General features: G+C 41.9%; 2 protein-coding genes across 2 annotated transcripts; both read left to right on the forward strand.

Moving 5' to 3' along the window:
- Window positions 1-30,009: 30,009 nt before the first annotated feature.
- On the forward strand, window positions 30,010-106,818 carry SLC1A3 (solute carrier family 1 member 3). The gene is made up of 10 exons (XM_059173812.1): window positions 30,010-30,165; window positions 31,794-32,065; window positions 51,312-51,449; window positions 88,181-88,385; window positions 91,130-91,172; window positions 94,464-94,756; window positions 97,791-98,024; window positions 98,605-98,799; window positions 102,249-102,383; window positions 104,611-106,818. The coding sequence occupies exons 2-10, from the start codon at window positions 31,885-31,887 to the stop codon at window positions 104,813-104,815; spliced, it is 1,629 nt and encodes a 542-aa protein (XP_059029795.1). The 5' UTR covers window positions 30,010-30,165; window positions 31,794-31,884; the 3' UTR covers window positions 104,816-106,818.
- A 20,055-nt stretch (window positions 106,819-126,873) lies between these two features.
- On the forward strand, window positions 126,874-127,573 carry LOC131831322 (gametocyte-specific factor 1-like). The gene has a single exon (XM_059173442.1). It carries the CDS (start codon window positions 126,946-126,948, stop codon window positions 127,447-127,449), a length of 504 nt encoding a protein of 167 aa, XP_059029425.1. The 5' UTR covers window positions 126,874-126,945; the 3' UTR covers window positions 127,450-127,573.
- Window positions 127,574-144,179: the final 16,606 nt, after the last annotated feature.

A 144,179-nucleotide genomic window follows, 5' to 3' on the forward strand; every position in this document is an offset into this window, starting at 1 on the left:
AAAAGAAAGCTGAGATGGCAATCCTTATATTAGATAAATTACATTTTAAACCAAAGACTATAATAAGAGATGAAGGACACTATATCATACTCAAAGGGTCTGTCCAACAAGATCTAACAATTTTAAATATCAGTGCCCCTAACATGGGAACAGCATACTATACAAACCAATTAATAACAAAATCAAAGAAACACATCGACAATAATACAATAATAGTAGGGGACTTTAACACCCCCCCTCTGAAATGGGCAGATCATCCAAGCAAAAGATCAATAAGGAAATAAAGGCCTTAAATGACACACTGTACCAGATGGACATCACAGATATATTCAGAACATTCCATCCTAAAGCAACAGAATACACATTCTTCTCTAGTGCACATGGAACATTCTCCAGAATATATCACATCCCAGGTCACAAATCAGGTCTCAACTGGTACCAAAATATTGGGGTCATTCCCTATTCCATATTGTCAGACCACAATGCTCTGAAGCTAGAACTCAATCACAAGAGGAAAGTTGGAAAGAATCAAAATACATGGAGGCTAAAGAGCATCCTACTGAAGAATGAATGGGTCAACCAGGAAATTAAAGAAGAATTGAAAAAATTCATGGAAACAAATGATAATGAAAACACAACTATTCAAAATCTATGGGACACAGAAAAGGCAGTACTGAGAGGAAAATATATAGCAATAAAGCCTTTCTCAAGAAACAAGAAAGGTCTCAAATACACAATCCAACCCTATACCTAAAGGAGCTGGAGAAAGGCAAAGAAAGCCTAAACTCAGCAGAAGAGGAAATAATACAGATCAGAGAAGAAATCAATTAAATAGAAACCAAAAAAACATTAGAACAAATCAATGCAACTAGGACCTGGTTCTTTGAAAGAATTAATAAGATCGCTAAACCCCTGGCCAGACTTATCAAAAAGAAAGGAAGGACCCAAATAAATAAAATCATGAATGAAAGAGGGGAGATAACAACCAACACCAACAAAATACAAACAATTATAAGAACATATTATGAGCAACTATATGCCAGCAAATGTGCAATCTGGAAAAAATGTATCCATTCCTAGAGATACATAAACTACCAAAACTGAACCAGGAAGAAATAGAAAACCTGAACAGATCCATATCCAGTAAGGAGATTGAAGCAGTCATCAAAAATATCCCAACAAACAAGAGCTCAGGGTCAGATGGCTTCCCTTGATCCCCAAACCAGACAAAGACCTCATCAAAAAAGAGAATTACAAACCAATATCCTTGATGACCAGAGATGCAAAAACTCTCACCAAAATACTAGTCAAAATATCCAATAGTACATTAAAAGGATTATCCACCACGACCAAGTGGGATTTATTCCAGGGCTGCAAGGTTGGTTCAACATACACAAATCAATCAATGTGATATAATACATTAATAAAAGAAAGGACAAGAACCATATGATACTCTCAATAGATGCTGAAAAAACATTTGACAAAGTACAGCATCCTTTCTTGATCAAAACTCTTCACATTTTAGGGATAGAGTGCACATATCTCAATATCATCAAAGCCATCTTTGAAAAACCCCAGCAAATATCATTCTCAATGGAGAAAAACTGAGAGCTTTTCCACTAAGGTCAGGAACACAGCAGGGATGTCCATTATCACTACTGCTATTCAACATAGTACTAGAAGTCCTAGCCTCAGCAATCAGACAACAAAAAGAAATTAAAGGCATCCAAATCAACAAAGAAGAAGTTAAACTATCACTCTTTGCAGATGATATGATACTTTTTGTGGAAAAGTAAAGACTCCACTCCAAAATTGCTGGAACTCATATAGGAATTCAGCAAAGTGTCAGGATATAAAATCAATGCACAGAAATAAGTTGCATTTCTATACACCAACAACAGGAAGAAGAAAGAGAAATTAAGGAGTCAATCCAATTTACAATTGCACCAAAACCATAAGATATCTAGCAATAAACCTAACTAAACAGGCTAAGAATCTATACTCAGAAAACTATAAAGTACTCATGAAAGAAATTGAGGAAGACACAAAGAAATGGAAAAAATGTCCCATGCTCATGGATTAGAAGAACAAATACTATGAAAATGTCTATGCTACCTAAAGCAATCTACATGTTTAATGCAATCCCTATCAAAATACCATCCATTTTTTTTCAAAGAAATGGAATAAATAATCCTAAAATTTATATAGAACCAGAAAATATCTCGAATGGACAGAGGAATGTTGAAGAAGAAAGCCAAAGCTGGTGGCATCACAATTCCAGACTTCAAGCTCTGTTTCAAACTGTCATCACCAAGATAATATGGTACTGGCACAAAAACAAACACATAGATCAATGGAACAGAATAGAGAGCCCAGAAATAGACCCTCAACTCTATGGTCAACTAATCTTTGACAAAGCAGGAAAGAATGTCCAATGGAAAGAAGACAGTCTCTTCAACAAATGGTGTTGGGAAAATTAGACAACCATATGCAGAAAAATGAAACTGGACCATTTCTTTATAACACACAAAAATAGACTCAAAATGGATGAAAGACTTCAATGTGAGAAAGGAATCCATCAAAATCCTTGAGAAGAACACAGGCAGCAACCTCTTCAGCCTCAGTGGCAGCAACTTCTTCCTAGAAACTGTCGGGAGCCGGTACAGGAGGCCTACTCTAAGAGCCGTAAGGGACTGAATATGATTGGCTGTTCATTTAGGTCCACTCTCGCGGGAGGTGCATGAGCACTGCATTGTGATTGGGTAACACTGCCTGTATAAAAACGCATGCGCCGAGGGTAAAAGGAGGAGAAAGAAAAAAGCGATTAAAGAAGAAGGTTCGCCGCTACGTGAGTCTCCGAGTCGTTCTTGCGGGCCGATAGCGACAAGAAACATTGCAGAAGGCAAGGGAAGCAAGGGCAAAAATGAACTATTGGGACTTCAAGATCAAAAGCTTTTGCACAGCATAGGAAATTTTTAAATAATACTATACAGAGAAGTGAAATCTATCACAATAATAAATCAAAGAAACAGTTAACAAAACCAAAAGACAACTGACAGAATGGGAGAAGAGATTTGCAAATGACATATCAAATAAAGGACTAGCATCCAAAATCTATAAAGAACTGATCAAACTCAAAACACAAAGAACAAATAATCTAATCAAGAAATGGGCAGAGGACTTGAACAGACATTTTTGCAAAGAAGATATCCAGTTGGCCAACAGACATAAAAAAGCGCTCCACATCACTCAATACCAGGGAAAAACAAATCAAAACCACAATGAGATATCACCTCACACCACTCAGAATGGCTAAAACCAACAAGTCAGAAAATGACAGATGCTGGTGAGGATGCGGAGAAAGGGGAACCCTCTTGCACTTTGGTGGAAATGCAAGCTGGTGCAGCCGCTCTGGAAAACAGCATGGAGGTTCCTCAAAAAGTTGCAAATAGAGCTACCCTATGACCCAGCAAATCACACTACTGGGCATTTACCCTAAAGTTACAAATGTAGTAACCCAAAAGGGAATATGCACCGGAATGTATATAGCAGCAATGTCCACAATAGCCAAGCTATGGAAAGAACCTAGATGCACATCAACCAATGAATAGATAAAGAAGATGTGGCATATATATATATATATAGTGGAATACTATGCAGCCATCAAAAGAAATGAAATCTTGCCATTTGCAATGACATGGATGGAACTAGAGGGTATTATGCTTAGCGAAATAAGTCAATCAGAGAAAGAAAATTATCATATGATCTCCCTGATATGAGGAATTTGAGAGGCAAAGTAGGGGGTTTGGGGCTAGGGAAGGAAAAAATGAAACAAGATGGGATCAGGAGGAAGACAAACCATAAGAGACTCTTAATCTCACAAAACAAACTGAAGGTTGCTGGGAGAGGGTAGTTAGGTTATGGACATTGGGGAGGGTATGTGCTCTGGTGATTGCTGTGAAAAGTGTAAGCCTGAAGATTCACAGACCTGTACCTCTGGGGCTAATAATACATTATATGTTAATAGAAAAAAAATTTTTTAATAAAATAAATACACAAACAGAAAAAGTACTGTGAATATTATACTATACAGAGAAGTGAAATCTATCACAATAATAAATCAAAGAAAGGTTCAGGGAAAAGACATATATTGCCATAAATTTTTAAAATTTTATGGGAAGTTGCATAAAATCAACTTTATACCTCCCTATCTTACCCTTAAACTTTCTTATTCTATTAAATCCCAACAACCTTAATCTTTGTCCTCATCATGACTTCCAATCCCTATTCTTTATCTGTACTAGCATTATTTCCTTTCTTTCCCACTCAGTAGGACCCTGTGGCCACATCATAGAACCACAGATGCTATAGTGCCAGGGGTAGAACATTATCCCCTACAAAACCTTCACCTCTTTTTTTTTTCTAGTTGAATTACTTGTACTTTTTAAATTTAAATTCAATTTAGTTAACATATAGTGTATTATTAGTTTCAGATGTAGAACTGAGTGGTTCATCAGTTGCATATAACACCAGTGCTCCTTGCATCAAGTGCCCTCCTTAATGCCCATCACAGTTACTCCATTCCCCCCACCTACTTGCCTCCAGCAACCCTCAGTTTGTTTCCTAGAGTTAAGAGTCTCTTGTGGTTTCCCTCCTTCTCTGTTTTTATCTTATTTTATTTTTTCTTTCCCTTCCCCTATGATCATCTCTTTTGTCTCTTAAACTCGACATATGAGTGAAATTATATGGTATTTGTCTTTCTCTGATTGACTTATTTTCCTTAGCATAAGACCCTCTAGTTCCATCCACGTTGCTGCAAATGGGAAAATTTTATTCTTTTTGATGCCATAATAATATTCCATTGTGTTTATATCTATAGATACCTACAGATATGTATATATATCTATAGGTATCTATATATGTCTATATATAGATACATATATCTATATATAGATAGATCTATCTATATATAGATGCTTATCTATATATGTTTATATATCTATACATCTTTTATCTATATCTATATATAACACATCTTCCTTAGCCATTCGTCTCTCAAAGGACATCAGAGCTCTTTCCACAGTTTGACTATTATGGACATTGCTGTATAAACATTGCGGTGCAGGTGCCCCTTCAAATCACTATTTTGTACCCTTTGGATAAATTAGTGTAATTGCTGGGTTATTGAGCAAAACCCTTATACAGAAGGAGAATTCAGACCTCCAACTTATTTTCCTAAAATAGTCCTCTTACCATGATCCTCTATTTCCATGACTGATGCTGTTTGCCTCACCGAGCTTCATACTATGTGAACACCTGCATTCAATTTCTCCAGCTTCATCTTTTTTCACTTATTGCTGCAACTAATTGCTTAAGAAATTCATTAAGAACATCAAGGGCCTCTAGTGCCATTTTCTGCATCCAACTTAGCCTGGCTTCCAGCATGGCTCCTCACTCCTTTGTTCATATGTGTAATTCCTTGGTAGGATTCATAACTTCAATCTCAGAGACTTACGTTTTAGTTTTATTATGTCTTCATTTGTCCATGGTAGACATTTGTAAAGTTTTTTTTTTATTTCTAATATTGGAACATCCATACACCTTCCTATGTTTGGGGAATTTCCCATTGTGGTAACAGACTTCTAAAATAGCCTTCAATATTCCTAGCCCCTGGTGTACACATACCTCACAGTTTTTCAGATACTAATACTGCAAACTCCTAGTTATTTGAATACTGATTTCAGATGTAATTAAGTCCCCAAATCAGCTGACCTTAAAATAGTGAGATTATCCAGGTGAGCCTGACCTAATTACACCAGCCCTTTAAATCTGGGTCTGCAGATCAGAGACAGAATGTCAGAGATTTGAAACATAAAAGAGGGATTCAATGAGAGAGAAATTCTCCATTGCTGGCTTTGAAGATGTGGGAAGGGTCATAGGGCAAGGAATGCAGATAGTCTCGTATCCCTGAGAGTGACCCTTGGCTGACAGCAAGGAAACAGAGACCTTGGTAAGACAACCACAAGGAACTAGATTTTTCTACAACCTCATGCGTTTAGAGGAGGATCCTAAGCTTTAGATGAGAATGAAGTCTGACCAACACCTTGATTTGAGTTTAAGAAGACCCTAAGCAGAGAACTCAAGGCTTCTCACTTACAGAAATATGAGCTAATAAATGAGTGTTGTTTGTGATCATTTTTAATGCATAACAAATTTGTGATTATTTGTTATGCATCAGGAAAAAAAAAAAAAAAACTTCTACGTCAATAAATGCAGGCATTTGGTTAAGGTTTTTTAAAAAAAAAAACAAGACAAGAGGCCCAAAATGAAATAACCTGTGCTAAACCTCAGGTCACCCAACTGAGACTTCACTTATTACAGTTTGGGTTCTCCTAGAAATGCAGTCTAACTCAGTCGGTCAGGAATCACCTGATGAGCCCTCGTTAGGTAATCCGCCTGACAGAATCCTGTTGCTCCTTAAAGTAACTTTGCAATAACCAGCCTGCTTTCTGGCTTCATGTAACTTCTTTTTTCCTGCTTCTTTGTGCCTCTAAAAGTCTTTCATTTTATACTGCTCCCCAAAACTCTTTTCTATCTCCTGGACGGGAGGCTGCCCGATTTAAATCAGTTTTTGTTCAAACTCTTAAAATGTTTAATATGCCTCGGTTTATCTTTCAACAGTTTTAGTATCAGAAGAGGGAACAGAGTAGACCCCAAGGGTCCCCGGGAGCCACCGAGCAACCAAACAGACATACCTGTGGGAGCTCTTGCTTCCTCCCTGCATCCGGAGGTGAGCTGGCTGGGACACCGGCCAGAGTCAGACTGGGTCCGACTTAGAAACTGGTCCAGGTCAAGCTGGGTCCAACTTGGGATCCAGACTGGGTTTGGGGTGAAACCGGGTCTGACTTAGAAACCAGACTGAGGGGGCGCCTGGGTGGCTCAGTGGGTTTAAGCCTCTGCCTTCGGCTCCGGTCGTGATCCCAGGGTCCTGGGATTGAGCCCTACGTTGGGCTTTCTGCTCCGCAGGGAGCCTGCTTCCTCCCCTCTCTCTCTCTCTGCCAGCCTCTCTGCCTACTTGTGATCTCTCTCTCTCTGTCAAATAAATTTAAAAAGAAAGAAACCAGACTGAGAAGCTTAGGCTAAGCCCCATGCCTTCGAATGGAGATTTCTAGTTTGTGCTCTCCGACAAATGGAATCTTAACTCCGTCAGTCAGAAATCACCTGATGAGGGCTAGTTGGGTAATCCGCCTGACAGAACCCTGCCGCTCCGGACAGGAAAGTCGCTTTGTAATAACCAACCCACTTTCTGGCTTCATACAACTTCTTTGTTCCTGCTCCCTTCTGCCTCTAAAAGGCTTTGGTTTTGTACAGCTCCTCAGAGCTCCTTTCTGTCTGCTAGATGGGCTGCTGCCCATTCGAGCAGATTTTTGCTCAAATCTACCCTTAACATTTTTAATATGCCTCAGTTTATCTTTTAACCACCTTTCAGAGGCACTTGTGCCGTACCATTCTGGCTCCCCCAGTGGTGTTAGTGGCTGCTGCTGAAAATCGAGTCCCCCGTGTAGACATGGTGGCCATTCGGCCGGCCCGCTGATAACGAACACTAAGAGCCAGCATTCCCTAGTCTTCATCGTGCACAATCTGTGGCACTGAAACACATGGATCCTTCTCTTCATTCAGCTGTTCAACAAATTTTCACGGACCACACCAAATACTACTTTTTCCTAAGCATTGATAATATAATGGTTTAAAAACCGGCAGGCTCCGGGCCGTGTCCTCACAGACTGTGGGAGCTTAAAACATGCCCCCAAATTGTTCACATTTCTCCCATCCAGCCCTAGAATATGAGTGGCCTTAGTAAGTCACTTCTAATGCTGTCAAAATGCCCCCCGAAAAAGGCAGTGAAAAACAGCCATACAGTTCCTCCATGGCTTGCTCTGGGACCCGTGTTCTCAGAGCCCAGTCCCCATGCTGTGAGGAAACCTAGGCCACAGGGAGAATCTCATATAGATGTTCTGGCCGACAGCCCCAGCTGAGACTGATAGCCGCTATCAACCACCAGACACCGGGGTTTTTGAGATGATTCCAACTCCCGTCCTTGTCTGCCTACAACTGTATGAGAGACTCGGCGATAACCACCCAGCTGAGTCTAGTCAACCCTCAGAACCGCGAAAGATAATAACAACAAAAGACCTTTCTTGCTTGTCTCATGCCACAGAGGTTGAGAAGGTTTGTTTTCCAGCTATAGGTGAGTTTACGGACTAGTGAAGGAATAAGCAGATATTAAACAATTATCAAAAAATAAATAAAATTTAATTATAAGGGTACCATGAAACCCTTTCACTTGCTCACGAAAACCTTACCTTACTCTAGCTCTTCTCTTCGCTCTTCCTGGCTTCCCTGCCCTTCTGAATGGCATCACTGTCCCGACGAAAACCAAGGCTAAAAATCTGGGGGGCAGTCCTGACCCATTTTCTTCACACCCATACTCAATCAGGTCTCCTATCCTGTTGATTCTATTTCCAAAAATGCCTCCTAGCTGGCTCTGTCTTTGCAATCTCATCACCACCAGGGCCCAGGGTAGGCCCTCGAAATCTTATCCCTGGTTTACTAACATGACTTTTCCAGTTCCTCATTCACCTCCTCCCTAGTCACTGCTGCCCCATCTGTTCTTAAAGTGCATCCCCTGTTTTTCTCCATAGTGAAATCTCTACTATCTCTTCACTGCTGGAAAAATACAGTACAAATGTCTCAGGCCCTTCGTGAGCTGCTGCTATCTATCCTTTGCTCTGGCTTGGCTTCCCACACAGTTCTGTTACTGCACACTACACTCCAGATAATCTAGACTTCTCAATATACTCCCACCAAACCCCCTCTTTGATGTCACTGAGCTCTCTATCCCTTCACTGGATTTGTTTTTTTGTTTTGTTTTGGTTTTGGTTTTTGGTTTTGGGGGTTTTTTTCCCCTAACCCGTATGTCCAGAGTCTACCTCCTATGATCTTCCCAGGCTCCTACAGCAGGGATTGTCACTAGTCCTATGGCCATCTAACCATGACAGCGGTATCTAGAATGGTTTGCAGCCCACCGTCTCACACAAACGCAGTGAGGAGTTATAACTGAACACAAGGCTAGCTAAACACTATTGTTCCCAGCCTTCTAATGCAGCTTGACCCAATCCCATGACTAAGTACTGGCAAATGGAATGTAACAAGAAACAGCATGTGCCACGTCTGGGTTATACCTTCAAAAGGAATATGCATGCACTCCTCAGGCCCCCTCTTCCTCTTGCTGGCAGGGATGTGGTAAGAGCAGGAGCCATGTCTTGGCCTCAGAGATGAAGTCACATGTTGAAAATGACAGAGATAGCCCTGCAGCCCCAGACCTCCAGGCTCTAAATGGAGAAATAAGCCTCTATTTTGCTATGCTGTTGAATATTTGCGGTTGTGTTCCTTGTGTTTGTTGTGTTTGTTGTGTTTGTTGTTGTTGTTCTAACATCAGTTTAATCTACGCCCTATCTATAGGATAGCTAATCTTTAGATTGAAGGTTTATTGTGGGGTAGGCACAGTGCGTTACATCATTTAATCCTCACAATGATAATATGTGGGAAATAATATTAGAGATAAGGAAATTAAAGCTCAGAAAGGGTTTACCAGTTGCCCAAGGCCACCTGGTGAGTAGGTGATGGAGTTAGAACTCAAGCCTCAGTTGGCTGACTTCAGAAATGACACTTTTAATCACTACTTATCCCTTGGCTCTGATCCACAGGGTTAAGGGCACAGACAGACCCCACTGAGGTTTTCCAAGTGTCCCCATAAGCACTTAGCAACATGCTTTGCGTATAATAGGTACTCAACAAATGTTTGCTGGATGAATGATGGATTGGTTTTAGGAAAACGGGCTTTTTGAAAAGTTCCTAACTACAATAATAGGATTCAGTTAACTGTTTCTGGTTACCGAGCAGCCCAGCATATCCCTTTTTCATACAGAACACTCTCCCAGATGCTTAACACCAGAGAATTTCCTCGCTGAAGAATACCATATATCGAGGCACTTTGGGTCCATGCCTTTACCCATCCTACGCAGTCAGGGGAGAGCCTGTAAGAGTATAACAGGCAGCTGGGGCAGCGTTCAGCTTGTGGCAGTCCTCTGTATTTATTTACACAGCTGTTCTCCCCCTCGTTCGAGCTGAAGACTCTGGCCCAGAAATCAGAGATGGAAATAAAATTAGGGGGCTTTTTGAAGACTGCTGTGCAGTATCCTGCATCGTAGGCTCTCAGCAGGGATCTGGGATCCAGGGACTTTCAAAGTCTTCCTTTGTGCTGGGTTAAGGGTACTAGTACAAAGTGAATAGTGCTGGGAGCTTCAGGCTGTGGGAGAGGTTATTAGAAAGTACTGACATCCTGCTGTGAGGCCTGAATGTGTCCCCTTCCTCGGGGCTGTTATCTGGAGCTCTTCCGTAGAAAAGGAATAGAACAGAATGCCTGAACTGTCCTAGAGTTGCCTCCAGCCCTCCCCTGGGAAGACTTTGAGCAATGAACACAAATCAAGAGGAAACTGCAGAATAATTTTTTAAAGGATCTTCAAACAGCCAGTCTTTATTTTTTCAAGTGGGGGTACTAAAAGACAAAATTAGAGCCAACTTTCTTTCTAATTAAGTTCCATGGACCGCCCAAAAGACAACACAGATGCTCTGATCAACATTAACAAGCTCTTAAGTGGAGTGTGTTTGAACTTGGTAGCACAAAGATAGAGAATGATTTTTAAAACTAAAAAGAAGGAAAGAAAGACATGGAAAGAAAATCACACACACACACAAAGACCATAAAAGCCTGTTGTAATCATGACTTGCATTAGTTCTTTAGGAGGTTATGCAATAAAGCTGAATTCCTTTTCATCAGCACATTCAAAAATAAATTCACTCTTCTCTTCTGATTCCAGTAATAACCTACACTTAACGATTATTCTTTCTCTTCCTGGGGGCACCTGCCGTATTAAGATAGCAATACAAAAGTAAGTATTATTTTGTTTCAGAGCATATGTTTGGGAATAAAGCCCCTGACCTGGAATTCCAGAGTCGTGTGTGCCAGGGTGGAGCGCACGAGCTGGAGGGCTAAGGGGAATCTACCATAGAGGAACATGTGGATTAGGAGGACCTCCGTGTCCTTGAAGAGATAGGTTCCTCCGAGAGACGGGTCCATTTTATCACAGCCAGATCTCATGGGGTAGTAGAACAGTATAGGGTAAATAATTAGCCCTAGATCATTCTAACTTCAAGTTTAGCAAATCAGAAAAGTTGCTGGGTCTTCCTCCCCCAGTTTTAGGATCTATACCAATAATCCCATAGACACTGTCAAGATCTGGAAAACAGCCCATGTAAAGGGAACTAGGTGCGCAGGTTGGCATCACTTTGGGGTTACTTAATTAGAGGTAAGAGAGTCAGACAGAGCCAAACTGGGTGCCAAGAAAGGTAGATGATGCTGACCTAGAACAAGTCCCACTGGAGAAAACTGAGCTTGGTGTAAAATGGCAGCAGGAAGCTGTTGAAGTTTGAATTGAGGATTATTTGTCTGTGAGATGATATTAAAGATCATTTTTAAATCATTTCAATGAAGGGAAAAAAAATAAATCAATGGAGAAATTTATCTTTATCATTTCTCTCATGTTTATGTAGGAGTTAGAGAATATTCCAAAATAAATAATGTAGGGGATCTGTCAAAGGCAAGAGAGGCTTTGCCTATGTCATCAGCCAAGCTAGAAGATGAAGGTGTCTGTATCACTTCTTAACATCTCTCTCATCTTAAAAAGGGGGATAATAATTTACTCCTACTAGCATCAAATTATTAGAAGGGAAATCTTCAGTTTCCTTTCCTATGGGGGTGGGGGTAACTTTTAAGGCCTCTTTCTAACCCCTTAATGACTCCTTCTTGTCCTCTGACAAATTTGGGAATAATAAAATTGACCTTTTTGATTCATTCCTTCCTTTTTTCCCTTTTTTTTTTTTTTTTTTTTTTTTTTGGGAAGTGAGCAGACTATAAAGGGTCATTGGTTCCAAAATCTTGCCTGGATGGCTCCCACCTCAAAAGGTTACCTCTGACGCAAGCTATCTGCCTAGCTCTGAGGTTCAGCTCACAAGTGTATTTGGAAGTATACTTAGCTATCCAACTCAGCCTTGGTCTCTTTATTTCTCATCTGCCCAACTCTTTATCTCTTTCCTCAATTTGTTCAAAACGTGGATAGTGAACGGTAATGCTACATAATAACTCCTGGGAAATCCCAACAAAATAACTAGATATTCGAATATTTAAGTTAATTTTAAAGTGTGCTTGGAAAGAAGCAAAAATAACTGAGACAATTATGAAAAACAAACATAGTAAAAATGAAAAGGGTTTTATATTATAAAGCTACCATAATTAAAACTGTGGTGTTGGAGATGGAATTGGGAGGGAGACAAACCATAAGTGACTCTCAATCTCACAAAACAAACTGAGGGTTGCTGGGGGGAGAGGAGTTGGGAAAAGGGGGTGGGATTATGGACATTGGGAGGGTATGTGCTTTGGTGAGTGCTGTGAAGTGTGTAAACCTGGTGATTCACAGACCTGTACCCCTGGGGATAAAAATATATGTTTATAAAAAATAAAAAATTTAAAAAACAAAAAACAAAAAAAAACCTGTGGTGTTGGCATATTGACTATGCAGATAGATCAATGGATCAGACCAGAAAGGCAAGAAATATGTGTGGAAATTTAGTAGTTATAAAGATGACATTTTAAATTAATGAAGAAAAAGATCATTTAATAAGTTGTGTTGGGATAGCCATATGGAAAAAAAATTAAGCTGGATCCTTTATGGAAGATAATATTAGGTAGATTAAATATTTAAATTCAAAGAATGAAATAATAAAAATACAAGAAGAAATCATTAGTCTTCTATAATCCAGCAGTGGGGAAAAATTTTCTAAGTACCATAAAAACCTCCTGTAAGCCACAAAAAGAAAGACTGGTCATTACAATTTTATAAAAACCAGAATTTATGTATAACAAAATCCATAATAACCATAATCAAGAGATAAGTGACAAACTAGTCAAAATATTAGAAATTTAAGTCACAGAAGAAAAGCCAAAATTTCCTAACACATGCCTTTTATAAATCAACAAGAAAAGACTAACAAATCTAATGATTCTTAAATATATGAAAAAATGCCCAGTATCATTAATTAAAAGAAAAATATAATAATTCTACAATGACTTATCATTGTTTTACCCATTAACTTGGCAAAATTAAAAATCTGCATAGAACAATGCATGGAGAACAAGCACTATCAATACAATATTGGTAGGAGGTAAGAACTACCTCTTACCAATAATAATTTGATCATATAAGTTACAAATGTATATACACTTTTACCAAGAAATTCCTCTTCTAGAATTGTATTCTTCCAATATATTGCATATGTGTAAAATGACATATGCAAGGTATTCACTGCAACACTGTTTATGGGAGCAAAAGATCGAAAACCATCTAATTATCCACTAATGGGGAACTGGTTATATAAATTATGATAGATCTCATTATAATATAACCTCTGTGAGGGCAAGAATTTGTTTTGTTTATTAATATATCAGAGTTTAGAAAAGTGCTTCACATATGTTTTCAATAAATATTTGTTGAGTATATACATACAATAGAATTCTAAGAAGTAAAGGAGAATGAAGAATTTTTTTAAATGTAGGTATGGAATGATGCCCAAAATATATAGTAAGAGAAAAATAGGAAGGGGGGAAGCAATGTGTATTATATACTATTTTGTGTGTGTATAGTACATGCATTTGTTTATATGTGCACAAATATTTCTATTTTGGCGTAGTCGATCTTTTCCTCATTTACCATGGTTTCAGCAACTTTACTGAGATATAATTGCTATATAATAATAAGTATGTGGGGCTGTTGGGGTGGCTCAGTCATCAGAACATGTCAGTCTTGATCTCAGGGTGGTGAGTTCAAGCCCCATGTTGGCGGTAGGGTGGGGATAGAGGTAGGGTTTACTCAAAAAATAAATTAAATTTAAAAAATAAATATGTGTACAAATAAACATCTCTATAAGGATACAAAGGAAACTAATGACATTGAATGCCTCTAGAGAGGGAAATGAACAATCAAGACTGGGTATGAGTAATGAAACTTTTTAAAATAAAAAGTTTTATGTCTTTATATTTTCAACCATATGAATGTGTTGACTATTCAAAAGATTAAGTAAAATTGAAGATATGAAGACATAAGGGGTAGTTCACTATCTTGGTTGTGGTAATGGTTTCATGGGTGAATACATATGTCAAAATGTATCCAACTGTACATTCTTAATATTTAGAGTTTATTTTGTATCAATTGCTAACTCAGAAAACCTTCTAAAAATGGTACATGAAGAAAAGATTGACTCTTCAGTAAATGGTTTTGGAATATTTGGCTACCATTTTAGGAAAACAGATTAAAAAGTTAGGTCCTTATATCTATTGACCTTAAAGGTAAAATAGACAGTTATTTTACCAGCAAAATGGATTTATTTGGGAAGAGCAGAGGAATTACAACCCAAGACCTATAAGCAATGGCAAACCACAGGCAAGTCCAGAAGAAAGTTACTTTACAGAGAAAAGGCAAAGACAGGGAGGGGATGTGTTGAATGGAAGCCCATTAGAAGAAAGCCAAATCTAGGGTGGTGACAGTTTCTCATTGGCCGAACTGTGGTCTTTTCTTTTCTTTTCTTTTTTTTTTTTTTTTGAACTTTAATTTATTTTTTATTTATTTTCAGCCTAACAGTATTCATTATTTTTTCACCACACCCAGTGCTCCATGCAATCCGTGCCCTCTATAATACCTACCACCTGGTACCCCAACCTCCCACCCCACACCCCTTCAAAACCCTCAAATTGTTTTTCAGAGTCCATAGTCGCTCATGGTTCACCTCCCCTTCCAATTTCCCCCAACTCCAATTTCTCCTTTCTAACTCCCCTTGTCCTCCATGCTATTTGTTATGCTCCACAAATAAGTGAAACCATATGATAATTGACTCTCTCTGCTTGACTTATTTCACTCAGCATAATCTCTTCCAGTCCCGTCCATGTTGCTACAAAAGTTGGGTATTCGTCTTTTCTGATGGAGGCACAATACTCCATAGTGTATATGGACCACATCTTCCTTATCCATTCATCCGCTGAAGGACATCTTGGTTCTTTCCACAGTTTGGCGACCGTGGCCATTGCTGCTATAAACATTGGGGTACAGATGGCCCTTCTTTTCACTACATCTGTATCTTTGGGGTAAATACCCAGTAGTGCAATGGCAGGGTCATAGGGAAGTTCTATTTTTAATTTCTTGAGGAGTCCCCACACTATTCTCCAAAGAGGCTGCACCAACTTGCATTCCCACTGTGATCACCAAGACAGCATGGTACTGCCATAAAAACAGACACATAGACCAGTGGAACAGAGTAGAGAACCCAGATATGGACCCCCAACTGTATGGGCAAATAATCTTCGACAAAACGGGAAAAAATATACAGTGGGAAAAAGTCTCCTCAAAAAATGGTGTTGGGAAAACTGGACAGCTATATGTAGAAGAATGAAACTCGACCATTCTCTTACATCGTACACAAAGATAAACTCAAAATGGATAAAAGACCTCAATGTGAGACAGGAATCCATCAGAATCCTAGAGGAGAACATAGGCAGTAATCTCTTCGATATCAGCCACAGCAACTTCTTTCAAGATATGTCTCCAAAGGCAAAGGAAACAAAAGCCAAAATAAACTTTTGGGACTTCATCAAAATCAAAAGCTTCTGCACAGCAAAGGAAACAGTCAAGAAAACCAGGCAACCCATGGAATGGGAGAAGATATTTGCAAATGACAGTACAGACAAAAGGTTGATATCCAGGATCTATAAAGAACTCCTCAAACTCAACACACACAAAACAGACAATCATATCAAAAAATGGGCAGAAGATATGAACAGACACTTCTCCAATGAAGACATACAAATGGCTATCAGACACATGAAAAAATGTTCATCATCACTAGCCCTCAGGGAGATTCAAATTAAAACCACATTGAGATATCACCTTACACCAGTTAGAATGGCCAAAATTAGCAAGACAGGAAACAACAAGTGTTGGAGGGGATGTGGAGAAAGGGGAACCCTCTTCCACTGTTGGTGGGAATGCAAGTTGGTGCAGCCTCTTTGGAGAAGAGTGTGGAGATTCCGTGGTATTTTCTTATTGGTTGAGCTTATTGCTGGGGGATTTTTTTTTTTTTTTGACTCCTGCTGGAGTAGGAAGGAAAGTAGGCCTCTTCTTGTTGGGGTCTGCAACTGATAGCAAGTGATAGAGTATGAGAGCTCCCTTTCTGGGCCTCCCAACTTTATATGAGGTTTCTTTTATTCCATTTCACACATCATACCAGACATAAAAACAAATTCCAATTGATTAAAGTGCTAGATAAAAAAAGCAAAACAAAAACCATATAAAAATGTTAGAAAACATTGGAGAGTGAAGTATAGTACTTTTATAAAACTTTGGAGTGGGGGAGGTCTTTCCAAGAAATACTCAGAAACTGGAAGGCATGACAAAAAAAAGTAACAATAGCAGACTGTACTATCTAAAATTTAAAACCTCAGAGGAGACAAGATGTTATGAACAAAAATAATGTCACTGACAAAATCCCCAAGGCATCCAGTAGAAGATGATTACTCTTTCTCTTAAGTCATGTGGTGCTAAGAAGTGAGAGGTGTATGGAAAGAATGCTAAGACACAGGTTCAGAGACATCAGAGGTCCTCCACCTTTCTGTGCCATTGTCCCCTTTGGAGTCTAATAATGTCCCTCCTCAAAATAAAGTAAAGAGTATAAGAACCTAAAGAGTATAAGAACCTAAATAAAATGCAAAAGATTACAAAGGGAACCAATTACATTGAAATACAATTATATGTATTTGTGCTTCTTTACCAACAATAAAAAAGACATAGTGTCTTACAATTTTGAAATCGTGAGAAGCATAGATAACATTTTAAGATATCTGAAATCATTGATATTGTAGGGCAATGTGATATTATCTGTGATTACTATTGGTATCAAATAGGGTACAGGGTACAATTGGATTTTTTGGCCCACATTCATAATTGAAGAAACTGCTGAATTTCAATTCAAAGTTAATGAAAATAAAGATGTAATTTTTTTTTCCCCATCCAAGTTCTTAATCCCTTGTTCTATCCCCAGAAGACCCTTTAGAAGGCTCTTCAAACCCTAGGTTCAGAATTCCAGCGAAAGACCTTGACATAACTGCAAAAGATAAAGAAATGCAAAGTCTTGGTCAAGTGGTCTAGCTCCCCTGTGGTCACTGAAAGACTCCAGCTTGACTTGAATATTAGATAAAGAAACTCAGCCCCTGGGAATTGAGTTATGTGATCACCCTACACTCTACCTTATAAATTCATGAGGGAGAGACTCTAAAGAGTACCTTGGAATGGCAGTCAAGGGTTGAGAAGCCACGCTGTGATGTCTGCCGTTTCAATATCCTACCTGTCCAAAATTTCTGGTCAACGTGCAACAGTGATTAGCTGGAAATGTATAGCGGCAAACATAATTCCAAAATATTCCTTTGGGAAAGCAACCTTGAAATTATTTGGAGGACAAATTATTTGGATTCTATACTTGTGTTAAGTTGGTTTGTTGTTGTTGTTGTTGTTGTTGTTGTTGTTTTGGGGGCAGGGGCAGGGGGGAGAAGAGGACATAATCTCAAGCAGACTCTATGCCCAGCACAGAGGCTGGACACAGGGCTCTATCTCGCCACCCTGAGATCATGACCTGGGCTAAAATCAAGAGTCACACACTTACAGACCAAGCCATTTAAGTGCCCTGATACACCCGTGTTAAGTTGTTGGGTTTTTTTTTTTTTTAAGGTTTTATCTATTTGTCAGAGAGAGAGCACAACCCAGGGGGGAGCGGCAGGCAGAGCAGGCAGAGAGAGAAGCAGGCTCCCTGCTGAGCAGGGAGCCCCATTCAGGACTCAATTCCAGGATGCTGGGATCATGACCTGAGCCAAAGGCTGATGCTAATGACTGAGCCACCTAGGCATCCCTACTTGTGTTAAATTTTAAAAGAATTTGTGACTATGTGATCCTGTAAGTATATGTGATGTTTAGTATATTTAATATATATGTAATATTTAGTATATTTGACAACACTTCTGTTTTTTCCTCTCTTACCTTGCTGTCTCTCTTCCAATTCCTCCATTTATTTTCTATCTCTAGACATTGGAGAGCCCTCAGGGCCAGTCCTTGATTATTTTTTCTCTAGTTACAGTCATACCCTTGGAGCTGACATCCATTCCTTTACTGTTGAAATGTACAATAGCTTTATAGCATAGCTAGATGTTGATAATACCAAATTTAATCTCAAACCAGATCTTTCCCCTGAATTCCTTCTTTTATATCTAACAGCCTATTCAACATCTCCATTTGATTATCTCAAGTTTTGATTACTTGCCCTGACCACACCCCACACAAATCTATTTCAGAACTTCCCCAAATCAGTAAATTACAACTACAGTCTTCCAGCTTCTCAGGACAAAAACCTCGGTGTCATCCTTTTTGAAGCAATAAATGCTTATAAAATTTTGGCTAAAAATATGAGGCAGAATAATAGAGATTCCATTAGATATAATTCTAGCCTTTGTAATAGTGTTTGGTGTACTAGCACATAAAATGCTAAACAAAATAACCTCAACTATTCAATTTCTAGTTATTCCATTCCATTTCAGTTATGAAACTTCTCTGTCTTCATGTGCTCTCACGCACTCCCTTGGCATATTTATACAGAGCTGAAGCTCTTAATTCCATGTGTGTGACAAGTTTGAAATGTGGAGTTCCAACTTTCTCTCTCTCTTAGATGCCACTGCCACCTGGACAGCTCCATTTGGAGATCTGAGAGGATCCAAAACAGGACTCTTCAGTCACACCTGCCCTGAATCTTGGGCTCTCCACCCCATTTTAGTTAAACTCTAATTACCTGCTTCCTCAAGCCTAAAACCTTAGTTCCATCCTTCACTACTCTCTTTCTTTCATACCCTTTGTCCAATTTGTCATTAAATCCTGACAGTTCTTCTGTCAAAAATGCATCTTACCACCTCTCTGGTCAGTGACCTTAATCTAAGCCACAATCATCTCTCATTGGGCTATTCCAATAGCTTTTTAACTAGTCTCCACACTGCTACCACTCTTCATGCAGCAGCCAGATTCAGCCTTTTTAAAGGCCATTAGACTACGCTTCATGGAGCTACGCCATACAATGGCTTCCTGTCCCACTGAGCGTGAGGTCCAAAGCCCTTTCCATAAGCAATGAGCATTTATTTGCACAGGGTCTGTCTCCTCCCAACCAGAACGTAAGCTCATGAGGTCAAAACTCCTCTCCTCTTTTTTACAACTTTATATTGCTGGGCACCAAGTAGGGACTCAATTAATGTCTGTTGCATGGAGAGTGAACACGCTTCTGAATGGGAGTGAAGGATGAGAGCGTGAGGCAGTATAGAGAAGCAACCCTAAGAACTCTGTATATTTTACTCTTTTGTGAAGAGAAGCTATTTTGAAGACCCAAGTCTTTAAACATTTCAAGGAGAAAAAAATTTATTTAAATGTGTCAAAAAGATCAAGCTAAATAGAAGACTGAAGGGGCACTAGAATGTCGGAGTCACGCCCCCAAGATGGCGCCGGTCACGACCCCAAGATGGCGCCGGAGCAGTACAGACAGCCTAAAAAACATCCGCCCTGGCCACACGTGACCTCGTGCTCATCACATGAACACCGCATGCCACCACTGCCTAGGAGCCCCAGATACCTCCTGTTCATGTGAACACCTCTGTGATAGGCTGTTATGCCCTATATAAGGCAAGGGAACTTCCCCGCAGGGGGAGGAGAAAGATCCACCAGGGAATAAACAAGAGCTTGTGCATCGACCTGTGTGTGTATTGCGTCATCTCTGCGGACCGGGAGAGCGCGACACTAGAATAAGAGGAAAATCTGTAGGGCCCATGCTGGTGGAGCTGAGAAATCTGAAAATGTTAAGTCAACCTCAAGAGAAAGATCGCAAAGGAGCCTTCCTCTGGTCCACGCTGCCTTTATAATGAGAAACAAAATCTCAGCTTTGGCGTAGCCTGTCTCTATCCTCTTGAAAATTATCTGTGCCCTTGTCCACTCTCTTTGTTCTTTTCCTCTTTCTCACCCTAATCACACAAATCACATCATGCAGTCAATGTGCATTTTTAAATCTCTAGACAGCTCTCAGCAGCTCAAGACAAGCCTATAGGAAGGACCTTCTTCCATAAAGCCCAATATCTCAAAGATTGCGTTCTCATCAGGAAGACCCAATAAAACAGTTCTAAAAGGCAGGCAAGGAAGCAATGAATTCTCTATGATAAGAAGTTGGGAAAACCAGACGCTCCTGGTGGGTAAAAAGGAATGCCAGAAGGGTAGCGCCAGGATTGACAATAAATGCCTCATGGAGTAGGGCTAGTCCCAGGAGTGGGATTTGCTAGTGCTGGGCTAGGGTGAGGAACCTGAAGTAAAAAGTGCAAACAGTTGTTATCCCGGGGTAAATTTACCCCTCTACATGCCTCCTTCCCCTAATCCCATCCCCACATATTTTAATCATGAGGCTGGAATTAGATTAGGACCACATTTTAGTCACTAAACTACTCCAGAACAACAGGCTTCACCTGGTAGCTCCAATGTTCTAGAATAATTTGAACACAGAACCAACAGTAAAAATTCTGAGTCCTGGTGGATTTAATGGAGGAAAGATGCAAGTATACGCAGCCCTAGAGAAAGGGGAAAACCCAGCCACCCTGTCAAGGGCATGAGGAGTGAATGCTCTCTTAAATATTACATTTGAAAAACATAGCAGACATCTAAAAAGGGACTCCAAAGGATTACCTGATAAAATTATTCGTTCTCTTCTACATCTGGTGAAAGCTGCTTTTTTCTAATCTTTTCTGTCTGCCACGTAAATGGTAGCAATGGTTATTCCCTGGTGAATCCACTGCCACCAAGACACATCTTCCTCTAATGGAATAGAAAACCAAGATTTTGACCAGATGCGGACTGTGGAGAGAGCGGGGGATTAGAAGGCATTCTGTTTCTGCTGATGGAGATCCTGGAATACGGAAGAATGTTGGCCACCAGGGGATCACTCACATGGTGTCTTCGTTACATATGGTTATATTCTTTTTGGCCCATGAAGATTGGGTAGTTCTTGGAAGGTCTTAGGGACCGATTTTATTGGTCGTATTGGTATTGCTTGTTATGCCAGATTCTAGAAAAAAAAGGACTTAGCATTCTATAAAGTGTATTAGTACAGAACTATCTTTGATTTTGCAAAAGTCACACCTAAGTCTCCTTTTCAACCCAAGAAATGCTCCGACTGCATCCGTCAAGAACACCCAGTATGCAAGTTGTCTCTACTTTCAACCCACCTTTCTGCTTCTCCAAAACATGGTAATCCCTATCTTTTGGTCTTTTCTTTGTCCTTTAACCATGTATTAAGAGCCCATCTGGAGTCGTTGTTGGTCCCCTCACACCACTGTGCGTCTTTGTTCCTGCCCATTCCTCCACCTGGAATGACTCTCCCGAACTATTCCTACCTGTGGGAGAAACTTCCTCGTCTTCACAGTCTCTTCTGAAATGCTGTCTCTTCCATGAAACTCTTTTTCCCCACAACTGGAATTAATCCCCCTTCTGTCTAAAGAATTTCATTTTAAATCTCTCATCAGGCTTTATTTTGTCATGTATTTCATCACGCATTTGTTTTCCCTTCCTGTATTGTAATATCCTTGAGGACTGCAACCATTTTGGCCCTCTCTGTGTGTTTTACCTTCCCTCCAGTGCCTTTAAACCTGGTGGGAATTTGTAGAATTCTGAGGGCATTATTTTCATTGGGAGTGTTAGTTCCTGCAAAAAGGAGTTGTGTGGCCTTCAAGTGCCTGAGCTTTGAACGTGAGTGGCCTGGGGTGGAATCCCAGTCCAACCACTTAACTAGCTTGTGACCTTGGTTGGTTGCTAATTCTCTCTGAACCTCAATTTCTTCATTGGTAATGTGGGAATAATAAAACAGCAACACTAGGGTTGTTGTGACAAGTAAATAAAGCAAATGTAAAGCATCTGGCACAGTGCATGGCACATAGAAAAGACTCAACTAATGGTAGCTGTTTTTATTAGTAGTAGTATTACCACTAGCAGAGACCAAATATTCTCACCTTACACCAATCTATTTAAATAAACTGGGAGAGAATGGGCTAGCAAAGAGATTCTGCCAGCTCTGCCAATTCCAAGGACTCCTCTACAAAGAACAAGAACTCCTCTATAAAGAATAACCATTTTAGGGGCGCCTGCATGGCTCAGTGGGTTAAAGCCTCTCTCTGCCTTCGGCTCAGGTTATGATCCTGAGGTCCTAGGATTGAGCCCCGCATCAGGCTCTCTGCTCGGCAGGGAGCCTGCTTCCCTCTCTCTCTCAATCTCTCTCTACCTGCCTCTCTGCCTACTTGTGATCTATGTCTGCCAAATAAATAAATAAAATCTTAAAAAACAAAAAATAATAACCATTTTACAACAATGCTGCCTAATAGACATAGAATGTGAGTCACATATGTAATTTAAAATTTCGTAGTAGTCACATTAAGAAGAAAAAAACAGATAAATTGATTTTAATGTTTAATATAATTTATTTAGCTGAATACCTAAAATATTATCATTACAGTGTATAATCAATATAATTATTAATGAGATACTTTACTATTTTTTGGATCAAGTTTTCAAAACTCAGTGTATCGTTTATCCTCATAGCACATCTCAATTTGCTCCAGCTGCATTCAAGTCCTCAACAGCTATATGTCGCTGGTGGCTACCATATTGGAAAACACAGACTTACAATATTCGATTTTAAAACAGTGGCCTCATGAATGAATCAAATCACACAAAGCTTTCACTGAATGTAATTGGGGTTATAGGACAACATGTTTCTCTGAAAATAATTAGAACCCAGTGAACACTGGGTTCTGGTCTTGGCTCTGATATTCATTTGGTTGATATGGGGCAAACCATTGGTTTTGCTGTGCTTCATTTCTCACATCTGTCTCAGGGCTTAGCTAGGTCACAAGGCCATAAAAAATATGACCAGTCCCTCAGTGCAGTCTGTCTCATCACCACCCAACTCCCTAGACCTAAGCCTGAGACCTGAAACACGTATGCCCACACATCTTACCTATCATGGAATTTACTAGAATGAGTCAGCCTCTGTAAGATTTATTAATTGAGGCATCACTAAAACTTGGGTTCTTAGAGTTTACTTTATGCATTTTGTCTTTTCCTCAGAGGTTATGCCAGCTTATGAGAGTGTTTTTCTTAGAATTTGAGTACTTTGAGTTACCTGATTCGGTTGTTTTCCTATCTGACCCTGGGAACCCACTCGGGGTCCAGATACTGGCAGTGGAGACAATGAAAGGGAAAGGCAAAGGGGAAGCCAGAGGAAGGACAAACCTAGTGGCTTATCCTTGATGTGCCCCATTGCTGTTGGTTTCATCACTGAGATTTTATTCCAAAAAAAAGGGTTAAAAAAATTGAAACCCAGCCCTTATCTGACCTTTCATTTGGAGGGGAGGGCCACAATATTTGCCAAGGTTCACACACTCCCACCCCAGTTTTAGTGTATTTTTCTCCAATGTCATATTATCTCCCTTCATTTCACCTATTGATATTAAGGGTTTTTTGTTTTGGTTTGGTTTTTTGTTTTTCAGGGTTTTTTTTAAAGAATTGACCAGACCTAATGCAGTTCTAATAGAAACACCTTTCCACAACTGAGACCTGATGACAAGAACAAACTCAGTTTGACATGAACACCCTCAGTTCATTTCACTTCAGCATGTGTGATCTTGTGTGGGGAAGCAGCTGGGGGAAGAAGGAGACTTGCCTTTGCCTCTTCTGCGACCCACAGGTGGACCCCTCACCAGGTGACAACAGTTCCCCTGCCCGGCCGTGGAACACAGGATCCATGAGCATTCTGGTGGCTTTCTTCCCTGGTCTTTCTACTCAGAATCAATTCATTGACACGACATTAGCAGAAGATAGACGTTGACCCAGGCACACAGCACTAATCTTGAATGTATGTTTTAAAGCATAAAACAACTTTACTCTGACCTTACCCCAGATTGCTATAACAGCATCCAATGACCAAAAATGATTTCAGCAGCTAAGGTTGATTTGTGTTCAAGGCCCAGACAGTTTCCACCATTCACCCTGTTTTCTCAACTCAAAGCTGCATTTTCTCTTGCTTAAAAAATTTGCATATTTTCTCAGTGCCTGTTTCTGACTCACAATAAACAATGCCCAGACCTCCTGCCAAAAAAATGTCCAAATGCGAAATAGTTGCTATAATAGTCGTTTTTGTGATGGCAACTTTAAGCTGTGTGCTTTTAAATTATAATTACTTTTTTTTCCCTACAAAAGATGTGTATCTCTCTTGATTGCTGTAATTATGATTCTATACCAGCAAACAGTTATAAAAGATTCATGTCATCGCTGCGCTTCATAAAATCCATGCCCTTCAATGAGTTTCCTTGGGGGACTGTTTATGTGTTTGTGTTTAATTTGTGGCAGAGAAATCTAATGAGAAGCCATTAATCATTGAAAGCATATAAAAATTTGTGTCTTTAACTGAATAGGCAGAAGTGGATAAGCCAAGCCCATTATTGGCATGACACGATCTAGAATCATAGAATGTTAATAGGGGAAGCAACTTGAGAAAAATAATGTAGGCCAACCTCATCCTGCAGATGACATTCAAAACTGGGAAGGGAAAAACATGTGGTTTATTGACTGAAAACACATGGGAGCAAGAGCGGGGGACCCAAGATCTAAACCTGGACCTAGCCCCAAGGAGCGACGGCAGAGGCCAACCTGACTTCATCATTCATCCTTGTTTTCAAGGACGATGGATGGAATCCTTGGATCGATGAGGTGCCTCAGGGCCTACCTGAGGAAGAAAAAGGGAAACACTGAAATAGACTATGACATCCACCTCCCACCCATCTAGTTAGAGCAGCCCCGCTTGGGTCTATTTCATATTGTCAGGACTGAAAAAGAAATTGATTGGCTCCCCCCTCCCATTTTTAAAGTTTGATGTTTATTAATGTCCTTTCTCCAAGTCTTAGGATTATAGAAGGATCAATGTAATCTCTTAAATGTGTGGCCATGTTGTCCATTTCTTCATGCAGCAACTCTTCACTGAAGACTTTCTGTGCTGATTACTGAGTATGCGGTATACATAGACTCTGCTCTCAAAGAGCCCACAGTCTAGAAAGGGAAAGTTGCAGAATAGAATGGTAATCACTCTAGAGAGGTAAGCCCAGGGAGCCCTGGGAGCAGATCAGAGGTACAATCAATCCCTGTCAGGGATTGGAGGATGAGAAGGAACATGAAGAGGACGTGGAGGAGGAGGAGGTTTTTAGATTAACTTTCCAGAAGAAATAACAGGTGGTAGGCCTTCCTTTTAATGTCTTTTACTTTCTTTTCTATCTATCTCTCATACAAGCTACCAGGGACTTCTTTTGGGAAAAAAAAAAAAAGAAAGTGAGAAACTAAAGTTCTTTTTTTTTCTTTTTAAAAATATTTTATTTATTTTTTTAAAGTAGGCTTCACACCCAACATGGGCTCAAACTCACAACCGCAAGGTCAAGAGTTGCATGTTCTACCAACTAAGCTAGCTGGGCACCCCAAGAGACTGAAGTTCTCGGAATTGTTGTGAACTCTTGTCACTCACTGACTGTAATCCTGGGCATACTGCTTAATCCCTAGGAAACTCCATATCAACATCTGGATATACAGGACTAGTAATAATAGAATGTACCTTAAAGCACTGTCACAAAGATTTAATTAGATAACACACGTAAAAGTCCTTATATATAACTAAGAAGCACTATATAAACGTTTGCTATTATTGCTAGCCCTCAGCCGAAAGCTGTAATTCCAATTAACTTACATGATTTTTCTCAACTAAAACGAGATTCTGGTCCTTCAGAAGTTTGGCAACTGGGAGAAACTGGGAAAAAAGCCATTTCACAATATGTCACCATTAATAGCAACAGCAACTGTGAAATCATCACTAAAAAGTGGATCATCTTAAGTTTTAGTATGAAGAAAATGTATTCCATTTCTTTAAATCACCATTATATCCAATTCTTAGCTAACCTATGATCAAATGGTTGGTATGATTTCTCACGAGGAATGAATCTCTTAGAGGACTCCCCTTTTTCTTCTTCCCCCTTACGTTGGGATTCTCTAGCCTTCTGCCATTGCTCAAACCACTTCCAAAGGTCAAAACACGAGAGTATATAAAAGGAAACTAAAACTAAAGTGGGCAGGCCAGGAGTGTGGGGAGTACACACCTCGTCTAATGCAAGAGGTCTCACTCAATGCCAGTCTATCCCTTGAAGAGCCTCAATATTGTGAGATGGTCTATATTTTTAACGTGGGTGTGAACTCTCCCAAATTGGTAAATGCTTCTCTTCCCCTCTACTTCCTAACTCAAGTCTTCTTCACTTCAAGGATTTGCATCAACCCCAAATTTAAAATCACTCCTGCACTTAAATCTTGTGCCTCTGTCTTACCTGGGAGTAGAGTTCAAGTTCTTTAATTTGGTGTTTCGGATCCTCTGTCAATGTGAAGCCAGGCACAGCTCCATCAGAGTCCTGGTAAACAGGCCCTTACACACAGTTCCCATAACTCCCTGGGGGTTCTCCCCTTGCCCACTGCGTAATAGTTACAGTTGTGTGTTCGTGGGCTCCTTGAGGAAAGGGACTGCATTTGCAGCACAACAATTTCTCAAGGTTTGTTGAATGAATGAGTGAATGAATGATTATGGAAAAGGTTAATTATAATCCATTCCTAGAGCTGGATTTTTCAGGCTTCGTCTAGGTTTAAATTAAGTCCAATCGAGTTAAAAATTCCCACTAACCAGAATTCACCACGGATTTTTTTGTTGTTGTTGTTTTGCTTTTTACCTTCAAGTCTTAGAAAGAAAAAATTCAAGATAAAATGAAAGACCACCTATCACAAGTTCTACTTCTACTCTAGCTACAGCTCTAGCATTTCTGCCCAGGTTAAATCAGTTCCCGCTCATGTCTTCACATTCTATAATTCCCAATTATAGGAGATCCTAAAACATAAGCTATTTGAATAAAGAATGACAAACTCTCTCGTGAAACATGTAATTAAAAATAAAAGTAGAAAACATTTGGTAAAGGTTAGAAATATTTTCTAATCCATTTTCTTCTTCTCATTCCAGAATGCCCTTATCTTGAGTGCTGAAATTTGATTGTTCTGTACTATGTTAACAGCACTTACTCGTTAATCATGAACCTTCATACTTCAGACCAATGAATGGAAACAGTCCATTTAAAATACGTTAGACTTGGTGGTTGTTACAGTGACATTTTTTTCCTCAAAAAAATAAAAAAGAATGTACGTATGGCATAGAATGTTCACAGAAGATTCTTGGAAGATTTTTCAAAAGAAGCAGTGTTTTGTCCCATGAGATTTTTTTTTCCACTCTGGAACACCAGAATTAATATGATTCCCTGGCTCGGTGACTCCTACCCAGAGTAGCTTTAAATGAAATCTGGCCTATAGAGACTTGTTCATAATTTCTTGATCTTTCACTTATTTCATATTTCTATAAAGAAAAAAATGTTTTGACACTTAAGGGTCTTATTTATGAAGTAAGGGAAAAGGTAAGTAGAAATGTGTGTTGAGTAAACCTAGGCTGCCCCAAGGGCATTACAGTTAACAGCTTTCCTAAAGAGAAAGTGGTGCTTAAAAGAAGTAATTCCCAATAGTTCCCCCCAGACTAAAACCTTGTAATTCAGATGAACTCTTTGCATCTCATTTAGTCATTCGATTTTTATTACAGCCAACAAAACTTTCAGTGGTGAATTACTTCCCTTCTCAAGGGGACACCAGACTCCAATAATGTCTGCGCAAACTAAAATAATGAAATGGTTTTTAACCAAGCCTTAGGGATTTGAAAAAAGGAAAAAAGAAAGGGCAGTAGGGCCTTCTCATCTCTACGCAAACCAAAGTGTGTTTTTTCTAGTCCTTTTTCTTGTCTATGAAAAAAAAAAAAACAGAATTTAAAAACGGAAATGCCACTTGGCTTGGAGCTCCATTTAAAATCATTTAAAGATTTCTCTCTTAAGCTCTCTTAAAATACGTGTCACTTCCACAAGAAATATGGACAAATTAGTCTTAAACCCATAGCTCAGATAGGACTTAGGGCAGTAAATAAGTGCTTTTGAATGTATTCATGGTGTTAAGAAACGACATCTGCTCCATGCACCTAGGCCAGAAGCACACCATAAAAACCAATAATTTTTTTTTCCAATAATTTTGTTTTAACACAGAGGGTTGAAAAGCATTTTGTTTCATACTGTTACACTATGCCATCCATTTATAAGAGCTATTTAATGTTTCCTACATATGAGGCATAGGACTGGTTCTCGCCCTCAAAGAACTTATAATTCAGTTGAGAAGCCAAAGCTTAAAATGGTTTTAAAAAGACAGGATTAGCAGAAGACAGGGTGTAATTAAGTGTTAAACAATGTGGCCCAGATGCTAAGTGACCTAGGAGATCATAGGAAGTGGAAGATCCCTGAGGGCTGGGACTGTCCAGACTATATATTTTCAATAAATCCTTAAAATTATGCCAAGTTTAAAAGTCATTATGATTTGTTAAACAAATGATGCTCATTTGTAATTTTAAATCATTTACGCGATTGGCCAGTGCTTCCCAACCAGTTCGGAAGGGCATACACAAAAGGGATGAAGCTGACAGGAGACATTATCATTAGACTCTCCCTGGGTTTGCTAATGAGGGGAAAAAACACACCTTCCTGTCGGATGACAGACACAAGAACTAAGCAGATTTTGCATGGAGAATACGAGATTTAATGATGAGGAATACAGAACTCTGGCTGTAATTTTTGGTATGGGTTTTTGTTTCAAACTTTGTGCTTCATGCTAAACAAGTTCTAAGTTTTGGAGCTGAGTCAGGGTTTAAAAAACTTTTTTTTTTTTTCATTTTTAAAAATCTATTTCCACTACCTATTTTCCTTTCTAAGAAGTGGGCTAAAAGTGCAATGAGAATTTTCAATTCCTAGAACCAATGGGGAGAGGTGCTTTTTGGGGAGGAGGAGACACTGAGCATCCTTTAATACTGAAGCATCTATCTGTAAAGCAACTTATCTTTTGAAATCACAAAACTTCCAGTGTGCATTTAGGCTCCTGGTCTTAAAATGCTTTTTACTTTATAGCTCAGCAAAGATCCTGGTCTCTGTGCGTTTCTTACCTTTCTAGACTTTGTAATTCAGGCAGCCGGAGCTAAATTAGATTTGCTATAAGAAGAGTTTAAACTGCTAACATAGGGACATGCCTCATCTTGTGTTTTGAGTAACTTTAGGCAAGTTTGCAGAGTTGTAGTAAGCATTTCTCTCTCTCCATGCTTGTCAAGCTCTGGGTCTTCCCAAGAAACGTCATTTATTTCTCCCAATTCTAAAAAAGAAGGGCTCTTTATACTAGCTGTACAACCAGGCAAAAGAGCACACACTCCCATGCTTCCTTCAGGGGAGGAAACCTGCACTAATGTGGGATAATTACATGTGGTCTTAGCAAAGTCTCCTTTGGAACGTTCTAATCAAGACTTCCAGCTTTCTGAGCGTGTGTGAGCTTTATTTTGCCATGCTTCCCGGTTTTGCATTCCTAATGAAAGTGAACTGACAAAGCGTGAAGTGGTCTAAGAAGCAAAACAAAGCCAGCAAGCATGCCTCTGGTGAGCCAAAATTAATCAATATTCCAGAAGCCTCGGCTTTGCTCCCCTCCTTCGCGGCGGTGTTTTCATTTCTCCCCACTCCCCCTCTCCCGGGCGCAGACTCCTCCCCTTTTCTTAAGTTGCGCTGATAGTAACTCGCAGCCCCAGAGCGCGTGTCTGCCCTGCTCCCGGCGCTCGCTGCTCCGCCGGACCCGCTGCGGGATCCTCCGGGTCACTGCCGCCCGCGGTCCCTTCCGCGCTACAAAACCAGGAAAGGTAAGTCTGACGCCCCGCGTTCCTGCCGGGCTTCGCTCCTCGCTGCCCTTCCCCGCCGGTGCATTTCCTTTCGCAGGCGGAGTAGCGAGAGTCAGCAACTAGCCATTTTGGTAGATAAAGTCCACGTTGGTCCTTTAATGTAAGGAGCGCGTGATGTCTGTGCCGTGTCCCCTCCCATTTGAGGTTGAGTCATTCGGGCCGGATTGGGGGTAGAGTGTGGTTCCAGAGCTAGGAAAAAAAAAAAAAAAAAAAAAAAAAAAAAAAAAAAAAAAAAAAATCAAGGCTAAGCTGGTCTGCTTCAAAAATGACTGGAAAGGGAACCAGAGATGAGTGAAAAGAGGAAAAAAAAAATAAAAATCTGGCCACCCCTCCTTCCCTTCTCCCTAAACTTCTAATCTGCTGTGAAATCTCAAGCAAGCTGCGGGTCGTATGATCAGTGACCCCCAACCTGCAATTTTGTTAAAATGTCAGAACTGTTCAGGCGAGTCTTTTTTTCCACACTTGGATTTGCCAAAGGCTTCGGAGGAGTCTGCTAGAGCTTCCCAGTGACCTCCCCCACAGCCCCACACGCTGGCTGCTGGCGTTGACTTAGACACACGTACACAGGCACCACTGATTTTTACTCGGATTGATCACGGGAAAGATTATGGATCACAAATCTTAGGAAACAGGAGGAACCCTTTGATTTCTTCAAAACAACTGATTTCCACCCAGGAGAGATGGACTTAGATATATTTGAATAACCTAGGAGCACTTTAAATAAACTAGAAACCACATGCTGTAATGTTTGGCATGAAAATTGGATTCATCTCCTCTGTTGTAGAAATCCTAAATTTTGAAATACCCAGAAGTCGCTGATGGTTTCCTCAGGAAACTGCAGATATGATTGCCACAAAGACAGATACTACTTTCTGCTTGTAATAAAAAAGAAAATGAATGACGATTTCAGATCATGCATAGACGGGCTCCGTGATCTTTGCTTATTTCAGGGAAAAACAATTTAAAAATGACCCTGTAAAATTGTCAAATATATTTCTGAAGGCCTGTGCATATATTCTGTTTTTTCCTTAATGAGGAAAAGCATTACTTTATTATATATAACAGAAAGCTCTGACGGTGAAATATCAATATTTTCATTCATTTTATTGACCTGGTTATGCCTTCACCATGTACAGGACACAAGCCATCAAGTAATTATTGAGTGCTTCCTGTGCATTCAATTCAATTAGACATTTATTGAGGGTGAACATTGTGCAAAAAGCACTTGACTAGTTTGGGGGGAGAAGAGGAATGGGGACCGCTCAGTCACACTCAGGGATCTGATGAACCCTTTTATAGCCTCCTTGGAATGGGAAGGGCTGATTTTTTTTTTTTAATAGAACACACAATTCTCCTATCTTCTTTTTGTTTGTTTGTTTAATTGCTTGTATATTCTGAACTTACACATATTTCTCACACGTGGTCCAGTGAAATATGCATATCCCAGCCCTGCAACCTGGCATTGTGGCTCTCTCTAGCCTTTGATTCCTCTTAGATGATGCAGTGTACCATCAGCTTGCCCTGTGTGGGGCCGCACTGATTTCTCACCCTGCAGGCTGTAACTCTTGTCTCTTCTCTTCTGGTTCTAGTTGTGTTCTTAACACCAAAGAGGTCTGACTTTCCGGGCGTGATTCCGAAACACTGAAGTGTAAAGAAGAGTCTCTCCTAGAGAAGTAAAATATGACTAAAAGCAATGGAGAAGAGCCCAGGCTGGGAGGCAGAATGGAGAGCTTCCAGCGAGGGGTTCGTAAGCGCACACTCTTGGCCAAAAGGAAAGTGCAGAACATCACAAAGGAGGATGTTAAAAGTTACCTATTTCGGAATGCTTTTGTGCTGCTCACTGTCACTGCAGTCATTGTGGGTAAGTTATTTGATAACCAAGAAAAAAAAAAAAGAAAAGGATCTCGTTTCTCTGGGGCATCTGGCTACCTGAGCATATTATCAGATGGACTGATTGTAGGTATTCAAAATAATAGTCTAGGCTTGCGTCTGAACTGGAAGACTTTTTTTTTTCCTCCCATTAAATGACAGTCTGTTGGCATGTTTGGAGCAATGTATGGTAAACACATGGGAATCTGAAAGAAGCATCATTAGGCATTATGCAAATCAATCGATTGTGTGGAGAAGGGAAACAAATGTTTTCCCATTTCGTGTAAGGATGAAAGAGTGATAATTTAATCATTAGGCCTGAGCAGTTAAATAACAAAACAAGCAGGCATGCTAGATTTGGCCACAATGTAATCATTCTATGATGTCACTTTCACATTAGTTTAGTTTAGTTTAGTTTCACATTAGTTTCATTAGTTTAAAATTAGTTTCAAACTAATTTATACAATTAGTACACCCAAAATGAGGTACGGGTTCCTAAGAGTAATTCTCTTCTAACTGGTGCTAATTGAAGCTGAGTATTGTGCCTAGAGGTAGAGGCTGAGTCCCTTCCGTGTTTGCACTCCCCCATCCAGTGACTGGAAAGAGTAAATTGAGAAAAATCTTGACTCAGATCGTTTTCATTCGTATCTTGCCATAAATAGCCATCCCTTTTCTGAAACTTTTCAGCCTCTCACAAATGTAGCATTGTTGACAGCAGTCTGTACTAATAAAACATTGTTCTGTTTGACTTATTGATATCTGAAATTATCACTTATTGCTTATGGTGGCATCGATCCTAAGATAGAACTAAAGAAACAACTTACTTGGACTCTTTGACTGAACCAATATAGAAATCCCTAGGCTGGTAAATACATAAACCAATGCCATTTTTGTAAAAACTATCTAACATAAATTTCTACTATGTGGCCCAAAAGGAGAAAGGGGGATTGTGTACAGTTTTAATCTCTACCTTGGAGTTTGCCAAGATCTCCATCAAATATAAAGAGGTAATGACAATAAAAACTAAGAAAGTTTTGTAGCATGTAAAAATAAGTAGAACTTTATCCCCAAAATTAGGATTCTTAAATTGGACAAACAGGAAGACAACAGAGGAATAGTTTGTCACAAGACTTTAGATATATTCCATTTCAGCTTCTTTGGCTCCTTTTAGTAATTGTTGGGGATTAATGACCGTTCAACTAATTTTGGAGATGTTCAAAGAGAAAAGGTCCTGATTGACTCAGGGAAGCAATGGCTTGCTTTAGTAGGTTCCCAGGTTTGTTGTGGGTTTTGTTTTGTATTGTTTTATTTTAAGATTTTATATATTTATTTGAGAGAGAGAGAGCACAAGCGGGGAGAGGAGCAGAGGGAGAAGCAGGCTCCCCACTGAGCAGAAAGCGCAGACTCAAGGCCCTATCCCAGGACCCTGGGATCATGACCTAAGCCAAAGGCAGATGTTTAACCGACTGAGCCATCCAGGTGCCCCAGATTCCCAGATTTAAGCACATTCCTGGGGAAAGTATTTCAGCCCGGTGTCATTGTCTTGGAAGTTGAATGGTTAATGGTTGAATGATAAATGTTAAATGGTTGAATGATAGTCATCAAGCCAAACAGTAGCTGCCAAATAATAATAGCAAATGTTTATATATTATTCCAACCACTTTCTAGGTGTTTTGCCTGTATTAGCTTACTTAATCCTCAAACAAGTCTGTGAGTGAGCAGGTGGGTATGATTAGTATGGTCTTTGTTTTATAGATGAGAATAATGAGCCTGGAGAGATCAAGCAACTTGCCCATAGTCATGCAGATAGTAAATGCTAGAGCTGAAAGTCAGGCTCAGGCTATCCAGGCCAGCCATCCTGCCTTCCTGTTCTGTGAACTAGTTGGTGTTTTGTGAGAGATGCCGGAAGAGAAACATTGCGAAGTCTTCGTAGAGGCCAATTAGCAAACAATGCTAGATGCATTCCCATACCATTGTCATTTACTATATTATATGATTTACCCAGTTAAATCCGCAGAAAACTTATAATTCTCCTATACATGATTAAGCCGCATCCCTCTCGTTCATTGAACAAATACTCATTTATCCTGCAATCCTACACCCTTAATAACAGAGCTCAGCAATACTGAAGTATGTTCGGAAAAGATGCAGAAACACTTGTTCAAAACGGCGTTCTAAACACAAGAGTTCGATTTCTAGAACAGGAATGTTTCAGTTAAAGAATAGAGGAAGGGAAAGTAATAAAACCCGCACATGGGAGGCAGACTGGTGGAGAAGCAATTTCCTAAGCGATTACAAAGACAAATCTCTAATAGTAGGAAGATAATGCCAGGATTTAATAGTCCATTTTCTCTACTAGTTCTGGGATCCTTTCCTAGCCCAGTGAGGACCTAACATTTGTGAGAACCGCAATGAGTTGGCTGGGCCAGGGTAGATAACTTGGCAGGATGTCCTCATGGTTGGCTTTACTAATGGAAACTGAAGAGGTAGAAGTAACAAGAAGGCACAAACAAAGAAGCACATAAAAAGAGCTCATTGACAGTCAGAGAGACCACTGAGTCTACACCAAAGACTTGGAAAGGCAAATAGACAACTTAGTAGCAAACAGACTAAGGAAAGAAGGAAGACTCCTTGGGTTATCTCTTGGTGTGTCTTCCATTGAGGGCCCAGTGGAAACAAAGGCACCATTTAGCTTGTCCCTGGGTACCATGTCTACATCAGCCCTAAAAGAATAAAAAGAACATGTCTGGACTTCAACTCTGTAATCTGTTTGCTGCAGCAATAGGAAAAAAACTGGGTAGATGCTAGCAAGGAAGAAGAAAAGTTATTTTCCCCAAAGAGGAGATGAGAAGAACCAAATTCTTAGGTTTGAATCATTTTTAATTAAAAAAAAAAAAAAAAAAAAAAAAAAGACCTACTGTCTAATGTCATTTCTAAGTGATGTCAAAGTCTGAATGTGCCATGCTCTTACAGAGCAACGTAACAGGGCACAAATTAGCAACCTAAGAGAAGGCATTGCCAAGTGCTAAGTCCCTTTAAGAGGGTTCATTATTAAAGCATTAGATAAAGTGTCTCCTAGGGCTGTTGCAGACATCTGTCTGACAAAAACCACACTGACGAGAGTGGTTACTATCTTTCTCTCTCCAGGAAGCACTTTCTCATTTCATACTGTGGTAAGTGGGATGAGAGTGGCTTCAGACACCTCACTAAAAAAAAGGGAAAGTCCTTTGTTGTGCTCAAGTCACACAGAATGCCCATCTTTCCATGTCCAGGGAACGAATAGCACAGTAAAAAATGAAATCTCAGTCTAAAAATTTTTGCAGAAATGGGTCATAAGACCAGCTGCAAGGGGAAGGAAATTAAACAGCATCGCATAGACTTGGAGGGTGGTTTTACTTGAGGGAATTCCCGAACACAGAAACTAGCACCTTTCTCTGTGGTTTGTCTCTCTCTCTCTCTCTCTCTCTCTCTCTCTCACACACACACACACACACACACCTTTTTCGTTTGGGTTGTCCTTTATATGGGTTGGAGAAAAATTGGTGATTTTTCAGAAAAGAAAACATACTGACTCAATGTGTATAAAGCATTTCCCACCATTCCCTAATACTCTTCAGCAATGAATGTCAGTTGCACTAGAATTCAGTGACGTCAGTGATATCGCTGAAGGATATACAAGAAACCGGCCATGTGGCTGCCTCTGAGATGTGGGAGCTGGGTGTTTGGTAATGGAATAGAAGGAATATTACTTTCCTCTAAATAAGTGCTTGTATGATTTGAATGCTTTTGCCACATTTGTGTATTGTATACTCTTATCTTTTGTCTGCTAAATAAATGTGTGGTTTTGTTTAAAGTTTCAGGGCTATTCAGCAATTTAACAAATACTGAATATTGGGTATCTGGCCTATGCTATGCCTTGGGGAGTCTCTGCCCTTAGGTCTTTTAGTAGGAGAGATGGATAAAATGAGATGACAAAGGAATGGACAAGGTTCAGAGGTAGTAACAGGGAGTTTTAAAATTTAAATTTAAAAATTTAAATTTTTAAATCTCTAAACATTTTTTAAGTGAGATCATATTATCCATATTGTTCCATGTAATATATGGTTTTTGTGTTGATGCTTTAGAGGTTCTGCTTTCTTATTAACACCCATGTCGGGGGGTGGGCACCTGGGTGGCTCAACCAGTTAAGCGTATGCCTTTGGCTCGGGTCCTGGTCCCAGGGTCCTGAGATGGTTGCTCAGCAGGGTGCCTGCTTCTCTCTCTCCTCTCCACCTGCCCCCCAACTCATGCACTCTCTCTCACTCTCTATTTCAAATAAATGAATAAAATCTTAAAAAAAAAAAAAAAGAAAGAAAGAAACACGTGGGTCCTAGATGTATCCTGTGGTGGGAAAGAGTGTGGGTGTGGCTTTTGATGAAAGATATGCCAGCTGTACGATTTAATAGCTGTATGATCCTAGAGCAGGTGTTGAGCTGCTCTGAGCCTCGGTCTCCTCATCTACCATTACACCTATTATAGGCATCGCAGACCCTTACACCGTGTGCCAAGCACTGTTGTAAGTATTGTTCACACAGGAGCTCGGTTTAATTCTCAGAACAAGCCCGGGAGGGAGGTATTCTTATTCTCCTGTCCCAGATAAGGAAGCGGCTCAGAAACTTCTCCTGCTACTGATGCATATTGACTGGGACTCAAATCGACCAATTGTGGTCCTCCGTTTAGACTCTTATCCACTCTTCCCAGAGCTGGTCCCTGCCCTCGGGTCATGTCCCTTCCTATGACATCAGTTAGCTAAGGGTGTGTTCTGACCCAAGGACAAGAGTGAGGGAAAGGAGGGGTGACATTGGTACCGCAGTGCCCGAGGCAGCCCTGCGTTCGGTGGCGGCCTGCTCCTGAGCATTAGCGAAAGAGCGGGACAGCAGGCCTCTGCTCCCGTTTCTGACTTGGTGACTGCGGGTGCCAGTGCTACCAGTGGGGGTAGAATACAGGAAGAAGACCGTGGCAAGAATGGGAAGGGTGACGTGTTGATTTTAAGATGCGAATGCCCCAGCAGAGGTAGAGTTCAACAGGCTCGCTCTGCAGGGAAATTTTGGAGGTATTTTGATATGGAGACTGAACCAGGGTCTGTCTTCTAGTAGGTTCTGTCTTTGAGCTTTAAACGAATGATGATCGTGAAGCAGGTTGTGCTCCTGCTTAAACTACTCTGTAAGTGAGACTCTTCTCAGAACCCTGTTAACTCCAGGGCGCTTCTCTGTGAATCTCCCAGAAATGCCATAATGGTACTGTGTGCCTTGCGCACATACACATTATCTAGCCGAGTCAGTTAGTTCAGTCAGACAGCTTTAGTGATGTGGTTAGCCATCAGCGGCCAGGCCACCCTGAAATGATGCGAAATGGGACCAAAGGGGCCGATGGCCAGAGTTAAGGGTGCGGGCCCCATGTGGCCCCCATGTGGGTAGCCTCTCTGCTTACCAAGAGACAGGCATCTCCACACAGTTGAACAATCCAAAGAATGGTGAAAGATTTCCAGGCTGGGATTTGTGGTTTCTTCAACACTCCCCGGAAATGAGAAGAGAGAGCGGGTGCTTCTGGGGTAGGCCGTCCGCTGGTGCTGTAGAGCTCAGCTCCTGGGGCCAGAGGGCTGGGAGGGAAGGGGTTAGGCCTCATGAACTGAGAAGCCATGGATCCACCATGCCCTGCTCTGGAGAAGGGACACCAAGGTAGAGTGTAGGGACCTAGTGATTTTCTTCTGCGTTGTTTTCTCCTCCAGGGAGGAGAAATACAGGAAAAAAAAATGGTCAGGGACAGCAATAATAAATACCTGACATGTGCTCACGGCCCACGTGGATCCTGGCCCTCAATTTCATTCTCGAATAGCGTTTCAGGGAGCTGCCTCCTGTCGTGGGGGTGTCGTCCAGGACGGTGTCAGGGAGTGGATCAGAGCTGTGGGATCTGGAGTCTGACAGTTTAGGTTTATGTCCTCAGTTGTGGAACTGAGCCTCCTTCCACATAAAATAGAATAACTGTAACACCTCTCTGCCAAGATTTATATTCCAGTCCCACCACTTACAACCATGTAACCTTTAATAATTTCCTTGAGGGCTGGGCAGGTGGAATATCCATAGAAACTATAGACCCCTCATCTTTTGCTTGCATCTTCGCTGGGACACCAGGTGAACATACACACTGATTTGACGTTGCAGTCTGCTCGAGACCCGAGAGACAATGGGGTGGGGTAGACAGGCCAGCAAGGGGAGAAAATGGCCCCCTGGTTGAGGTCTAGGAGAAGTGGCTTCTATTTCCTTGGCTAGAGAAGAGGGCCAAGAAGACTTGTAGGAAGAGATTTAGTGGTTGTAAAGGGCTTTGAAAGGCTGAGATGAAAGGCTGTAGTAAGTGATACTGTCATTATCTGTCCCTCACCCACCTGGCCTCCTGAGCCAAGCAGAAAGTAATCCCCCAGGGACAGCGCTCATCACAATACTGGCTGCTCAATGGAGGGCGTGTGGGACAGTAGACCCTTCCCTCTGGCTAGGAGAGCTGCTGAGAAAATGTTTTCAATAATTTTTTTTTTTTTTTAAAGTACACAATTTTTGTTCCTACCACTTGGGACCAATCTGATAGTTCCCCACCTCCCTGGTTTCTCCCTTTTCTCCAGTGTTTTGGGGTCTACTGCCCATTACCTGCCACCCCTGTCAGAGTCCGGACAGGCTAGTCGAGAGGTTCTGGAAATCTGGGAGGAGTGCTGCTCGTTCCTAAGAGAATTGGTACAGGGGTAGAGGACTTGATGTCACTCAAAGATTATCTCTGGATTTTACTTTGCTGTTTTCTTCCTGTTCGTTCAGATGAGGAGCAAACCAAACAGGGAACTTCAAGTTTGTTTCTCTTTTAAGTAGTTTATCCAATAAGTAGGTGTGTTTGGAACACTTACCTGCAGTAATAAAACCTTGCATCATTGAGGTGCTCCAGTTTACAAAGAGTTTGCCCCGTGCACTGTCTAGCAGAGCAAGTCCAGGGCCAGTCAGTCCTCCTGAGCAGTGGCCGCTGTTGTCCGGAATGCCCGCGAGAAAGCACCGCGAGTCTGAAGGTCCTGATTATCGACCCATCTCTGCCATCAACTCACTCACTTTATGATTCCGGACAAACCTGCGGGCCACAGACTTCCTCGTCAGCAACTCGCGTTTCAACTAATGTCTGCTTCCAACTCCAAAATTCTATCATTTAAAGTCTGATTTGCCTTCCTCTAAAGCAGAACGGATGGAGTCCAACACACCCATGTTTTCTTTCCACTCCTTGACGCTGTACGATTGCAGGGAACTTTATCCTAAACCTTGATCTTCTGACTCGTCTAGTCAGTCTGTCCCATGCACAAGCAGCCACCTTCTCTCCCGTTAAATTCTTGAGGACCGTCGTGTTCCTGCACTCTGGGTGGGGTAACCAGCGTGGGAGCCCACAGATGAGGCATGCCCCTGCCGAAGGCACCTCTCCCCGGCAGTCTTCTGCCCATCCCTCATAAATCAGAGGAGAAAAGCTGCGAGCCTCTGTTTTTGCTATAGAGCCAACAAGGCAGGAAAGAGCCTATGCTTCCTGGAAAAGGCAACTGAAATTGAAGCCCCATCCTCTCCTAGCCGTGCATTCCAGGCATTGGAACACTTGCTATTTATGGAACACTGGGTGCTACCATTCTTCAGCTGTTTGGTCTGGCAGGTGAGAGATGGCTCATTGCTGTGAGATGAGGAAACACAACACCGAGGGCACAGAAGTTTAGACATTGTGTTCGCCCAGTATAAAAATGAAGAGTTTGGGTCCAGCTTCCGTGCTAACAAAGTTGCCCAGCGCTTACTCCCTAACCCAAGAATATACCCATCACTATGCCCAGTCGAGAGAGGTCCTCAAGTGGTTTTGAAGCCAAAAAGAGGAGAATAAAACCCCCAAAACCAGATAAAGGAAGATATTCCCTGGATGAATTAAGACAAGAGTGGGAAAGTACTCCTTTTTCACTATCAAAGATTCTATCCTATCAAAGATTCAAAAGTAAATGGAGGAGCAGCAAGTTAACAGGCACCCTTAAGTTTTGAATTTCAAGACTGAGTCCCCCGTCTCCAGAAAGGGCACCTCCATTCTTCTTGTACCCCAAAGAGACTTCTCCAGTTCTCCAACAATGATTCCAGGCCACAGCCCGCTTCTGCTTCCCAGAGAGAAAACAATGGGCTATTAGTGAGAGACTTTCCATTCAGGATCTTGTAAGATGAAGCTCATTTGTCCCTAATGAGAGACGGACAATCGCTGCCCTTCTCGTCCTTTGAGACAAATGCATCCCTGGAAATTTCATCTTTAAAGCAAGTAAGGCCAAACCCCAGGGATCCATGTGCTTGCCGCTGCCTTCAACTTGTTGTTGAATGTGATTGGTGAAAGACGGATGGAGAAGGAACTTGTGAGTCTTTTAACAGACTGCCTATAACCACAGCTGTCTTCTTTCTTTCTTTCTTTTTGTCCTCTTGGATTTGCTTTTTTTAAGGCAAATGAAATAGCCATATAAAAAAGCTGAGATTCCGGGGCCACTTGGGTGGCTCAGTCAGTTAAGGATCCGCCTTCAACTCAGGTCATGATCCTAGGGTCCTGGGATGGAGTCCCACATCCGGTTTCCTGCTCCGCGGGGGTCTGCTTCTGCCTCTGCCTGCCACTCCCCCTGCTTGTACAGCCTCTTTCTCTCACTTTCTCTCTTTCTGACAAATAAGTAAATAAAATCTTTTAAAAAAAAAAAAAAAAGCTGAGATTCCATAGACTTCCCAGGGCTTTTGTCAGTTTTGCCATTGCAGTGCTTTGCACAGTAGGATGGATGATGAAAGAGCATGTTACCTTTGCCTAGTGGTTTACAAGGTGCATTTGCAGCTTTGGTGCATTGTTACTGCAAGGGCTAATGCGTGGAAGCTGACGTAATCCTATGATGATTGAGTGCAAAGTTTTTTCAGATTTGCTTCCTTGTCTCCAGAAAAAGGAGAACTGTTTGGTCAGAAAGTGATCCACTCACTAGAAATCCGAGCACAGCTAGTGACTTTCCTCTCCATGGCCCAAATTAAGTAAACTCATTGTTAAAGCAAATCAAAGCGAGGTTGATGAGGAGAAACTGACCCAGACCCAAAGGGACTTTTTTAGAAAGATCCAACCATCTAGCTGAAATAATGTAGATTGGAATTCAGTCAAATTTTTTTTGGTCAAGTTTCCTTTTCATTTATTTAACTAATCTCTACACCCAACATGGGGCTCAAACTCATGACCCGGAGATCAAGAGTCACATGGTCCTCAGATGGAGCCAGGCAAACAGCCTGAATTCAGTCAGATTTTTTTTTTTAAGCAAGCCAATTTTTTTGCTTATTTATTTTGTCATTTTATTTATGAAATATATTTACATTGCCCAAAATAAAAAGTTCAAAAGGATATAAAAACCTTGTTATCAGTTTCTCGTGTGCCTTTAGAATTATTTTATGAGTATAAAAATGAATACGTATCTGTCCCTTTTTTGCCTTTTGTATACAAATGCTGGCATAATGTATATAGCCTGCTTTACATCTTGCTTTTTAAAGATTTTTTTTTTTTGGGACGGAGAGTTCACAAGCAGGCAGAGAACCAGGCAGAGAGAGAGGGGGAAGCAGGCTCCCTGCCGAGCAGAGAGCCCAGATGCAGGGCTCAGTGTCAGGACCCTGAGATCATGACCTGAGCCAAAGGCAGAGGCTTAACCCGCTGAGCCACCCAGGCGCCCCTACACCTTCCTTTTTTAACTATACAATACACCTTGGACATGGTGCCTTATTTGCACATAAAGAGCCTCATCTCTCTCTCTTGGGGGTGTGTTAGATGGGTGTACCATCATCTCTTTAAGCAATTCCCAATTGACAAGCACTTAGATTGTTTCCAACCTTAGATATATTTGTTAAATGGTACAATGAGTAATCCTGTACAAAAGTTATTTTCCCCAGGTAAAGTATATCTGTGGGATACATCCCCAGAATTGTAACCACATTTACAGTTTCTACTCACTCATAATACCATTTTATTTTTTACCAGAAAGGAATGCAACAGATGCTAATGATCTTAGTAGAATAATTTTTAAATGACAATGGATTGGACATTAAAAAGAACTGCAAGATTATCTGCAAATTTAAATGCCATTTCACATAGCCTGTGTTAGTGCCATTTTAGGGAGAAAGCCGCAGGCTTTCAGAACTCCTGGGGCTCTTCTGACAGCGTTGTCTTCTCCGAGTTGCTTGCCATGTGGACACGTCTGCATCAGTGACCCAGGGCTGGTTCCTCTGGGCACCACTGGTAGAACAAGGCTGGAGCAGGTATTTCCCACCTCCACCAACAGGAAATACCAAAGCACAAAAGAATGAGCCAAGCCCGGCCCAAATCGCTGAAGGATGTGGGAACAGGGGAGTGGGGGAGGGTTGAAAGGTTGCCTCCCACAGAGTAGCTTCTCTCCAGGAAATGCCTGGAAGTTTGGGGTGAAATCAAAGACCGGGAGCAGCAGACCCCTTGGGCAGGTAAATTCACCATTACGCCCTTGCGCTTCTTGTAAAAATAAAGGAATTTTATGTCACCGGCTTCAAAGAGCTTGCATGAGACAGACTCATGACTGCTCCAGCTTGGACTACAAGCTAGCCAAGATCTAAAATAGAAACTTCTATTTGATTCCTCGAATCATTATTGCCTACCTGCCATGCTAACTGTGACGGCCAAGTTGACAAAGCACTTTTTGACGTATTAAACAATGCCTTTCTATGCCTTATCAAGGACCTTAGAATTCATGAGAAGAAACAAGATTCATAATAAAACAGCTAAGATTTATTTTATATTGTATATAGATAGATAGATGTATATATATGGTTCTTTTAAACTCAAAACCTTTCACCAAGAATATTAAAGTTCAAGAGGATTTTAGATACTGCCTATTCTGATCTATGCTTCCCATTTTGTGGACCCCCAAAAAACCACAAAAGAGCTCCAAGGAGATGACGTGATTTGAAGAGGTGGGCTGTGGAAATGGACAGACCTCGGTTTGCAACCCCATTCTGCCAACATCAGGCACTGGCCCTGTCGTCTAGACCAAGCGGCTTCCTCTTTCAAGAGTTCAGCCTCCTCCTCTGTGAGAGGGTGGTATTAAATCCTGCAGGTTTGATATGACGATTCAGTCCTTAAAGGCAGGTACCTACCAGCATCATTTGCTGGCGGCGTCAGACCCAGAGCCTCATCTCTGAAATCTCAGTCCATGATCTTTCTATAGCCTCACAGCTGCTCTCCTTCATATTTAAAACAAAAACAAAAACAAAAACAAGACTTGTGGGAGAAGCAGGAATCAGGAGCTTTCAGTCCTCCTTTGTCAATCTAAAAACCTATGCAATAGAGAAATCGTGGTTCTCATAAAAACTGGATTGAGACCCAGTTTCACAAATCATGAGAAAGAAATCACGGATTGGAGAAAGGGGGGTTCCTGCGGGTGGGCTACTGGGCTCACAGAACACGGTGGGGAACGGGATTTACTGTGAAGCAGGAGCTACAGGATTCCTCCAAACTCCTCCATTCCGTAAAGGTAAATGCGCGCAGCTGCGAGGCAGGAGCGGGGTGGGGGGGCTGGTGTTGGATGGGGCCAGCACTGTAGGCTCCGGCATCTGAAAGAGAACGGAGCCACGCTGTCTGCTCATCAGCAGTATACTGAGCACCTACTATGTGTCAGACACTTTTTCAGGGGCTTAAAATATGTCGGTGAACAAAAACAAATACCTCAGGAAAGAAAAACCTGGATCTCTTGGAACTTACCTTTGAGGAGGCTGAGACAAGAGAAAGCAAGCACACAAAATTAGAAAATTATATTGTGTTTTGGAAGGTGATAAGACCTCCTCAAACAAAGTCACCAGAGCGAGAAGAAAGTTCAGAGTGAGTGGCAGTAAGAGGACACTGGAACGACGTCTGGAAGTAAACCTGGGAACTTCTTCAAAGAGTGTCCCCAGCAGCTAGCAGAGCCAGTACCAGGCTCATAAAGCAGGATCGTGTCTGATGGGGAGCAACCATGAGGAGGCAAAGGTTGAAACAGGGCGGGGAGGGAGAGAGTTCTGAATATGGTAAAGCTGGGGAAGCAGGCTGGGTGCAGCCATCACATGGCTTTGGGCTTTTACCCCATGTGATGTAGGGAGCCATGAGCGGACAGAGAGAAACAATGCTCTGACTTGGGTTTTGAAATACTTGGGTTTTGTATGGGGGTGGGGGTGGGGGTATTTGCTCTAGGACGGCAGTGGAAGCAGGGAGACGAGTTGGAAGGCTATGTAATAGGCCGGGACAAGAAGGAGTATGATGTTTGAATCTTGGAGCATTCTTCCTTTATAAATTGGGGCAGGGGGTGCAGAAATGAAGCCTAGGAAAGATCACATGAAGAGTTAAAGGCAGTGTTAGGACTACAATCCCAAGATCATTCATTCGCCAGACAACCACAGAGCATCTTCTCTATACATGTGTCTACACCACACCAGAAGCAGCTTGACAAAGAGACTGAAAGACCTCTACCTGTTGGACAGCCCCCAACCGCCCAGGGCAGCCCACCTGTTGCGCGTGGGTGGGACCTGTGACTTGCTTCTAACCAATAGAACCTGGCAAGGTGGAGGATTCAGTCCTGTGCTTTTGTTGTTGTTGTTATTGTTGCTACATAATGAAAAGATCCTACCCGGGAAATAGTAATATTTTGTCGCATGAAACCAGTGTGCACTATCAACAGAAATGTTGAAATCATTGTTTTTCTTGAGCCATCTTGCATACGAGTAGACAGCATGGTACCCTTTGTGGCTAAAGATCAGCAGGCCGAGCTTATTCTGGGTAGGAGCCTGAATGCCCGCTGACTGGTTTGCAGATCAATGTTAGAAGCGCGAGTTGGCTCACCCCAGGTGGACATTTCGTAGTTTTCATAGGGCGGCCCCAAAATGCGAAGTCTTCCTCTCAAGATCAGTGCCACTGTTACTTTTAGATTCCCTTTGGATCTGAGTTTTTTGGGGGCAACTAGTCTTCTTCTGGAGAATTTTGTATGGTGAGCAGTAATTCTAGAAGGAATTGTTTCGATTTCTTGCCAATCTGTTCGTGACAGTTTGGAAATACGGTAGGGGAACTTGAGTAAAATTTCACTATTTTGAACTCCAACATTTATCAAAAGTTAAAAGTTGAATTGGTCCAAATTTTATTTCAAATTATGTCTCATTTTTTCTGCTCTTACATATTTTCTGGCTTCTTCATATTTTCATTCATTTTATCAGATTAAATATGGGCCAAATTCTTTAAAGACGTCTTTAGCTTTTGACTTGCTGTTGTGTGTCTGGCTTTCAAAAGGAAGCCTGCAGTGGTATGTTCTTTCTGAGGCTCTAGTGTATACTTGGTGTCTTAGTTTAGAAAAGCGAAGTGATATTTAATCTTCCAAAGAAGTGTTTGTTGTGCAGACTCTCTAGGGAAAACATCGAACCCCTGAAGGACTCCCTTCTTGAGGTTTTTTTTTTGTATTAGGAGAACATCTTTAAACAAAAATGCATCTTTGTTTATCGCAGTCAACCAGCATGGTTCATTTTGATCACCCTCAATGTTGCAGTTATGATATTTCCTAGATTCCAAAAATATGATAAAATACCAAAACAGGAATGAGAGAAGACTGTTGACTGAGAATGAGCAGTCCGCGTGGAATCGTGACATCTGTGTGTTACATAATGCCACAAGATGCAAACTGCAAAGTTGACTTCAGCTCTAACTAAGCCCGTGGGGAGGCTATTCTGATTTTTCTCGTCACTTTTGCAGAGTAATCAATACTAAAGGATCTGTTCTTTTGCATTAAAGATCGGGCCATCAAGGTTTTTATTAGCTCTGGGAACCTCAATCAATGCACTTCAAGGACGTGCAGAGGCCTCTGCTCTGCAGAGGCCGTGAGAGCAGCTTCACCACAGTGAGGAAGGCCACCCCCACCCTGGGACCTCTAGTTTGTGGGAAGGGCAGAGAGTAGAGGGCTTTGAGAAGTCTGAGCACCAGGATGTGAGGATGTTTCTGGAAGACTTGTTTCATCGCTGGGCTGTGTCATCAGGAACCTGAACTGCTTACCCGCCCCCCCCCCCCCCCCCCCCCCCCGCAAAACCAGTCTTCGCCTTCAAAGCGGTTGCTCCTCTTGATAGGACGCTGACGGCCAGCTGACCTTACCACCAGGGCTTCACCTCTCATGTCTGGTAGAGCAAAAGCCAGAAAACAAAAATGTCTTTTGTTTATTCACTCAACAAATGAAGTGAAAAAAGCTGGATGTTGACTTCATTAAGTAACACCAACAAAACCTTTGCTCACCTCAGGCCCTGTTATTAGTTAAACTAATTCGAAATGGAACAAAAAGGGAGGCACGATAGTGTGTCCTAAACTTAGGCGCTTTAAGTTAGTACCATGGCTGTTGAGAGGTGAGGAGTACAGCATAGCGGGTGAGAGTCCGGGCTCTGGAGCTGGACAGCCTGGGCGTGAAGCCCACCTCAGCCATTCACCTGGCAATGGGGAGGCAGCTGGATCGCTCTCTGCATGGATCGAGGCCCCACCCTGTTCCAGTGGGTGAGGTTGGCAGTTGACCCTCTCAGTGACTCCAGTTCTTTGTCTGTGAGGCATGGGTAATACTCGTCCTAGCCTCAGTGATTCTGTGAGGTAGTGTTTTTGTGAGGGCTGGGTATCCTGTGTGTAGTTGATGACAGCTAGCGATTGTCCTTAAACATGGGAACCTGAAGCATGTTTTTACTTAATGTCCTTTCTGGCTTTGTTACTGATGGTTTCCAAGGATTACGATGTGCGAAGTGGGCTGAAGTGGCAAGCTATTTTAATTAATAAACTTTATGGAAATTGAGTTCAATCATTCCATCAAAAGGGATTCAGTGGAACCATTTTCAACAGTGACTTAGTGCTATGATAGCCGAATTGTGAGATCCTCAACAAGTAAAAGGACCTGTGATGGGTTTCAGCATGTGCTGGGTGTCTCTGGGACATCTCTAGCAGATCTAAAATCATTACTAAAGGGCTTCCAGAGTTCAGGGGTTGGAAATGCTGACCCAGGAGCAGATTGTCCTCAGGCCCAGGCTCCAAGGATATGTCTGTGTTCAAGAGGCATTAGAGTATAGTAGAAAGTGCTCTGGCTTTTCTTTAAAATTCCCAAGTCAAGCCCTTACTAATTCTGTTAGCCTTGAGCAAGTTAACGGGCTTCTGAGCATCAATCGGTATATTCATTTTTTAAGAATAGACATGATAATAGCTACCTCATAAAGTCATATGAGAATCAGGCCACCATGGAGCCCATTAAGGGCTCAATAAATATTCCCCTTCCCAATATAATCTCCTCTTTCTTAGGAGTAGAAATGGCTCACTCAGTAAACCCAGAGATAGTAAACAGAGCAAAGCTTAGTCAAGGGCAAAACTGATTCAAGGAGTATTTGCAATGTGTTGTCACTCTAAATAACTCTTCTCTTCAAAGCTTTTGACCTAAAACTATCCCTTATGAAGAAAGAAATGGGGACTCCTATCTGCTGTCCCTACTATAAAGAAGAGCTTTAAGAAAACAGGGGTTCCATACTGGAGAATGTAAAGAAACTGAGACATTCTAGAGTAGGTGATGCCAGGACTACACTTCCAAACAAGAAGATTGTTGACTGGAAAAACAGAAGAAAAATATCATCGCCTCTTGAGACTTTGCCCCCCACCCTGGCTGTTTTCCTGCTGCTCGGTTAGACATCTACCTGGTGGACTGGAGTTGAGAGACATCATTCACCACTGCCCAGGACCCATTCACTGAGTGGGCCTGCTTTCCCTCCTAGCACCTAGATGAAAATTGGCGGCACTGGATGAATGTGGGATTGAATGGGGGGGAGAGGAGAGATCGTACACAGAGCTCCCAGGGAGGGAGTCTGGATATGGGTGTAGAGAGCAGAATACAAGGTTTGACTTTGGGAAATGGGATCTAATGCACCTAGTATTTAGAAATTTAATCCCCTTCCTTCATCAACATTGGCTTGTCCCTTGCTCCTAAAACCTGTATCATTCGGTGAGCAGCTATTCTACCATTTTCGTTTTCTAAATGATAACTTAAATAATTTAATTAATAAACAACTTCTGGACTAGTCAGGATCCTACCCATCCTTGGAAACAGTGTTGTATTTGAGTAAGTACATTTCTAATAACAAATAGCCAACTTAGAAATGAACTTGTAAATCCAGGCCTGGTCTTAAATTGTTATTTGGAAGATATCTAAAATTCCTAGTATCTTGATATGGTCAAATTCCAGATGACCAAAATGAGTTTTTTGTATTTATTGTGCACATTTTACATCATTATCATTGAATGACAAGTGTGTAAGTGCATTTAAATAAAGATCAGAAAACAGTCAATTCCAATGAAATTACATTTAATTGGAAATAAAATAAGGTTCGTAAATATTTGTTTAACTACTTATTATAACATGAAGCAGCTATTTCAGTGTGACTTGGTCTTTGTTTGAACAGGCGGGAAAGAACTAGATACTACCAGCACCTTTTGTAATACCTATGTGCTGTTGATAGTACTGTGTGGAATAATGCACACTGAAGATTAGAATTAAATGTCTTACCCCAAACCAAGTTCAAGGAAGACTAAAGTTTCAGTATTTTAAAACAAAGCTAGCAAACAATCAAAGAAGGAAAAATGAATTAAAAGATTCATCTAAATTGGGAGGAGGAGGAAATTAAAGTTTATAACTCTTGAAGAAATCACCTAATATAAAAGGTGTGCAAATCCTATTTAATAAAAATGCAGAACACCTGGATATTTTAGAGTAATATATGGCCAGCAAATTAGAAAAGTAGAGCAAATATCTTACATATAAACAAAGAGTAATTATCTTTATTATGCAAAAAATTTATAACCAAATACACAGGCACGTGCACACACACACACACACGTAAAGTCTTCAACTATTAAGATTTAGTAAATGCTTGGAGAATATACAATTATGAGATATTGTTGACTTCATTAGATGTTAAGTAAATTGAAAAGAAATAAAAGATGCATACTATTTACTCATCAAATTTGCAAATTTTGTCTAACAGTTTTTTATGATAAATCTCTAAGCTCCTAGAGATAGATAATACTAAAGCCTTTTCATTCACTAACAAAGCATTAAACTGAGGGGCCAACCCACTGGGAAAACAATTTGATAACATTGATCAAGGTCATCATAGCCTTTAATATGCTGGTTTCCTTTCTCTAAACTGCACTAAAGAAATGTTCCTAGTTATAAAACAGCCTTCATACATTCATCATGGTGTTCTTCATAAAAATGAAAAAATGCTAACCAACCTAACTATTCAACAGCAAAGGAAGTATTGAATAAATTTGGTACAATCATTGGATCTGATACCAGGAGGCTAAAAGCAATGCTTATGGCGACTGTATATGGAAAAGTATATTCTGTGTGATTTCCATACATTTAGCTCTGTCTGAGAACATTCTAGGAAGAAACTCACAGAAGCACTAACAGTGGTTGTTTGGCTCTACTGGAGAGGTTGGAAGTCTGTGAGGTGGTCAAGAATGTGAGCTTTGAGTCCAAATGCCTGGGTTTAAATCCAAGCTCTGTCACTTGAGTCACTTTTTGACTTTGGTATCGAATAGCTATTGGAATCTGGCAAGTTTGAAGTTCACAGTGATTCAGTTTCTCCATCAGTGCAATGGTGGTAAGATAGTTCCCACCCCTGGGGAGTTTTGTGATGGTTAATTATACCAACACAAGTAGCGCATTGACAATACTTGGCGTATGGCAAGAGCTCAGTGAGCATTAACTATTTGCTGTTTAAGTGGTAGAACCAATAGGGGCAGGCTTTTGCCTCTCTTTTCTGTGTTTCCCAGATCACCTTTTCTCTCTTGAACATATTATTGTTGCATTAGGAAAACACGATAAATATTTTTCCTAAATGCCCTGAAAACCGGATCAGCCAGATTTCCTAATCACATAGATTCAGACTCTTACTTGGAATATCATCACAGCACATAATCAAAGAATGGATAGATACTTCATGGTTGCTGACGCCCAAGAAATGAAACTGGAATTGCTGTGACAACTGAAATGAACTTTGTGCATTTCCTTAAAGAAGAAGCCCATTTCATAAGAAATTAGGGTGATTCAGTTTCCTTTAAAGAACTGCTTGCTTCCCTGGGAAAAACATGTCTGCTCAGTATTCTCTCCCCCTTCCCCAGACTCTAACTTCTAGATAAATCAGTATTTCTCTATAACTCACATGTTTTAGTAGTGACAGGACAGGAGTTTTTAAAATATTTACAGTATTGGAATAAATACATTTTCTTTGGCAATAGGGAAAGGTGGGGAAGAGAGTAAATTTCCTCAATGTATTTGTTGATTTCCGAACAGTTCAAAAGTTATGGCACATCATTTAATTTACAGATAAAGTTATTTTTTAAATATATTTTAAAGTTCCAGGAGCAGAAGGAAAATTAAGGGGAAAGTTGCATTCTCCTTCTCTTACTCCCCCTAAAGTTTTCAGGGAAATTTTTTGGAAAAAAAATGCCTCTGCTCATTTTGGAGTCTTCTTTTGCCAGCAACTAACGAGTCTGTACAATACAGTTGCCAAGGTAATACCAAGACCATGTAGACAGAAAGCATGGTGTGCAGACAGGGAGATGATGAAAATGGATTAACAATGTGAACAAGAGGAATTTCTTTACTTGGAAAAGAAATTAAATTACACCACCCTTTATAAGTGATTATACTAGCAGTCCTAACATCTGTTGTTACAAAGGAAATTCATCATGAGGGGTTTTTTTCTATATTGCTTAGTTCGTGGATACATGATTTGTCTCCTAGTTATGCCCTATCTTTGTAACTCTGTCCTGAGCCATGTCAGAGTGGATTCTGCTGCATTCAAGTTAGAGAAAGAAATTTTTCATTTGCTGAAGCCAGTAACATTTTTTCTCCAAGTCCTGCTGACAGCCCTGGTTTCAGCCAGACCCTTCTAGACTACAACCCAAGAGACAAGCATACCCCTTGCTCTTAAAGCAGCACAAATATTTGTTGCTTAAATACATGTACTCCCGTCAGACAGGAGTGACCACCAGCCAAATCGTCCGTCTTTTCCCCAGATTGTTCCTCATCTCCCTAGGAATATGACTAAACTTCAGTTTTTAAAAAAACTCAATTTTTCTCCGTTTTCCCCCTACTTCAGGTACCATCCTTGGATTTACCCTCCGACCCTACAAAATGAGCTACCGGGAAGTCAAGTACTTCTCTTTTCCTGGGGAACTTCTGATGCGAATGTTACAGATGCTGGTGTTACCGCTTATCATCTCCAGTCTTGTCACAGGTACCATGTGCAGTGTGGTTCTTTTTTAAGTGTGCTTATTGCAAAAGATCGCTTAGAAAAGCAAATGCTTTAGGTTTCTGCTGGATGCATGCTCTGTTCTAGGAAAAAAAAAAAAAAAGTCCCTTCAGAATGATGGAAAAGAGGCCTTAGTAATGCATGAATGATTATAACTCTCGTATTTTACCAATCACAAGAGGAAACAGATTTAAACAACCACGTAATCTGGTCTGCCTCGCTACAAAAGAGGCACCCTGCTAAACACGACACAGCCAGCCTTCTCTGACCACAGCGATCTAGTTGACAACAGCGTACAACAGGTCTGTTTTCTCACCCTCTTATCCCACCCAGATAACATCTGGTTGGACAGCCTATTAGCTATTGATGCAAGAATGCTTGTTCTCAGAGCCACCAGGACTTGAGCGGGAGCCTTCTTGGAAGCCTCATCAAGAGGTAATGCCCACACCACACTCACCAACTCTGCTGCCACCAACACTTTTATCTTTTCCTGGTGAACCCGCATGATATCATTTCCTTCTCTGGTTGTCCCCCACCCCCGTTACCTTTTATGCTGGTGGGAGAACAGGGAGGGGGAGGGAGATTTCTCCATCTAGATATTTTGTCCATTGACACTTGGATTTTCAACGAGTGGAAGATCTGTGGGGTAGGAGCTATTTTCTGTGGCAGGAAGTTAGCAATTGACTCCTGCATGGGAAATGCTTCAAGAGTCATTTGTGTCTTGTGACTGGTGAATGCCAACGGAGCCAAGAAGTTGCAAAAAAAAAAGTTACTATACATTCCTTCCTGCCCACTCTTCTCTTTCCCCACAGCACATCTCTGACATGAAGAAAGAATGTCTATAGACACTGTCCCAGCAGGATGGTTTCTGGGTTTGTAGCTAAAGCCCAAAACTCAGGTACTACTGACCCTGGTCTATTTTCTACCCTTGGCTCACTGTCCCTCCTTGGCCATGTTACTCCCCCTCTATATGAGCTGGCTCTGAGCATCTTTTCCCTTCCCCTCCCAGGGAGTTCTCAAGGATATTTATAATCTCTTTTTAAGATCTCTGTGTAGTAAGAACTTCATAGCACAACTAAAAAGTCATGGGGCAAGATTCTGACTACTACATGCCTGGGAGGGCTGGCCTTCCTTGGACAGGAGCTATGTCAACCTTTCCCCCAATGCCTTGTGGATCTCTACTGGCTTCCACTTGTTCAGGTCTTTAAGCAAGTGATTGCCTGTCCACGAGTCTCCCATGGAGGAAGTGCCCATAAAACAATCATGGAGGCAAGATGATGGGGGGTGCTGTTACCAAAGTGCCCTGGCCCATTGCTGACCAGGGATAACCATAGCAGCCCCAGCTTTTATCACAGAGGCTAGATTGATGTTAATGTGAGCTCACATTCTCATTTCATTATCCACATAGTGACATTTTTCTGGGAAGCAAGTTCTTACAACAGCACTGAGAGGACAGAATGTACTCACATGCACCATTTTATTTAGTGGATCAGGCTGTCTGTCCCTCTTCCCCATCCCTCCTGGCTGGCATCTGACTTGAGTCACTGTGATCTTCCTGGACACAAACTTGAGGGGTTCTGAATTCTTTTTTACTGTCTCTTCGAGGGTGGGGCAGGGTTCAGAGGTTTCTGCTTTCTGGTAATTGTGCTAAAAACCCACTGTGTCACTCTAAGAGGAAAGCCCTCATTTGGCACAATTAGAGAAAATACTACTTCCCCTTAGTAGCAATCTTACTTGACAGTTACCTCAAAGTGGATTTTCCTGATGTTTCCTAATACTTAGTATACCAACTTTATTGAAGGAATATAAGCTTTCATTGAATAATTTGTCAGGAAAAAACCCCACTATGATGCAATCCCTTTGCATGGTGAAAAAGAAATTTCTGGGTAAACCATGGAAAAACTAACAACATTTATAATACTGAAAGAAATTATAAACTGCAAGCAACCAATATTAAATGAACTTTTAAAATGTGACCTAATTGCAAGTTGGGGAAGCTGCCACTTGGGACCATAAAAAGATTCTCAGCCCTTTTCTGGGACTGTGTTAAGGCAAGGGACATAATTTAGTTTGCCAAAGATCTTTTTAACATGTTAACCTCAAAGCAGTAATTTCCAAGCTGCATAGTATTTTGAATACTTGTGATCAATTACAATGAACAATTGAATCAATAAGACTTCCCTTCAGGGTTTTAAATACAGTGATTCCAAACCAAAAAGAGGTTGAAGGATATGACCCAATGGGAACGAGGGGGGAGAACTTCTGAAAATTGCCCGCACCCTGGAGGACCCCCATGTATGCTAGGAGATGCTAGAGAATGTGGAGAAAGTGTCGGAGAATGTGTTGCCTAGGAAGGGAACCAAGTCAGAACTGTTATTTTAGAATGGAAAAGCAAACTCAAATGCTTCCCATGGCCAAGCAGGGGATGATTAACTATGAAGCTGCCCTTTAAGGCTACTTTTTGTGTTCTTACTGTGATAGAGGCATTGATACAGAGAAATAGTTTGCTTTGACAGGAGAAGTAACAGGCACAAGCATGATGATAAGTGGAAAGTGATCCAGCCACAGAATAGTATAGACAAGAGACAACATTTTTGCCACGTGTCAACGCGGCCCAAATCTGCTGACTTTTCAAGAGAGTCCAGAAGCCTAAAAATTGTTAAGAACCTCCAGATTTTCCAACCTTGATACAATTAACAGAACAAAACATTGCAAGCCAAACAAAGCTCATTAACAAAGAGTTGGCCCAAACCAACTCTTGGGCTACCAGTATAGGCACTCGGGCTTGAATGTCAGTGCCATTCATTGTAACGGGTGCCTGCTAACTGGATGCACCCATAGATCACTGGGTTTCCCTTATGGCCCTCTTCAACTGTTGACGGTTCCATGCAAAGCTCCACTCGACATGTTACTAAACACTTGAGGGGTTCTGAATTAGGTTTTTATTGCCACCTAAGCAAATAGTGATTAGGAAATGTCTCCTCCCTATCTTCTGGGTATAACCATGTTGTGTCAGAGCTGTGCCGATCTTTCCCACACTTGGCAGGAACAGCAGAATCAGAACTCAGGGCTCATGCTCCCCTAGAAATATTGCCCAGGAGGAAAATATTTGACAGACTCAATGCTTTCAAGTCAAAAGTCCCAGAGTTTCTGCAGACAGAAGTTGAAATGCACAAAGCCCTTATTGCATTGGTTGGATTAGGTATTTTGTTTTGAAAGATTCTTCATATTTAATCATATTAAAGTCCTATTTAAACTCAGAAATCTCAGTTAGATTTTCGTACTTGAAACATCCACATTTGTGAATTGGAGCTCTAAAGCTCCAATAAGCCATGTTCTCCTCCTTCCAAATTTGAAATTCCAGTCTTTCCAAATATCCCCAGTGTGTGTTAACATTCCAGAGCTGCCAGAGAAGCTGGGAGCAAGCCGATGGCTGGATTTGTACTCAAGTACCTGTGTTTTTAAACAAGAAGAGTAAGTCGGTGCCAACACACCACTCAATAAAATAGAGGTTTGGCGCCGATTTCTATTGATTTGGTCAGCACAGGCAGCCAAACTAGGTATTTCATGCCAGAAATATGAGTTGGTTTGGCTGGCTTATCCTGATTGAATTTACTAGATAATAATTAAACTCCATTTCAGGTTGTGCTGTGTAGACATAACTACCACCTCCTCCTTCATCTTTTTAGAAAACCTAGTACTGTCTTCTTGCCTCATCTAAATGTGCATTCCTCCTCAATTTCTTACCTCAGCCTGTGTCTCTGGCCTTCGGGAAGTGGGCAGCATCACCTGGCCAATGATCTCTGTGGAGTTGGGTATAATGAAAGTAAAAGAGGACGGGTGGGGGAAGGCCAACAGCAGTAGAGTGCGACCAGTGTCTGTGGCCCATGGCAGGGCGCTCTGGACTTGAGGTTATAAGATGGACAGAGGTTATCTTTCAACATTCATTCATTCATTCATTAACAGCTATTTTCTGAGCTCTTACAATGTCAGACACTAAGCTAGGCACAAGAGAGACATGAACACAAAGATACAATCCCCAAGAGGAAGTGTGTTGGTTTGATGGGGAGAGCTGCCCAGAAATCACACGATATTTTAAGCAAATCTGAATTCCAGCCATGAGGGAGTAAGGCTGGCCCTCTGTTAGGGGACATCTGTTAGGTGACCACAGGCTGAACTCCTCTGAGCTACTGGTTTGTTGCAGTTGATACAACAGTTGGCCCAGACCCAGCCAGTGTGAGCAGAGTATTGGGTCCAGGTGGTGTCCCTACCCCATCATGTGACATCTGGAGTACTGGGTTCAATTCTGGGAGTGGGGTACAAGGGAGGGCAACCAGAGCAACAAGAAAGACATTTGATTTTAGGAACATGATCCCAGATCTGACACTCTGAGTCATGGCATCTCCATCCCAAAGTTATATGGCTAATGCCCCTATTCTCATTTCCTTATAATGTTCTTGAAATCAACATACTTTTCTTCCAGTGCTTTAAATCATTACAGAAATTTCCTGTTACTTGTCTTGTGAGGGAGATTATAAATTACAATGTAATAAAATTCTGGATTGCTACTATTGCCTGCCAAAGGTTTTAAGAACCTGACACCTGTGCTCTCATTGTTTAAAAAGGTGCCTGGTGGGGAGAGGGGATGGTGTTGATGAGGTGTGAAATGCATTTAGTACCACAATAAGACTAGTCACTCCTATAACACAGGAACTGAAAGAGAATTGAAAAGAATGACTTTCTTACTATGGATTTACTGTTCATTAAAGAGGGGTTTCTGTCCCACCAGAATAAATGAATACCACTGTATTTACTCCACTTTGGAAACACTATGCGATCCAGCCAGCCTTGTAGTATCTCCTCCAAGTCATTGTCCAGCTTCTGCCTAAACATTCCCAAGGGCAAAAAAACTTTGGAGCCCTTTTGTCCTTGGAAAACTAATAACTCTATTTATATCCAAAATCAAACAAGTATTTTTAAGTCCAGAAAAACAGAATATTACCTGCCTGCCTGTACTTCCTCCTCCGTGTGACAGGCTCTGTGGCATGTCACTTATTCCTTAGGCAGCGTCCTCCCCAACCTATTGACCAATGTAGTTGGTGAAACATAGAACAAACTTAATGATCGTTAAGGCCAACAAGCTGCCATCACCGACAAGGGCCCTTTTGCCTTTAAAATAAAAGAATAGTAAGTGTTGTACCTCAAAGTATATCCCTCTGGCTTCGGAAGAATAGCAGTTACAATAAGAATAATCTAAAGGTTTATCATTTCTTTGAACATGAGGGGGCAAAAAATGAGCTAGACAATTCCTAACCGATTACTTGGACATGTGAAGGGTTTGTGAAGGGCTTCAAAAATGAAAGCCAAAATCACGTAAGAAAAATGTGATATTTTAAACTATTGATTGTCATGGCCCTGGGGTATAGCTAAGGCCTATTTGAAATACTCCAGGTGTTTACTTATGAGAAAAGAGACTGTAGATTTCTCCACTTCTCCCCATGCATACATTTTATAGAAGGAACAAAAGTGTCTGTCTTAGGTGGGGAGGAGATGCTTTGGGCCTCCCTTTCATTCTCTGTAAAATGGAGGGATAACAGCACCTTTGTCATGGGTACATCCTATGGTGTAAGGATTTATGACTGGCACATAGCATGTGCTCAGTTAGCGGGAGCTTTTGGCCGTCACAGTAACATCAGTAAGAGCTGTCCTGGTGGTCCGCTTTGTGTAAATGCAAGTTCTAGAGCAAGAGGACACAGTTTCCATTCAGAAGCATGGCACAAAGCCTCCAGACTGTACATGTCTCCTCGCCGCAATCACTTTCCCATTAAAGGTAAATTTAAGAAACCGTGAAGTTAATCAAGTAATAACATGGGAGCCAGAGAGAATTCCTTCCTCGCCACTGGAGGGGATTGGTTTCTGCCCTCCAGCGTGGGATGTGATTGACTTATCCCAGCTGCAGAATTCTAAATATTTTCATTGGTTATACAACTCCACAGTCTTTCCTGAGAAACTCAGGCCCAGTGTGTGTCACCCCGGAATCCATAGGACCCCGGGTTCCACACACTGTGAGCAGAGCCTTCCCCGCAAACCAAAACTCGAGACAAACTGAGTCTCTGTCTCAACGTGCATCCAAACTTGGTGGTGGCCTGGAAACAAGCCCTGCCTTATTTTCTCTCTAGAGCTGCTCAAAAACATGGGAAGGGAGGCAAGGAATGTCCATCTAGAGAAGGAGGGGCTGGGATAAAATGGGAAGACTATCTGCGGGGTAGAGATCACCTGGCTTTTTTTTTTTACTTTTTTGCATCATGTTGAAAGAAATTTGGATAATTATTTTTTAAATTTTATTTTAAAAATTTTTAGTGGATTTGGGGTTTTGTCGAGATGTAGACAGAATCATGTAAGTCTAGCTATCGCAGAAAAAGTCTACCTTTCTATTACAGACAACTTCATTCGGTAAACATTTGTAGAGACGTTTCACATACCAGCTACTTTTCTAGGACCTGAGGATACCACAGTGAGGAAGACAAGGCCCCACCTCAAGGAGTTCCAAGTCTGGTTGGGAGATAGGCCTGGGACTGCGCTATGACAGGGTAGTGGTGACCCAGGTAGGGTGAGCCCAGTGGGAAACAAAGGACACAAGGAGCAATGTGACCATCCTCTTCCGGATTCTCCAGCGTTCAGGAAATTCCTGCTCCCTAGCAGGAAACAGCTCTGTCAGCAGGAGATGGAGCATGTGCTGTGGTGTTCCTCCTCATTTTCCTCATACCTGACTCTCCCCATTCAATGCAGTAAGAGCCAGGGATGGGCCCTGAGAGTTTCCCAGCAAAAATCACCTCCCCTCCCCCGCCTTGGAAATGTGGCCTTTTGGATGTGAATTCTGAGAGAAGAGCCTCCTGACAGGGTTTCAATCATAGAAACTGTCGCTTTCAGGATGGGGAGCCAGGAGACTTGAGGCTCTCCTAGCTGGAAGTCACACAGAGGTGATGGGGTGCAGCCTGGCACTCACAGCGGGAACTCTCTACACACACACCCCTGGAAGGTGGCTGTCAGCTGCCCCCTGAACATTCAACACTCTCAGACGGTCGGAACTGTCGAGAAGTCTGTCTCCTATAAGTTCCTCCCAGTGTTCCTATTTGTGCCATATGGAGCAGTGGAGAATGACAGTTTTTCCGATGATCCAAAGGACACCTAAACATAAGCTAAGTGTCCCTGGTCTTCCGGGCCCTTCACGACCCTAATTGCCACCCCTTGTACCCCCCATTCCCAAAACTGAACCCAGGGCTCCAGATGTCACATGATGGGGTAGGACACCTTCCTGGACCCAACCCTCTGCTCACACTGGCTGGGTTTGGGCAAGCTGGTGTAGCAGCAGCAATAAACCACTGGCCCAAAGGAGTTCAGCCCACTCCTAACCCCTCAGAACTGAATGTTTCTGGAAACATGTTTATGGTTAAAATGGAACAGTTCTTGAGTTGAAAGACCAGAGGCCACAGGCTCAAGACTCTCTGTCAGATGCAACTTTCCAGAAGGCTTGGGCATGAGTCGGGAACTCTTATCTGTAAATTGCAGAAGCTTCAAATTAGCCTGTGCTTTCCATCAGTTCTGCTTTGTAGGAAATTTCTTGAAAGCTTCCTCAAAAAAATTAAAAAGAAATTTTAAAAGCTTCCTGTAAAATTAAATCACTTTTTAAGAAAATTAAATGTTTCCCCCCTCATATTACCAATTTGATAATTTCCTTCAAAGCACTGTGGAACTATAGGTCTGTGGAGGGTGCTGGGAATAGATGGTTTTGTTCTGTTGGTGCCATCATGGCTTCCGGGAGAATAAGTTACCTGATGAATTCTTACTGGAGATTATGCTCAAGGACTGGAAGGTCCCTGAGTGGGGCTTGGGGGCTGGGGCTGCTTCTACAGTGAGCTTCTACAACCTTATGCACCACTCACTTCTGGAGGCCATGTTCTGAGAGTCTGTACTGTCCCATTCAGGATAATTACACCATATGGGGCCCAGACATCGCCTCCCCTCCCCCAACCCCCAACCCCCATATTCTTTAGTTAATTGATCTGAAATAGGGCATGGGAGTTGATGTGTCTCTATAGCTCTCCAGGTGATTTTATGGTGCACCAGGGTTAAGAACCACCACTTCACAGTTTTTCTAGAATCATTCTTTGGGGCTATGATCACTTAGGTCAGGTCCTTATGAGTTCAGATACTCCCTCTTCCAGGAAGCATTCTCTGGCTTTTCCCTTGCCCCTACTAATGCATGCTCCCAAAGACAGCATTATTTTCCCTGCATGATTTTAGTTAAAAATCATTTATGTAAAATGAATGTTTATCATTTGCATGAGCAAAATAATATAGAAATACATAGAGCAAAACATGAAAGTACTCCCAAACACACAGAGACACACAGTCTATTGATTTTGATTTGAATGGACTTCTCCTAGGAGAACCAGTTATCCTAAAAATGTTTGGGAACCTGTGTCTGTTAAAAAAACACTTGTCTGGGGATGCCTGAGTGACTCTGCTGGTTAAGCGTCAGACTTGATTTTGGCTCAGGTCATGATTTCGGGGTTGGGAAATCAAGCCCTGTGTGGGGCTCTGCACTGGGCATGGAGTCTGCTTATCCCTCTCCCTCTGCTCCCCCCCCCCGCCAATAAAGAAATAAAATTTTAAAACAAACAAACAAACAGAAGACTTGCCTGTGTCCCAGAAAGCCAAGAAAAAAGATGCCAGAGTGTATACCAACAGAAAGACATATACGTGCATATACACACACAGAGATAGAGAGAGAGAGTTTCTATAGCCAGACAAGGCTTTCTGTGACAGTGTCATGGATTATATGACTGCGGGTATGCTAAGTACCCCCATCATCCCTCTGTTCTGTGTTTAGAGAGCATCTCATGATAAGCAGAAAGAAAGTTTTGGGGTGGTATTACTTTCTGCTGGAGGATTGATCTGCTGGAATAATCAAGCCAGTTTTGAATCTGGGTAGAATCTAGGTTTTTAGGTTTTAAACTTCTTTTTAGTGTCCTCATGAAGACGATGTTTGCCTCATTATGTCAGATCCCCAGGCTGCAAGCCAGTGCATGACCCATGATCACTTGCTTTAGGAACCCATCAATTTCTACAATACCAGTGTAACACTGTTTTCAAATGTCCGCTTCCTAAACTTCCTCCTGTGGGGAAAGATGTTTTGCCATCTGTGTATTTATTTATTTTCAACAATTGCTTGGGTTTCTACTCGAGTTTTCTTCAGAGGAAAGAAAATTCCCCTGAATTACTAAGGGGGTTTCCTTTCACAGGGTGTTGGAGGAAAGGTGGCCGGTGTCTGAGTTCTTTGATTCTGGAGACAAGCAACAAGTCGGAAGGAGCTGTTGGCTAATGTTTTAGAAAGTATTCCATAAGATCAAGATGACTATAAGTCTCCTAGATCCAGCCTGCTAAACAACATCCACATTACCAGAACTTATCAGTACTTTCCAGCAAAAATATCTGTACGTATACACACATAGTCTTGTTTCATCTGTAGTATCCCTGGGCCGCCTCCCTGACCTACACTCGGTCCCACTACTGGATTATTTTGAAGCAAATCCCAGGTATTTCATTACACTTCTAAAAGCAGAGGACACATAAGATGGGTATAATATTTTAAGATGATTTTAACATATTTTATGTTTCTTTAATGACCTATGCCACCTGCCCCACACATACATGCATACCCTAAGAGCTGTCAGTGAAGAAGATTTTGCCAAGCAAGCATTTTACTTTCTTTCCATTTGGGTACAATCTTTCTACCAGTGCTCTACATTAACTACCAAAACTCTTCTGCAAACAGAGCATGAATGTCTTTAGTAGGGGATGATCTCGTAGATGTTTGCGTTATGAAATTTGGGGGCACAGTTTTCATTACAGCATAATATGAGTGTGTGAATGTGCACACAGAGCTTTGTATGTTTGTTCTGGTTTCCCAAGGTCCTTCTAACTCAAAGTCTGTCAGTGCCTCATCTGTTGATAACTCTTTTAATGTACAACTTTTCTAGAATTTGTTTCTGTACTAGATTATTTCTAGTTAAGCTGTAATAGAAATGCAATGTTCTCAAGGGTGTTTGTGCTAAGAGGTGACGTTTCATTATTTTAAGGCTGTCTACCAAAAAGTAGGTCACAAATGTTTCCCAAATTATAATATAGGGATACATAGAAGAAAAAAAAAATCCTTAATGTCAGGACACCTAACCTATACACTAAGTATTTAAGAAAAAATGGAAACATTAGTGCTTCTCTACTGGAATCTTGTCATGTCTTCTTTAATTTTAGAATTGAGTTTGGGAGTCTTATCTTGGGACGTAGGCTTAATGACATGTCTGCAAGCATCCCTTTTTGACAAGGATCCCAAACACAGTTTTAGAGCCAGGCAGTGTAGTAGTTTTTAATCATATTTAGAAATAACAAAATGAAAATTCATAACACTTTTATGGGTCCATTAAAAAATGTTTATATATTAAATTCTGTATGATATAGGAGCACATTTGCTATAAGACAATATGGCTCTCATGCAGTATAAGGGCAAAGCTATAAACATATTTCCATGTATAAGCTGTTAACCTAAGCATGATTGGCAATTTTAAGTTCTCTAATACCATTTAGGTATAGTATTACATAGTTTTCAAACCCTTTTATCTGCTACCATTCAGATCAGCAGAAGTCAAGAAAGCCTTAAGAAAAATTTATGGTGGGGGCACCTGGGTTCCTTAGTTATGCGTCCAACTCTTGATTTTGTCTTGGGTCATGATTTCAGGGTCATGAGATAGAACCCCTGGGACTCCATGCTGGGCATGGAGCCTGCCTAAGATTCTCTCTCCCTCTCCCTCTGACCCTACCCAACCCTGGATGACTCTCTTTTAAAAAAAAAAAAAAAAGAAAGAAAGGAAGGAAGGAAGGGAGGGAGGGAGAGAGGAAGAAAGGAAGGAAAAGAAAAGTTTGCGGTGGAAAATTTTTAAATTGAGAGAATTCAATCAATTGACTTTATTCATTGCTTTTCCCTCTGAATTGAGCACTCAGTGTCACTTGCTTTTAGTAGAAAACATTTGGGTTTAGCTTAACAGAGCACAGATGTTCAATGGGAACGTAGCTTGAAAGTCTTTGTATAATTTCCTATTAAATAAACATCTGAACAGTAACTTAACAACTACCAAGTGAGGTCAAGTGCTTGAAAAGTGCTGCATACATCACATAAGCATGTTTCCCTTATGTGAAAGAGTGTTACATAACAGCATGTATCAGACTTTAAACTGCTAGAAACTCTTGCTGCAGCACTTTGCCATCCTCTGCTAATCTCCCCTTATTGCTGAGAATTATAGAAGCCAGGGCACCTGGCTGGCTCAGTTGGAGGAGTGTAAGACTCTTGATCTTGGGGTCATGAGTTTGAGCCCCACATTGGGTGTAGCAATTCATGGATGGATGAACGGATGGATAGATAGATAAAATGATAGGAGCCGTTTTACCATAGAGGGGGAGGTTCTTTTATTTCTATGAAGCCTATAAAATTATTCACTGGTATTGATAGATTTAGGTTTCCCTAGTTCAAGATAGCACTTTTTTTTTTTTTTTTACGATTTTACTTTTAAGTAGTTTGTACTCCCAGGCTCAAACTCATAGTCCCAAGATGAACAATTGTGTGCTTTACTGACTGAGCCAGCCAGGTGCCCCATAAATATGGTTTGTTTGGATTTACTGGTTTGTTTTTGTTTTTGTTTTTAAGTAAATTTTATACCCAACGTGGGGCTTGAACTCATGACTCCAAGATCAAGAGTTGCAGGCTCTACCAACTGAGACACCCTTTAAAAAGGCACTTAATTGAGATATAATTCACATGCATGCAATCTACCCAAATTACGTGCATAATTCAATGGCTTTTAGTACATTCAGAGTTGGGCATCCATCACCGCAATGCACACACTCCCTAATTACCCCATTTCCCCAGCCCCAGGAAACACCAATATATTTTCTTTCTCTATAGATCTGTCTATTCAAGACATTTCATATGCCTGGAATTTTATAGGATATGGTCCTTTGTGATGGGCTTCTCTCACTTGGCATGTTTTCAGGGTTCATCCATGCTGTCACACGTCTTAGTATTTCATTCTGTTTTATGGCCACATGATATTTCATTATGTGGACGTACCACTGGTATGTGTCCACTTATCAGTTGGTGGACATTTGGGTTGTTCACTTTTTTTTTTTTTTTTTGCTATAATGAATAATTTTGCATGAACATTTATGGGCATGTGTTTTTATTTCTTTTGGGTATATGCCTTGAAGCAGAATTGCTGAATCATATGGTAACTTGGCTTAATCTTTTGAAGAGCTACCAGACTATTTCCCAAAGTAGTTGCGCTATTTTATATCCCCACCAGCAGTATATGTAGATGTAACATACAGACTAATTATAAGTCATTCCTTTGTGTTCATTAAAGAAAACCTCCAAAGACTCTTCGGTATAAGCTGAATTGAAACCACTGAACATGTCTTTAAAAAAAAATCTTTATTATTAAGGGAAAACTAAAGCTGGTTAGGTCTTTCGAAGTTACTATCAAGGAAGACAGCCTTAGGGATGCTGCCAGACACAGGATGGATTTTGTTCTGACCAAGGAACTCAGGAATTATAAAGAACACAGAGTATTACATGAACTATCCTTGATAACAAGGACTGGATTTTTTTTTTTTTTCACTAGCAGTTGGTTTCCTCTGTTTATTTTGCTGTTTCAGATTATCCTTCCTGTGTTGAAATCCACAAAAGGGGCATAAGATTAAAATCCTCAATAAATAAACAAACAAACAAATGTTAGACATTGTTCAGTAATGTCTGCCCCGTGGTCGGACAGAACCACACTCTGGTATGTGTCGACTTTATTCTCCAGCCCAGTGATTTGCTGTTGGTGGCTCAGGGCCAGAGTGTCCTGTCCAAACGCAAGCTGCCTGAAGGCAGACCGCGTGTCTCCTCTCTGATTAAGCTGGGCACCCAGGCTTCTCAGGAGGTGTCCCCAAGTCAGGCTGTGTAGCAGTTTGCCCGCATTGACAAAGACCATTTAACCTCCCTACTGGGACAGGGGAGTTGGATGTTAGAAGGAAAACAATTGGTGGCATCATATCTGTTTAAGGAGAAAATACCACTGCATGGTTCCTAAGTCTTTGAAAACTTCGTATTTCCTTATTTCTTATTACGAGAAATCAAAAATTATATTATTCACAAAGAATGCTCTAAAAGGAATTTTTGAGGAAGAAAAGAAAGACTCCTTGAAACTTTGCAGGTACAAATAATTACTTCCTCAGTGCAGTACAAATAGTGTCTATGGGGGAAGCAGAGACCCCATGTTTATTGTGCTATTGGGATATAAGTGTTAGGGATAGAATTGATCCCATGGGATGTTTCTCATTGAAATCATCTCTGTCCAAAGCCCAAAGTGCATCTATTCTAATGAAATATACATCCCACATGACACCACGTTATAGAATACATATTTGTAATAGTTGTCATAGATTAGACTGTGCCTACATCAGACTCACAAAGGAGATGCAAAGAAAGCTTCACGATTCTGCATGGCTAAGCTTTAATTTGCATTCGTTGTCTTCAGTTACCCTGTTGGAAATGGGTAGCTCTTCCTTGGTCGTTTCAAGTAAGAATCTAATTTGATCATTTTCCTCTTAAAATATTTTAGGAGTCCTGTGAGTACTCAACAAACACTCACTGTTAACCAATTTCTATTTTCAGCCACATGCCAGTCATAATACAACTTATTAAGAGGACTTGAATGAAATAATGTAATTATTTTTAATGTACAAAAGGCAAAATTGGCTGCCGTGAATTTCTCTGGAGCAAAGCATACTCGATCCTTCCAAATAAATGTTTTCATTTTCGACATTCAATCACAATACACTCAAATTCAAATGTATCTTTGTTAAGTAAACATTTTCTTTGGCATTCACAACTCCCAACTTCGCACAGAAAAGAGTGAGAGAGAGGAACAGAGATCAAATATATTAGAGCAAAATTAATCAATTTTACCTTGGTACATTATTCCTGCCAATCTACTCATTGGTCTATTTAGCACAAAAGAGTACATATAAAAGTTAAGATTAAATCAAAGATTCTTTCACAGAAGGAGATTTTTGTCAGCACCAGAAGAGGCAGATGGTGGTCAAATTTTGACTAAGAGGCTATTTTCTTAACAAATATCCAGACTCCAATCATCCATTTCATTTTATTTTTACAAATGAGATCAGTTTTTGAGAAAAGGCAGCAGTGACAGCCACTACTATGTTTTAAAAGAGAGGAATTTCTTTTTTATCACAATTTATCAGTAATTTCATGGCTTTTTTTCTTTCTTGTTTTTAATTTATCCCAACCCCTACATGGAGGAGGCTAAACTGGGCTCTGAGAACTATGGGTTTGTAGAGAGTGTTTAGAGTACTGTTATCTGAATCACTATTATTTTCTATAGCATTATAGAATTAGGATTAATGTAAACTATTCTGCATTTCTGTGTGATCACTTAGAATTTTCTTTTTTTTTTTTTTTAAGATTTTATTTATCCATTTGACAGACAGAAATCACAAGCAGGCAGAGAGGCAGGCAGAGAGAGAGGAAGGGAAGCAGGTTCCCTGCCACGCAGAGAGCCTGATGCAGGGCTGCTCCATCCCAGGACCCTGGGATCGTGACCTGAGCCAAAGGCAGAGGCTTTAACCCACTGAGCCACCCAGGCACCCCTAGAATTTTCTTTTAATTAGGCATTATTCAACTTCTGACTTACCATTTGGTTTGTATTTATCCTTTTTATTTCAAGGACTAAACACAGATGTGCGAGAAATAGTACTTTATTCTTCTAAATACCTTCCCATTATTAAGCTCTTAAAAATTTTTGCACTGTCTCCATGTGGAGATGAAAATTTAAGAGATCTGCATGTTTAATTTTTTTATCTACATGTAAGACTATGACACTCTGAGCAACAAATGTAAGTTTCAAATATTTAACTTAGAAACTTTTCAAGGGATTTGAGGTTTGTGTCAATAAGATGTTTTCTAATATAATTTAGAACACAGTTCTTAAATTAATTTGAGCCTACAGAATCTACCATTTGTGTCCCCATAATTAATCAGATCTTCGAACACTCTCCAAATGTACTCTGAACCATATTTCATACTGTCTCTCCCTCCTCTCCCCCCCACCCAGGGCAGTCTGAGAGATTGGCTTTTACAACCTTTGGTTACCCTTGTAAGGTATTCATGGTTTCTATGGGCTTTGTTCACAATCACGGTGTTCTTGTAGGCTAAACCCTTTGTCCTTCTTGTGACACGGAGCTACGGATACCAGCCTCCTACACGTACAGATAGTTGAAATCCACATTCGAGAATGGCAGCCTCGTCCAGAGAGGGGCTTGAAGAGAACTTCTTGAAGCATGAGCAGGCCCAGAATGTTACTGGTCTTTACAGATGGTGATTCTCTCTCTTGCTCCTTTCAACCCCGTACATCTTCGAAAGACTCAATGTCAGAAGTGCAGGATTTGATCTCTCATGACTCCAACTGCATAAATGACCTGTGGTTCAAAGGTTACTAAGATTTCAGTAGAAGAAAAAAATATGAAAACAAAAAAACCATTCAAAAGAAACACCATAAGTATACACTTTTATGCCATGTATAATGAACAGCCCTAATTGTACAGTTCAGTTATTATAGTCTTTATGTATGTTTAATTATAAAAGTCACCAAGTCAATCCTGACTGAATGAGTTTATCTGATTCACTCGTGGGTAAAGGATACTCTGTATTTTATCTCTATCATGGAAAAATGGACAACTGGCTTAAATTCCTATTTGAGGGATACACAAAGAAAAAAAAAAAACAATCCTATCTCTTCTGTTAGTTCATAAGATCAAGATTGAAAAGTGGCATAAAGAGCAAGGCTCTGGCCTTAATGTAGCTTGTTATTTGTTAAAAAGAAAGATATACTCCTATCTCTTTCAGGAACTTCATTCCAACAGATCTGTTCTAAAACATTTTCTGACTGTTGAAAGATCAGCAGTATAGTTAAAGGTATAGTTCACCTTGAGAAGATAGCCTAAAGGAATGTCCCAGATCAAAAGTTCTCAAAACTTTTCCAGTCCCAACATGCTTGAGGGATTAAAAAACACTCTTTTTAGTAACTAATAGTAGCTAATATCGTCTCTGTGTTTGGTTTTGGGGAGGGGGGTGTTTTTTGGTTTTGGGCCTTTTTTGGTATGTGGAGAGTGGAAGGAGCCATGTAAACTTGTGTAGTTTAAAAGGACCATAAAGATTTTTCTGATACCCTGATACTCATATCTCCCCCATCCCAACCCTTGAGAAAGATGTGCCTTCCCAATTAAGAATAACTGGGCATTTTCTGGAACTAATGAATTGGAAAATGCTTCACCATGGATTGCTTTAGTGCATTTAAAATTTAACTCAAATATTTAGAATCATTGATTTCGCTTTCAGTTTCTTTTCAGGAATACACTGCTGGGCAAACATGAATTTGAGTCTGGGAGTATCAGTGTACCTTTCTGTTTTTTCTGGGGCAACGCAACGCTTAGGGTAGAGGCAGGTGGGGAAATATGATTAAATGTGAGGTGAACTTGTTCGCTCTTTCTACCTTGACCTCGAGCTCTGGGTTGAGAGTGAAAGCCTTCTCTCCTTGATACAGGATCAGGACTTTCTGTGGTGTGAGAACAAGTCTGGTTTCTGTTGAAGCCATTTATGTCTAAAAACAGAATTCTTTTCCCTAAACATGGCCATAATGCCCATTATTGTTTGTTTAAAAATTAACAGTAATCTCTTAATAATATCATCCAGTTGGTTTTCAAATATCCCCACTTCTTTTCTCCCTCTCTTTTTGTAGTTTGTTCATTTGAACCAAGCTACATCTTAGGTTGGATTTGTTTTGTATTTTTTAATCTCTTAATCTATAGGTCCTCTCTCTCTCTCTCTCTCTCTCTCTCTCTCTCTCTCTCTCCACCCCCCAACCTTTTCTTTGGCAGTTTGTTTGTTGAAGAGACTAGATTGCTTATCATGTAAAATTAGCTTTCCACGATGTGAATTTTGCCGATATCTCTCTAGTGTTGTGTGACATCTTTCGCCTTCCCTCTGACCATGGTTTCAGGTCCAGAGATTCACAGATAGCAGCACTCAAAGTCTGTAGGAGAAAAAGGCCTTGAAGGGCCTTAGTAACTACAGCTTTTAGGAGCTGATAAAACTCAATTGGCTGGAGAGTATCAAGTTAGCCAGGACTAGCCTTTGGGGATGCGATTCTTCATTCCTCTCAAAATGGACAAGAGCTACAGAATGAGTCACCAGATATAAGCATAACTAGAACTGTATGCAAAATAAGCTTAAAGGCCCAGGAAAGACTTCATAATTCTAAGCTCTCCTTCTGGCTATAAAAGGGCCCACTGGTCCCTTCCAAGTTACTAGTGTTTTTTTTTTGGTTTTTGTTTTTTTGTGAGAGAGAAAGAGAGAGTGAGCATGGGGGTGGGGGGCAAAGGGAGAGGGAGAGAGAGACTCCCAAGCAGGTTCCGTGCCCCACATGGAGCCCAACTCAGGGCTTGATCCCACAACCCCAAAGTCATGACCTAAGCGGAAATCAAGAGTCAGATGTTCAACTGACTGAGCCACCCAAGCATCCCAAGTTACTAAGATTTTGAAGAGCTGGTTCATTATTACGAAGATAGTGAGCTCCTATAGAATAAATGTATCCCTGGCGAAAGAATATAAACATGGAGGGGGACTTAAGCAATTTTCAATTTAGAAAGAGTAGCGAAACTATTAAAAAGGGGTGTTGCTGTTTTATCAAAACGAAATGTAGACACCAGAAGCTAAGCCAGAAGCTGAGTCTCCTCCTCTGGCTCCTCCCCAACCCCATCCTGTTGATTCTACTTCCTTAACTCTGACTTCTGACCAATACCTCCGGCCCCAACCTGGTCAAACAGTCTTGATCCTAATTTCTAACAATTTCCCTGCTTACTTCCCCTGTCTCCTTTTTCACATGAAGACTATAGAGTCTAACTAAAACTCAACTCTGCGCTTACACCTTGCATTGCTTTGGGGATAAAGGTCAGACTTGTGGGCATGTCTTGTATGACTCCTGCTTACCATCTCCATCCCATTTTGCAAGGCCTGCACCTGCCTTGAGTCTTCTCCAGCCTCTTCACATTTCCCCCACCCCTTACCCTCAGGTCCTTCCTGGAATGTCACTTCCTCCAGGAACCCTTTCCTACTCTTGCAGTGTCAACCAGGTGGCCGCATTGTCATTCCCCACTTCCTCCGCCCAACTGTCAGTTTGATGAAAGCAAGGCATCATTTTGTTTGGTACTCCAACCCCACGTGACAGCAACAATCATTTTGTGAGATCCCAGAGTGTTTTCAGTTATTTTGGAAGGTCTCAGGGAAGCCTCTGTTTTCATGTAAAACAGGGTTATACACTACATAACATTTTTTGGAGATGTGCACACAGGAGGGACGAAAGGTCAGAATTCCAAGGTGACATCGTTGTTCCAGAAACTTACTACACGGCTTTCTTGAGCAGTGTCGGAACAGAAGAGCCAACATTTGGGCTCTTGACAGAGAAATATTGTGCCCTACTGCCAATTTATGCGGTTGGCTTTTTTCTTACTTGTTTGCTTTTGAAACAGGCACAGTGCTTCGCCACGCTATTCCTGGAAAGATTCACTGATTCAGTCTTTCAGTTCTCATTTAGCGGAATCCTGCTAAAGGCATGACATGCAAGCATTTCTGCCCCAGGACATGAGCGTGTGTCCAGGTTAAAACAGTGAGCATAACATGAGAGCTTTCTGGTTGCCAGCTCGTTCGCTTCCCTGATAGGCATTTCCGGAGGTGAGGAAAGATGTATTTTGGCACCACTAGCTCCTACTGGTATGCACCCACATGCTTACACACACACATACACACACACACACACACACACACACACACATTCTCTCCCTCAGTACTTAAGATCATCTGTCTTCAAAGTTGGGAAATTAAGTTTCACTACAACAGAATACTGGCTCTTGGTAACTTTCAGGGAGAGAAAGGGCACCTTTCCCGCCCCTGGAACTGAGTACAACGGCTTAAAAATAGAACAATGTGTGTTTGGTGTTTTCTTTTCGTCCTCGGCCTCAATAACAGGTGTACAGTTACAAACACAAAGAGCTAGATTCACGGCTGCTGCACGCCTCTGGAGAATTCCCAGAGTTACCCAGGGAGCAGAACTGCGCCTAAAATGATCAGTAAAAGGAAAGTAACCCAATATAGCTGAGTGTTACTAACACTGCTGTGTCACATGGCTTGATTATTCACCTCCCATAGTGGCTCCATGAGGAAATGCACGATAGAAGAAAATGTCACCAAAAACAATTCTTAGGAACCTGCCAACAAAATATTTAAACCTGCTAAAAGTTGAATTAGAGAAACTGACGCAGCTACTGTAAATTGCAGGCTTCAAAATGGACAGGGTGAGGGTCCTGAAAATTGCAACGGGTCCGCCGCAGAGCATAGGGTCAGCTTCCTAAGTCAAATGATGAGTCAGACTGGTGTGCTAGTTTGCTTTTTAGTGCATTTTCTAAGAGGTGCTTCTTAAATTGTTTTATGACCTCTTGGAAGCATTGACCTCACATGGGCTTTGGGGCAAATGCGTTGTCCGTTTTGCGCCATGTCCGTGGTCAGTGGTATTAATGAATAAGGTCACACATAAATTTAAGGCATGAACGTGGCAACCCCAGCAGGCAACACGTCTTGGCAGCTGCTTACAATTCTTTCACGTTCCCTCCCTGAGGAAATGGTTCCTAATAGATTTGAACAGATGCTAGGTGTTTGGCAGCATTGCGAGGGGTACTAGTTGTCCAAAATTCGGGTTATTTCATGTCTCATAATTAGAATTTCAACAGCCTGGAGGCCTTCGATGTGTTCCAGTGTTCACATAAATACCTAACCTCTGACTCCACGTTTACCCCTCACCAGTTCTCCTAACCCGTTTATTGGTTCTGACAGCATCACCACTCAATCCTTGGCTCTCAGAGTCCAATCTGGGAAACGTGCACGGGCAGATCTGATTTGGCACTAAGTTGCTCCATCTCTCTAAATGTGCTTTTCAAGTTCTCCCTGACAGCAAAGTTAAGTGTTGCCAGAAGTCTGGCTGATGGGTTCTTACCACTCCTCAAATCCCCTTCCCCAGGGCCCCTCTCTTCTTCTGCCACACACCCATCCCTTCTTTCAGCACCCTCCTCCCCTGTCGAAGGCTCCACCTTCTCCCCCCACCCAGACCCTCGCCCCCCCAACCCCCGCCTGCCCTGTGAGCCCTGAGAACAAGTACGAGGTTGTATTTCCATTTGTAGTTCCGGGCCGGGCATACAATAAGCGTTCAATAAATTTATCTCAGACAAGCCAAAGGAAAGGAAAATGTTATTTTCTTACCAGCCTGCTTCAAGGTCAGCCTCCACTTCTGAGGGGGTTCGGATGCCCCTGCAGGGACCGCTAGGGAGCATGCAGAAAACTGTGCATACAGGAAAACCACAGTGGGTCGGAGGAGCCCGCGGAAATGTCCTCAGGCTTCAAAACCCCAGGGGTGGAAGAGGACACGTGTCTGTATCTTGGGGACTGATTCCCCCGGGGGCGGTTTATCCTGTGTGCCTCACGTCTTTGCAGAGTTTATCTCCCTTCTTGAAATACTTTACGTTTCTACTCATTGGAGTATCCAGGAAGCATGCACCTGTGCGGCGGGCTCCCATATACCTTGGGCGGGGTGGGTGGGAACGGGCACAGACTGCCCCTGTCCCGTGGCCTTCATTCCCGCAGTCAAGGTCAAGCCTCGTAGCGCGCAAACACAAAGTAGTCCTGACGGCATCTGCCGTCTGTTCTCACGCTTCATTCCCTCGCGGGTCCTGATGGCGTCTGGGGTCTGCGTCGTGCACAGCGGCTCTTGCGCGGTTGAGGCTGATCATTCGTTCAGGACCGAGCTCCCTCCGTGGGCATGGAGGGATTGGTAGGTGCCGAGGAAGGAAGCCACCGAGCCGTCCCACGCGGCCACGAGAGCCTGGATCCCCTCCGCGAGGTTGTAATGTTTACCTCTTGAAGAGGAGCCCACTGAGGAGTGCAGAGCCTCTGAAGAAGAGGAGGCTCCGTCGGGCTCTATTTGTGCCGATCCCCGTTTGGTTCTTAGAGGCACAAGCTTCGGGGCGACCGGACTAGTTTCTACGCGCGGTGCTGGGACGGACGAGCTGCTGCGGGGGGCTCTGCTCTGGCCTTCGGGGCTCATTTAAGGAGCGGAAATAGTAGTGGCGATGGTAATCGAAGTACTGGCTGTCCGTGCCCCTCGGGGGACCGCGAGCAGAGCTCAGCCGAGGCGGTGGCTGTGAGCGTGCTTCGCGGGGACGGAAGGCGCGCGGCCGACGTTGGCGAATACCGCCGCTCGGATTCCGCTTCAGCGCCATGAACGTCGGCTCCGGAGGCCCCTCCGGCTTCCTTGCCGGTGAGGGTCTAGGTCAAGGCCCTTCCTTGCTTGTGCATGTAGCGGCTGTCCAGAAAGGATCGTTTCCTCGGGGTTGGCCCGGGCCATCCGAGGCATCCTCATCGACCCCGCCTCGCCTTTGTCACCGAGTGGTAGCCACTTAGCGCTCCCGTCGCATGTAACCTCACCTCCCTTCCGCGGGCTTGCTGCTTCCTACATCATGCCCAGAGGCTTTTGCGCGTTTCTGAACGAGGAGACTGCTTGTGCATGAACCTGAGTAAGCAACTGAAGTCAGTGCATTTTCTACGTTAGAATGAAAAACCCACTTGGCAAGAAGTTCCCAACCTTCCAAGATTGGGAAAATGTGACTTGTTAGAAACTTAGTTTCATGTCGGGGTGCTATAGCGAAGCTTTTAAGCTGTGTTGCATTAAGAGGAGATCTGGTGAAGCTTTCGTTCCGCTTTAGCCTCACCACTAGTCCGTGGTGTCATTTTGTACATCACATGGACAAATCTTGGTTTCTTGGCCTCACTCTCCAAACCTGGAGGTTCTCAGCCATGACTTGGCCCCGGTTTCGGCCATTTAATTTTGGCTTTTTGATAATAGACTTGGTTTCCAAGGTGGTTCGCAGACTCCCTGTGAGGTTGTGTTCTCTACAATCAAGTTTCCAGAGCACTAAGATGTGTGCAAATTAGAGGCAATGCTACATGGTTTACTTAGCCTAGGACAGAGCCTGGCACGTGGTAACTAGTCAGTAATTAGCTAAATAATTTGTGGTTTACATCTGAAGCAGCAAATCTATGAGGCCATTGGCATTGTCATTCAAATCATGTTTACTCTCATCTTGAAGTGATAAAATGATCATCTGGATTGCAGATTTGTTTATTCTTTGATTGGTCAGTGACTTTTTTTTAATTTTGCCCACCATAATAATGGCTAGCAGTTATTGAGTATAAAAGACATGCCAGCCATTGAACACACATACTTGTTATCCCTTCTGCAAAATCGTGGTATTACCATCTCCATTATACACATAAGAAAACGTCCCCAAGGTTACCTTGCTGGCAAGGAGCTGAAACTCATGGATGTGTTCAAACTCACATCCGTTTGTTATCCAGTCTCCCTCCCTGTAGTGCCACGCAGCCCCGAATGTAGTGTGGCTTCTAGATCATACTGGGTCAATTTATAATGCTGAAGTGCGTCTGTTGTTGCCTTAATGTTACTGCTTGTGGTAATGTCTTCTCTCCATGTGAACCAAATATTTTCCACAATTTTCCCATTCCTGTGCACTTAACTTCTTCCATCATGTGTGATTGAACATTTATTTGGTGAAGCTATGACTTGTCTGCTCCACAAGAGATCTCCGTGGGAGTAGGAACCACTGTTTGGCCATCTGCATCCCATCACTGGTTGCAGCGATGAGCTTGTGTTGGAGTAGATGTTATGTAAATAACTCATTGATCTGTGGGCTGACAACATTTGCTTAGTCTGACCTGCTGAATTTGCAGGCTATGTCAGTCATCATTCATTCAACCAATATCTGTTCAATCCGTACTCTGATAGCCACTGGGCATATAATCATCTATATGGGTCTTCGTGTATATTTATAACTGAAGGACTATAACCTGGAAAATCACAAGTTGATGTGTTATCATGGAAGGAGTAAAAACAAAGAGGAATTAAAGGCATACATCCAGTAAGGAACTTTTTGATGACCAGTAGAGCATATTCAGAATTTCTTTCCAGTGACTATCCAATAAACTTTCCTGAAGCTTAAGATAATTGTTGTTATTTCTTTCTCATATGAATGACCTACATTTATATTAATTCTTGATGTGTTTCTATCTTTACTCAAATGATACTACATTCCCACTTAGTAGAAAAAGATACTTATCGGTTTATACCTTTCTAGATTGATACCACTGATTCTTTTAGGAAAAGAGAGTTGTTTGCTAAAGTTACAAAGCGAGGCTTACTGTATTCCCACAAAACAGCTTGTCTCAGGTACTACAAGGAATCTTTATATTGTGAAAATACTCCCTTCCTATAATAACATTTAGCTGTCACATTCCTGTTACTATTGGTTTTGGTCATTCTCAAAAGTTTTGAGTCTTCTGTGATAGGTTTGACAATAAAATAAGACCTAATAAAATAGCAGGGTTGATTTTAAATTAGCTGAATGATTATACCTAGAGTGTTTAAGGCCCCATATCAAGCCGGAAAAACACCTAGTGAGGCTCTTGTGTTACACTTTTTTAAAAGCTCTGTCCTGTTCATATTTTTATCAAAAATTTGAAGACCTGCGAGGCACCTACACTGGGTTTTCAGATGACATAAGCCCCAAAAGAATAGCTTCTGCCTAAGATTGCGATTCAAAATCACTTCAATTGGCTGCAGTGCTGGATGGAAACCAACCAAATGAAGTTGAGCGGGGAATAAATGTATATTTCTGCTTTTAGATTCAGAAGGCATTTGTGCAATTACAGGATGGGGAAAGACTGAGCTTGGCACCAGTTCATGTGACTGAAAGCTTAATATGAACCAGCAGTGGGATGTGGTGGCTAAAAAAGAATGAATCTAGTCAGTTATAATTATTAATAGTTCACCGTACTCTGCACTGGTCACACTACATTGGGAGTGATTTGTTCATTCTGAGCACATTCAAGAGTGACTTTGACAAAACAAAGTAGCTGCTAAGAGGGTGTCAAAACCAATCCAAGACACATTTATTGGGCTCCTGTTTGGGGCAGGCAACATGCTAACTGATGTGGAAAATAAGATATGAAGAGACGTTGCCAATCTATAGCCTCAAGGAGTTGCAAAAGTAAAGGAAAGCGAGACAGGTACACACATGACTATAAAACAAAGCAGAGTAAGAAGTCAGGAAGCACAAAAAAAAGGGCTGTGGGAATTCAGGGGCTGGACCAAGGGTAGGATTTCCACAGGAAAGAAGGATGAGGGCAGAGGAAGCCTTAAAAGCCAAGATGTAGAGACAGGAAAACTCAAGGCTCGGCTAGGGAATCCTGGGTATACTACATTGCCTAGAAGAATGGGATAAGTCTTAGCAGGCAAGAAAGCTGGGCAAACAAGGTTTGTAGCGGAGCATGAGGGCACTGACTGGTGGGCAGTGGGAGGGATTACAGGTTGGTGAACATCTGGAAGTCATGATACATGAGGATCCATTGGAGAAATGTTGAGTCTTCAGTCTGGAGAAAAGAAGTCCAAGGTCCCTCTGGTCAATGTGAACCAGACTCACTTTGTGTTCTTCCAGAAGGAAAATTTTATCTCGGGAGAAAAAGGTTATAAGGAACCAGATTTTGCTTCTTTCTGAGCTTCTTTCTGTTTTAAAATTCAAAGCTACCCAACAATGAAGAGCTGGCCAAGGAGATGGTGGGCGCCACTGTGGTTAGGCTCAGAAAAAGTTTAATAACAGATACTCTAAAGGAAGGGGGGTGGGGGTGGAGAGAAATGCTGCAGCTTCACCAAGAGACATGGGAGCTCTAGGAATTACCCAAGGCTTTTGAAGTGTGTAATTATCCATGGTTGAGTGTTTTCTTTCTTTCTTTCTTTGGTTTAAGATCTCCAGTAGTATATCAACTTCTGAGTAAAGCCTGAATGTTAGAACCCCTCCCCCCAGTTCAGTAAGATGTCAGACTAATTCTAGCACAGGCTGCCCAGTGCTTTGACGGCAGCCACTCATCATCAATGCTCCGTGTGATCCTGAGCAAGTGATTTAACCTCCCTGTTTCCTAATCTGTCAATGGGGATTGACCATTGTTATCCCAACCTCGCAGGTTGTCTGGGAGGATTTAATGAGATAAAGCCCTTGGCCTGTGCCTAGCAGGGTGGAGTCTGAATTTAGGAACTGAGTTCTCACATTTTATAAATGTGTTCCAAGGACCCCTTCAGAGTTAAAAGTATTTTTATAAAACAAAAACATATCATCATAGAGGGGCTAACTTATCTGTACCAAATATTATACTAAGGCCTCACATTTAATCCTCAGAACAACCCCACGAAGTAAACTGTTATTATCCTCCATTTACTGAGACACTGAGCAGCGACGTATCTTGACTTGTCACAAGCTAGTAAGTGAGAGAGCCAGGACTCAAACCAAGCAAACCCTAGAGTATTACAATTATTTCCTTCCAGTACAGACCCACAGATTTCCCTGTTTTTCTCCAATTCCATTTCAAATCACTCTGCTGGATAATTTCATGCATTGTATTTGTTCAGGGCTGTTTCAAAAAAGCATATTTTGAAATCTTACTTATTATACTAAATACATGAGGGCGGCCCCATCAATCATGTCTTTGGCGGGACCGTTGAGAAGTTCCTTCATAAAAGCTGAGTGAATGCATGAATCAGTGAAACCGTTTTAATTGTAGAAGCTGGACTATAGCCACTTTTAAAAGAAGCTAGTTACCCTTAATATACCTTTGCTACCTTACTCCCTCTTCCCGTGATTTGCAAAGGGGCTGTGGTGGCTGTTCGAACCATTCATTTGAAATCATTCATTTGAGGGGCGCCCGGGTGACTCAGTCGGTTGAACATCTACCTTTGGCTCAGGTCATGATCCGAAGTCCTGGAATCAAGCCCTGCGTTGTGCTCCCGGCTCAGTGAGGAGCCTGCTTCTCCCTTTCTCGGTCCCCCTGCTTGTGCTCTCTCTCTATCAAACAAATCTTTTTTTTTTTTTTTTTTTAAGATCATGCATTTAAATTCAATTTTGCACCCCACTTTCATTTCCTCATTTATAAATCTTTTATCTCATATCTTTTTAACAACAATGTCCACAGTTCACTCCCCTCTCTCTCTTTTTCTCTCTCTTTTGTCTTTGGGGGATTTTTTGTCTTGTGTTTTTGCCATCTAATGTTACCAGATTTTACTCAAGACACATCCAGTAGTGTTTTTTCCATGTCCCGGTGATTGCATTGTTATCCACCCTATCCCCATTTTTCAAGTGAAAGAATTTTTATTAAGAATTTTTTTTCACAATTCAATCCAAGCAACATCAGTCTCCATTCAGCCGAACACCATTTCCACTTCCTGTCTCTGCCACCTTCCTGGATCTCTGAAGTCTATTCAGGAGAAGTGGAGTTGGATAGAAGGGCCTTCCCATTGTTTTCTTTGGAGAATTTACAGGAATTTCTAAATACGCTTTGAAAAAAGCATCAAAATATGAAACCGAGAAGTGCATAGAAACTCCATATATAGGTGTTAACAAAACTGAGGTAGAATAGGCAGAGGCAGCTCCCTAGGCTGGGCGGGGGGAGGGGAAAACTGGAACCGTCTTGCATCACTCCTGATGGACTGTGTTGGGAATAACTTGGTTCCATTGTCGCCCTTGGCGCAGGGGGCAAAAATGCAGCTTTTCCTGTTTCAAGGAGAGAATGTTCTCTTACTACACTTCAGGCAGGGGTAAGGAAAGCCAACCAAGTCTAGAATTTGCCACAGTCTTTTTCACTCGGCGGAGTGATACTGCTTTATTGTTTGGGTCAGGTAGCTGGGACCATAATCTCCCACTCCCTGGGTGCGACTATTCCTTTATAGATTAGATAAGAACAACTGATGAAGTTTTAAATGCTGAGAAAATTAATCAGAACTGAAAAGGGGTGTGTTGGCCACAGCCCAAGAAATATGCTGACTGAGATAAAAGCACCCACTGAACTTTTTCTCCGTTCCATGCTTCTGTGCTGGGTAGTCTGCCTCCCTTGTCTTTCCCTTGTCTCCCTCCTTCTGTCATTCTCTCAACCCCAGCTCTGTCCCCAGAGACTTCATTGGCACGCTCTCTTAACTGGCCAGAACGTGGAGTCAAATTTTTTAAAAAATTCTTCTTGTGTATTGTATCTGAGATCCTATGTCCTGGATTTAATTTAGAGAATAGCCGAAGGGAATGCATTTTTTCTCAATCATTTCTTTCTTTCTTTTTTTTTTTTTAATGAAATATATCTTTTGAAAATATGTTAATTTCAGTTTCAAGCCACAGACTTAACCTCAGTCCCTTTCCAGGTTCTCATATTGGCTTATGGTTCCAGAATCTTTTGATGGCAAAGAATGGGGTAGATGTTGGGTTGGAACGGTGGGCATGGCTCCTTTGGCCCCAGGAATCTCTGCTGCTTCCCAGCCTCATTTTAGGGCATGCAGACACACTCCTGTCTCAGCCGCTCTTCTGGGAATCAGGGCCAGGTCGAATTGGCTTTTAATGTCCATGTGTTGCTTTCAGTTTCTCTGAGGCTTTCAGTTCCTTTTCTCCTGTGAGGGACAGGCCTTCCTTGGGAAGAAAGGGAACCCCTTGAGTCTGACATGTTCTGCAGTCAGCTTGAGATGCCTTTTGATTAACTTTGGACAAGTCTGGCCCTGTTGTGGAATTCAGTCCTGCTCAGCATTCTGCCAGCCAGGAAACGTGCTGTCTTGACCATCATCTTCCTAAGAAAGTCGTGTGGGACCCAGAACGTACAGGCCTTTTCCACAGCAAGTAATTCAACCCAAAGTGAAGAGGGCTGCTTTGGAAACCGCAAACCATTCAAACAGTGGTTGGTTGTAAATCATGATTCTTTGGGGAAAGGGGGTGGGGGCTGGAGCTCTGGCCCTCAAAGAACTTCCTCTCATTAAACGAAAGCAATTTGCTGCTCTCCACACACTCTTTCTGCTGTAAGTGAAGTCACCTACTTTCCCCAGTCACATCAGTGGTCCTGGTGGGGGCTGGTTGATGGCCGGTTGATGGCCGGTTGTTGCCACATCTTTGCACATGACGGAGGTCTCTTCTCAAAGCCAGGCTTCACAGGTTAATCAAGAGTTGGTCTGATCAGCCCCTTGTCTCTATGGCCCAACCCATGCTTTTTCTTTTAGCCGCTATTTTCTGCAGTCCTGGGTTTCTAAATCTTGGCCAGAGGACAGTCATTCCTTTGTGCTCGACTGTTACAATGAGGTAACCAAAGAAAGGGTCTTGGTCTGAGGCTGTCAGCTGTTACTAATCACTACTCCCCAGCTCATCATGGGTCCAGCTCGCCTCTCCCTCTTGCTCTGCTTAGCACACATAAAGAAGATGAATTACTCCCTGGTTGCTCTTCAGAAAAGCATATTGTGCAGCACATTCCAATACCGTGAGCGAAGGATGGGCTAATGTGAAGGGTGAATGGGTATCTAAATCACCTCTCAGTGGGTCTTGTGCCGGCAGCTGTGTGCCTGTGAGAAGTAGATCTCAGAGCTGGCTCTTCCGAGGTTTTCTTGAGACCTTGCTGAGAGAGAGAGGGAGTCCCCATGGTGGGTTCCCTGGAAGGGCTCTACTAGGCAGTAATGAGAGTCTGTTCGATGGTTAAGACTAGTGTAGAGAAAAGCAAACTTGACCACTCAGAGGACCTCATCAAGCTGGTAACCCAGGAGAATCATTCTCCTTGCCAAATGTCAAGGAAGCCACTGGTGCTCTTTGATATTGAAGGTAGCAGCAGTTAAAGTTGGACCTCAGTTTCCCATCACTGCTTCCTGGTATGAAAGTTCATTTTTCAGAGGACAATAATAGCGAGAGAAAAAGGATTGTCTGCTGAGGATAAAGGGTGATTTATGTGAATTTTTATGCCACTAATAATATTGTCATCTCCCCTGGGATTTTCTTCTATTTAACAATCTTTCAAAACAGAGTGTTTCCCTTTTGCCTTTCCACACTTCATTTTACTAGTGAACAGTGGGAACTCAAAGAAAGACTTTTGTTGACAGTTTTAAGGGTCAAATTAAAAAATTAATTTGCCCGACAAATTATATGCTATCACAAGCAATAAATTTGCAGAGAAGCTTCCCTGTCATTCTCATGCAGTATAACCTCATAAAACTAGGTAATATTATAGGCGAATGAAATATCAAGTTTTGTGACATTATACACAGCTATATGGTTAGGAAATTTTGGCCAGGGGGAAAACCCCTGTGAAGGTACTTGTGATTTAATTGACCGTGAATTCCACAAAATTGTTCTCAGCTGCTTATGGAGATGGTTTAACTCTTCTTCACTAAGAATTACCGATTAAAGTAAATGCCTCTTTGCTCAAAACTGCATAAGGTTAATCTATTCTCAAACTTTCCCCCTTGTTACAATGTCTACAGAATTTCTGTTCAGCTCAACTGACCAGATATTAGACATCAGCACGCTTATTTCCTTGGTCTCCACTAGCCAGGTGAAATAAATTCTTGGGTGCTGTGGGCAGCCCAAGTTGTAGGAAGCAAGAATCACGGGAAGAAGAGACCACAGCTCATGGTTTCTTTTTAAAACCTCTACTGTTAACTGAATGTGGGTATCTACTGGTGTTTGCAAACTACTTTCTTTTTTTACCAGAACCTACAAATAAAATATAAATGTATTCATAGCTGGGTGTCCCCTCCAAAAAAAAAGGAAAAAAAAAAAAGGCAGGGGACACAAATATATTTTACACTGTGACCCAGCCACACACAATACATACATACAACTGAAAAAAGTTTCACGAACTAATACTTACCTTTACCATAGGCGATAGATACCCATTGGTATTTTCTATTCTGCACTCTTCCATTAATGGAAAACAATACTAGTCGTAACTCACTGAACAGATTTCATGACTTGCATGGTAAGCACGTGTTAGACCCCATCCGTCTCTTCCATTGCCTTCTGTGTGTTTATTTTTTCACTTCTTCACTCAGTGTTCTGTTAACGTAGGGACAGAGAGGACTTCAGCAGTTACTTCTATGGGCTCCTCTTCGAGAGTGCGTCATGGTAGAAAACGAGGGAAAATGATACAGAAGTGGGAGAGAGAGAAGGAAGGGAAAGATGGAGGGTGCTCCTGGTGGTGAGGGGTAAAGGTGTGCCAGCCTTCTGCCTTCCTGACCATCCCGGGGAAACCTTGCTGTGAGTGACACCTCCTCCCCCTAACCCCTCCCCAGTGTGTACTCATCTCCCCTCCCCCAACCCCCAGCTCTAGAAATGAAGCTCCAGGTGATGCCCAGTCACTCTGACCCACCAGAGCTGTCTCTCATTCTCCAAGATAGAATGAACCTATTTTGGATAAACTGGGGGAAGAGCAACTAAAACTGACGAATCTGAGTTTCAGAGTATTTGAAAGAATAAAAGCAACTTGAGTACTTGTAATTCACAGTAACCTAACCTAAATGTTAAAAAAAGAAAAAAGAAAAAAAAAAGTGTGTGTGTGTGTCCTCTCCCCGGCATAACAACAACGGTGATAAGAATGACTATTCAACACACGTTGATGGGGGACCTTCCTGCGCCAGCGCAGTTCTAACCACTGAGGCTGCATCAGTGAGTAAAACTAATGGTTCGGCTCTTTGGGCACTAAAATTCTCATAGAGAGAGACAGAATGATCATAACTAGCATTTATCAAGAATCTGCTTTGTCGGGGCGCCTGGGTGGCTCAGTGGGTTAAAGCCTCTGCCTTTAGCTCAGGTCATGATCCCGGCGTCCTGGGATCAAGCCCCGCATCGGGCTCTCTGCTCATCAGAGAGCCTGCTTCCCCCTCTCTCTCTGCCTGCCTCTCTGACTGCTTGTGATTTCTCTGTCTGTGTGTCAAATAAATAAATAAAATCTTAAAAAAAAAAAAAAAGAATCTGCTTTGTCTAAAGGCTTTATGTAAGTTTCCCCTAAGCTTGCAGTATAAATATTATTAGCTTCTTGTGTAGACGAAAGGAGGCTTAGAGAAGGCAAATACTACTTAGTAAATACCTTGTTTGTTATTTTTCTGCTTACTTAATAATAACAGCTAACATTTGTTGAATCCTTACTATGTGCCAAGCACTATGCTAAGTGCTTTCTCACTGAAAGTAGTCCCTTTAATGCCCGTGAAAAGCCAGTGAGAGAGCAGTCAGTGTTCCCATACTGCAGATGAGGAGACAGAGGCTGACAGAGCTGACAGAGGTCAGAAGGTCCCAGAGCCAGAAGCGGAATCCAGGTATTCTTATCTCAGAGCCTAAGCTCTTTATTAATGAACTCTAACTTAAAAAAAAAAAAAAAAAAGACTGAAAGCAAGAAAAAATGCCTGAGGTTGGCCTTAGTTTGAAATATTGTCTTTTAGATTAAGTTCTGAGGCTATATCCTGCGTATTAATTGTGCCTCAGAATTGTGATACAATCCATAGCTATCATTTCTGACCTCTTAAAGATTCTTCTGGTCCAGAACCCAGAGAATCTTGGAATTTTGACTTTTTTGCAATGGAGTCTATAAAGGGGCCAAAAGAAACTGTTTTAGTGAAGAAGAGCATAATATAGTTAAGACAGATTTAAAATGATATTTTATGCTCTTTCCCTCTGCCTCTCCCCTCCTTCCCTCTCCTCTGAGCTTTTGGACCCTCTTGCTCACTCTCCTCTCTGAGGGGTCCCGTGTGCCCGAGCTCCGGCAGTGGGCAGTTGTTTTAGGATACAAGAGCTCATTTCTCAATCTGTAAATAGGAAGTATGTTGTATTTTTAGAAGTTAACTTTCCTTAAAAAAAAAAAAAATCACCTTGTAGTCAAATGAATATGGCGCATGCTGGAGCCCATCCTTGACTTCCTTGTTGTCAGTTGGGCCATCTTGAAATTCTAGGATGGAGAACAGGTGGCTTTCATTACATGAGTATCTGAGTAGCCTGTTGAGGAGAAGGAGGGCCTCTAAAATAAAACAAAACCTGAAACAGACAGTATTCTTGAATCAGGAGTTACCATCCCCCCTTTTCTCTTCTTTCTGGGCCTGATCTAGTCCCTGGAAGAACAATGAAACGCCACAAGAATGAGTAGAAAGACAATTCATCCCAGAAGGCTTCTTCCTTAAATTTTGATTTTCAAAATCAGAGACAGGAATTGTTGGGGGAAGTAGAGTAAGCCACATGAATGGATAAGACATAGATTTTTAGCAGAGGGGAGAGTAAAATCCATGCAAATAGTAGAAACTTGAGAACTTGACATTATTTATATGTTATCCTTTTATACTTGGCTGAATGCATATTTCATATATCCAACGATTTACCAAATCCTTATATCAAATATTATACCAAAAGAAATCTAGTTGACAATACAGACTTACAGAGTTCCACATACATAATGACGAGACCCTCCCTCCCTACTCCACCCCTGCAATAAACATGAATGTGGTCCATATTTGTTAATGCCAAACTGATGACCAAAAGACTGTTTCTATAAATAAAGAAGTAAATGTGTATTTACCTATTTGCATTAAGAAACTCTCTTGTCTTCCTTCCTCTCTCTTCAAAGTGACTGCTGCCTAAAATACCCAGCTTTCTGAAGCTAAGTCTTAAATCTTTTACATTCAAAAAATGTCTATTTAATCCCTCTTAGATGCTTAACTCATAGGTTTGCAGAAATGACAGATGGATTGCTTTCTTGATGATTGGTTCTTCTTGAAGGGTTGGTTTTTAGAAAGGAGAATATGATTCATGTACTCACAGCCAGCAAGTATCAATGATCCTCCATGCTCCATTAGAACATGCTCTTGGCTGTTTTCCTAGAAATGATGAGAAATTTGTACTAATCGATGAGTTCTCTAGCTAGTCCTTCTGGTGACCAGCGTAATACACTGCCTCTGAAGGTAGGGAATGTTGAATAATGTGCTAGAGTTTTTTCAGTTAGCTACCGCCAATGGAATTCTCCTCCAGCTTGTCCATTAAAAGCGAGGTATAGGGGAAAGAGTGATTCCTTGAGAGGGCAGGTTCAAACTCTGCCACTGCCTTTTGCTAGCTGTGCAACACTGGACAAATTACTTAACTTCTGTGATCTTCTGTATGTTCACCTTTGAAATGATATCAGTGACACCTACAGCCTACAGTTGTGATGAAATTAGATGAATATATGACATTGGTTGGGGGTGGGATTTTGTGAGTGAATTAGGGAACTGGCACAAAAGTTAACTCCAAATATGTAAAATATGTAAGCACAACAAGCACATCGTTATAATTGGAAAACCAGTCATGGTACTTGTGGCAACTGTGCAATATAGTATTCCTTGGGTTTCAAGAGAGTCTTAATTCTGATGGCAGATTGTTTTCATAATAAAGATGTCAAGATGTCTTGAATGAATCTGGTTTAGCTAAACCCATTTCAAATGATGAAAAAGAGACCAGCCGAGATTATTATCTTTACTACTTGTTCTGGAATGTGTTTCTCAAATGTATGTTTAGACAAACACATAGTTGTTGTAACACACTCCCATTAGTACCTACACACCCAAGTGACCTCCTGTCTCCTTTGCCCCAGTGTCCTTTTCTTCCACGTATTTTGAAGTAACAAGGCTCAATTAAAATTTTCCCTTCCCAAACATTTAGGGCACTTCCTGCCCTAAGTTCCCTTTTCCACAAAGTGATTCAGTACTTTACCCTTGCCCCCAGACACTCTGATGTTTGTGTGTAGTCTCTGGTATAGAGCTTTGTCTCAAATTTCATGAGACTAAGGAACAGAGATGATCACTGAGTTTGAGTAAGGGAGAGGAAGAGAGACACTGCTCACGTAACATTTTGTCTTCTAGAGCTCATCCTAATCTTTTCCTGGTATTACCAGTATCAGGACCATTCTCTTTCAGGCCCTGTGTCTGGCAGATTGTCTTCATCCATCCTGCCCTTGCCCTCACAATAGTGTGTGACCTTGTTCATGGTGGTCCCTTTGGTTTTAAGAGCCTGTGTCAGAGAAAAGGGGAGTGGTCAGAGTTTCAGAGTTGGGGGGGGGGATGGAGAACCAGGAGCGGAGGTAGGCAAGCAACCTATGGGGAACTCCGGGCCCCCTCTCAGAAAAGGACCTACATGGGGAACTGGTTCATGAAGATCCTCTGCTCTACCCCCACACACTCCTCCTTCCTTGGCTGAAATAATAGCAGCTGTTGCTTTATTCTCTTGCAAAGGAAAAGGGTCAACATATAGAGTTTGGTGAGCCTCTCCTTTGACGATCAGTTCTCCTTCTAGACTCACTGCTAAAAACATGCCTTGGTGGTTGTCTTCAGCTATTTCAGAATTTTAAAAGTATGGAGAAAATACTTTCGTACTGGTTTTCATTTGCTAAATTTTAAAAATCCTATAAATAAGAATTCTTTTTTTCTTCAAGTTTATAGCCTTGTAGCTGTGGACCCTGGGAGAGCTCCCCCCATCCCTAGCCCTATGGTGGGAAGGATGGAGATTTAAGCCTCCTCTTTTGTTTGCCACTTTGGTTTCCAGTACTCTGCCTTGACCACTTAGCGTTCTCTCTGAATAGCTATAGGTCGGGAGTAGTGGGTAGGAACGTCAGAGAAGAGTTGGCGTGAGAATGGAACTGCACCACAGAATAGAAGGCAAGAGGGAAAGAAAGCATCTTGGAGGAAGAAAATACTGCTGCCTGGTACCCCCTAGCAGAGATATCCGGCCTATTGTGCCCACACCACTTGCTGCTGAAGAATTTCAGGCTTCAGTGGTGACAAGCTCAGGCAATAATGGGAAAGAGAGTGAGCCCCTTCTGAGAGAAATTACTGCAAGCACAGAAAGCCAAGATATTTGAGATGTGATTCAGACTTGAGGATGAAACACTGAGGATGGGACATTTGACTGAAAACAGATTAGCCCATTTTTAAGGTTGGCAAATAAATGGCACCATCCCAGTATTGGATAGTTAGCCCTGGGTTTCTTGAAACCCAGGGAAAGGGTAGGAGAAGCTAAGTTCATGCATTAAAGCCAAAGTTGGCCGCCTTGTTTGTGAGAGCTCCAGTTGGTCTCCTCAGTGGCAGAAAGTATATGATAATTAGTGTTATAAGAACAAAGTGCAAGTTCCCACTCCATTTTACTTGGTATTGACTAAGACCTTAGTCATTTAAGTGTTTTTTAATCTGCATTATGGGTTGTTGTTAAAAATAACATATCAGATACTAAGTAAGTGCTTATTTTGAAAATTATGAATGATGTTATTCAAATACAAATGAAATTATAAATTGAAAGCCCTGGTGTCAATTCTCATGGGACTTACCATTATATCACATTTTGGGGGCAAACCCAGCCCAATCATGGATACTCTTTTTTTCAATACTTTACCTTACTCTAAATATGTTGGTATGAACAAAGTTACTACCTAAAAATTAAATCACTGGTAGAATCTGATACTGGTCATTGGAGTACAGTATAACCTTTTAATACATTTATAAAAAGGCAATTCTTAAGTAGTAAAGAAAATAAAATTTTAATTAGTAAAGAAAACCATGTTATGATTGGATTATGCTATAATTGGATTTTAGTGTTTTATGAGATTAGGAGGGGAAAGAAAGAAGAAAAGTGAAGAAATAGCTAATGAAACAGAACAGCCCATATTATTATCATCTGATCTTTTGAGGGGTTTGTGTCATGTCCAGTTTTTTACTATCCCAAGAGACATTAAGATATGTTCCATTTGCTAGAGCAGGAAGGGAAATCTTGAAAGTCACACCTCCTTTTTTACCTAGGATAACACCTCGCCTGAGGTAGACTTTGAAGATGTCCTGAAAACAATGGGGCGAAGATGTTTAACATGAGATAAGGTACTCCATGCCCAGGGGAGAAGGTAGAAACAGGAGAAGAACCCCACCAAACAGAGAATTTTTTTTTTAAACTTTGATGAGATGAGATGAAATGAAACCCCAGAGAAACTATTTGAGAACTTTGGCTTTATAACCCAATGTCTAATTTGAATGCAAATTGATGATAAGTTGTTAGGTGATCAGAATAACGGCTTCTATTTTGCATAAAAACATGGAAAAAAGACTCCCAAGTGCGTATATAAAATAATAAGTCTTTTCAAAATTGTTAATGCTAGTTTACCGGTGTGAGTCACCACAGTGACTTGAGATAGGCTCAGGTTATCCTGCCAGAAATTTTTTTTGAGTAGCTCTTCATACACACACACTACTCACTATTTACACTCATAGCTTCCCCAACCAGTAATAACCTAGGAAAGAATTTGATTGCCCTTTTAAATCATTAGAGAGCCACATGAAATCAACTCTTGAGGCAGGAAATGGGTGATCAGGTGTTTGCTGCCACAGCTGATGATGGGCCATTCTTTGGCTTTTTTCTTTCACCTTTTATGATGCCCTGATGGAATTTGATGCCAAGTTCTCATAACTTGTATAAAATCCCATTGCCGGGTTGGAATGAGGGTAAGGGGGTTGTTGAAGGAATGACTGTCCCCTACCTTCCTCTGGAAAATTCTTTGGACTTATTCCTGAAAATCTCCTTCTGTTTGCCTTCACCAGGAATGGCGGCCCTAGATAGTAAGGCATCAGGGAAGATGGGAATGCGAGCGGTAGTCTATTACATGACTACAACCATCATTGCCGTGGTAATTGGCATAGTCATTGTCATCATCATCCATCCTGGGAAGGGCACAAAGGAAAACATGCACAGAGAAGGCAAAATTGTTCAAGTGACAGCTGCAGACGCCTTCCTGGACTTGATCAGGTACGTCCTTGCAAGCCCACCCCTTGGGGTATATTCTGACTGCCCAACCCCTCTTTTGGGGGAGCTAGTCAAACTGCAGGTCAGGTGTCTAACTGCACCAGCCTTGCTGGCTTGAAGAGAAGGTCACATCTCCATTTCTTTCTAACAGAAGTTACAGCTTTTGTTTTCTGATCTAATGGGAAAGAGATGAGAAGAGCAAAGAGGGGATAAAGATTTTGAGTCCCTTGCTTTTAGGATTCAGGATCTGATCACTCACTTCTCTTCTCAGCTGTGCAGCTTACCTTGGAATATGAGTAAGTCTTACCTTATTGTCTTGCTGTTTAAGGCTAGTTTTTATTCAACTGTAGCCTGTTGATTGGACTCTTCTAATGTAGAACTTGTCACCGGTATTATCATCCATTAGGCACAACAATTTCTGTCCAGAAAGGCCTTTCAGGATCATCTGGTTATACCTGTTCTAACATCTTCCTTTTACACTATTGCCAAAGAAAGGATTTGGCAGACCAGCAACGAAAGAGTAAAAGATGGCTTCTTTAGCATTGTTTTGTGTACAAACTACACACTAATTGCAATGAGTCTTATCTAGTACTTGAAACAGATTTGATGGTAGCGTCATCTCACACAGAACTATGAAATAAACCCGAGTTTGATCCTGGCACCTTCCTCATTGCTGTCTCTACACACCAGCCTTTGTGTCGGTCAGATCCTGGCAGGAAGCATATTGCATATTCAAAAGGATCAGTGAAAGGGCTTTGGAAAAGTACAGGCAGGGTTAAGGGAACCTACAAGGCATGGTGAGGCACCACCAGCAATAGGAAGCTTTAAGGCTTTTCACCATTTTTTCCATGACATTTACCATTGGGTAGGTTAGGTTAGGAGTATTGTATTATATTCTCTTTCTATAGGATTTCTACTCCTTGTTTGAAGAATTGGGAGCTTGTCGTTACAAGTCTGGTTGATTCATCAGAGTACTGTGTGTTTCTGCCTCTCCTTGCCCCAGCGGTAGGTGTATGAGTAGCCCATCCCCACCAGTCACTTGGCTCCAGCATTTTTCCTGAAATCTCCTGAACTCACATTTCTATCAAGATTTATATAGATAGACCCACTGAGCATAGATAGGAAGGAGATGGAAACAGGATGGTCTAGGCGGTAAGAAGAAAGGGACAAGAGTTGATGACCTTAAAACATGACTTTGATAACCTACAACTGCTGGAATGTCAGGCTCTGCAACTTCCTGGGCCATGTTTCCTTCTCCCATAGTCTCTCTCTTTCTTTTTTTTTTTAACAAACTCTATCAATTTTAATTACTGAAAATGTTTCAATGTAAATCATATCTTCTCTATCACACAATACATCTTCTACTACTAGGAGTACCAGATCGTTAAAGATTCCAGTTTATATTTTCATGCTAAACAGAATTTCATTGACTTTAAAAATAAGCATTTTTCATTTTTTCCATGGAATACCTGTTAAAAAATGTCACAAGTAACTAGTGCAAATGAAGCTTTCGAGTGGAGTACACAATCAATAAACACTTGCAGATTTCCACAAGAAACCCAGCACTATGTTCATTGCCATATTCCTCTTTTCCAGTCTACATTTTTTTGGCCCAGTAAAGGCTTCACCGGGCCCAGACCCTCCCCCACACACCCAGCATTGTACTCCTTACATACACGGGAAATAATGAACGGCTCTCATGGCCAAATGCGGGCAGAAAAAGAGGCAGAAAGGGACTTGAACAATTTTCGAGTGCAAATATCACCTAGGGGTAATGCAGAATGGTCTTCCTCTTTTAAGAGTCCCAAGTTCTCCAATTAAAATTCTTTAAATAAAAGTACCAGCCTACCCCACTCCCCCTCCTCTGGAAACTACAGGAAGAAATGGTTTCTGTTTAGATACCGACTTTTCCCGCTCTGACTTCTCCGGCCTCCAAGGTTGCAGATGCCCCTATCCCCACGCCAAATACCTCCTCTACCTCCTTGTCCCACAGTCTTAAACCTTGGGGCCCTAATGATAGTTTATTCCAATATCCTCTTCAACAGATGAATCAGCAGAGAACTACATGGGTGTAGTGCCTTGGCCAAGTTCATCCAGCTGGTTAGGGACTCCCCAGCTAGATGGTGGCCCCTTGAACTCCACCATGAACCCAGACCTGCTCTGAGAAAGTGCCAAACCTTGCCACATGGACCACAAGTTTAAATTTTGTGAGCCATCTCCCCATTGGTCACCAAAGAGCCTCAAAAGCTCCAGCAATTCAGAATCAAGAGCCCATCCTCCAGCTGGCCTTTGGGTGGACTTTGTGGAAGATAAAATTCCAGTCTGACCATGACATTTGATTCAGAACAGTTGGTCCATGAACACATGGCATAGTATCAAAATGGGTATTATTAAATAAGAACTCAGTTAACCAGAGTGTTTGTAACCAAAGGTGTTTCCATGCTCACTTTGGTTCTTCCCGGGAGAAATATTTGATGATATAATGACCAAATTTTAAAAATCCCATTGTCTGACGAAAGGACAGATGAGTTGAATTTGAGACTTCCCTGAAAAATATGAACTACGTGGGCCCCACACAGGGATGACCATATGTCCCACATCAAGTCATAAAATCCACTAAAACCTTTCTTCTTATCCATTTGCTGCTTGGTTTAATACAGTCTTTAACTTAGACACAATGAAAAAATATTTAAGAAGCAAACTTATTATTTGAGAAATTTTTCAAATGACCATTATTTTCTCTGCAGGAATATGTTCCCTCCAAATCTGGTGGAAGCCTGCTTTAAACAGGTAAACAAACACTCTATAGCCACTAATTCACTTTTGAAATTCCTCTTGGCATACCACACAGAGCAGGATCCTCTTGTTTATTTTATTTTACTTTTTCCACTTCTCTACAATAAGAAACACTTTTTTGCCAACCAGCTGGAAAGCACTAGGGTTTTCTGAGGAATTTGCAGGGGATGGGGAGGTCTTACTTTGTTTTAAAGGCTTAGTAGTTGCCAGATACTCTAAGTCTTGCATACAAGTACCTCATTGAGTCTCTGTTAATTATTAAGAAGGCCAATCAGGACACTCCCTTCTTCTCTCTGCCCACCACCCCCCAACATTCCACACACAAAAGCCCACCAAGCAAACAAACAGTATAAGACATATTTACAACTCAGCTTTAAAGATTAGGGAGATTATTCAAGTTTCTGGTTTAATTAAAAAAATCAGTGGGTTGGCTTTTGAAAGTCTACTAAGGGCCTTATGGATTCTGAAGGAGGAATCATATCAGAAATGGCATCATCATTTCTTAAATGCCTGCTGTGTTGTATTTGGTCCTCACATGAATGGGATGGCTATCATTGTCTTCATTTTCAGTGATGAGACAACTCATCTATGATAATGCAGAAGGATTATTTAATAGTCACAAGATCTCACAAGTTATAAATGGTAGATCCAGAATTCAGATCCATCGCATTGACTCCAAATTCTATCCTCTTTCTGCTCCTACATTCTGTGAAGTCCAGCTCCTTTTAGCCCGGATACACAAAATGCTTGGCTCTCTGTGTTATGGATACAAATACATTTTACTGTTTGGGGGTGAAGTTTATTCTAACTTCACCTGAATAAAAAAATTTGTTACCCAAAATACTAAAAGGAATACAATTAGACATTCTGGGTTGAATAATAGTTCCTGAACATTTCTCCAGATGGTGTCACTTCACCCTAGTTGTAATTCCCTAACCCTTCTGCTTAGGATCTCTAAAGCAAACAAAATAAAACTCCAGCCCAATGGAGGACTAACTTGTACACATTCAAGTCATTCTTTGGTTCTCCTCCCTTTTTTAAAAAATTCTTACTGACTATTTTTAATAGGTAATGCATGCACACACTGCAAAATTCAAACAATCCTTTCTTTTAAAAGAAAGTCTAAGAAGTCAAAATCAAACTTTATTCAAAACCTGCAATAATCATAAATAATAACCCCCTTTCAATCTAACCAGCCCACCCCAGCACCATGGGGCTGACTATTCTAATTAGTCAGCTGGCACTGGGCAACATCAAAAATGCTGATTTCTAGCAGCACTGGGAAAAGTGCTGACTTGAGCAGATTTATTATATTTGGTTTTGGATTGCATTTCCAGGATTTTCAAAGGGAAGCAAATGTATCTTCCCAGATCTATTTGTCTTAGACCAAAATGCAAATGAGGTTGCAATTTCTGTAGGCTACAAACTGTGTCTAAGGGGAAAGAGTCGGAGCCATATGAAAGGCTAATCAGGATTGGAAATCTACCCTAGACAATCCATAAAATGCAGAAGCATCCCAGCGAAGTAGAGATTTGAACATTGATTGGAAGAGGAGACTTAAATGGGCCAATTTCCTTGTCACTTAGGATTACCAGCAGTATCAATGATTGGTCAGAGATGTGTCCATAGTATTAACGGCTGGTTATGCCCTTGTTTGAGAGTAGTGGTTTCCCACTGGACACAAAAGTCTCCCCTTCACTCTTGGTAGCAAAATGGCCCAACACTTCATGTACAACTAAGCGTTCTTCCCCTAGACTGTAGATCCAGGCAACACCCATTCATAATTACTCTCTGATTCTTTACTACCATCAACATAAAGACCAGGCATTCTACTCTCATTAAAATCATAGATGGGTGGGCTTAAATTTTTTATGTGGTCGTAGTCAAATACTGAGTCTTCTGTCTGGGACATCTATGTAGAAGCTGTTGAGAAAAGGCTAATTTGAATAAGAAGAGAAATTCCTTTATAAACTTGAGAACTAGGTTGTCATCCTCAACTATTAATCAAGTATCTATTCTTAAGAATTGATATTATCAGAAATGCCTTGAAGATCATTGTTTGGGGATTTTTAAATTTTTTTTAATTTCACTAAGGCTTCTTTTATTCTAGTATAGTTAACATACAGTATTATATTAGTTTTGGGTATGTCATATATTGATTTGACAGTTCTATACATTATTCAGCACTCATCATGATAAGTGTACTCTAATTCTCATCACCTATTGTCCCCATCTCCTATCCCCCCAACCCCCTCCTCTGATAACCATCTATTTGTTATCTGTAGCTAAGAATCTGTTTCTTGGTTTGTCTCTCTGTCTCTCTTTTTTTTTCTTTGTTTTGTTTCTTAAATTCCACATATGAGTGAAATCACAGGGTATCTGTCTGCCTCTGACCAACTCATTTTGCTTAGCGTTATACTCTCTAGATCCTTCCATGTCATTGCAAATGGCAAGATTTCATTCTTTTTATGGCTGAATACTATTCCATTATGTATATATTTATCTTCTTTGTTGATATGTATATGTATATCTTCATATATGTGTGTGTGTGTGTGTCTGTGTGTCTGTGTCTGTGTGTGTGTATCTCACATCTTCTTTAACCATTCATCTATTGATGGACACTTGGGTTGCTTCCATAATTTGGCTCTTGTAGATAATGCTGCTATAAACATAGGGGTGCATAGGGGATTTTTAGATTTTTAATATTAGCTGAAATCTACCTCACTAAGTCTAATCCCCAAAGGGCTTTGTTACTGAGCACCATTAGCCAACATTAGCTGGCTTTAAAATTTACAATGCATTCTCATATATTCTGCTTAATTTGATCACAACAACACCGTGAGGTAGAACCACTGTGGTTATTTCTGTTTCACAGATGTCAAAAAGACCAAAATGATGTCTGGTTGATTTGTCTATGATCCCATAGCATGACAGATAATAAAGGGACTATATGAATATTTAGATTTACCGCTTTTTAAAAGCCCATTTTTAGCGATTTTACTAGGGTTTCAGAAGAAAGCAAAAGCACATGTATATTTCAGACTCTTCAGCCAGATACATCTTCCTGCTATGATTTGTCTTGTGTTTGAGTGTGTGTGTATCTGTGCTGGAGAAGTAGTAGAGGTTTGTCACAGATTAGACAAATGCTAGCTAGATACCTTCTATAACAGTATTCTCTGAATGCGAGGTTAATGTATATCATTAGAGAAAATTGGGACAACAGACAAGTAAAAAGAAGAAAACAAAAACCACCTCTAATCCCTGTTGTGCCTTTTCTTTTTTAAGTTTAAAACCAGCTATGAGAAGAGAAGCTTTAAAGTGCCTGCTCAGTCCAATGAAACGCTCGTCGGCGCTGTGATAAACAATGTGTCAGAGGCCATGGAGACTCTTACAAGGATCAGAGAGGAGTTGGTCCCAGTCCCAGGGTCTGTGAATGGGGTCAATGCTCTGGGACTAGTTGTCTTCTCCATGTGCTTTGGATTTGTGATTGGCAACATGAAAGAGCAGGGTCAAGCCCTGAAAGAGTTCTTTGATTCTCTTAATGAAGCCATCATGAGATTGGTAGCGGTGATAATGTGGTACGTATTTCCACTTACTGTATATGTCATATACAGATGTTTATTGCCATCAGCATGGGTTCTGTACCAAGGAAGTTGCCACCAGGCGGGATGGCCGATGGCAACAATCTCACTTGGGTAAGCACATGAAAATCAACAATTTTGGGGGCCTATAGTGGCCTTGGAGCCCATCTGCAAACTCCTCTTAATAAGTTTGCTTCCTTGTTTTTGAAAGGTGTCTACTGCTTTTCTGGCTGGTGGGATCCCATTCCTCATTCCTTCATTTTTTATCTATTTGGTATTCAGTTATATATTTCAATATATATTTATTGAGTGTCTACTATATACCAAGCATACAATGCCACACACTCTGGCTATAGAAATGAAGAAAACAGACAAGGATGTCCCAGAACTTCTATTCTTTTAAGGGATATAGAAAAATAAACAAATCAACCAAATGCTTTAGTAACAAATGCTGTGAAAAAATAAATAAATAAAACGCCAGATTTTATTTTATGCGATGTGAAAAAAAGTGTCTGGGGAGGAATCACAAAATTTATCCTGGATTTTAGCCTCTGAGGAGGTGACTTTTTTCGCTGAGATCTGAATAACTAGGAGAAAGTAGCCACACAAAGTGCCAAGAGAAGAGCATTCACAGTAGAGGGCAAAGCAAACATAGAACACCCTTGACCATCAGAAAAAGTGAGATCTCCTCTCCTCCGTTTTTATCCCTAAGAAAGAAATGTAAAGTCATGGCAGTCCAGCTGCCTGCCCAAGGGACTCATGGGGAGGGTTATAGAATGCCAGTCCACTGTTCATAACAAAACTTCTTCAAAAAAAGTTGAGAGTAGAACACAAAGGAAACGACTAAATCCGCGGAGGAACATTGACCTTGGAAAGTAAATTCTCGCCAGCTGGGAGAGAGCACTTTGGTTTAGGCCTCATGTGGGGGTTGCTTTATCCTTTACTTCTAATCCAGACTCCTTCTTGGCACTGGAAGGAGGAAGGCATCCATTTCTAAGAAAAACACTCACCAACATGATTAAAAATACCCTTTGTCTTTATGGCCATGAAAGCCCAGAGAAATCCATTTCTCAGGAGCTTGTACGAGGTGGATATGAACTTGGGCACGAAGGCTGATCAGAATGTGATCTCCACAGGAGCCCTTGGTTGAAATCGTGGAGCCCCTCCTTTGAAATCCTGGCAGAGCTGAAAGTGGACATTTATCTTCATATTATTAAAATGCCTCCACCTTTCACCTCTTTTATGAAAGAAACCCATTCAAGGCTGCTGAATGAACCTCACATGTAGCTTTTCAAGCTGTACATTCGCCCGCACATTCAACATTGAGTTATTACTTTTCTGAAAACAGGTACTCTTATAATTTCCTGGCCTGGGTTTTGAAAGGAGTTTTAAAAAGAAGCATTGTATTTTCAACTTGAAATAAGACCTCCACAGTTCTCTTCTCCTTAGGGGTGATTGGCCCCTCTGTGTTTGGTAACCGTGAGTTTGGTTGCATCTTACCACGCACATCAGACAAAGGAGCGAAAGAGGGGCAGAGGGACATTTATGCAGCAAAGGTTGTTAGACATACAAGTTATTTTGTGTCTCACTTGTTCTTTCTTGAAATGTGTCGGGGGAAGATCTCAAAAGCCAGTGGCAGCCTATGGGTGATAATTACTTAATTAGAACACCTATAACCTGATCATGGTAGTGCGTACATGCGCATTATTAATTTTAGTAGCTTTGAATTTATTATACAATTGCCTTTGATCTGTGGCAAATGGTACTAGTCTTCCGTTTGCACTAAAACGTAAGATGTATTCTTTTTTTTTTTTTTTTTTAATTTCTTAAGTGAGTAAGGGAGAGTGACAGAAAAGGAGCAGGGGGAGAGGCAGACTCCCTGCTGAGATGCGGGCTCCATCTGATCCCAGGACTCAGGGATGGTGACCTGAGCCAAAGGCAGATGCTTAACCGACTGAGCCACCCAGGCACCATAAAATTTATTCTTAGAATAAATTTATTTAAGAGTTGATTTGAAGGGACACCTGGGTGACTCGGTCGGTTAAGCGGCTGCCTTTGGCTCAGGTCATGATCCCAGAGTCCTGGGATGGGGTCCCGCGTCGGGCTCCTTGCTCAGTGGGAAGCCTGCTTCTCCCTCTGCCTTTGCCTGGCACTCTGCCTGCTTGTGCTCTCTCTCTCTGACAAATAAATAATTTTTTTAAAAAAATCTTTAAAAAAAAATTAATTTGAAGACCAATACTAAGTAATATTGTAAGTGGTGTATAATGTGGGAGGAAAATAATAACAGACTTTGATGAAGAGAGATGACTGCAAATCTAAAACACTGAAATGGCACTGTGCGCATCTTGCTTTAACTTGGAAATCAGGCTCTGCTGTGGGAAATGCTCCCAAAGTCTGGATATTGGTTCAGTGGATTCTGGCTCTTCAGAGTACTTAGAAAGAGAACAAAAGGCAGGGGCAGTTGGGTGGCATCTGAGGACCACAGAAGTGATCCAGGTGGAGTGAAAGGGGAGTGATCTAGAAAAAGAGGTGAGTTTAAAAACCTCTGTACTGGCCCTTTTTCACAGCCTCAGGAGGAAAAAAAATGTGACGTAGAGAAATTCTGAGTGAGAGGAAAGCCTTTTTATGTACCATTTGTGTGTGTGTGTGTGTATATATATATATATGATTTTATTTACTTATTTGACAGACAGAGATCACAAGTAGGCAGAGAGGCAGGCAGAGAGAGCGGAGGAAGCAGGCTCCCTGCCAAGCAGAGAGCCTGATGTGGGATTTGATCCCAGGACCCTGGGATCATGACCTGAGCGGAAGGCAGAGACTTTAACCCACTGAGCCACCCAGGCGCCCCACCATTTACATTTTTAAAAGAAAAAAAAAAAAGAACTTCACAGTTTCTGCAAGTTCTAATAGTATCCTGGGCACAAAAGTTTGGGCCATCAACTCTGTCATATTTTCTTGCCACTTGGTAGTTTCTATGGAATAGCTCGTTGGAAATCAGACTTCCAACCGTGCGTGTGTTGCTTCTACATAGGTACGCCCCTCTGGGCATCCTCTTCCTGATTGCAGGGAAAATTGTTGAGATGGAAGACATGGGAGTGATTGGGGGGCAGCTTGCCATGTACACGGTGACCGTCATCGTCGGCCTGCTCATTCACGCCGTCATCGTCTTGCCCCTCCTCTACTTCTTGGTAACGCGGAAAAACCCTTGGGTTTTTATCGGAGGGTTGCTGCAAGCCCTCATCACAGCTCTCGGAACCTCCTCCAGGTATGGATGTCCATTGTGTGGCTCACTTCCGTCAGAAAAAAGTGTCTCAGACTTAACTTTGATCCAGAATCTTGGTAGTGGTCCTGAGGGGCTGGTGGGGGCGGGGAGAGCTGAGCGGTGGTTCTGGGTTTTAAACTTCCAGACATTCGATTTGGCATTTTCATGCAGGTGCTAATCAGACCTAGTTGGGATGCAGGGAATGATGGTCGGTATACCCTTTGGGGAGACAGATGGAAATCAGCTCTTCCTTTCCTGCCCACTGTCATCTCTCTCTTCCAGTTGGCCTGTGCCCGAGGAAAAGATGGCAGAGTCACTCAGCACAGGGGTGGGGAGAGGGGAGTAATCACACGTCTTCCCAGATGAACCCAGGAGCGAGAGAGCTGCCAAATAACCCAGGGAGGCAACCCATGCTCTCCTGGCCCTGTTCCCCTATTTATACAAGTGCTGACTTAAGTTCCCTTTAAATTAGGACTTAGGAGAGGAAGGAACTAGGTCCAAAATATCAAACACATAGTCATGATCTAACAGATCTGGACGGTCAGCTGACACACCCTTTTTTTTATTTTTTCCCCATGCTCAGTTCTGCTACCCTACCCATCACCTTTAAGTGCTTAGAAGAGAACAATGGCGTGGACAAACGTGTCACCAGATTCGTGCTCCCAGTGGGGGCCACCATTAACATGGATGGGACCGCACTCTATGAGGCTTTGGCTGCCATTTTCATTGCTCAAGTTAACAACTTTGAGCTGAACTTTGGACAGATCATTACAATCAGGTATGAGGAAGGTTCTATACAACATTTTCTTAAGAATGACTTTAAATGCTGAGGCGGTGATCAAGGATTGGATGAAGAACCTGGTTGGAAAGGGGATCAAACCTAAACAAAAGCTTGGGGGGTTGTGGCAATAGATTTATTTTTTATATTTAGATATTTTATTCATTTTTTTTAAAAAATTACAGATGTACACATTTATTAATAATGAAATTCTAATAATATAGAAATGTAGAAGTTAAAAAAATGTAACTTCCCTGCCACCATCACCACCCCCATCTTTCTACAAGTCACTTCTGTTAATGTTTGGGGTATAAAGACCTTTTCTTACACCTAGACACAAACACTTTTTAGTAATTAATGGAAACATGCCATACATACTGCATGTCGCTGGATTAATTTATTTATCAATATATCAATATCAATTTCAATATCAATGTATCAATAAAACAGCTAGCACTTTCCTTTAAAATCTACAGAATACATAGTAAGGGTAATTCCTTCTAAAAAATGTCAGATTATACTTCAGTTTTATTTTTTATTTTTTATTTTTTAAAGATTTTATTTATTTATTTGTCATAGAGAGAGAAGCGAGAGCAAGCACAGGCAGACAGAGTGGCAGGCAGAGGCAGAGGGAGAAGCAGGCTCCCCGCCAAGCAGGGAACCCGATGTGGGACTCGATCCCAGGACGCTGGGATCATGACCTGAGCCGAAGGCAGCCGCTTAACCAACTGAGCCACCCAGGCGTCCCAATACTTCAGTTTTAAAAGGCATTAAAATATGTTAGCTTTTATTGCCAGTACTGAAAAATTACACTGAAAAACTAGTTTAACATTTTCTCTTGGGTTAATTTTTAGACAGTATAAAATAGATGAGAGACCCCATTGACAACAGGTTGAGAATTTTGTTTCTATAGACTATTTTTTTAACTACTATATTTGAGGTATCTAGTGAAAGGTAATTTTACTTTCTATACCCTCCCCTAATTTTTTTTTTAAAGATTTTATTTATTTTATTTGACAGACAGAGACCACAAATAGGCAGAGAGGCAGGCAGAGAGAGAGAGGAGGAAGCAGGCTCCCCGCCGAGCAGAGAGCCCGATGCGGGACTCGATCCCAGGACCCTGAGATCATGACCTGAGCCGAAGGCAGCGGCCTAACCCACTGAGCCACCCAGGCGCCCCCCTCCCCTAATTTTTTAGTTTCCTTCTCATGAGGCAGCCACTGTTGCTTGCTAATTTCTTTTATAGTCTTCTGAGGATAGCCCATGAATATACATGTGTATATGTGATTATAATCCCATTTTTTGCTTACTGAAAGTCAGTTATACACAACAGACCAGTAAGTAAGTGTAAGGGAGACTTTAAGCCTCACAAGCCAGATCAGACTCTTTTCTTCTGTGTGTGTGTGTGTGTTTTTAATTATTAGCAATTTATTTTGGATATCAAAGTAAGACAGATTTTTTTTTCATATCTCATATATGTATGTCTGTGTGTTTGTGTATTATAAAAATTATCTTACAAACAGGAAAGTTGAATTAATATTACAACAAACATCTACCTAGATCCAACAATTGTTAGCATTTTACCATTTTGCTTCTTTCTTTCTCTGCTTTCATTACATTTTACATATACATAGTCCAACATGCATCTCCTGAGAATAAGAATCATTTTTTACAAAACCACAATAGTAAGATTCTTTAAAATACTTCCAGAATATCCAACCTATATCCAAATTTCCCTAGTTGCCCCAAAAATGTCTTTTATAACTTATTCCCTTAGACCAAGGTAAAATTCAGATTTATGGCTTGTGTTTGGTGTTCATGTCACTTTAGTCTAGTTTTAATCTGCCAATTCCCCCAACTTGTTTGTGTACATAATATGTCCATCTAGAAGTTAATTATGTTAGACTCTGTATATATATTTGAGCTATTGAAAAATAATAGCTGTAGGATATGTTAGGATATTAAAAAAAAAAAAAGAAAGAAAGAAAGAAAGAGACTGGTCACAGCCAGATGTGACTGGCCCGAGGGTTCTGGGACCCCTGAGCACAGTCTAGCTACACTGGGGCTGAGAGAGCAATATCTCAGCTCCCCATAACCCATTCTTGGGCATACCTTGGCATACTGGTTGAAAAGCCCTGAGTTCCTAAAAAGGCTCAGTTGCATGTAACAAAGTAAAATATTATAGTAACAACAAGAGTTACTTTCTCTTGTGGAGGAGCTGTACTCTGCAAAACCCTCAAGACTAGTAGGTGTCTTACACAGTGTAAGGGACGCAGACTTTGATTCCATCATCCCTGCAGTATTACCCTCATCCAAAAGGTCTAGATGGCTCATCACCACCTTCAAATCTTAGCCAGTGGGCAACAGAGGAGGGCACAGCCCACAAGAACTTGATCACTTTCATCCATATATCAGTGGCTTAAAACTTAGTCTGAGCTCCAAGGGAGGCTGGGAAATGTAGTCTTTATTCTGGGCAGTCATAGACCAGCCAAACATTCTAGTACCATAGAAGAGGAACCATATAAGATATAAGAGAACCAGAACAGTCTCTTCTACAGACTCACTTTTATTAATTCCACCTTATATCTAAGTAATATTTTACTCTTTATAAAACATTCTCACATCAGCCATCTCAAATAGTTATTTAATGGAGTTCTAGACAAGGTTGTATGCCTTACAAATCAGGTCTATACTACCTCCATAAAAAAATATTTATAGTGGCACAGAACTTTATTCATAAATCATTTTGCTTTGGAATTAATAAATTTGATTTTTTATGATTTTTTTATTTATCTATTTGACAGAGAGAGAAAGAGACAGTGAGAGAGGGAACACAAGCAGGGGGTGTGGGAGAGGGAAATGCAGGCTTCCCCACGAGCAAGGAGTCCAATGCGGGGCTTGATGCCAAGACCCTGAGACCATGACCTGAACCATAGATAGCCACTTAACAACTGAGCTACCCAGGCACCCCAATAAATTGGATTTTTTTTCTGACCACATTAGTCATACATGTTCAGTATCTTTACAGTCCTCTAGTTGCGTAGAGAAATTATAGAAAACAAATCGTGATTGTAACTATACAGTATTTTAGACCTTATAAAATATTTTCATATTTTATATGTGAAAAAGTCTCTCAGCACCAATGTCTTCCTTTAAAAATGGGTATAATACTAAGACCAACTTCCTAAGTGTTGTGGGGAGGATCAGATGAGGTAAGCCATGCTTAGCATATCAGATAGCACTAATAAGCCCTTGATAAATATTAGTTAATATTATTGTTAGCTCAGTGGATCTTTTTTTACCATCTCCTTTAAATTTTTCTAAAGTATATTTTCTGCTAACCCAGCAGCTCGGACGCTGCCACCGCCACCGCGCGTGGTTTGCGGGGCATTCTCTCTGTTCGGGGGGACACATACAAATGTCTTATGTTTGGGAACTTCTTTTAACAGCATCACAGCCACAGCTGCCAGCATCGGGGCAGCTGGGATTCCTCAGGCAGGTCTGGTCACCATGGTCATCGTGCTGACGTCTGTGGGTCTGCCCACCGATGACATCACGCTCATCATCGCCGTGGACTGGTTCCTGTGAGTATGCTCGGCCTGCCTTCTGGCTGGCTGTCACAGGGCCCCCCCTCCGTTATTCTGGGGTACCAGGCAGCTTGGCCCACCTGCCAAGAGGGCTCCACCAAGAGGGCCTGTGAGTAACTTGTCCCCACCCCCTGCGCCCTGCCCTTATCTAGAGACCAGTCCCAGCCGCCAAGCGCACTCACACGCTTATCAGCCTCCCACCCCGGACCCCATGTGGCAACTACAGTTCTCACTCCATAAAGCCAGTCAGCGATTGGGAAACTGGCTGTCTGCAAAGGCATTTTCTGAATTGCACAACACATCCCAGAGGTGGCCAGAGCCCAAGGACAGGCCTCACACGCAGGCTCGGTCCCTCCTCCTTGTGCTTCCCATTGCAATGGCGTGATGCAGTGCAGATGTTCCCGTGGGAACCCAGCAGGCAGGGGGCGGTCATGCAGTGGGAAAAGCACTAGAGTCATTAAGTAGAATAGACCTTTGGCTCTGCGGAAGGTCCCAAGGAAGGTACCCTCCATCCCCTCAGACCCTAATCTCAGGGGGCCTATCTTTCTTCCATGTTCCCCGTGCTCTTCTAGCTGACATCTTTTCTCTCGTAAATTCCCTTTCACTTGCAAAAAAATTTTATCACAGTCTGCCCAAAATGAACGCCTGGAAGGATACAGTAGGTGCTGGGGTCAACTGTAAGTTGCCTTCACTGGAAGGATTATGAAGAGCTAATGGGTGCGTTCAAGGCACGATAAGCAGGAGGAGGGTAATCAGTTGAGAGCATGAGTGCCACAGTCACTTGGATCTGTGTTTGCGTCCCACCCCTGTGCGACACTGGGCTGGTTCTCAGCCGTCCTAGTTTCCTCTTCTGTAACATGGAGAGGATAATGCCATCCACCTCCCCATGATGCCTGAGGATTACGTGTCGCGAGGCCTGGCTTTCAGCCCACGGTTGAGCCCACGGTTGGCACTTAACTGCCATGAGGACTGTTAGAGGATAAAGCTGTGGTTCTCAAAGCTTTTATCCTCAGGACCCCTTTACACTTAAAAATTACCGAGGACCCAAAAAGCTTTTATCTATGTGGGTTATACTATCAATATTTATCATATTAGGAAAACAGAAATGTTTTAAATGTTAAATTCATTTAAAGTTTACAATAACCAATTCATTACATCGTGACATGAATAACATTTTTGAGGGAGAAAAAAATAGCATTACAAACCAGAAATTGAGGGAAAAGAGTGATACCATTTTACATTTTTGGAAATCTTCTTAGTGTCTGGCTTAATACAAGACAGTTGGCAGACTACTTCTGCATTGAATTTGTTGGGGTATCTCTTGTGCTGTGTTGTGGTCTTTGCAAAACCCCACCTAGGTATTCATCAGAATGAAAAGGGCCAAAACCATCTTGGCATTATTATGAAAATAGTTTTGACCTCCGGGGCCCTGGGGATCTCTGGATCACACTCTGAGAATGACTGGTAAAAAGGAAGGCGAATTGTAGGAAAGAGAGGCAAAGAGAAATTTTAAATAGAAGGAGTAAGGGAGGGTTCTTGCCCTAGAGTACTGTTGGTACTCTAACATTACATTTATACATAGTAACTGAACATTGGTCAGCGAATGGATAAGGAAGATGTGGTCCATATATACAATGGAGTATTATGCCTCCATCAGAAAGGATGAATACCCAACTTTTGTATCAACATGGACGGGACTGGAGGAGATTATGCTGAGTGAGATAAGTCAAGCAGAGAGAGTCAATTATCCTATGGTTTCACTTACTGGTGGAGCGTAAGGAATAACATGGAGGACATCAGGAGAAGGAAAGGAAAAATGAATTGGGGTAAAGTGGAGGGGGAGACAAAGCATGAGAGACTGTGGACTCTGAGAAACAAACTGAGGATTTTGGAGGGGAAGAGGGTGGGTGGTTGGGAGGACATGGTGGTGGGGATTATGGAGGGGGCATGTATTGCATGGAACACTGGGTGTGGTGCATAAACAATCAATCTTGGAACACTGAAAAAATAAATTTAAAAAAAAGTAAAATGAACATTGGTCACCTATGTGCCCTTTTAACTCAGTAACTACTGTTTAAACATTCTGTGTCTGTTATGTAAGGTCGCGGTTGGTGGATTACACCAAGCAGAATTTTAAAAGATGCCTCTAAAGATTTAGCAGCCAGTTCAAAATATGAGCTGAAATCATGTGATGTTCACAGGAGCCCTGTTTTTTCTACCCCAGGGACCGCCTCCGCACCACCACCAACGTGCTGGGAGACTCCCTTGGAGCCGGCATTGTGGAGCACTTGTCGCGACACGAACTGAAGAACCGAGACATGGAAATGGGTAATTCCGTGATCGAGGAGAATGAAATGAAGAAACCATATCAGCTGATTGCCCAGGAAAGCGAGACTGAGAAACCCACTGACAGTGAAACCAAGATGTAGACTAACACACAAAAAAATGTTTTCTTGAGCAGCAGGTGTTTGCAAACCATTGTAAAATGTTTCCATCTGTTACAACTCATTCTCTCCAGGAAGCCCCTTACCTCCCTTTTCCTGCATACTCTGATAGGATTGGAAAACAAGGGAGGATCTTGCGAGTCAGATCAGGTCTTACAAGTTTATGTGGCACACAAAACTGTAAATGTGATTTTTTTATAAGCTAAAGAGTAAAACAAATCGTGGACTAAAACATGCTTTTAAATCAACTTTCAAAAGTTAAAAACCATTCAGAATACAATTCAGTTTTAGTATCAAAACAACTTGATAAACTACAATCAGTTATCAATAGGAGAATAGAAAGGGTTTTTTTTTCCCCCTTTCTCTTCTGATTTGTGTCCTGATTTTATTACTATCAGGGCAGTATGAATACACAGCTAGCACAGCTGTAAGGAGTCACATAAAGTGAAATTTCCATGTGGCCATGGACAAGTTACATCTCTTCTCCAGGCCTCAGTGTTCTCATCTGTAAAATGAGTGAGTTCCCTGGATGCCTTAATGGTCTCTTTTAGCCCAAACATCCTGTGACGTCATGGAAGAGCCTACTCTCTATTCCCCCTTGGAACATCCTGTAGCAAGTATCATTCCATGGAACATGGGACTTTCAGGAAGGACACTTACTGGAAACGAACCTTTCTAAGTAGGGGAGGGTTGGCTGTACGGTTTACCAGGTCCTGTGTCCAAAAGGTCAGCTATGCAAGTCACCAGGCTGGAGGCCATTCTAGGAGTGGACTAATCCGTGAAACCCTGCACAGTTCTTCCCAACAGGGGAAGTAGTCCCTTCTTTCCTACTCTTCCCAAACGGAAGGGACTGCTCTGGGAGGGACGTCTCCTGCCACTCCTCAACTGACTGTAGACTTTTAGAAAGTAAAATGTAAGACTAGCAACTAGCAAGGCTGCCCATGGTCTTACTACAGAACACTAAAGAGCCAGGTAGGAAAGAATGGAGCATGGTTGACGTTAAAGGGAGGATTTTAAAACACCGAGATATTAGATCATCTTTAAGGAAGAATTTAAAACAGAGAGGTTCATTTTTTTTTTTAACCTGAAATACTTTTTCTCTTCAGTTCAAAATCATCCCCAAAGGAAGTCTGCCTATCAACAGAGAAGGTCACTTCTCATATATTTTTTAAAGAAGTCAAATGAATGAGCTCTCTAATAGAGAGTCCGTGAGCTGGCTGGGTGGTCTCTGATTTGAAAGGTTTTTGACTATAATCAAAAGTTCTTAGAATGAGAGAAACAAGATATGTCTTTGTGCTGCAATTCCACTTATCAAATCATTCAAAACCTTCAGCTGGAGTGAGGTTTGGTTTTATTTTGTTTGTGTCCCTGAGAGAAATGGTAGAAGATGAATCAGTATGAAGACACTGCCGATGCGTTCTAAGAAAAAAGCAGAACGGGCATCAGCTGCAGGTGAGGCAGCTCCCAGGTTTAGAGGAGATTGATTTTTTAGCCCCTAAGGAGTTCAAAGACATGGAGAAAGAGCTATCAGACAATACCAGCTGTGTTTGAGTTTCTGACCGAAAATGGTAGAGAGTGGACTTAATCATGCTAACAGACTGAAAACCTAGACACCCTCCGACATACAATTAGAGAGATTTTTTTGTATAGCTCGTGAGCGTTCTCTGTGTACAAAAGTTAACATTAGGCAGTGGTCAGTAAACGTTTAATCCCGAGGCTCTTTTTGGGAACTACACTACAAAAGTTAATATCCGTGGTTGTCATCTCGTGACACCGGTAGAGGAAAACATTAATCATGTCAAATTAATTCTGTTACACAGTGTGATCTTTTTTCATACTAACCATTTCTTACGGAAAGCAAGTCCTCTAGGATGTTCCTCTCGCCAGCCCATCACAGGCTCCGCATCTGGGTGTACCCAGTGGGGACTGAGAAGCATTACTTTGTAGATGTATTTTCAATAAAGAAAAAAATTAGTTTTACATTATAATTTTGTATGTTGTTGTTATTCTTCTGCCTGAAGAAAAATCCATGTTCCTTCCACAGACATATTGTAGTGAGCTCAGGGCAGTGCTGGGAAAGGCTACCATGCAGTTTTTCTAGATGATACTAGGTAACATCATGGAAGGACCAGCTGAGGGAGCCAGTCGTAAGAAAATAAGAGAGGACAAGGGCCCTCCCTGCCCAACTCCTAGAACCAGAGCCAGAAAGGAGAGTTGGTAAAGGAAGCACTTTGCTGTATAGGCCTGCACTTACTTGTCCACATAAATTTCTCAGATAAATTAAATCATTTCCATGTGGGGATTGGAAAAGTGTAATGCCACCATTGGCTCTTCCAAAAAAGTAATTTCCTGTCTGGCCTTCAAATTAGGTAGATGTATCTATGTGATTAATGCTGCCATTTGTGAAAAGAGCGGAGTGAAATCTCAAGGGATGTTTTAGAAGCAGTCCCTGTCCTAGTGAAACCCTTCTGTTCATAAAGAACAACTTTTGGACTACCACTTTTTCCCCTCAAGCTTTTTAATAAAGAATTGGCAGACGATAATATGGAATGCCCACGTTGAAGTTGTGTCTGAAGTTGTGACCCTCTCTTCCTGTAGGTAACAGAGGAGAGGCTCTTAAGTAGGGTCTGTAAACCCTTAGGTCATCCATGCGAAGACTTAGTTGAGTTTGCGTAGCCCTTGAAATTGTAGGGAAGGTTTTGTGTATTTGCTTTTTTCCGGGGTAGACATTTTGATTTCCATCTATTTCTCTGAATGATTTTATTTTTAACTGAAAATAATATAAAAATTTATTGCCAAGACTGTGAGAAACCTCAGTGAATGGAGAGATATGCAATAGTCTTGGATAGAAAGATTTCATATCATAATGAAGTTAATGCTCACCAAAATAATCTTTAGACTCATTTACTTTGCAGACTCCAAAAATATTGTCCAGAGAAACACGCAAAGGGAAAACAACCAGGAAGAGGCAAGTTAACACAAATGTCAGGGTAGTCTGAAGGATCATTCGACCAAAAAATTTACAAATCACGGTTTGACCAGCACATCCTAACTTTTTTCAAGGCATCTGTGAGTTTCAAATAGTTGATTGCAGAAGTGGAAGGAAACTGCTCACAGCCTGAGAGAACCGAACCAGCTCTGGCCACCTTGAGGGGACCCATATCTGTAACCTGTAGGACATTCTGGACATAAAAGCATTCAGAAAAGTGCCACAAAAGATCAGCCTGCTGCCGGAAAGTGCTTCTTCCAGCAGGCAACAGCCTTTTTCTCACTTCTGTGGCCAAAGCTGGATTTTGCCCCCCACGCCTAACCCCTCCACAGTGCAAGCCTGGGAAGCCGGTCATCTGCCTGTGGGAGGTCTGTGGAGATGCCCTTAGAGTTCAGGGAGAGAGCAGCTCTGTCAAGGTGTGAATGTAGGACCTGTTTTGAGGTGCGCGTAGGTGGGGTGCAGAAGATGATGGGGAAGGAACAACTGAACATTTTTCAGGCTAACTTTTTAAAAATGTTTCTGATGAGTAAATACATTTCTAACGAAATTTTTAAATCCTACACTTGGAGAAGTTGGGAGTCTGTGTGTTGTTCCCTTTCTCGTATTTATCCCTTCAGCACCACTGTCTCACCCCCAGCAGGATTCCCTTTCCCAAGTTAAATGGTTTCACTCTCCAAATAAAACCCTTTCTCGTTGTCTTTATTCAGACACACCATGTGGAAAACAGAGATTTTTAGTGCTGTTAATTGCGCGGGTCTGAAGGGAGCTTAGAGGAAGGGCTCCGTTCCCTCTGCATGCGAGCCCAGGGAAGAGCATCCTGCGGGGGAGGGGCCGGGGCGGGGGCAGGGGGCCCTCTTTCCGGGCTGCCGCTGGGCACTTGACCGAGGCTGCTGTCAATCATCCGGCCTCCGCGGCGGCGCGCAGCCTCTGCTCCCACCCGGGTGGTCCCCGAACTGGGGCAACAATGACCTGCTCTGTGTGGCCTGTTCCCGGGGGACAGAACAGTTGGGAGGTGTCATGCCGAAAGCAGGCTCCGAATGAATAAGCCGATGGAAAAAGAGCAAGGCAGCCAGAGCGAAGGAAGCTGAGGGGCAGCTTCTAAGAGGGAAAGTGGGAGATGCGGAATCTCTGGGAGTAAGGAAGCTGGGGCTGGTTGGGGCGATACCCAGGACAGCCAGCAGGGGGAGCCCGGAGCTCCTTGAGGGGCGGCGGGGGTTGGGGGCAAGGCCTAAACGTCCTCTTGAAAAGAATTCGCTTGATAAGACAGAAGGAATTCCAAGGTCTGCAGAGCAGAAGGAGGATAAATAGGACAAAGCCATCAAGCTGTTAAAATTTTTTCAGTGCACCCATTTCCCTTTTCTCTCTAGTCATCCTGCTTCTCCAGTAGTCTCTCCCAGGAACCCCTTCCTTGCTGGGTGTTACTCTCCCTTTGTCTCCTTGTGACCTGCCGCGCTCCCCTCCCTGCGCTTTTTTTGCTACCCTGTTCTAAATTCGCCTCTTCAACACTTATTTTTCCCAGGCACATACAAGAGCCTCGGAAGCGGGATGGTAACATTTTCCCACCGGATTTCCCTCAACACAACCGCAAAACTCTTATCTCAACCTTCAGCCTGGAAAGTCACATTTTACCGAATCTGCACATACAAGTAGGGTGGTCAGATAAAATTCAAGACATCCAGTTAGATTTGAATTTCGGATAAGTAACAGTGTTTCAGTGTCAGTATTAAATAATGATGTTTTAGTGTAAGTTCATCCTGAAATATTGCATGGGGCAACCAGTATTTTTGTTAATCTAACAACCCTACATATAAGCGAAATGAAGAATTCAAGACAATTGATGTTTGCCTCCATGAAGTGATGCTGTAGAGAAAGTTTGTGTGATTTTAGTAAAACCGATAGTCCTAACTTTGAAGTTCTCTCTACAAACAAAAATACTGCTTTAAAGGTATTTTAAATTTAAAATGGGACATTCATTTCCCATTGTTTATTTGCTCTGAGGACATTATCACTTATTATGTGTTTGTGAATCTTGTGGCTCCCTTTCAAAAACCTGATCAATCACCTTTAAGAATTCACAGACCAGTCTTGGGACGCCTGGGTGGCTCAGTCAGTTGAATGTCCTACGCTTGATTTCAGCTCAGGTCATGAACTCAGGGTCATAGATGGAGCCCCTTATTGGGCTCCCCGATCAGCAGGGAATCTGCCTGGGATTCTCTTCCTCTGTCCCTGCATCTCCCACTCCACAATCTTTCTTAAAAAAAAAAAAAAAAAAAAAAAAAAAAAAAAAAAAAAAGACTTCACAGAACCATCTTAAATATATTAAAATATATTAAATACCATTTCAGATATCTATGCTTAAAATATTTTAAGATTCACATCTGTTTTTTTTTTCTCCTCATTCCTTTTTTTTTTTTTTTTCCTTTTTCTTACTCCTTCCTCTTGACCACCACGCCCTGCCCCAACATAGAATATTTTCTGTAATCCATTACAGGGCTGAAAATTTTTTGCCAATGGTGGACACATTTTTTTCATTTGGGGTGCTCCTTTTAGGAAAGTGTTTAGGAAAGTGCCCATATTTTTTTTACACTCAGCTATTCAAAGACCATCACTTTCTAGTCATTGTAAATTTGGGAATGAGGCATTTTTCAAAGCTTCTTCAGGGCACTCCAGCTTCCAAGGACAGGCATCATTCCCACGAAAGCCCCTTCTTTAAACCACAGGCTGAGGCTTATGAAAAGCAGGGCCCCATGGATACCGCAGAAGGACAAAACATGCCCCTAAAAACCATAAACTCTTTCCCAGTCATCGCATAGGCACATGTTAAAGATAGCACTGAGTCTCCAGGAAGATGGGGTCAGATGACAATTTGTGAATTTCTTTTTCAACTCTGTAGGTTCAGGGGATCATAAAAGGCCTGAAAGCAGCCAGCCAGGAGCTGCAGACATGGCAGGAGAAAATAAAGACCATCCAGGGATCAGCTTAGCCATGAAAGGAACTGATGATGGGTCTGCCCTGGGGAGAACTTAGCACTCACAGGCTCTGTCAACAACGCCAGTCTGAAAAGTGTCACCAAATTCCACTGCCTTGGCACTGTGGGACCTCTGGGAAGCATTGTGTCATTTAAGTTGATGGTGAGCTATTAGCCAAAGAAGTGGAAAACAAACTCGAGAAAGTCCACATGCGAGTCAGCAAACTAACACAACTAGACTAAAAATAGCTTCATGCGCCCTAAAACCTGAAGGCCTTCCGCTTCAGAGCGGCGATTCCCTGCAGACTTGTACACAGTGCTGGGCTGAATCCACACTTGCTACAGCTGAACCCTCCAGCATTTTCTCCAGGGAGCCTGGGTCATCTCCGTTAACCCGGGAACATCATCTATTAACTTGGTGGTAATGGTGGTTTTAGAACAGGTTCACCGGGCAGGTGGAGAGAAGAGCAGAGTTAGACAAGAGAAAGGAATTTTAGTCTCTCACTTGCTTTCAACCAACTGTGGGACCTTGATCTTGACTTGTGCCCTTGGCTGTACATGTGGGGAGTTGGATGAAACCCACAATCTTCAAAGTAATGTCGCTCTCAAGTTTCTGTATATTGGCATAATATAAGTGTCATAATGGGGTTCTGTGGTCAGTTAAGCTTGACAAATTATAGATTAAACTTCAGCTTCCTCGTTGTCAATGAATATAATGATACCTTCTTCATGACGATGTAATGAGAATTAAACAGATAATAATAGAACACCGCCAGCGTGGTTTCGGGCACTTAGATTCTTAAGATGTTAGGACAAAACTGGCTCAGTGAAGGAGGAAGAGGGTTGGGGGAGGGGGGTGGCGCAGGAGAAGGGGAGAGTGTTTCCCAGCTCCATCTGGGCCCACTGGGAGCAGGATGGAACTCCCCCGGGGAGGCCAAGAGGCCAGGAGGCCCTAGACCTACATCGTCCGGGAGGGGAGCTGTGGGGAGGCCCGTCACCCCTGGAAACTGGCACCGGGAGGAACGCACAGGCCTCCTCACAGAAGGGTCTGGGCCTCTGCGCCGGGGCGGACCCGCAGGCCTGCCAGCCTCCTCCATGGGCTTTTGTCCGGCCCCGCTCTCCCAGCAGCACCACACTGCACGGTGGTTTTGTGAAGGGCACAATTCAACACTCTGAGGAGACCACCCAGCTTCCTCCTGAGTCTCCCAGAGAACAAAAGTGCCCCTCTGTGTGCCAGTGACCTCCCCTTCTGCCAGGCCTCCTTCCATCCACCGCCTCCCTGCCAAGGGGAAATGGAGAGGCGGTCAGGCCCTCACTCTGTGGGAACCCAGGGGATGGCTTGCGAATGAGCCGTCCCCGGCCGGGCCGGGGCAAACATGGTACCTGGGATGCTGCTGCCACCCTGTGGCAAAGGTCTTTCTCTGAGCTCCTCGTGGCTGCTCCTGACCAGACTGTGTGGAAACGGCATGGACCTGAAACTCATCCCTGACTGATTCAAGCAAAGGCCATAGAGAGAGTAAATAGTTCAGAAGTCTGAAGCAAAAACTTGAAGCATTCTGTGTCTCCAGAGTCATCCTCCAAGTGTGGTCCCCAGACCAGAAGTGACTAGAGCTTACTAGAAATGCAAATTCTCAGATTCCTACCCTAGATCTATCTAATCAGAAACTCGGAGGCTGGAGTCCTGCCGCCTGTCTTAACAAGCCATCGGGGTGGCTCTGATGTACACCAGAGGTTGAGAACCACTCGTCTAGAGTCCAAAAAAGAAATGGACTTTGGCATTGACAGACTGTCTTAATCCTGGCTTTGCTTATGAGCTATGTGACCTTGGCCAACTCATTTAACCTCTCCATGCTTCGTTTTGTTCAATAATCATTCCTATTTTCAAGGATTATTGAAGATTAGGTAAGAAACAAAGGTTAAGTCACTGATATTGGGGAGCCTGTGTGGCTCAGCCCGTTAAGGGACTATCTTAGGCTCAGGTCATGATCCCAGAGTCCTGGGATTGAGCCATGTCTGGGGCTCCCTGCTCAGCAGGGAGCCTGCTTCTCTCTCTCCCCCTACCTGCCCCTCCCCCTGCTTGTGCGCTCTCTCTCTCTCTCTCTCTCTCAAATAAATAAATAAAATCTTTAATAAATAAATAAAGTCACTGACATATACACATGCTCAATAAATGGTTTGGGATATTATTATAATGGGGTCATAAATTTGTTTGCACTACACTAGATTATCCAGAGAAAATGAAGTTCTCTCCTTTATTTAACATTTATAGGGAGCCAACATAGTGAGGGGTAATACAGACCCAAGGATGTACAAATAAATTCCAATAAACACGCACTGTAACGGATTAGACCGTGTACTCTCCAAAAGTCATATGTGGAAACCCTAACTTCCAATGTGACTGTATTTGAAGAGGGGGCTTTTAGGAGGTAATTAAGGTTAAATGAGGTGATGAGAGTAGGTCCTTAATTCAACAGGATCAGTGGTCCTCTCTCCGTGCACACACACCGAGGAAAGGCCCCATGGAGCCCCAGGGTAAGGCTGCCATCTGTAAGCCAGGAAGAGAACCCTCACCAGGACCCGAGCACGTGGGCACCCTGAGATCGCACGTCCGACCTCCAGAACCGTGATAAAAAAAAGATGTCTGTCGTTTAAGTCACTCCGTCCGTGGCATCTTGTTCTGGCAGCCCAGGCCAACTAAGACAATGGGTGAAGTTGCAATCACTGTTATAAAGAACAAAAAAGCTGGAAAGAGCCCAGAGAGCTCTCAGAGCACTATTTAAATGGGGTGCTCAGGGCAGGCTTCCCGAGGAGGCTTTCTTTTAGGAAAGACCTGAATGGAGTGGAAGATCAAGCCCAGGGTCCTCCGATGACCTCAGTGTGTAGAGCAAACTGTGTGGAAGGAACGACCTGGAGGCCAGGAGGACAGGACAAAAGGGAGGGTGAGAGAGGGCTTGACGGAGAGCCCCCTCACCCCCTGTGAGGACTGTGGGTTTTATTCTAGGTGTGATGGGATGCCACTGGGGGTTTGAGAGGCCAGAGATCCTTTATTTTATTTGTAATGTATCTCTTTGCCCTTCGGGATTAACAATCCTGGCGCTTGCCCATCTAAATAGTCTCCTTTAGGTAACTCGGCTACCTTCTAGTTAAATACTTGGCTTCTTTCAGGACAGTCCTCTGGATTTCCCATTCCCTTCCCTCCTCTCCACACTCTGCACCCAACTCCAGAACTCATTCCCATGAAGGCAGGGTCCCTGTCAGACCTGCTGGCTCCCAACCTGATATCCACACCACACAGAAAACGGGAGGGTTCTCAGCCATGCAAACTCTACCCTCTTTGGGGGCAGAGCCGCCCAAAGCAGGGAAGGAGAGGGGTCAGAGCTTTCTCCCACCATGTGCTCCTCAGCTTATAGAACACCTGCTCTTGGGTCTCCCTTCTTTTCCAGGCCCCCTATGGAGGGAAGAAGGGTTTTTCTCTTCCTGCATGAGCCTCACAAAGGAAAACCCTATGGTCTTTTTCACGGGTCTGGATCTCAATAAGCTAAGGAACGAGATGAGGGAACTTAGAAAAGCTCTCTTCACAGTGCCTGTTGTTAACTCTATTGCTTTGAAATAAGACTCTATTTTGAAAATCACAACCCAAATACTATCTATTTCTTCCTGTAGTAATTTCCCTAATTGCTTGAGACAGATGAGGACCCTTGGCTGAGTCCTCATCTATATAGAAATCTATTTAGAAAATCAAGTGAGAAAAATCACATCAATTTTTCCCATCAAAATATTCGATAGTAATTATTATTATTATTATTATTATTACAAAAATTAAGCCCAGGGGCAGGGAAATCCTCACTGGGGTTCTTTATCATTTGATGGATTTTTCCTGTGTCTCTTGAAAGACTAATTTTTTTTTAACTTGTACTTAAGAAATCTTTATTTCTCTCTCTCAGATTTATTCATTCATGAAGTTACAACTACTTTAGGCCTTTATGCCTGGCCTAGGGTTTTTTCCCATTTTCCCCTCTCTTTCCACCATTTGTCTCTCTCGTGAGGTTGTGACTTGCCCCAGGTCACACTTCAGGGTCATCCTGGACCTCTTCACTGCATTTTAGAGGCCCCATGAAGCCCCACGGGGGAAAGACTAAGGTACGGTGCTTGGAAAAAACGCTGAGGAGTTCTAGAACTCAGACACCATCCAGGAGCCCACCTCATGGCTTCTAGCCCCTGTGGAGTCAGACATTTCCCCCAGGCAAGAGCCCTCTTGAAGTGGAAAGAAGACTTGAAGTAAAAATGAGGGAAATGTTTTTCAAATTAACTCCTCTCACCCCCCACCCCCCCAAATCAAGGAAAACCCTGACATAGGAACAAGGTCACCATTTATTAGGTGTCTCCTGCCTCAGGGAAATCCGAGACTGGGAAGACCATACAACCCCTCAGAGGCCTTTGCTGGATGACATCAAGGAGTCACTCCTAGCAGAACAGAAAAGACTCCCCTACGCACCTGTCTCAAACTCTCAAGATTCCAAGCAGACATGGCCTTGCTCCAACCTTGTCGCCTTGTCACAGCTACGCACTTAGGAGACAGTGAGCCACCCGGGAGCGCTTCCAGCAACCGCCAGTTCAAACCACGCTCCTCCACTTATGTACTGTGTATCCTTGGGATAGTAATTTCACTTCTCTAAACCTAAGGTCTCCTCCTCTGGTGAAGTACCCGCCACATCGGGGTGTTTTATGGAGATTTAATTAGGTAATAATACTTAGCTGACGCCCAGCACATACATGTGCTCGATACACTGTAGCAATTTCTGGGGCTGAAAATCAGCATAGCAGGACAGACCGACCACTGAACCGACCGCTCTTCACTGCTGTTTCCCTTCTGATTAGTTGGCATCCGTGCTTTAGCGATGGTAAAGGAGCTTCACCATCACCTTTGGCTACTGTTATACTGATGTTACTACTACATTTGTTTCACACAGTGTGTGTAGGCTGGCTTTATTTGGAGAGAGAGAGAGAGAGAGAGAGAGAGAGAGAGAGAAGGATCCTGCCACAGGATGGCAGCAAATAACCTCCGAAGTTGTTTCCAGCTCCAAAATATCTCGTCTGAGAAAAGGCTCTCTAGCTGGAATCCAGTTGGGCCGAACAGGATTGGGTTGTCACAGAAGTCCATTATTGGAGCCAGAAGCATTGTTCTCTGCTCATTCCCATCCAGGCAGGAATCCGCAGGAGTCTGGGTCTCTGTTCCTGAGGCTCAGATGATTTGTCCACATCCCTGCTTTCCTTCCTTTAATCTTCTGCTCCCCCTTGATTGCATGCAATCGCGGTCTTTCTCTGTGCGTGGAAGCAATCCCCCCACAGGCCAGGCTCGGGATCCTGGAACGTTCTCTTCCAACCTGGACTTGGCAATTCAGGCTCCCGCTTGTCTGCAGAGAATCAGACCACAAAGTCCTGGGTCTGTCGACTAACCGACCGCACATACGTATGTATTGAGTACAAGCATATCCAGGTGGTGAAGAAGGGAGGTGCCATGAGCGCCGTGGAGATGGACCACACCTCCCTCGTACAGAGTTCGAATCCTGGCTCTGTTATTTCCTCACTGTGTGACCTTGGGAAAGTTTGGCCCCCTCTCTGGGCGTCATTCCTGTCATCTGTAAAATGGAGAAATACCAGCATCTACCTTGCCGTGCAGGCTGCAAGCTAGGGGATCATGCAGACATACAACAGCTACTCGCCAAACAATAGGCATTATCATAAAACAGAGTCAAGGAATTTATGATCTCATGGGGGAGGAGAGCTAGAAATACATCACGAGAAAACAATGCCAGTGGTAGTATGGATTCTTAAGCCAGGGGTTCTGGGTCCCTTCCTCAGGTAACATAGCTATGAGGCTCTCACAGATTTAAAAAAAAAAAATCTATCTAAGCAACTCCATTAAAAAACAAATCACAGTACCCCAGTGATGAGTATCTGTTCCTTTGAATATCAAAAATCCCGTCTTGGGCGCCTGGGTGGCTCAGTGGGTTAAGCCGCTGCCTTGGCTCAGGTCCCGCATTGGGCTCTCTGCTCAGCAGGGAGCCTGCTTCCCTCTCTCTCTGCCTGCCTCTCCATCTACTTGTGATTTCTCTTTGTCAAATAAATAAATAAAATCTTTAAAAAAAAAAAAAAATTCCCGTCTTGCCAGCTCCTCCCTCAGTATGTCCAGGGGATCGTGGCTAGAGTTCTCCCGATGGGATGTCTGACCCTTAGCACCATGCTCATCCGTAATTGTGCAGTAATTCAGGAATATTTGGGGCAACTACTGTTTACCAGTCAAGCACAGTTCCTAGCGAGGAAAATCATTAAACAAGTCATAATATCCATGTAATCGGTACGAGGAGAGGCTCAGACAGAGGAATTCCAAGGAACGTATCCCTGTAAAGTGGACACGTCTTCCTCTCCTGGAACCTCCAAGAGGTTTCCCTCACTCTGACTCTGAATGCAATGATGCCTGAACTCAGGGTTACTCTATCCGTAAATCACTGTTCTTAGCTTGAATCCCCGTTCCGCAGCAGAATGCCCTCATTTCGTTTAACCATAAAGTTCTCTACCCACGTGGAATATAAAACCCTTCAAGTATAGAAGGGGAAGGCATATCTTGAAAATCTCTTATGTACCAGGCACCTCACAAACAGTCCTGTGAGACAGAATTATTACAACCATTTTATATAGGAGAAAGGTGAGCTTTCAGAAAATAAACAACTTTTTTTTTTTTTTTTTAAAGAGAAGGGTGGAGGGGAAGGGCAGAAGGAGAGGGAGAGAAAGAATCTTAAGCAGGCTCCACGCCCAGTGCAGAGCCCATCACGGGACTTCAGCTCACAACCCTGAGATCATGACCTGAGCTAAAATCAAGAGCTTAACCGACTGAGCCACCCAGGTGCCCCAGCAAATATGTAACTTAAAGCAAAGTTGCAGCTGGAGTCCAGGTCCATATCCAAAGCAGTGACTTTCTCCCTTAGAGTACTCTAACCCTAGAAATTAACTCTGATCAAGCATTGCAAACCCGGGGCTTCATCTGAAACATACTGGGGGATAATCTCCTAGGTCACTGTTTTTCAAACTGTGGGCCATCAGTTTGGTGGATACCAGCTAGCTTATTTATTTATTTATTTATTTTTAATTTTTCCAGTGTTCCAAGCATTTTTTTTTAATGGAAGGATAGAAGAGAGTGGTTTCAGGAAGGTTTTATTTGAATCATGTGCAGATACAGGCTTGCATCCTGCATAAATTACAGTTCATGATTTAAAAGTTTAAAGGTACATTTCTAAGACTTTGCTGATCAATAACCAATCAATACCTTTTTACTTCATGAACTCAAGGCTTTAAGTGCCTTTTGGTTTCTACAACTGACCACCCTTCAGGAACTTTTATTTTCCATATGGAAATGTTTCCTTAGGAAGTGATGATGTGGACTTCTATGTTAAAGATCCAAGCGCTCTACCACTACCCAGTTTCCAAATTCAGTTCTGGGCTCTGTTAAAACACGTTCCTCTGACCTAGCCCTCTAAAGTTTCTCAACATGTGGATGTATTTGAGGATGGATTCCACAATCAGGTTAAATTTCTCCTGGAGAGTCATATTTGATGGTGCTTCTTGCCCAAATGATAAATGAAGTCCAATCTGGCACTTAGCTCCGGACACACAACGAAGGGACGAAAGTCGTTGTTAGCACTGACATCTGGTGGTCATCCAGGGGCCAGCACCGCAGTACCTTGAACTGAAAAGTGTTAACCTGGGAACCAGGTAACAATCCTGTAGCAGAATTAATAACTGTAGCAGAATTAATTCCTCATATTCCACATCTCCCCCACCGCCCCCCCACAAACACCCCTGCATCACTTCCCTTCTTGTAGCTGGACACAGCAGGCAGGAGGAAACAACAGGAACTTAGAGCCAAACATAAGCAACGGTCTCTCACCCATCACAAGATCCTGGGTAAAAGTCTCAACCTCATCTGCAAAACTGGGATAAGAACACAACCCCCTGAAAGACCCGCGGATCCCCTTACCCAAGAATCCAACACTGCCACTGGATGCAATCAGCAAGAGGTTCTTTATTGTTACGCAGGCGCCTGCGGGTGGTCAGCGCACGCCTGCGGGTGGTCAGCAGCTCCTGCTAGCTGAGCACACCCGGCTGGGGTGGTGCCGGGTTTTTATAGACAGGTACAAACAAGTTTTGGGTGGGGCGCAACTGATTGTTGACAGTTAGAACTTTTGAAAAAGGCATACGTGGAGTTTGCTGATTGGCTTTGGGGACCCACGCGCGAAGAGAGAGGCGCGGGAAGGGGGAACAAGCTGATTGGTTCTGAGGGCCCGTGCGCGGGAGGAGAGAGGCAGGGAGGGGGAACAAGAAGGGGGAAGGTAGGAATGCCATCATGGCGTCTTCTATTATTTCTATAAGCCAAGCAGTTACAGAAGGGCAAAAGAGCAATTAATAAGCAATTAATAACCTAATTTACGCCTAAAAGCCAGCGGTTCACAGAAAAGCAAACAAGCGGTTAGTTATCCTATCTATCTTCTAGGGGAGGGGTCTTTCACCCCCACAGTGGACATGGGGGTGTCTTATTTTATTCAATGCTCAAAACAACTCTTTTGGTGGTAAGTCCCAGTACTTATTAAACATTCAAAAAAAAATAGGTTCCCTTGCCCCTTTCATCATTTTATATAAGGCACTCACCAATTGTCCTATAAAATCTAGATTCCTATTTCCTTTCTATCATTGCTTGCTGCTTCCTCCGTACTCCATTAAAAGAATAGCAAAGCTTTATGGAGAGCTTGCCTTGTGCCAGGCATTGTTCTAAGATTTAGGTGGTAAAATCGAGTCCTGTCAGCCCTCTGAAAGGGAAACTATTATCCCCCCATTTTACTGATGAGGAAAATGAAGTGTGGTGAATTTAAGTAGGTTTCCCAAGGTCAGAAGCTGTGGGACTAACATGTTTGTTTGTTTGTTTGTTTGCTCGCTTGCTTGTTTGAAAGGGGGGAGGAGCAGAGGGAGAGGAAGAAAGAAGCCCTAAGCAGACTCCCTGCTGAGTCCAACAGGGCCCTATCTCAAGACCCTGAGGTCATGATCTGAGCAGAAACCAAAAGTCAGACACTTAACCAGCAGCCACCCAGGCACCCCCTGGAATTAAAATTTTTAATTCAACAGTGTGGGTCCAGCAACATACTCTTAACCTTTCAGTCAAATTTGGCTCTTCGCCACCCTTACAATAATAGCTCATTAGTGAGCGCTTACTACGCGCTGAGCTCTTCATATAGATGGTCTCATCAAATCCTTATTAAAACTCTGTAAGATAATTATTATCATTACCCCCCATTCTACAGATGAGAAAACTAGGTCAAATAACTCGCGTGAGGTCGCAAAACTAACCAAAGGTGAAGTTGGTTATTCCAATAAGATGATGTGATTCTAGAGGCTTCGGTCTCAACCACACTTCTCCTTTAGGGCTTCATGTTTTCCAGCCTCCCAAACTGCTTGTGAGCTCCCAGGCAGAGCAGTCTCCGCCTGCGGAAGATACTCCCTCACCAGGTGGTCATGATGGGGTTAGTGATCATGGCCAAGTGGGTAACGGGAGTCTGGTCCAGCCTTCATGACTGCAGAGTAGCACAGCCACAGGAGAGAGAAATACAGAAAGCCCAGGTGACTGTCAGGGTGTGTCCAGTCCAGTGTCTGAAGGCAGAGTGACAGCAGAACTGAGACTAAACAAGTCCTCAATTCATTGGCATCATCTTCCCCTTGACGGATTCCAAATGGCCCGTGTTAGCCCCTGTCTGAGAACTATCCTCTTGCTCTTTCAGTGCATCTCCCTCGATGGGTTACAGTCATTCTCGGTGAGACAATTCCACAGAGACTGCCCTGAGACCTATGGACTTCGGGCATCCTGGATTCCTGACACTATTGGTTTCCCCCCCACCCTCGACCTTCTCCACCACCCCTCCCCATCCACCCCCCTCCCATCCCCATTGCTGTGGCAATCAAAAATGCCCTCCCACATTTCTAAATGTCCCTTGAGAAGAACCTTTCCTTGGTCAAGAACCAGTGTAGCTGAAAGGTGGTTTTACTCTAGATGGAATATAATTTCCCTGAATCAGGCATTCCCAATGTTTTTGGAATTTTGATATCCCATCTCTAACACCCTTGCTTGTCAGTTACCTGTCATCATAATCTCCTCCCAGCCTGGCACTGTGTTCCATCTTGTAAGATACATGATCTTGTAGAAGATCCTATTTTCCTTCATGAAATCACAGAAACCAGACCATTAATTTTGTACTGCCTTCTGGGTCTTTCAGCAGTGCAGTTGATTCGGTGTGTCTATATTTGTATGCAAATTTTATATATATATATATGTATATATATATATATATATATATGTTTATATAAACATGTACAACACAAAAACAATTCAATGACTTTTTTAAAAATTGAGAACTTCATGATACTTTTGATATAAGAGGCCCCCCCTCACCAGGGTGTTATGTAGAAAAAAAGGACGTGTTGGGAGGAATCATTGGCCCCAATGCATGGGGATAGCCATCGGACAACCCAGTCCTTGGGTAGTTGTTTTCTCTTTGTTAATAAACTGTATTACTTTCTTTTTGCTGCTGCAAAAATTTACTATAAACTTAATGGCTTAAAACAATTCAAATTTATTCTCTTACAGTTCTAGAGATGAGAAGTCTAAAATCAAGGTGTTAACTGGACTGCATTCCTTCTGCAATTTATGTTTTTGCCTTTTTCAGTTTCTAGATGCCATCTGCATTCCCTGGCTGGTGCTCCTTCCTGGCATCTCTCCAATCTCTTACTTCCATTGACATATCACCTGCTGCTCACTCTAATCTTGCCTTCCTCTTGGAAGGACACCTGTGATTATACTGGGTCTACCCAGACAATCCGGCATGATTTCGTCATCTCAAGATCATTAACAAAGTTCCTTTTACCACATCAGGTGACACGTTCATAGGGTCCTGGGATTGGATGTGGACTTCCTTGGGTGACCATGACTCAGCCTGCCGTAGACGCCAAGATCAGGTTTCCTCCCATGAGAGGTTTTCCAGCTTAAGGCTCTTCTTCTCTAACAGAATGTTACTTGGAAGCTCCATAAAGCCCAGGCTCCATATCTATGAAACAAACCTTTATTCTCTATAGTCAAACAGGATGGCATAATGTTTTAGGATCAAAGGACAGGACTTCTGAGCTGGCCTTTGTCACCTTTTATCCACTGGATCATAGACAACTTATTGCACCTCACTAAGCTTCAGTTTCCTTTTGTGTGAAATGGAAACACCACCTGCTCTCAGATTTGACACGAGGATTGGAGATCAGCTCTGAAAAGGGCCTGGAACATGGTAGGACCTCCAGGAGACCCTCTTGGGGGAAGTGCACCAGAGCTACCCAGCAATAGCACTGTCATGAGTCTGCCCATGGTAGGGATAAAGGGTGAGGCAAGGAGGAAGAACCCAGAGAAAAGAAAATGTTGGTCACAGGACAAGAATGAGGTCAACCTATCCTTCTTTTTCTACTTGATCCACCTTGTAATGACAATAAAAATCTCTTTCTGCTTTTACATTACCCTTGTTAACATCAAATATATAAGCACTAGCCATCAGGTCTGTGTTGGGAGCAAATTGCTAGCCTCAAGGGGAATGCCTTCCATGCTTTGAAGATGGTGCTGGGATTTAGGAAACTTAGAAGTTAGGTTGAATATTCAACATTGCTCATACCCAATTGGACTGAAAAAGCAAAAATCCTTAACTGATTCGTGGTCTCAGTTGTCTTCTCTGTAATTGAGGATTTGGGGGAAAAAATGCCTCCTTAACTGGATAGAACACAGAGGAACCTCAAAAAATTTCATTAATGAATATGCCTTTCATCTTTATATTTTGAGGGATAATCATGTCTTTAACTCGGGACTTGCGTCTAAGAAATTGGTGTCAGCACATGAAAGAGTTAAGTATGGGATTCTGTTACGAAAAAGACTTGTGAAACTCTACTCTTGTTTCTTTTACATTCTTAGGCACCGATCATTTTAATCAGTGATAAGATACCTTGTTTAAAACCATTAGCTTTGGCAAAACATGGATATGCAGAACATTAAATTTGAAAAGTGGTAGTTTTCTTCTTCCCTGCCACACATCTGAGATAATGGAGATAAGAAAAGTAGGTGGAAGATGATGCTACGTAATTTCAGGGCATTATTACAGAGTGAGGCTGGTGAGTTTTTTGTCCTTTTGACAAATTGAAAGAAGCCGGCAGAACAAATCTTGTTTCAGGAGTGCATTTTCACTTAGCTGTCCTCTAAGTGGAAATGCATTACCCCTAGAAAGAAAAATCAAAGTTCTTCAACTGACGGAGATAAAATGGCAAATTTGGCTCCCAGCAATACATGCTTGACAGCCACTTGAGTTCCAGGAAAAGAAAACAAAAAAATTAAATTTGACAGAAATGAAGAGGAGGAAAAAAGAATTTTTTTTCCATTTAGTGTCTCAATGCCTTTGAAGAGATTTTAGGGCAATTCAATAACAGGCCACTTAGATGTCTCCCCCATTTTCTCCTATAGACATGAGTGCTATTTCAATGAAGCTGCCCCCTCCATATACAACAGGTGGTGTCTGCACATGTAGCCCATGGATTGGTTCCATGATGACTTGCTCAAGACAACCTAAGAACAACTGTGAGCAATGACCTGTCTGGAAATGAATTGTACAGCTTTCCATCAGCCCTCATTTCTGGACTCGAGAATGCACTTCTTCAGAATTCTTGCAAAAGTCTGTTCTCAGACTTCAGATTGAGGAGTTTGTTCTATGTTTAGAAAACTGGGCTATCCAGTATGGTAGTGGTTACTTAATTTAATTTAAATTGATTTAAGTAAGTTATTTAAGTCAATTATTTAAATTAATTAGCTGATTTTACTTAAAATTAAATGAAATCAAAAATTCAATTCTTCTGTTACATTAGCCACATTTTGAGTATTCAGTAGTCCCATGTGGCTAGTGGCTACCATGTTGGACAGCACAGATACAGGACATGGCCATCAGGGCAGAAAGTCTTATTCATTAAGTTATCTCTGAGCTCGGGACACCATAGGTTGATAGTGAAGGGGGGGAGTGGGAGAGGTGGTGTGAAATGAAAAAAGTTGGAGAGGAAGGATTGTCATGGACTCCTATAAGCAACCAGAGGGGAATTCAAGTCAAGAAATTATCGCTGAGTGCCTGCTCCATGAGCACCAAACATGAGAGAAACAAAGATTAATAATGAGATGTAGTTCCTATCCTCAGGAAATTAAAAGTCAGACCAAAGAAACAAATATGCATTACGAAACCACTTTAACACAAGTTATGGTGCCAAAAGGAACATATCATGAAAGAGCTATGGGGGCACTCAGAGTGTTATCAATGGAAATTAAAGATGAGAGTATTTAAGTGACTGAAGAGTGAAAGAAAAAGGAGGCTACAGCATAGGAGAGGACCCTCAAAAGGAGATAACAGGAATTGGAGAGAAATGTCAAAGTGGAATCGCTGACAAATACAAGCCTGGTATGGAGCCAGGCTAGTAGAAGGTGTGTAGATTCCTAACATCACCAGACGCCATTTTGTATTACCCATCACTATGTTTCAAAAGATGTTTATCATTATTACCTGTGTTTTTTTCTTGAAGCAATTCCTACTTTATCCTTGTACTATGTTTTGGGTTGCTGAACTCCTTCTGGATCAAAAGTTTCATAATATTATCATTAAGAAGGAGCCATTAGACATAGTCATTCATCCAATAAATATTTACTGGGGATCTTTTCTGAACTAGGGGAATACAGTGGTGGATTAATCATACGGTGCTACCTTCTCTTGTTACTGACATAGAGATTCCAAAAACTCTCCTTTCAAAGGGCATTTGGGAGGGGATATTGGGATGGAGCTAGATGGAAGGAAGATGGGGAGAGGATGGGAAGAGAGACAGAAAACCATACTGTTGTAGTGTTGTGAAATTCGGCTATGAAAAGGCTTGTGATAAGATCATTCATGGAAGTAGCAAGAGCAAGAAAAGATTCATTTCAACATGAGAAGAGCCTGTAAACTCAATTAAGAAGTATTTCAAACACCTATCATGGCCCGGCACAGGGCTTACATTCCACAAGAGCATGTGTCCCTTATGTTCACTCAACAAAGGTGCAATGAGATCCTTTACACTTGGTCGGACACCATGGAGGGTACAATTGTCTGTAAAATAACCTTGGCCCATATATGAGCACAACTACTGTCTTCAAAGGCAAAAGCGAGGGGGAAATCAAGTGAGAAGAGTTGATCAAAAGGACCAGTTCCAGGGAGGTACTGGTACAATGGCTTATGTGCCCCGTTGGGAAGATTTGTTTGGGACCAGTGAGAGGACACAGCTCTTCTTTTCCTAGGAGGTTATGCCCAGTTGGTACAAATTTTTTATAAAGTAATTGGGGAAAATATATCAAAAGCCTTAAAAATCGGGGCGCCTGGGTGGCTCAGTGGGTTAAGCCGCTGCCTTCGGCTCAGGTTGTGGTCTCAGGGTCCGGGGATCGAGTCCGGTATCAGGATCTCTGCTCAGCAGGGGCCTACTTCCTCCTCTCTCTCTGCCTGCCTCTCTGTCTACTTGTGATCTCTCTCTGTCAAATAAATAAATAATTTTTTTTTAAAAAAAAGACTTAAAAATGTCCATAACCATTGACTCAGTAATTCTACTTCAAGAAATCTTCTAGAGAAAATCATCAGTAGAGGTTCAAAGATGAGAAGCCGGGACGCCTGGGTGGCTCAGTTGGTTAAGCAGCTGCCTTCGGCTCAGGTCATGAGCCCCGCGTCCTGGGATCGAGTCCCACATCAGGCTCCTTGCTCCGCAGGGAGCCTGCTTCTCCCTCTGACTCTGCCTGCCACTCTGTCTGCCTGTGCTTGCTCTCGCTCGCTCTCTCTGACAAATAAATAAATAAAATCTTAAAAAAAAAAAAAAGAAAAAAAGAAAAAGATGAGAAGCCTATAGTGGTGATTCTAGAATACGGACTTTAAGTTCAAATGCTGGCCACTCCACTTTACCAATAAAATAACCTTGAGCAAATTCCTTAACTTCATGTTCCACACTTTAAAATAGGAAAAGAATAAAAATTTTTAAATAAAATAAAATAGGAAAAGGAGGGTATGTGCTATGGTGAGTGCTGTGAAGTATATAAACCTGGTAATTCACAGACCTGTACCCCTGTGGCTAATAATACATTATATGTTAATAAAAAAATAAAATTTTTTTAAATTAAAAAAAATAGGAAAATAATGTTTGTCTATAAGATTATTATGAGGCTTAAATGAATTAATATGTAAAACACTTGACACTCAGTAAGCACAAAAAATGTTAAAGACTTATTAAAGCAAATGAAAATGGAAATATCAAAAGTCCCTAACAACAGCATGTGGCTTCTAAAAGCAGTATGTAGCCATACAAAGAGTGGCAGAAACTGCCTGCTGGCCCTCAATACCTGCCTTCTCTTTCTAAGGAAGGAGAAATGAAAGAAATGGAAACACTGGTTTTAACTGGACAGACGGTCACCTGGAATAAACACATTTCCCTTCCTTCTTTGAAGGAAGGAGTCATGTGAGAGCCACATGACTGGTCTGGCCAATGGGATGTGAGCACAAGTGAGAGGCATACTTTCTGGATTGCATCATTAAAGCTTAGGGCTACATCTTGCCTATATTCTTTCCTTTCTTTCTCATTTTCACATAAAAGTGGTGGTGAGACATCTTGGATCCTACAGATGGGGGCCACCTCTGGGGATGGCAAAACACTCCAATAAAGGAACCTGAGCTTCTGGGCACAGAGACAGGAATTCCCATCTTATTTAAACCATTCTTATTTTGTGTCTCTTTCACAACAGTCAAACCTGTTTCCTATTTGCACACAGAAATATTATGCAACATTTTAAATGATGCATTAAGAAGCAGTTTGAATGTCACAAAAGTATGTTTATGATACAGTAGGTAGAAAAAACTGGATACTAAATTGTATATATAATACGATCTCAGCCATTCTTTAAAAAAATTCAAGGTTGGCGGATGCGGGGAGAAAGCGGCTGTGGAGAGAACGTGTCTCGACCGAGTGCTTGGATTCAGCTTCTTCATTTCCAACATGGAAGAAACTTACATCGATTCCCTGGACCCTGAAAAGCTATTACAATGCCCCTATGATAAAAACCACCAGATCAGGGCCTGCAGGTTTCCTTATCATCTTATCAAGTGCAGAAAGAATCATCCTGATGTCGCAAACAAATTGGCTACTTGTCCCTTCAATGCTCGTCACCAGGTTCCTCGGGCTGAAATCAGTCATCATATCTCAAGCTGTGATGATAAAAGTTGTATTGAGCAGGATGTTGTCAACCAAACCAGGAACCTTGGACAAGAGACTCTGGCTGAGAGCACATGGCAGTGCCCTCTTTGCGATGAAGATTGGGATAAAGATCTGTGGGAACAGACCAGCACCCCATTTGTCTGGGGCACAGCCAACTACTGTGGCAACAACAGCCCTGCAAGCAACATAGTTGTGGAACATAAGAGTAACCTGGCTTCAGGCATGCGTGTTCCTAAGTCTCTGCCATATGTTCTGCCATGGAAAAACAATGGAAATGCACAGTAAATGAATATCTCATCAAATGCCAGACCCTAGAAGACTCTTGCTTCTTCCTGCCACCAATGGGTTCTTCATGGTTTTTCCTCCTAATCTAATTATAGAAAGATAAACTGTCTGTGACTTTCAAAAAAAAAAAAAAATTCAGGGTTAAAAACACTGGAACAAACTATGCCAAAAGAGAATTAAGCTTGAATATTTTCCTTCTACTTGTCTATACTTTTTCAAATTTTCTGCGGCATACATCCAAATGTTGGTAATCAAGAAAAGATAAAGATTCTAGCCCCCTGTATTTCTGACAAAGCTGCCCCAACTACCAGAAATACTTCTTTCTCGGGGTGCCTGGGTGGCTCAGTGGGTTAAGCCTCTGCCTTCGGCTCAGGTCGTGATCTCGGGGTCCTGGGATCAAGTCCCGCATCGGGCTCTCTGCTCAGCAGAGAGCCTGCTTTCCCCTCTTTCTCTGCCTGCCTCTCTGCCTACTTGTGATTTCTCTCTCTGTGTCAAATAAATAAATTCTTTAAAAAAAACAAAAACAAACAAACAAAAAAGAAATACCCCTTTCTCTTCCGTGCTCGTGGGCCATTTCATTCCTGTCCCAGTGATATCGTCAGCAAGCACCATGTCTTATGTAACTTTGTGTTGCATAGAATTTCACCTCCAGCAGACAAGAATTTGATGGATAAATCACAATTAGAAAGGCTGAGATGTTTATAAATAAAACTGACTTAAAGCAATATCTTGGTTGGGACGCCTGGGTGGCTCGGTCAGTTAAGCACCTGACTTGATTTCTCCTCAGGTCATGATCTCAGGGTCGTGAGATGGAGCCCCTTGTGGGGCTCTGCACTGACCTTGGAGCCTCCTTAAGATTTTCTCTCTCCCTCTGCCCTTCCCCTCTGCTCTCGTGCTCAGAAAAAAAAAAAAGGCAATAATTTGGCTGCTTTATTTTTACATTACCTATGTTACAAGCAAATTAGTCACAGGTTGGCTGGGGATGCCTGGGTGGCTCAGTCTGTTAAGCCTTTGACTCTTGATTTCAGTCCAGGTCATGACCTCAGGGTTCTGGTATAGAGTATGGAGCCCCGCATAGGGCTCTGTGCTCAGTAAGGAGTCTGCTTGAGGACTCTCTCTCACACTCCTCTTGCTCTCCCTCTGCCCTTCCCCCAACTTACTTTCTTTCTCAAATAAACAAATCTTTTTTAAAAAAACAAGAGAAAAAATTAGTCACAATCCTTTGTATTTAGGGTATCTTCCAATATTAAACTTAAGAAGAACACAAAATTTATTGTAGCTGCATTTTAATTTTTACACATTTTTCTTTTAAATATTTACAACCACCCTATTAAACATGTGTTACTATCCCCATTTACAGATTTAAAACTCAGGCTCAAAGAGGTTATTTGCCCCAGATCACACAACAAGCAAGGGATGGGGTTGAGACTGTAACATAGATCTTTCTGACTTTAGCATATTGTCCTACATAACATCTTTATATCTAAGCATTTTATTTATATACATTCATGCTTTTAACCTTTTAACCTCATAATCGCAGTACTAGTAGTAGATAATACCCATGCAGTACATAGTAAGTTTTAAATAATGTCCTGAATAATATTCGTATATTTATATACACACACATATACACTCTTTTAATCCTCACAATAACCTCCAGAAGTATTTTTATTATACTAATAATTTATTTCCTTTTTTATTAGCTGGTTCGTAACTGCAAAAGGAAAACATGCCCCACTCTAATCATGAGAAAAACATCAGATAAATCCCAATTAGGAGATATTATACTGACTAGGAGCCAGTCCTGACTAGTACTTATAAAACTGTCAAGGTCATCAGCAACACAGAAAGTCTGAGAAACTACCACAGCCAAGAGGAACCCAAGGGGACAGGACAACTAAATGTATTGTAAGATATTGGATGGGATCTTGGAACAGAAAAATGACATTAGGTAAAAACTAAGCAAATTCAAATAAAGTATGTAAACAGTGTATCAGTATTTGTTCATTGGGATAAATTGTGAAAAATGTACCATACTAATAATATAAGATGCTAAAAATAGGGGAAACTGGATGGAGATAGATGGAAACAGTCTGTACTGTATTTGTAATTTTTCTGTAAATCTAAAATCTCCTAAATTTAAAAGTTTTTCTATATACTTTCTGTATGTACGTATTTATTGATTTACTTATTTAGTTACAATTCCAGTATGGTTAACAGAGTATTAGACTAGTTTCAGGTGTACCATATAGGGATTCAACAGTTCTGGACATTGCTCAGTGCCCATCATGATAAGTGTAATATTCATCCCCTTCACCTCTTTCACCCAGCCCCCCACCTCCCACCACCTCCCCTCTGGTAACCATCTGTTTGTTTCTATATATAGTTAAGAGTCTGGTTTTTGTTTGTTTCTTTTCTCCCATTTGGTTGGTTGTTTTGTTTCTTAAGTTTCACGTATGAGTAAAATCATATGGTAGTTGTCTTTCTGTGACCTATTTCACTTACCATAATACCCTCTAAGTCCATCCGGGTTGCTGCAAATGGCAAGATTTCTCATTTTTTATGGCTGAGTAATATTCCATTGTATATACATGTACCACATCTTCTTTATCCACTCGTCTATTGATGGACACTTGGGCTGCTTCCATAATCTGACTATTGTAAATAATGCTGCAATAAACACGGGGATGCATGTATCCTTATAAACCAGTGTTCTCATTTTCTCTGGGTAAACACCCAGTAGTGCCATTGCTAGATCATACGGTAACTCTATTTTTAACTTTTTGAGGACCCTCCATATTGTTTTCCACAGTGGCTGAACCAGTTTGCATTCTCACCAACAATGCATGAGAGTGATTTTTCTCCACGTCCTCCCCAACACTTGTTGTTTCTTGTGTTTTTTATTTTAGTCATTCTGACAGCTGTGAGGTGACACCTCACTGTGGTTTTGATTTGCATTTCCCTGATGATGGCTGATGTTGAGCATCTTTCCATGTGTCTGTTGGCAATCTGGATGGCTTCTCTGGAGAAATGTCTGTTCCTGCCTCTGCCCATTTTTAGTTGGACTATTTGGTTTTTTGGTGTTGAGTTAAGTCCTCACAGAACTTGGATACTAACCCTTTATTGGATATGTCATTTGCAAATAGCTTCTCCCATTCAGCAGGTTCTCTTTAGTTTTGTTGATTGTTTCCTTTGCTGTGCAGAAGCTTTTTATTTCAATGTAGTCCCAACAGTTTAGTTTTGCTCTTGTTTCCCTTACCTAAGGAAACACATCTAGAAAAATGTTGCTACAGCCAATGTCAGAATAATTACTGCCTGTGCTCTCTTCTAGGATTTTTATGGTTTCAGGTCTCACTTTTAGGTCCTTAATCCATTTTGAGTTTGTTTTTGCATATGGTATAAGAAAGTGGTCCATTTTTCCCAACACCATTTGTTGAAGAGACTGTCTTTTTTGCATTGCATATTCTTGCCTCCTTTGTCAAAGATTAATTGACCATATGATTGTGGGTTTATTTCTGGGCTTTCTATTCTGTTCCATCGATCTATGTGTCTATAAAAAGTTTATTTTTTTAAAAAAAGGAATACATGCATTTGAAAAAAAATGTCAAACAGAACCAGAATATATAAAATGCAACAGTAAATCTGCCTCTTATTTTAGACTCTATTCTCTTGGTTCATTCCCCTTCCCAGAAGCAAGCATGGCTGCCAACTTCTTGTGTCTCCCTCTCTACAAGCACATATTGGTTTTGATATATTTTTGATAGAAAGATCTATATTTACGACTTAAGAATCTAACTCACTAGGTTCAAGTTAGGTAAGGTATTAGGTTTCTATGATTGCTGGAACAAATTGCCACAAACTTGGTGGCTTTAAACAACAAAATGTATTCTCCCACAGTTCCAGAGGCAAGAGATCTGAAATCAGTATTGCTGGGTGAAAATCAATGTGTCATCAGGGCCATGCTCCTTCTTAGGCTCAAGAGCAGATGCTGTTCCTTGCCTCTTCCAGCTTCTGGTAGCTGCCAGCATTATTTGGATTGTAGCTACATCCCTCCAATCCCTGTCTTCATGGTTACATTGCTTTCTCTTCTTCCTTTGTATATGTTACAACTCCCTCTGTTTCCTTCCAAAAAGGAGTGTGCTCTAATTATGTAGGGTTCACTGGATAATCCGGGATTCTCTCTCCTTCTTCAAGATCCCTAACTCAACCACACCTGGGAAGAAAATCTTTCAGAATAAGAAACTGTCACAGGTTCCAGGAATTAGGACCAATTATCTTTGGGGTCTTTTATTCAGCCCATTACAGTAAGTTATGGATTTTTTAATATTAAAGCCTTCATTCACAAATTAATGACAACAAGAATCCAACTATCTTCCAGCTCTTATTCAGGTTAACAGAACTAAGAAAGGCTAATCTTCTGATGAATCTCTAACATCCCTATCACTTACCCTCTGAAGGATTTAACTATATTCCCCTGAAGCTTGTCTTAAAAGATGTAGGATGATCTCTGGTAATATGCAGCAGGTAATTTAAATTCAGTGCCTGGAGACACTGTTTTCAACTTCCTTTCCCACCTCCCCTCTTGCAAGGGTAACTTAACTCCCAGGGCTACCGGCCCCTTCCGGCCTGTTGCATCAGTTTCCAGCTGTGCTTGTTGCAGCCTCGTTGTTACAGCAACCTGATGAAAGATCTGCAGCATCTGATGCAAGTCTCGGCTCCCTCGGTGTCCTCTCGCCGACTAGCCAGCTCTGTCCCCCTGTGAGAACTCTGCTGCCTGACTGGGGAACGTGTGCCAGTCCCCAGAGCTCCAGATTCTGGCTTTGAAAGCAAGCTTAGGTCTTTACATGGGAAGCAGAAGAACTCTGGAGAACTCTGCACACAGGTGGGTTCACTAGGACTGTGAGGAAGGTAGGAAGGTGATGTACACACCAGGAACAGGAAAGAAAACAAAAACCCCAGCCTCAGTAGACCGGCCCTGCTTTCCTGATTCACTGGCTCCAACCCAAAAGGTCAGATGTTCCACAGACAGCGTGGAATGTCTCACCTATGAAACACCCAGTAGAGAGACTTGGTACTTTTGTTTTTCTCGTATGGCTAAGTATTGAAAATGATGGTTAATTTTGAGCCTACTAGGAAAGTTTAATTCAAACTTAACACTTTCCTACATTATCGGCTCTAAGGCATCCCTACCAGTATTAATTAAAACAAGCGCAGGCAAGGAAGCAGTCACATTTCAATACGGAACAGCAGACCCCAAGACTTTCATTTACCACCAGTGACTACTGCTCAGGGTAAGGATTAAAAGTACATGTAAAGCATAATTCCAATTCCTCGCAGCCCACCTGCTAACTCCTTTCTGTAACCAGCATCATCGTCACCCATGTATTTTTTTTCACCTATGTATTTTGAGCCAAGCATGAAAGAGTCAAGAATGCCAATAACTTTGTTATTTGCAGTGCTGACAAAGGAATTAACCACCACGTCTGACCGGGCTCCCGACACAGCTATGCCCACCCTCCCAGAGGTCATGTATCCAGGGTACTTGGCAAAGTGCCTGGCAAGTGGCGAAGGCGAGATAAATAGCAGCTACCACTATTATTAGCACAACCGTGGGGCCCGCAGGGAAACTCCATCCAGTATTAGGCAAAGGGAGGAGGAAACATAAGGAGAAAGGCACAGTCAGAGGTGGAGGGGCGGGGAAAACCAGGAGAGAGAGACCAAGAATCGGACAGACAAGTTTTACAAGTTTTTACAAGTTTTTTCCTCAGCATAACTTCTACCCTAGAGGCACGGTCCAAAATCACTTTTTTTTTTTTTTAATCTGATTATTAAACGCTGCCAATTGAGCTAAAATGGTATGTTTTAAATTTTTGCCAGAAAACATTTTTTCAAGATTGGAAATTCAGTTAGCTATATTTAGTTTCTTTTTTTATTTTTTCCATTCTTTCTTCTTCTTTTTTTTTTTTAACAAAAACAAAAGACTCAGGTGATCATGCTTTCCACCTACTCAGTCCCGAGATTAACTCCTGGTGTGTGGTAGTTTCACAGACCATTTGCTTATTTCTGGAATACCTGGAAAATTGCCTGGTTGGATGAAGCTCCCATCTGCTGACCCAGGCAACCGAGACCTCCCCTGATCAACATAGCGAAGCAAGTGATGTTGGCCTCATCCCCACACCGCCCCTTCGATGTGGAGGAGTAAAATCCGCAGCTGAGGGTCCTCACCAGTCTCTCAAGGGGGAGAGGGACACGAGTGTCACTGCTCCATATACTTGCACACTTATTTGTGCCCTGTATTAGTGCTTGGAGGTTTTGAAGAGCTTGTCAGCAAGACAAGTTCAATTACAATAGACAAGTACAATTACAAAGACAAGTACAATAATATTATGGCATAATATAAATTAGACTAAGAAATCAGCAGCAAAGACAAAAATAAACAAAAATAGAAAATTGAGACCGAGGAAAGCCCGAGACAACTCACAGAAAGCCTAGGATTGTGCTTCCATTTTAACTAGAGAGAAGTTCTCAGGCAGCCAGAGCAGCAACCTAGGAGGCACAGTCCATGAGGCCAACCGCAGGCTGGAAAGAAGGGAATGGAAGGAGCCCCTGGAATCACAAGGTAGACTAAGAGCATACAGAAACGTGAAGCCAAAGATCCTGCAAGTCTGGACTGGGGGTAGCCAGTGAGCCAGAAATATCCAACTTGATTTCCATTCCTGCAACCTAACCCCACCCTGTCCCCTTTCAGTATGGCCAGATGACTAGTTTCCAAAGACCCTATGTGTAGAGACCGTCCAAGACGCTGGTTAAGGGTGCTTCCCTGCTTTTAAGATCAGATGAGTAAGTGGTAAACATAAGCATCTTCTGGATAACTGTGGCAAAGCCAGAATTTACTCAAGAGACTGGGTCTACTCTAGCACGGCAACAAAGAAATGCTAAGGTTGTAACATTCTATGCAGAGGCTCATGGCTCTGATGCTCTTGGCATGGACCCTGCCTAAAGCAGGAGTTACCGATCATTTAGCAAGGTCAAAAAGAAAAAAAAAATTCTCAAATACTCTCATGAGCAAAAGCTTCACAGTGAACCTGGCCGGATAAAGTAGCTGCACAAGGTGTCCCTAGGGAAACTACGTGAATTAGCCCGCAGCAGCAGTTACCAGATACAGAGCGATAAATTTTGGAGGACATCTGCCAAAAGAATAATTTTCATTTTAGAATGGTTAATGTCAAATGGCTCTTAGAAAGAGAAAAACAATGAGTTCGCAGGACCACCTGTGTGTGGTAGGCCCCTCCTGGTTCCTAACAAGAGGCCACAGATCAGTAAACGGGAAGGTTTGCATGTTTGCATTCTCTTGTTATCTACAGCCAGGCATCCAGGTGATTGCACAGAAGTTTCAAATCATTGAAATATGATTTTGCATCTGGGTGAAAAGTAACAAAACCAAACAATCCCTAATTACTATCTAATTTCTTAGCAATCCATTCTGGCTAACCCCGCTTCTTACAGAAGGATGAATGTACAGGGTACCAGGCTTCCCATCACATCTGAATTAATAGTTATGATAGTTTTTGAGTGACTTGGACCCTCCACTTGCCCCTTCTGATTCAGAAAGTGCAAGAAAGGAATCCCTAGGATGTCTCTTCTCCAGGGTTCTTGTCTTTTGTTATGATAAGCAGAATAAGCAAAGATATCCACATCCTAACATGAGGAACCTGTGAATATGTTGGGTTAAGTAGAAAGGAGGAATTAAGGTTGGAGGTGGAATTAGGAGGCTAATCGACCTTGAGAGGGGAAGACTCATGTGGATTATCTCAGCAGGCGTGATGGAATCACCGGGTCCGGGTCGTAGAAGTGGAAGAGGAAGATAGTCAAAGCCAGGGAGAGGACAGCATAGGAGCCTTTGCTGGTTTTGAAGATGAAAGGGGGCCCAGAACCAACCAATGCAGACAGTATCTAGAAGCTGGAAAAGGCAAGAAACCAGATTCTCCCTTGGCACCTTCGGGAAGGAAACTGGCCCTGCAGATGCCTTGATTTTAGCCCTTTGAGACCTATTTTGGATTTCTGACAGTGAGATGGCAAATTTGCTACTTTGCTAGTATTTTATTTCTCCCCAGCTGCAACTCCTACATAACCTGAAAATTCATCTCTCTCTCTCTCGAAACTTCCAAAATCCTGAGTCCTGAGTCTCACACCCAGAAGTTCTGATTTCATTGATCTGGGTACCGCCCAGGAATCGGGAACTTTGAGAATTCCCTGAATGTTTCTTCTGTGCAGGTGAGATTGGGAACCGCTGTCCCAAAGGCTGGGACATACGTTTCCATTAACCCCTCTGTCTCTGCAGGTTTTGGTCTCCTAGTTTACAGACTGTACTGTCTCTTATCAAAATCAAAAGCAGATGAAAGAGGAAGACATAAACTGACATGTGACTCTCTCCAGAATAGATAGGGTGCCTAACCAGCAGTAGTAAAGAAGCCACACCTGACCTTTGCTTGCTCCTCGTGTAAAGCGTTGGCCCAGGACAGTGGCCTCCTAAACCCTTATGCATGGAGATCAGGTTTTACTTGAAAAGAACAGAATCCATTGTAGCTAGTTTAAGCAGGAAAAATACGTATTATAGGCTACTGTGAAGGCCTGTATCATTGGGAAAGCCAAATAAATAGCATCCAAGTCGAGCTTAAGGGAACAAAAAGCCACGAGGCAGGAGTGAGCCTCCAAAGGAGTTTCTGCCTCTGCCATGATCAGGAAGCAGCGGCCATGAGGAGGCCGCCTCATCAGAAAGTTGCAGCAGGCCTGAGCACACACCGGCAAGAAGGGGTCCCCAGTGTTCTGTCTCTTAGTACTCAAACCAACTGAATTACTTAACACTGGTGCCTATGGCAAAGCTGCCACCGGAAAAGAGCAAAAATCTGTTCCCCACCCCCATGACTGTGCTTTTTAGGAAAAAAAAAAAAAAAAAGAACAAACCCCTCAGAGCATAGCCTCCACTGCACTTCTGTCTTCCAGATCTCAGACAAGTGTGCTTCATTGGCTCGGCCTACATGGCCCCCAAAATCTTAGTTCCAAGAAAGTCTGGGGGAAATGGATGTTTTACTTTCTAACTTGTACAGATCATGAAAGTTCACAGAAGAAAGCCCGAGTGCATACAGAGCACCAGTCCAGCAGAAATGCCACAGGCTCTTTCTCCAGCTCCTCCCCTTCCATACTGCTATTCTCTGCATTGTTAAACCTCCAAATGAAAATAACGTAACTCTCTGTCCCTGTACTAAAAAAATGTACTCCCCTGCCCTCAAAAGAGGACACCCAAACTTCCATGAGTCTCTGCTTCTGTCTTTGAGAGATATTCCTTCCTTCTCCAGTTCAGTTTCAACTCCATCTTCATTGTATATAAATTAACTTGGAAAGTTAGCCACCATCGGTAGCCCATACATAAAATTGGTAGGAGGGAGAAGAAGGGAAATGACTAATTATGTAATATATATATATATATATATATATATATATATATATATATATGTCAGAGAAAGGAAGAGATCGTTGGTACTAAGGACAGTCCCAGTTTCAGGGGCAAGCCTTATAACTCTTGTTCCCCAGAGCCTGTTGTAGGTTACTTTTGCCCTCAGTCAGCATCATAGTTGGGTCAAATTATTTAGCTGGTGGAATCACCCAATCTTCCTTCCTGGTGAATCTGAACTCTAGAGGATCCTGAATATACTTGATTTCTGTAGTCTTTCATTAAAGGTATATATTGAAAACACACATTAAATATATAATTTAACTTTTACCACTAGGTATGGAACTCCTATGAAATGTCCCAGAGAATCCTCTCAATTCCAGAAATACTTCTCTCTGCTCCCATCGTATAATGGCAATCCTATTTCCTCTTGGTAACCGGGTTCCATCACCCAGCTGACCTGATAATGACCCTTTGTTTGCCTGTCAGTTCACTTGCCAATGGTGCCCAAATGGTGAGGGGCAGTCTCAAATTTCAGTTTAATGAAACAAATTTATATCCTGGGCCTCCTAGTGTTTTCACTGCAGTTCCAATATTAGTTATGTGATATTCCTGCCAAAAATGCATCACCTGAATCTAATGATGAGGAAGCACTGTCAGGCTGTGGAAAGAGGAGCTTACAGACATCCACAAAACAGCTCAGTGAGTCCAACTTCTTTTTTTCGCAACTAATCCTCAGAACATGCCCTATCGAAAACAAACGTGAAGATAGGTGTGACCGTCCCCGTAACTCAACTCACATACTTCTTTCACAGTCCTTGACACCAGTCCTCCTATCTTTTTCCTTCCAAATTTCTAATCATCCCAGCTATTCCAGTGGCCATTAACTGTAACCAATGTATCTGTGTCAGCCTGGACCTCTGAACTTCTTTATTTTCAGGTCACATTGACAGGTCCTTCCCACTGAGAGATTTTTTTTTCCCTACTGTCCTTCAAATTCACCACTGAGTGGGGCTATCATGGTATAGAAGTTGACTTTCAATCAACACAAATATATCATGTGGAACACATCCATAAGCCAGGCTTGATCCCCCCCTCAATTAATGTGTTCATTGGGACCACCCCAAGAATCTATAGGTATTGATTAAGGGAGAGGATAATGCAACAGTAGGTGATACACTGGGAGTATGAGCTCTTTGTTGAGGCAATGTACTTGCATCTTCAAGACCGCTTAATAATGAAGTGTTGAAGAAGGAAGAATGAGAAGACCCATTTTTATAGCTTGATTAACACCAAGCCCATGGACAGCTCAGGTCACATGATCACTTGGTATTCCATGAACAGCCAGGTCTTCTCAAAGGGAGCATTTTTTAATTGCATGTATCAAGTGGGATCCTGATAGATCAGCCATCTATTCATTCCTGGAAGCCTCATGATCAGTTAACTACTTATGATCAATCAACTACCTAATTAGTTAGCCCAGCTCTATCACCAGAAGCTGCTTTGACCTCGCATCTCCCATTTAAGTTTTGCAACTTGTCCTTGACCACTCCAGGATCTCAACAGATCCACTGCGATCAAAATGCCCATTTCAATAGAGCATCTCTCAGCATCATCCTCTTTACCCCTGATCTAGAAAAGATTCCACTGCAATACTTTTTAAGGATATATTTCTCACAATTTCGTTTATCAGTGCCTTGGTGAAGAGCATCCTCTGAGATTCCTGAGTGAGTTACTGGGTTGTATATGAAATACCTACTTCAATAGTCCTTTCTCTTAAGTGTTTAGATTCCTCCCCCTACATTACACCATGGATTTCTGACACCTGAATTTCCTTCCACATAGGCCACCATTGAGTCCCACTTCCAGTCATTCAGCCAGGCCAAGAATTACAACCATTATCAGTTGTACCAACTAGAACAATGAAGCCAGAATCTCTACGAAATGCACCCACACCAAAAAATTAAACCAGATTCAAAGTTAAGTTTCTTCCTCTCCGGTCTAGATTCTCATAATCCATTCCCACACCTGCTCCCTAGGTTTTTGCTGATATAAATGAGCAAAGTCTTGCAGTTGCTTGGGTATGTAAACAATTGCCTCATAAGCTAGACATTGTACTTGTCCTTCTGGGGACATGGTATTTGACTACTTATAGACCTAGAAAAATGAGTGATGGGAAATAGGGGCAGGAAGGAAATGGACACCCCCTTGCAAGGAAACTATCTCAGTAAGGTCATTACAGAGTCTGTAAGCAAGGCTGGACCAGCCTTATCAGACAGGGAAGGACAAGATGTTTTTACTGGAAATGGAGGTTCAGTGGAATTCAGGGGATCTCGGTAGGTTCAACTGAACCCACTAAATAGTCCCAATTCTCAGGGTCCCACTCTTTCCCAATCAATACCCAAAGTTTTACATAAAAGACCTAGTGGTTCTATGAGTTTAGTTTATCTTTTAATCATTGACCCACAGGATCAAATGGTATTTGTTGTTAGAATGCATCAGCCCTGCAACTACATGAAATAAATGATTCTTCTAGAAAGTCAGGGAAGCTTCTCAGTCCTCTGATCATGCCTCATGCCAATAACTTTAAGATCCTGAGCATATGATTTTCTTTCTCGAAGTTCTCCAATATAGGTTAAACAGCCACCAAAATCCACAGACCTTACATTCTAATCTCACCATGATGGTCAGCAGGCACTCTACAAAAATTGTTGCCTTCACTGGGCACTTCATTCCAAGTGATTAATATTTCAAGTCACTATCTCACCACTCCATGTCTTATACTGCCAATATTCCACATTCTGACAGTATCAAAATAATGACTACTTTCAAATCCCATCAAGTCAGAAAAAACAAATCCAAATTTCCATTTTTTTTAAGAGTCTGTTGCCTACAACCCTCTGGTACCAATCACAGTCATGGACAGGGTTCAGTTCCATAAAACATTCAGGCAAGTTGAAGAATGAAAAAAAAAAATTATAGGGCATTAAAAAGCTCACTGAATCATCAGGAGAGTCAAGGATTTAAGTTGACATCTCAGAAATGGCTCCCCAAACTACATAGTAGGACTGTAGCTCTTGGTTCTCCCAAGATTAGGAAACTCTCATCTCCTAAAGATAATGGCTGCCAAAGTCCTGAAGTCACCACCTGCCCTCATGGACAGGAAGCTGGTGCCACACAAAACCAGACATGCTTTAATCCTTATTTGCAAAATGAGCTTTCTGTAACTGTTTCTTGACACCCACAAACTTCTGCTAATGCTGCTGCAGAAAATTCAAATACCTCTATGACCAAATTTTAAAAGAAAAAAATAAAATCAGGAAGAGTATGGCCTTTGCCTAATTTCTACCTTCTAAACATTGCACCAGGACAACATAATGGCAGGACTTAAATCACAGCTGGAGCCCTGAGGGCAGGGTAGTCTGGGAAGTGTGGTGTTTGGCTCTCCAGCCACTACCAGTGCAAGAAGGCCTATTAGAAGGCAGGTGGAGTAGACAGCAAGAGCAGAGCTAGTAGCAAACCCATCACAAACCCCAAATACTAACCTCTAGTCTTAAGTTCTAACAAAGAACTTTTGTAGATGTAGCTGTTTACAACCAGTGAGTTTTCTGCTTCCATTTCTTTATATTCTCTACATGCCTCTATAATCCCTCAAGTTATAATCCCTTTAGTTATAGATAAACTAAAATTTCCAATTGATTGAACGATTGGTTTAGGATCTATTATAACAGAGAAAGGTGCTTATTTTTATTTTTCTGAGTCATTACTAGAAGTCACTGGATAACCTCTCCTCCACACAGCGCAGCACAAAATATTTGCTGTTTATCTTGATGAGATGTCAGAAGGTTTTCTGAATCATCTGAATAATAATAAATTATATTTGGTAGCATTATAGATGAAGTACATTGTACAATAAACTCATTTCTGGAAACTGATATGGGGAACCAATACACCCCTTTTTTCCCATTCACTTGAGAAAACAGGGAGTTTACTGTCTTAAGGAAAGTCACACTTTTGTGGCCTCTTGCCTTGAAGTCAATAATATGCCTTACAGAAGAATCCCAGTAGAGATGAACAGTCTATCTTCTCCAAGATATCCCCTTTCTTAACATGCATTCAGTTGTCTTGAAACTCCCAAAGTCTCCGGAGTAATTGTTTTGCCTGAAACAGAGAACGTCTTTGTGTTTCTCAAAGGAACAACGGACCCAGAGAACTAGAGCCCCCTCCTTCAAATTCTGCTCTCAGCACCAAGACCTACTGGTTAGTGGTATATAAATACCCAATTCACACAGTGTGCCAAGTGTTGGCCAGAACCCAAACCCTGTACCGCCCCTGCTCAGAATTTGGGAGGGCAAAGGTCATCCTGTCCTTTCCCCCCGTCTTCAGTCAGGATTATGCAAAATTAATCCCAACCTACAAGAAACTGATCATAACCTGGGAATGGAAGAAAAATTTGAAAGAAAAAAATCAGCTAATGAAAAGTGGAAAGGTTTCATTTCAGAAGCACCAAGGAGACCTTGACAAGACCCACAAAGTCCCCTAAATGATTTTTTCAATGACTATTGTGTTTTAGTCACGAAGTTAGGGATCTAGGAGGCAGTCCGTTGCAAGCAAGAGAACAACATGTTGCCATGAGCTGACCAGATTTCTCTGCAAACAAAAATGGAAAGATAGGAAATGGAGCTCATTATTGTAATAATTCCTCCTGAAGTACTAGAATAATTGCCTCAACCTATAGTGGAGACTTATTACAGCTTAGTAGCTGTTCTGGCATGGACCTTTAGAGCATTTTCAGAGTAGAAGAGTCTTCCATTCCACATCCCTGCTACAAACTTCACACTCCTCAACAATGCAGGTGTAAGCCCCTATACTTTCTTTCATTAAACACAGTCAGATCCAAACTTTTCCTGTTTAACCCTAAAACTCTAAAGACTCTCAAGGCTTTTCTACCAAGGAATGCTAGACACCCTTCCCCTGTCCCCTGAAAGAACTAGAACAGGATGGAGAATAATGGTTCCAAAGGGAGGTGTTTAGTATGGCTTTATTTTTAAGAGCAACAATAGATATGGTTTAGTTAATTAATTTGATGTCATTTATACTCCTTTTTAAGGAGTCAGAGAAGGAGTAAGAATAACCTCTCAGGATCTCTTGCTAGAACCTTATGTGGCCCTCAAGGAAGGCCCAACTCTGTCTTGTCCCTTTGTGGCACCAGCCTGTCATCGCTAGCAACTCCCTCCCCAACATGCACCAATGGAGGCTTCTGCATATGCCTTCCTTTCTGACCTAATTTGTCCATTGCATTCTCCCTCTTTTAACTGTCCTACTCCCAATACACACACACACACACACACACACACACACACACACACACACGATCCTTTATCATGACCCCAACATAGTCTTAAAAAGTAACAGCAATGACTTCAGGGGCACCTAGCTGGTCCAGTTGGTTAAGCATCCAACTGTTGGTTTCAGCTCAGGGTCAGGAGATTGAGCACTGCATGGATGCTGCGCTGAGCACGGAGTCTGTTTAAGACTTTCTCTCCCTCTCCCTCTGTCCTCTCTCTCTCTCCAAGCCCCTAAACCACTCTCTTAAAAAAAAAAAAAAAAAAAAAAAGCAATGGCTTCAGAGTTAAATTGTGTGGGCTCCAATTATGGCTCCACCATAAGCAAAGTGTTGGAAAAGTCCAATACCTCAACTTCTTAGTCTGTAAAATGAAGATAATAATAGCATCTACCACAAAGAGTTGCTTTTAAAGTTAAATTATGAATGCTATTCAAGTGCTCAGAAAAATATCTGGCATAAGGTGGTACCCAAAATATATTACCTCTTATTATTATTATGGGACATAGATAGTATATTGAGTATTTACATTATTCCTTTCCTGTCCTAACAAATAGTTAAGTACTACATATTGGCTATGCCCACATCTCCCTTCAGAGGAGAGTGGTCATGGGTAGTTCTTTCTTTATTAAGATACTATAGTTGGCAATCATGGATCCAAAAATGAGTGTCCAGGACGGATGCGATTGCATGCATGTAAGATAACATAAGCAAGACTCATCACCAAGGAGACGACTTGATAGGTCATCATAGATACTATCTAATGGGAGTACTTCATTCATATTGAGTGGTGACAACCCAGCTCAATCAGAACTTCCCTCTTGGAGAGTTGGAATGCAAAAGCACACAGCAAAAGGAAGCAATAGAGCCCTCTTGGAAAGACATTGAAAAGATGACCACATCACTAGCTGGGCAACCATATTATGAATGACGATTATTTACTGAGTATTCATGAAGACAGCTGAACACTTAAAACTGGGAGGCAGAGGATCCAGTGATGGCACAGGTGCTGGGATAATTGCCCACATTACTTTCCTTCCAGTACCTCTGTCTGTTTTAAAACCTATTCCTAACCTGTGCTTTTCAAACTTCAGTGTTAATAGAAGCTTGTGAAATTTGTTAAAATGTGGATTCCTGAGCTGCTTCCCTAGAGATTATGATTCAGTAGAACTGGAGTGAAGCCTCAGACAGAGAGAGCCACTGTTTGTGGCTACGCAGGTTATCCACTTTACTCCAGGTACACATTCAGCGTGACAATGATGTGAATGCCTCCTGAGAGTTGTGCAGTGCACAACCTGCCTGGCTAAATGTGGCAGCCATCACTAGTCCTCATGTAAGTCGCTCCAAGTTCACATTAAAATATACTGAAGATAACTTGGATCTGTTCCTTTTTTGCCTTCTAAAAGAATCCTAACAAATACTAGTTTCCTGCTGATCTACCCGGGTCCTAGTTGCTATTCATACTTACAAGGTAGCTGCAGCTGGGCAGGACTGAAGCAGAGAGGGAAAAGCATAGGCAGAGAAAGGACCACTACATTTGTGTCTCATTATACACAGAAAGCTTCAACAAGAGGCTTGAAATCTAGTCTAAATATATGTCCCTTCTGAGTGCTCCTGGCTGTGAAGCAATTGGAATGAAATCAAATACAAAGAGTGCGGAATGAATTGCTGATGAAAACCTTACAACACCCTGAGGGCACCGACATTGTGTTCCCAGCTCCTTGCCCCTTGTAGACTTGTTTTCCAAACCTCATTCATTGGCGAGGGTTTCAGTGTAGTTAGAAAGTAGGAAGATGCCATAAGCCCAAAAAAAAAAAAAAAAAAAGATTGTGCTTCGGGAGAAAGGATTTTTTTTAAGTTTTTATTTAAACTCCAGTTAGTTAATATATAGTGTAATATCAGTTTTGAGTGTACAATACAGTCATTCAGCACCTC

This window comes from Mustela lutreola, chromosome 5 (genome assembly GCF_030435805.1).
Source record: "Mustela lutreola isolate mMusLut2 chromosome 5, mMusLut2.pri, whole genome shotgun sequence".
Classification (NCBI taxonomy): Eukaryota; Metazoa; Chordata; class Mammalia; order Carnivora; family Mustelidae; genus Mustela; species Mustela lutreola.

Bases quoted from the DNA above. Each gene is read 5' to 3' on its own strand.
- SLC1A3 (XM_059173812.1), top strand. From the start codon at position 31,885: ATGACTAAAAGCAATGGAGAAGAGCCCAGGCTGGGAGGCAGAATGGAG. The intron at 51,450-88,180 runs GTACCATGTGCA...TGCCTTCACCAG, and splicing joins CATCTCCAGTCTTGTCACAG to GAATGGCGGCCCTAGATAGT. The intron at 88,386-91,129 runs GTACGTCCTTGC...TTTTCTCTGCAG, and splicing joins GCCTTCCTGGACTTGATCAG to GAATATGTTCCCTCCAAATC.
- LOC131831322 (XM_059173442.1), top strand. From the start codon at position 126,946: ATGGAAGAAACTTACATCGATTCCCTGGACCCTGAAAAGCTATTACAA.